A 144179-nucleotide genomic window follows, 5' to 3' on the forward strand; every position below is an offset into this window, starting at 1 on the left:
CCTCGATGTATTTGTCATGCCTCGATTTGCCCCTTCTTTTTTTTTTAGAGGTTAGATATGACCTTCATGAGCCTCTTCACTATCCGGGGCTGCCTTGATTAAAATGGTCTGGTAGTAACGAGAATGCAATACCGGTTCTAAGGGGTAATGTGAGGGGTTTACAAAGGTGCAGAAAATCGCCTTGCGGTAGTAAGATTGGATTATAAAAGACGTCTTGAGGCTGAATGGGTTAAGTTCTTTATTTCTCGTACATTTCGAACTACGAACAGAAATTAAAAAGAAAATAGAATAATAACTCCTTCAAAATGATGAATTGCCTGTGTCATTGTTGCTTCCATTAGACTGTTATATTCAACACAGTAAGGCTCTTTTTAGTAATGCTGGGGCTATTGAAGGCTGTACTTGATTCCTTCCCCTCGGTAAGTGTCTGGCGTTAATAAAATAATGGGAGGTAGTAACAATAAAATACCGGTAGTACTGTATGTCCTGGACTGAGTGGGTTAAGCTGTCCACCAGTGTTATTTCGTCTACCTATTTTACAGCAATATATTGGGTACTGGGGACGAACGCCTTCATGTGTTGGCACTGATATAACCGGTTGATTCAACTGCTTGGTTATACAAACGTTCCTCAGTTACTTACCTTTCCCCCGGAAGGAGGATGGTAGACTGCAGGAGAAGGGCAACTGAAGTCTACAGTCTACCGGGTTTGTGATCAGATGAGTCTGGGGTTGCACCTAATACAACTTACGGTACTATAGCTGTATCTTCACTTTCCTCTGTACCGTACCTGAACCACCGGTCCTGTTACTGGAAGAGAGCTCTTTCAGTTGAATGAATTCACCTTACCTTAGCCAGACTAAATTGCCCAACCACTAACAGTAATTAAGGGGAAGCACTGCACTTCAGAGTTTAAGCGAATCCGTATTCATACACAGTCGTATGCACATTATACGTCACATATGCTCGCAAATCCACAGCCATATCCACGCAAAACCACATCCACATCCAAACCACATTCATAGAAGCGCTCAACCATACAGAGCCATTTGCACATCCACTCACATCCCTCGTACACATCCATATAACCACATTCATTCATGCAAAACAACATACACGAACATAGAAACCCGCATAAACGTCCACATGAACTCACATACGAGTACACCTCCACACGTAACCCCCTCCCCCCCACACACACAACCACTATCCCGCTGCACTCGACACCATTATAGGTAAAAGGTTCCGTGACCGTCTCGGGTTGCGTGTGTCTGCTACCCTTTCACTGCCACGACGTTGGTGGTAGGTGAGAGCGCCTATCATCCACTCACTGGATGTAGTGCTGCCTGTTTCTTCCTTGATGTCGGTCATTCTTTTCTGTGTATCAACCCCCCCTCGTATCCAGTTTTTCCCATCTTTCCTGTCGCCTTTAATCTCCTCTTTCCACGTCAGGTAGCTGTACGCTGGGTTTCTAGCTGCTCAAACGGTAGAGAGGTGGCCTGCAGTCCTCACGGACCCGGGTTCAAACCCCTGCTGGGGCAGGGAACAGTTTATGGATTTGCATTTAATGAAAAGTAGACTTTACTGATCTACGAGAAGACTCGCCGACATGTCGTAAAATCACCCCCGCTAATACCAGTACACCAGTCCTGTACGAGACAGCCCTAGCATGTATTCTGTATGGACGGTGGGTGTTAGCGCCGAAGTGGTGACACGTGGAGGTGTAGAAGGACTACTTGGCCTTAGGGATATGCCCTGGGGATAGGCCCTGAAGCCTTTGCCCTGAGTCGGACACATAAAAAAAAAAAAAAAAAAAAAAATGGTTTCTTGCAACACAGGAAACCATTTGCAGCGCTTGGTAGTAACCATTTAACTAAATAACGGGGCGATGTAGAGCCCACTATGGTGCCCTTGTTAACTGGGTGGAGAGACTCAAATGTCGCGTCCACCCAGGAACCAAACCTCCACACTAATCCCCGCGCCTCACTGTGACAAGATGCTGTCAGCCGCATGGGATCATCGGATGAATGCACGTGATCGCCCTGCAGGGATGGTTGCTTGTCTGCGGTTGATGGGTCTGCTTGACCAGACAGACTGGGGTAGCACAGCAACAACAACTACCGTGACATCTTTTCATTTTAACCTTGGTATTTAGATTTTTTTTTTCCAACTCGGGCATGATTTCTAATTGGAGGGGATAGATACGGTACAGCCGTCTTAAACTCGTTCAGTAAGTGAGTGTTCTATAAACCTGAAAGAAATCGTTTGACGGTAGTAGCAAGAATAAGGGAGACGAATCAGCTATGTCTGTGGTTAATATGTCGCATAAGCTTAATAAAACCGTATGGGAACAGCGAGAATGGAATAAGAAACTGGGTGTCAGTGTCTAAGTTTAAACCCTTCCTTACCAGGGTTCTCTCAAATGCCGTATGTAATCATCTGACAATAGCAAGAATGACGCAAGAGACGTCAGTACACTGAGGAGGTTTAATATCGTACTTGATACTGTACACACATTCTAAAAGTGTCATTATTATCCCTGTCCAAGCATTTTGAAACTGGACGATAAGTGTGAAGACTGTTTTTAATACATTCTCATGTGTACCCGTATTACTTACCAATTTTTTTTATCAGTACAACATAACTAAATTTTATACAGTATATGAGGTACACAATCCATTAAAATTATTTGCCTTCGAAAAATCGCTTTTACGAACATAACTTTTTAATGAAATAGTTGATAAGCAGGGAGATTATTATTGTTATTATTATTATTATTATTATTGTTGTTGTTATCATTATTATTATTATAGTACACAAATACCTCTCTCTCTCTCTCTCTCTCTCTCTCTCTCTCTCTCTCTCTCTCTCTCTCTCTCTCTCTCTCTCTCTCTCAGCCGTGATGCAAATGAATGTGTTGATGAGGTGGGTTGGTAAGCAAGATGAGCGTAGTAGCATAAGTGAACTCATCCCCGTGATATAGTTGCTAACTCCACCACCACGCCACGCTAACTTTGACACTTTATCACGGTTTTGTGTGTGTGTGTGTGTGTGTGTTTAGGTACACATGCACAGTCACAGTCTTCTCTCTCTCACACACACACACACACACACACACACACACACACGCACACGCACACACACCACAGTTGCTGTTGCTGCTATTGTAGTCTCTAGCTAATCTGAACAGAAACCCATTGGACTGCAGGGTGACGTTACCGAGTTCCTGCGGTCCACCATCCTCTTCTCGGGGGATAGCGAGGGAGGTGAGGGAAGTGTGTATATTGTATAACCGTTGGTGGTACCGCATGAAGGTCTCCCTCTCCACACACACACACACACACACACACACACACACACACACACACACACACACACACACACACACACACACACACACACACACACACACACACACACACACACACACACACACACACACACACACACACACACACACACACACACACACACACACACACACACACACACACACACACACACACACACACACACACACACACACACACACACACACACACACACACACACACACACACACACACACACACACACACACACACACACACACACACACACACACACACACACACACACACACACACACACACACACACACACACACACACACTGTTCCGTTCCTTCCAGCTTTGCTTTTAGTTCTTTATTTTCCTTTGACTCGTTTCTGTTTTTCTTTCCCCTTTTTTTCCTCCCTTCACTTCCTCGTTCCCTTTTTGCGTTTATTCTCTCCCATGTGACTTCTTTTCTTCACCACTTCTTTATTTTCTTTAATTGATTTTTTTTTTTTTTTACTTCTCTATTCCTCTATTTTTTCCACTTTATTTGTTATTTAGTTTCTTTCACTTTATCGTTTCCTTCCCTCCTTACTTCTCTCCTCCCTCCCTTCCTTCCCCCCTTCCTCCGTTCCTTCACTCCTACCTGCCAACCTTCTTCCTTTCGATTCTCCTTCCTTTTCTCATTTCCCTTGCTTCCTTCTCTTTCCCCTCATTTTTCTCTCCCTTCCTTCTCGCCATCCTGCTTGCTCTCCTCCTTTGTTTTCTTTCTTCCATCTCCTCATCCTTTTGTTTTTCTTCCTTCCTTTTTTTCCCACCATTCTCTCAATTTTGTTTTCCTGCTTCCCTCCCCCCCTCCCCCCTCGCTGTGTGGTCCCCGTGAGAGTAGGTAAATGACCGGAACGACACTTGGCTCTACACCTGACGACCCCCACACCACCACTACAGATTACTTCCCTCATTGCCCCCCACCCCCTCCCCTCCACGACTCCCTGCTTCAGTATCCTCACCCCCCATTCCCTCCTACCCCCAGACGACTCCCACACCACCAAAACTAATTACTTCCCTCGTTGCCCCTTGCACCCCCATCCCGTCCGCTACCCTCTTGCTACCTTATCTCCCCATTCCATCATAGTACACTCTTTTCACCTTCACTTTGCACAAAATGACCATCAATCCGTCTCTAGATTATAGTGCTAGTCACGAAGAAGTGTTATGGAATGGAATTAGAGCTGCAGCATTGTATTTTTTTTCCTCTGAAGTAGCCCACATGTAATACCTGCAAAGAGGAAAAACATTCTAGGCCAGGTTAAAGCAAAAGACCTATACCCTGCCACCCTTGCACCACAACAGATTACTTCCCTCGTTACCCATTGCCCTCACCCACCCTCCTCCCTCGTCTCTCCCCTTCCCTTCCACATATCTCACCCCCTACTTTATTTTAGTACCCTTCGAGTACCCTTGCACTACAAATTACTTACACGCATCACCTCACTCCCTTCCTTTTCTTCTATCCCCTTCCCTCCTTCCTCCTGTCTCCTTCCCTCCTTCCTCCTGTCTCCTTCCCTCCTTCCTCTTGTCTCCTTCCCTCCTGTCTCCTTCCCTCCTTCCTCCTGTCTCTTTCCCTCCTCCCTCCTATCCCCTTCCCTCCTTCCCGTGTCCCCTTTCCTCCACCTTCACAACCCTGGATCCCCCTTCTCCATTTCACCTCTTCCTTCCTACGGCCAGACAACCCACATACCACCACAGCAGATTACCCATCTCACCCATTACCACCACCCCGCCGCTGTCTTCCCCTTCCTCACGACCTTAACCCCCACACTCTGCTTAACCTCCTTCCCTCACTCCTCTCTTCCTTTTCTTGTCGTATTCCCCTTTCCGATTCCCTTCCTTCTCTCATTGCCTTTCCACTCTCCTTCCTATTATAATTTCTCCATCATTCCTTCGTTCCGTCCGCCCCTCCATCTTTCCATTCTTTCTTCATTCCTTCCTTCCATTCTCCCTTTCCTTCGTACCTCCCCCCCGCCCCCCGTAGCCTCATGTGTCGTCTCCATGAGTCTGAGGGTAGATAAATAATTGACCGAAACAACGCTTAACCCCACCCCAGACAACCCTCATTCCACCACTACTGCTTTATTTCCTTTATTGCCCCCTAACCTTCACCCCGTCCAGCTCTTCTTCTCCTACAACCATACTCATTCCCCACACCCTCACCTTCACCCTACCCTCTCTCTCCCTTCTCCTCGCCTACAGTCTTCCTCTCCATCTTCTTTCTTTCCCGACAGTACCCCCACACTCCTTATCTTCATCCTTGCAATCTCCCTGTTCCTTTTTACCTTATTAATCTCTCTCCCCCTCCCCCTTGCCCAGTACATCTCTCTCTCTCTCTCTCTCTCTCTCTCTCTCTCTCTCTCTCTCTCTCTCTCTCTCTCTCTCAGTCTGTCTACCTATCTACCTCTGACTCACTCACTCTCTCAGTCTTATTCTGTTCCTATCACTTCTACCGTCTGCCAAGGCCAATAACACTTACTGGCCTTGGCAGCTGCAGCCGTCTTCCCCTCCTCCTCGTTTTCACTACCATTTCATCGCCCTTTTTCCATCACATTCCAGGAAACGCTACATTTTACCCGTGAATAACATCATGCATGGATATTAAACGGCTTTATTGTGACAGCACCGCCACCATAAAGCTTAATAAAGATAGCGAGGAAATCACCAGTAATAGGAAGTCGACACGTAGCACCCGTCTGGCTACTCAGTCACCCCCCCTTCTCTCTCTCTCTCTCTCTCTCCTGTAAGAGTTAACTAATTCTCTTACTCCTCCAGGTACACAGCTGATCAGCTCTGAAGCTTTTTTTTTTTTTTTTTTTTTTTACCTTCTACTGTATACTTTTTTTTTTTTCCGTACGGAATGTGTGAAAGTACGTCAGTATAAACTGATCTTGATTTTGGCCGTCTTTTATTCCGCTGTGTTTTGGGAGGGACAAATTTTCCACGTGTGTGTGTGTGTGTGTGTGTGTGTGTGTGTGCATAAAAAATTCCATTTCGCCTGAGCTTTTCAGTGCATATTATAGAGACATTGTGAGAAGTACAAATTGCAGTGGCAGAGTCGGAGTGATGTGTAATGGCAGGGTGTCGTGGAGTAGGGGAAATACGAGCATATATATAAAAACATTCCTGTCTACCGCGACGACGTGTTTTAGATTTTTCCTGTGGTTATCAGACAGTTTTTTCTGTAATGCGGGATACATGTGACCCTCCAGTCCAACATAGATCTCCCCAGCTGCATAAAATAGTCTGAAATGGAAAAAGGGAAAAGACCTCATCGGACTGAAGGGGTCAAATTTTCTATGGTACACATCTCCATGCTTGTAATTTTCGTTTTTTTTTTTTTTTCCACTTGGATATTGTGTAGTTTACTTGTTGAGTTTGTGGTACTTGCATGTATGAAGTAAAAGTGAAAACACGCAGTAATGCAAACAACAGAAGCTCAAGGATGTAAATGAATATATGCCCAGGTGTCAAACATTCCCCGTAACAAGCGATTATACAGTAAACACTTCAACTCAGAAAGTGTGTAAATATGGAACAGGTGTTTAGCAGTTCTTGTACACAGCTAATCGTATTCACAGCTGAAGCTCAGGATGTGTGAATGTGGGCGCAGGTGTCAAGCATTTACCTATTCCGCCTTGACAGGGTTCTTGGTCTTGTGGTGTGCAAGTTCAGGTATTCTGGTGTTTAAGCGATGCGTTGTCGGCTGGGTTACGGCTGGGATGAAGAGTGTGTGTGTGTGTGTGTGTGTGTGTGTGTGTGGTTTTGTGTGCATTGCGTTGTATTGTGTTTAGTGCGTGTGTGTGTTGCTGGGATGGAATGTGATGATAGTGTGCATATCTGTTGGGGTGGGGTGGAATTGTTGTGCGTACATGGCCGCTTGTGTGTGTGTGTGTGTGTGTGTGTGTGTGTGTGTGTGTGTGTGTGTGTGTGTGTGTGAAAAAGGAGCCAAAACATTGCAAAGTTGTCCGTTCACAATAATTTCAGGGACGGCTTCGTATATCCACAGTATCAGAAGGGATGGGCTAGTGTTCACCTGTTGGCTGGTCAGGTTCGTTTCATTTAAGGGGAAAGAAAGTAGCGTTAATTCCAGTAAAGCTCGTCCACAGGAGCCAGAGTGTCAGATCTTGACTCTCAGCTTTACAACTACCGTTCCTTTTCTCATTTATTTTCATTTTGCATTCATACACCACAGCTAACTTTTACGCTATTGCTTCTATATTTATACTGTTATGTATCTTCCCTCCTGACACACACACACACCCAAGCATAAATAAATTCATTCATGCATACGTACATATCTGCATGCATTATTGCTTACACGCACACTTGTCTTTTCCCAAGCTATGCAATTACACACCTGCCAGACACATCAGTTTTCATGAGTGCTCAAGTACGTATGCATTCCAACAGCAATACAGGTACACAGTGCTACACTTACATACACAACACAACTACCCCTACGGCGACTTGTACACACTTCTATACATCTAGACATAGCTTCATGATCCCTATGACCCCAGTTATATTTTAGCCTTGTTCCTACCAGACGATTCATTTAGCCAAGGAGAACGCCCTAACTATGAACCTAATCCCTCCAGCAAGGAAATTATCTCGTGTGCTGAATAATATTGTCTGTAAATACTAGTCATAGAATATAAAACCCGTCCCCGGGCTAAAGGAACCATTCTCCACAGTAATTCATCCACTTATACACCCATACAGCTATACATTTACACAACTGCCATTCCTAGGTTTTGCTCACCCCTGCGCTTTATTACTACCTTTACACCTGTTCACCAATCGACAGGTTTGTATAGAGATGGATGGATAAGAACACGCACACACATTGGTAAAGCCATAGGCGCTATTGTAGATGATTTGTGTGTGTGATTTATGTATATAGTAACACACACACACACACACACACACACACACACACACACACACACACACACACACACACACACACACACACACACACACACACACACACACACACACACACACACACACGTAGCTTTCCCCAGTGTAGCTTTAGTCGGGGACAAAAATTCGTCAGACATTTCATCTCCTCTACTTTTCATCTTCCTCGGTAGGTCAGTATTCCAACAGGTGGAGGGGGTTCGTCTGTTCCTTTTCCAGTAGATGATTATATTTTACATGCTGAGTCAAGGAGGAAAGTGACGGTACATCGGCTAAGTGCGATGTAGACTCAAGTCAGCAGTAGTCAGACTTTTTTTTTCCCCTCGTTTGTGCATTTTAATTTACACACACCTTAACATTTACACACTGTTCACAACTCTCGAGCATTTATCCCAAATCTTTTCTCCACGAACGAATGATCTCCAGTCTTCCAAACGCAGTGTGTCCAGGCATCGCAGAATAAATGGGTCTTGATTTTGTGTTTCTTTTGTTTAAGTTGGCCTGGGTTGGAGCGAAGTTTGTAGGGTTTGGTTCCACCGTTTTGCAGGAAAGATAATACATGCACACGCACACACAAGCAGACACATGCAATCAGACATTTACATACACGTATCTGGAAAGACAAGCAAACGTACATACCGAGAGACTTGTAACACACACACACACACACACACACACACACACACACACACACACACACACACACACACAAAGGATACAAGAAGAAATGCTCGTACAGCATACATGTGCACATCACCATATATAGACACGCCACAGTAAACACACACACACACACACACACACACACACACACACACACACACACACAGGATACAGAAAAGAGCCTGCCGTGTCGTACTTGGTACAGAATACACAACATACAGAGAGGCCCTTAACACCCTGGCTATGGCCTCCCTGGACACCGTACACCAGAGCATTTTGCGGCGATTTAGCGAGCAACTGCTAAATAACCCGAGACACTGCGAGATGCTTCCCCCCAGCCTCCCACCACCACGACGGTCGACGCGACACACCAATATTCTCACACTGATAAGGCACGCATTGACTGGTACAAGAACAGCCCTATACCTACCATTGTAAACCTCAACAACAAATACTGTCATCAGGCAATAATGATATCAATTCATGCAACTATTACTCACATCAGTTGTCACAAATTCTGACTACTACTGCCAAAAGCACAAGTTCAGTCAATGCACCATATTGTCAATTAATGTAGGTCAAACTACTAAATATTTTCACCATTCATCTACACTAATCATGTTTGCCATGTATCAAAACTGTATATTTTCATCCTTATGGATGCAGTATCAGTAAACCGTTTATTGTTATTATTATTATCATCATCATCACTATCCAATCCTACGTTGCCCCATGAGGAGCGTAGGAGCCCGGGGCTAGGCACGTTGGTCCTGACATTTAAGATGAGAGTGACCAGCCTCACTCATCCCTGAGTGGCATTACGTGAGCAATAAACCCCAACCATCCCTTGGATATAAACTTTCACCGGCTCAGTCCGATTGGAGTGCCGTAATTACCCACTAAAACTACCAGGCGCCAAAATTTGGTAATATAGTTACCACTCAGCATAGTAAATGGATTCCTGGTGTACAGGAAACCATTTGGCTTGTCACTCATTGTAGAGTCACCCACAGGCAGAAGGAAGAGGAAAGAATGAAGGAAAGAAAGACAGAAGAGGGAGTGTAAAGTCATCCGTAGGCAGAAGGACAAGGAAAGAATGAAGGAAAGAAAGACAGGAAGGGATGGAAGGAAAGAAGGATGTCGGAGAGGAAAGGGCAGACACCCGAGGGCAGCACTACATCGAGTGAGTGGATGGTGAGCGCCCCCACCAACCACACATTATTATTATTATTATTATTACTATTATTATTATTATTATTATTATTATTATTATTATTATTACTATTATGGAGTGTGTGGTGAAATGCTGAAGCATGGGGGAGAGATAGTAGTAGAATGGATGTGGAAGATGTACAGATTGGCCTGGGAGGAAGGTAGAGTCCCGGAGGATTGGAAGTCAGGTATAATTGTTCCCTTGTACAAAGGAAAAGGGGAAAAAGAAGTGTGTGGTAATCATAGGGGCATTTGTCTTCTTAGTATAATAGGAAAAGTGTATGGTAGGATACTTACAGACAGAGTTAGAGAAAGAACAGAGAAATTAGTTGGAGAAGAACAGGGAGGCTTTAGGAAGAGAAGAGGTTGTGTAGATCAGATATTCATTCTTAGATCTTTAGTAGAAAGGTTTCTAGAGAAGGGAAAGAAGTTGTATGCGGCTTTCATGGATTTGTGTAGATCAGATATTCATTCTTAGATCTTTAGTAGAAAGGTTTCTAGAGAAGGGAAAGAAGTTGTATGCGGCTTTCATGGATTTGGAGAAAGCATATGACAGGGTGGATAGACAAGGATTGTGGAAAGTGTTAAGAATATATGGAGTAGATGGGAAGTTGTTGAATGCTGTGAAGATTATGTACGATGGTGCGAAGGCTGCAGTGCGTGTGGATGTTGAACTAAGTGAATTTTTCTCTTTGAAAGTTGGTTTGAAACAGGGATGTGTCATGTCTCCATGGCTGTTCAATCTGTACATGGATGGGGTAATAAAAGAGGTACAAGGTAGGGTAGTGGATGTTGGAGTGGCCCTGGTGAGAGAGGATAGTGTTTGGAAACTCCCTGTACTGCTGTTTGCAGATGATACTGTATTGTTGAGTGAAGACGAAGGGGAGCTGCAAGGCTTGGTGGATGAGTTTGAGAGAGTGTGTAAGAAACGGAATCTAAAGGTGAATGTAGAGAAGAGTAAAGTGATGGTCTTTGAGAGAGGTGAAGTTAGTGAATGTACAGCGAGATTGGATGGTGAGGAATTGGAAAATGTGAGTACGTTTAAGTACTTGGGTAGTGTGATGAGTAAGGATGGAGGTTTGGAGGTTGAAGTGCTTGAAAGGGTACAGCAGGGAAGAAAGGTTGCTGGTTCTTTGAAAGCAGTGGTAAGAAATAGGGAAGTGAGCATGGAAGTGAAAAAGTTACTACATGACAGTATTGTGATACCAACTCTAACGTACGGAAGTGAAGCTTGGACATTGTTGGAAGGACACAAGTCAAGAGTGAGAGCAGTGGAAATGAGTTATTTAAGAGGAGCCTGTGGAGTCACATGGAGAGACAGGCTGACAAATGAGGATATAAAGGAGCGTTGTGGTGTGGATGTGGATGTGATAGGAAGCGTTATGAGGAACACACTGAGGTGGTTTGGCCATGTGGAGAGGATGGAGGGTGAAAGACTGACGAAGAGAGTGTATGTGAGTGAGGTGGAGGGGGGAAGAGGGAGGGGGAGGCCGAGGATGAGATGGAGGGATGGGGTGGAGAGGTATATGAGAGAGGGGGGTGTGAGTTGGGAGCAGGGCAGTGAAATGGCAGGGGACAGGGCGACTTGGAGGCGATTTGTTTGTGGCCACCCCAAACGGGATTGAGGCGTCTGGCAATAGATAGATAGATAGACTTATTTTTTTTATTATTATTATTATTATTTATTATCATCACACACACACACACACACACACACACACACACACACACACACACACACACACACACACACACACACACACATCCTGAAGCATTGCACAAAGCCCTCATCTCGACAATCAGCCCCTGGGTATGCATAGGGTGGGGTGATGCCGACCTCTCCCCTCCGAACACTGACTATGCACACACGGGTAGAGAGAGAGAGAGAGAGAGAGAGAGAGAGTTTTGTCTTGAATGTGAGAGAGAGTTGTGTCTGGGATGTGTGCATGCGTATGACAATCGAGAATTTTTGTTAGATTGATTACATGCTTCCGTGTGTGTGTGTGTGTGTGTGTGTGTGTGTGTGTGTGTGTGTGTTTGTGTGTGTGTGTGTGTTTCAGTGTGTTTGTGTGTGTGTGTGTGTGTGTGTGTGTGTGTGTGTGTGTTCAGTGTGTGTGTGTGTGTGTGTGTGTGTGTGTGTGTGTGTGTGTTTCAGTGTGTGTGTGTGTGTGTGTGTGTGTGTGTGTGTGTGTGTGTGTGTGTGTGTGTGTGTGTGTGTTTCAGTGTGTGTGTGTGTGTGTGTGTGTGTGTGTGTGTGTGTGTGTGTGTGTGTGTGTGTGTGTGTGTGTGTGTTTCAGTGTGTGTGTGTGTGTGTGTGTGTTTGAAGCTGTGCTTACCTTACATCGGGCTTGAAGTTAAGTATTCATGCGGGTGTGTATGTGTAATCAGTGTGTGTGTCCTCGCTTTGCTTTGTGCCTGTGTGTGTGTGAATGCGTGAGTGCCGACAGATTATCCCTCTCAGTATGATCACATCTTTTATATTTATTTTATGATACCAACAGGCCAGGTGAATCAGTTTAGGGAGCGATGTTTTAGACCTGGAAAAGTTAACTATTGCCTTGAATCAGCCCTTTATTGTAAAAGGTCTCTCGTAAGCAGATTATAGGCGTCTTGTGACATGAAGAATAAGGAAAGTAAGACTAAAATCGTTTATTGTCCTTCCTTGTTAATACCCTGTTAGAACCGTACAATCTTTTGTGTTGTACAGTATTAAATTACACTTTGTCCTTCATGTCACCTTCAGCTTCTATAACCACTCCGGTGAGGCAATATCTTGTGTATACTGTTCTTACTGCCAACGGACGATAATGTTATTGTTTGTTGATCATCCTTTTCCATGTACAGTAGTCCCTTTAGTGCGGTAATGTTTTTCCTTTACTACTGCCACACGGGTATACTGTAAACAGGGTTCATTATCGCCTTATGCTGAATGATACCTTTTGATTTTTATTGCTGATGCTGCCGGATATTTTGTTCCTACCACGGCCACACTGTTATGTATTGTTTCTACTGCCACGCTAATTTATTTTTAGTGCCGCCACTCAGTTACGTATTGTAAACACCGCTACACAGTTATAGTCCGATTAGTAGACTCCTGGTACTGACAGTGTAACGCTCTTTTGGTAGCCTTCTCTTGGCGCATGGCGTCATTACACCTTATACTTGTTACCACAAGACCATTTTTACTGAGCTCCCATCAGGCATTTTTGTCCAGCCATTCAGATCAGGTACATCTTTAATACATTCATCTAGAGATAGCAGCAGTGAAAGAACTAATGCGTTAATGTAGTGGTGTTAAGTATTAGACACAGCTTAATACATCCGGGTATTACAATGACGCCTTTACTTTTTATTTTTGCTGCCACGACACTGCTTTCTTAAGCCTATTGGCCTGCTGTAACGAAGGGTAAAGGGGGTTCATTCGTATCACCTAAGGTTCGAGAGATCCTTCCTTATTTACGTAAATCGTCTTGTGGGAGCCAGACTAAATAGAAACAGTCGTCAGTGGACTAAGGTGTTTTAGCACTGAGTGACATTGATTTAATGACTCACTGTTGTCTTAAAGAATAGTACAAAAGGTTTTATATTTTGTGACGTAAAAAAAGAAAAGGCGCCTTTGTGGACGATTGCTGTGGCCTTTAGAAATAACTGACTCGGTTTGGCAGAGGTCGGACGTACACCCACTACAATAATTATCGGCATCCGTTGCTTCAATACCCTACGCAACTGTCACTGGTACAGAAACCGCGAATACACGGCAAGAATTGGTACACCTTACTCCATCCCTCAGCCTCTCCGCCCCTCCCTTCCCCACATTTCTCTCTCTCTCTCTCTCTCTCTCTCTCTCTCTCTCTCTCTCTCTCCACATATATAACTCGTAGCATCATTAATAATTCATAGTTATGGACATAATGCACGAAAGAAGATCTCAAAACGGGATAGTATTATCCGCTACATATTACAGAAATCAAAGTGCTATTTGTCTGCTCGGCACCGTCGTACCCGAGGTATCCACCTTAGGATTTACTTACACGTTTTGATACGATGACAACCACCATTAGCTCAAGATTGGGTTAATAGCAAACTTTATAAACCTAACTGTCCAGTATATACAACTCCTTATAAACAATGATTGTAATCTACAATAGATAAAGTATGTGTCGTAGTATTGCTCTGATATTAACCAGGTCAGTGATACATGAATGTAGTAGTGCGTGGATTGCGAAACTGAGAATGTATATCACCAGTTTGACTAAGGTGATAACATCGTGGAGAGGATGATCGGAAGGAATATTCGTTTACTTTAGTATAGGCTTTTACCTCAGAAGGTTCGCGATGTGCATAATTATAATGTGAGGTGTGTGTTGCCCATGAAACCGCTTCAGCTTGGACAATTTGAGCGTAATGAGCAGTGTTTATATTCAGAGTGGCTTTGGGTTCTTTCGTAACACTTCTTAGATAGCGATATATTTTGCGCTTTACAATATGAACATCCTCGTTTATAATTTTTATGAAAGCTATGTTGATACTCGAACTCTAATAAACGTAAAAGGCAGATGCGGTACTACGAAGCCTCCGGTGCCACACTAAATACGGACCTAAGGCTCGGCAGATCGGGGATACCAACCAAGCATGTTAACTCATGTGTTTATTCTCAGATCTCTCGTCCGGTATGTCGGATTATATCACGCTGAAAGAGTGCCGATAATTTGTTAAGTGTGTGTGCGTGTACAGTATGTGTGAGTGCGCGAGCTCGTTTGAATTGCACCAAAATTTTGAGAAGTAACTACTGAGTCTAGTTACAGTACTGTAGTTTTATAGAAAACTTAATATAATTTGTGTAAATACTGACGTTTTTATATATAAATGGAGTGTGTTTTCGGAGGTTTTTTCCATCATACAAAAGGCTTGTAGGACTAAGTAGGCTGGCCTCGGGACCCTACGTATCGGAAAGGCTACAACAGGGCCTGCTGTAAAAAATTATTATTATTATTATTATTATTATTATATAGCTGTGATTTACACAAACCCTATTAATAATTTTTTTGCTTGTTGTTGATGTTATTATTATTGTTAGTATTATTATTATTATTATCATTATTATTTTTAATAATAATAATAATAATAATAATAACAATAATATTACTACTACTACTACTACTACTACTACTACTACTAGTAGTAGTAGTAGTAGTTGTAGTAGTAGTAATATTTTTATTGTTAGTGGTGGTGGTGGTGGTATTGTTGTTGTTGGTATAGTATTGCTTTTATTACTGTGTGTTTTCTGTCTGTACCACTGGTTCTTAAACTGGGAGCCATGGTCCCCAAGGAGGGCACGGCAAGATTTTAATGGGGCCAAGGAAGTAGTAAATCAGAGTGTGTCTGTGAAATGGTACTTAGAGTCCTCTTGCCATTTTCCACAATATATTTATGTGCATCTGGTTTCTTCACACTTCTAAGCTTAAAAAATAAAAGCCGAACCCGTTGGATGTGGACCCAGATATGAGACGTGCGTTATTAGTGATGCAGCCTCGAATCAGTCGACTAACTGATAGCAAACAGTCATCCATCCCATTGATATGTTACAAAATATGCATTCTGATTGATAGTTGCAAGCATTAAAATAAATGAAGAGCACCAAAACAGTTTTGTTCATCATTATTTGTGAAGGGCTTGAGAGAAAACGGAAGGGGGACCACGAGGATGTTAAGATCCCCACTAGTGGGGAATGAAGTGAAGAAGTTTTAGAAACACTGCTTTAGACTTCTGTCAGCCAGAGCAGTGTGTACCGTAGTCTGTTTTTGTTGTATATTCCTGGGACCCTGCCCATTTTCTCCCATGTCACATCACACATTCTCTTTGTCGCGTAAACCCTCACCTTTGTACCCAACTTTTATTTGTAGTTTTAGTCCATATGGACTAGAATTTCTTTCTTTAGTTCCCCCACCTCCACCATCTCTGTCTGTCTGTCTGTCTGTCTCTCTCTCTCTCTCTCTCTCTCTCTCTCTCTCTCTCTCTCTCTCCTTTTATGAGTTCCTTTTATCGTTATCTTTCTCTCCCTCTTCCTTTCATCCTTTCCTTTCGTATAGTTCACTTTCCCTTTAAGTCGTCTCTTCCTCTCTCTTGTGTCATTCGTATTCCTTTCATCCATCGCTTCCCCCCCCCCCCTCCGTTATAGTCATCCGTTCTCCGTCCTTCCCTTGTCCATTTTCTCTTTCCTTTTTTATTTTTGTTTCTTAATCTTTTCCTTTCGTTTGCATACCTCTCACTCTCGTCCCATTCTCCCCCTTGCATCATTCACCCTTTCATCTCACTCTCTGCCATACATCCTTTCCTCTCCATTCTTTCATTCGCTAAAATTTTCATCCTTCTCTTCACGTTTCAACCCTGTCGCTCCCGTACATCCATTTCTCTCCCTTCCACCCATTCGTCCCACTCCCATCCTTCGTCCTCGTTTTCATGGATGCCCCTTCCATCCCTCTTTCCCCTCTCCCTTCCGTCCCTGCGTGTCCTTTTCATCCATCCATTTTTATTTCATCCATACTTCTCTCATCTAACCCCCCTACTCTGCATCCCTCTTACTCCCTTCCCTCCCAGTCTCCTCCTCCTGTACTACCACACGATACACCTGTGGTCAAGGCCCTGTACAGGTGTGAGCGTGTGGTACCTTTAATCGTATACCTGCAGACCCACTAATCAAGGCGATGACCGAATTGGCTGGTGTTATTTGGTATTGGTGTGTGTGTTGTGGTTGGTGTTTATGGTATTGGATATTAGATGGTGTTAAGTGGCATTAAATGGTATGGGATAGAGGTAGGAGGTATGGTGGCCCTGTAGTAGCGTTATCTCGTAATGTTTGTACACCTGGGTCTAGGAATAAGCCCCACACCTTGGCAGCAGTAACACGAGTGCTGGTACGATTGTGTTTCCTTTCAGATGCGTCCTTTGTTCTCAGTCTGTCGGTGCTGCTGAAATATAGTGCGGATTCTGATATACACAGAGGCAGTACCTGGCATCCACGTTCACATGGATCATTCTTCCTACAGACATCCCATCCCAATTCGCACGTTTCCAGCATGGGAGAGGGTTATTTCTGGCTGTCACTCAAATTCGAAGGGAAAAGTCCGAGCCTGTAGTGGACGTGATGTAAGCTGATGGACATAATTTAGCGCATAATTATACCAAAACAAAAGACGATACCTATTATGGCCGGTTGTTCCCTGCGAGGTATCTCCACATACGTTAATAGAATAAGACAGGGATATGAAAGACAGCCTCCACTTCCCCACCCCCAGCCCCCTGCCCCCACCCTTCCCTCTAAACCCTTCTGCCGAAATTGCCAGGAAAAAGTGGGGAAGAAAACCACAACTTAAGGGGCATTCATTGGAGCGCCTCTCTCCGCCAAGGGCAGTGTTATATCCAAACTACTCTTCATAATGAGTTTGGGTTTCTCATCATTGATTAGGGTTTCGCAAAAAGTGTTTTCCGGACCCAGATTCTATAAAATACGATCCGGATCAGTCCCAAAAATTATTCGATTGTTCCCTGGGACATGGGCTATTTACCCACCAAATTTGATCCAAATCTCTCTTTTAGTTTTTGAGTAATCCTGCTAACAAACAAACTAACAAACCGACAAGGGTGAAAACACTCCTTGTCAGAGAGAACAACGTCAAAAACTGTCATGGAAATTTTATAGAAAAGGATGATGGTGATTAATGTTAATTTATAATAGGTGATGGTAAATGATACAGGGAATTGAAAAGTAATGTTAGCATGATGATGATTATGATGATGGATACTTTGATAGAGTCTTATAAATGGCATTTGGCGTTATTAAGTGGTATTCGGTGGTAATGGATAGTATTAAATGTTATTAAGTGTTATTAGGTAGTAATGATGATATTAAGTTGTATTAAGTAGCACTGGTTAGAAATGGCTGGTAATGAGTGGTGCAGCGTGGCATAGCTTAAAGTGGTATGGGATGGTGTATCGTGGTGTTCGGTCAGTACCTGGTTCATGTTTATTTAATTAATGTTTAATGGGGAATGGGGAATATTGCATGATTGTGTGTGTGTGTGTGTGTGTGTGTGTGTGTGTGTGTGTGTGTGTGTGTGTGAGAGAGAGAGAGAGAGAGAGAGAGAGAGTGTGTGTGCAGTAAAAGTGGACATAACATTTTACACCAGAGGCCGTTAGTGACCCTTCCAAGTCAGAAAATCCGTCGTAACGAATAAAATCGTCTGGAGATATGAAGAACAAAATTGGAAATACTTCTTTGGACTGAAAGGGTTAAAAAAATGGGGGGGGGGGGGAATGCTGCTTTGGCCATAGGGCCTATAATACAGATTAATAAGGAATGTTTTTGAAAACTTTCTTGCAGTGTTTCAGAATGTGAAGAATGGAAAGTGCAATAATATTAGTGTCTGTACGTTGTTATTGTGGCCTGGGCGGGACAGGTAAAAGAACAATGGCCCACAGTGTATAGACTTGTGAAAAGCCATTGTTCTGCAGTGGATTTACACATATGATGATGATGATGGTAGACAGACAGTTGAGAAGATTAATGTGAAAGTGAATGGGCAGGAAGTCAGGTAAGGGGGAGGTAGAGGAATGAATAATTAAGTAGATTGGTAGGGCGGTAGACAGGTGAGGAGCTAGATTGGACGATAAGAGGATGGTTAGGTGGGCTAGGTGAGAGGTTGTGGCTCATTAGGCACAGTTAAGATAATGGGTAAAAAGGTGGGTAGTGTAGATACAGAGATATACGTAGGTAGGAAAGTAAATATATATATATATATATATATATATATATATATATATATATATATATATATATATATATACATTGACATGTAGTGAGATATTTAGGTAGGTAGAGAGTGAAAAATTAAGTACGTGAGAGATTGAAGCACTTTGTGGTGGTGAGAGAGAGGGAGAATGATAGAGGAGACAGGGAAGGTAAGAAAAGGAAGGAGGTGGGAGGAAAGAGAAAGAAATAAGAAAAAGGAAAAGAGAATTGAAGTGATGTAATGGAAGAGGAAGACAAAAAATCATGCATATGAAGAAGGATAACAGGAAACATGGGAATAATGTAGGAAAGTAGGAAAAGAGAGAGAGAGAGAGAGAGAGAGAGAGAGAGAGAGAGAGAGAGAGAGAGCATGGAAGAGGAGGATGAAGGAAGGGTAAGATGCAGAAGGAAATGCGAATAGAGGAAAGAATGGAATAAGGAGAGGGAAGGAAGAACGGAGGGGAAGAAAGGAAATAAAGGAGAAGATGAAAGAAGGGATGGAAAAAAAGAAAAGGACGTAAGGAAGGAGAAAGAGGAAGTTATGGAAGGAAAAAGGGTTGGAAGGAAGGAATGGGAAGTAAAGAAAGAGAAAAGAAGGAATGGAAGGAAGAAAAGAGAAATAAAGGAAACTCTGTAAGTGGGGGGGGTGATGGGGTAAAATATACGTACCTGTTTATCCGCCTGTCCATCATCCAGTCCTCTCCTGCCCTAACAATAAGTGCGGGGACCTGGAGTTGGCCTACACATTCCCGACATTTAAGGCCAGGGTGACCAGCCTCACTCTTCCCTGAATGGCATCAACCCACAAGTCCACCATGCTTCATTTGATGACGTGGTTGCCACTCAGCGTAGTAAAATGTTTCGTGGGTTATAAGAAACCATTTGGCTTGACACTCATTGTAATATTACACACACACACACACACACACACACACACACACACACACACACACACACACACACACATTCTCTCTCTCTCTCTCTATTTATATATATATATATATATATATATATATATATATATATATATATATATATATATATATATATATATATATATATATTGATAGATAGATAGATAGATACGTAGATAGATGTAGATGGATAGATATGAATATATATATATATATATATATATATATATATATATATATATATATATATATATATATATATACACGGAGAGAGAGAGGGAGAGAGTTGGGGGAGGAACATCAAAGAAAATGAAGGTTATGAGGTTACAGAACAGGTGAGAGAGGTAGTGGTCAGTCGGTATGAGAAGGGGGGAGGGGAGAAGGTTGAAGGAGGAAAATTAGGGAGACGGGAGGGAAGAACAATGAGGAGGAGGACGTTTAGGGGAAAGGGAAAAAGATTGAAGGTGAGGAAAGATTGAGGGATAAAAGATAAGAGGGTAGATAAATTGAAAAGTATTGGTCATTTGATACTGCGGAGGGAATGTGAAAAGGTGTAGAAAAGAGGGAGCGAAGATGAGGAAGGAGGAGGAGGAAGGAGGGAGGGGAAGACTGAGGGAGGAAGGGTCAGATTGAATATAAGATAACAGGGCAGGAACGTAATGGTCAGATAATACCGGGAGGTGGAACTTGATAAGGTGGAGAGGGAGAGAGGGAAAGAAGAGGGAGGGAGGAAGGGTCAGTCAGAGGCACCGGGAGGGAGGGAGGGAGGGACGATGATGGAGGGAAAGAGGGAGGAAGTGAGGGTAAGGGAGAGGAAGAGGGAGGGAGGGGGTGATGGAGAATGAGGGGAAGAAATAAAAATGAGGAGAGGAAGGATCAGGTAAAATTAAATACAAGAAGGTAGATAACCATTTGATAGAATGTGACCAGTTGATGTGGAGGAAATGTGAAAACTGATAGAGTGCAAAAGAAGAGAGAAAGAAGGAGGGTGAGGGAGAGGAGGAAGGTGTAGGACAGAGGGCGGAAGGGAGGGAGGGAGGAAGAGTGAAGAAGAGGAAAGTAGGAAAGGACAGGGAGAGATAGGAGGAGGGAGGACGAGGGAGAAGAGCAAGGAGAGGAAAGGAGGAAGGGTGAAGGGGAAGAGAGAGGGAGGGAGGGAGAGATGAGGGGTCAAAGGGAATGGGTAGTGTCCTCAGCTCACGTAGATAAGGAGGGATAGGGAGAATAGAGTTTCAAAGGGAGTGCCGGAGTCGGTGAGGGAGGAGCTAGGGATCACACACACACACACACACACACACACACACACACACACACACACACACACACACACACACACACACACACACACACACACACACACACACACACACACACACACACACACACACACACACACACACACACAGAGGAAGAGGGAGAGAGAGGTTAAAAATGGGTCAAGTGATGAAAAGACAGGGAAGAAGAAGAGAATAGGAGAAATAAAATAGATGAAGGAAAAAGGAGAAAGTGAGGGGAAGGAAACTGAAATGGGAAGTGAAAAATAGGGAAAAAGAGGTTAGAGTGATGGCAAGGGTAATCAGAAAGAGTAAAATGAAAGGAGTGGGAAGAGGAGGGATCGTGGGAAACCATGCGAAGGAAGAATAAGATAAAGTGAAGGGGATTTAAAAAAAGACTAAGAGAAATGTAATGAAGTGAGAGGGAGAGATAAAGAATTAAAGGGTTGTGAAATGAGGGAGGTGCAGAAAGAAGTGAAATGAATTGAGAAAATGAGATGAAAAGCTCGCAAGATGAGTGTATGAAATGACGTGAGAAGGAATATTTATATAGGACGGCAGATAAGTAACCGAAATGAGAAATGATGCATGAGACGAAAAGAGAAAAATTTAAGATATGACATGAGAACAGGAGCAGTTGAAGGTTAGGTAAAAGTGAAATTCGTGAAAAAGTATAAAAAAAAAAAAATCTTGAAGAAATGGAATGAGAAAGAGAGATGTAAAGAGACTAAGATAGTGAGGTAAATGGAAGAATGTTTAAGAAAAGGATTTTTTTTTTTTTTTAATGAAATGGTGTAAAAGTGACTGAGAAGTGGAATGAAGTGCAGTATAAAGAAAAGGGAAATGCATATAGGGTTGAAATGAGGAAGGAATATGTAGAAGAGAACAGAAGTTGAATGAAGTGAGAAACGAGACTTCAGAAGAAGTGGGTAGTAAGGAAGGAAGAAAATATCTGTATTATAGAATGGAAGGTAAGAAGTGAAATGACGTGTAAGTGAAAGGTAGAGGCCCTGGAGCTGTAGCCACAACACAAACATCACTCTCACCACAACACACATTCTGCCTGCCCACCCACCCACCCTCCCAACTACCTCCTACTCAGACTGCTTGCTTCTTTCCCTCTCCGCCCACCCATTTTCCTACCTCTGCCTGCCTGACAAACCAGCATAGCCTCTCTCACCACACTTACTGTATGCCTCCCTCCCTCCCTACCTACCTGCTTCTAGCTATCTCCCTACTTAATGACTTCCCTGTCTTTCCATATACCTACGTACCTACCTGTCGCTTGACCCACCGACCCATCTACCAGCCTACTTCTCGACTCACCCTACCTACCCTCTTACCTCTCGACCCACCAACCTGCCTGCCTCTTCACCCACTGACCTACCTACCTTCCTGATAGCCGGTACCTAATTGCATTTATGACAACCAGCCTTTTACTTGTTTCTACAGTATTTGCCCCACTACCTACCTGCTTAACTCCTCCTGCCTCCCCACCTACCTACCTACTTAACTCCTCCTGCCTCCCCACCTACCTACCTACTTAACTCCTCCTGCCTTCCCACCTACCTACCTACTTAACTCCTCCTGCCTCCCCACCTACCTACCTACTTAACTCCTCCTGCCTCCCCACCTACCTACCTACTTACCTAACCTCTGCCTGTCTCCCCACTTACTTTCCCATGCGCATACCTCACCGTGGTTAGTTCCCACCGATCCCTCTACACTCCTGTGCTGCCTTTTAAATGCTTACCTGCCTCTCTGCTTGCCTGCCACTGCTTTGTGTGTGTGTGTGTGTGTGTGTGTGTGTGTGTGTGTGTGTTTACTCACTTTGCCGCCGTCCCCCATCCCTCTTCCTCATTCTCCCATTCTGCTGTTAATCTGTCAGTCTTTCCGTCCCTCTGTGCTTCATGCCATGTGTGTGTGTGTGTGTGTGTGTGTGTGTGTGTGTGTGTGTGTGTGTGTGTGTGTGTGTGTGTGTGTGTTTACTTTGCCACCGTCCCCCATCCCTTTGCCTCTTTCTCCCTGTCTGCTGTTAATCTGTCAGTCTTGCTGTCCCTCTGTGTGTCATGTCCTGTGTGTGTGTGTGTGTGTGTGTGTAAGCAAGGATTCGTGTTTTACGGGCAGAAAGGTACACACATATTTATTTATACCTGTTTGCGTGTCAGTTCTTGTGAGGATGTGTGTGTAGCCTTGACAGTGAATGTGTTTGTCGATCTGTGTGCGTCGACGAATTTTATAGCTAGTGTGAGCGTATTATGCGACTGTTGGTGCATATGTGCTGTTATGTATTTATGCACCTATGCGCCTATGCAGATGGAATCTAGAAATAGGGGTTTATATGTATGTATTTGTGTGGGTTTGATCATTGTGTCTGTGTGCATGTGCCGGAAGCTTATTGCGTAGATGATATGTCCATGATTTCCACGGTGTGCATATGTGAAAATATTATACCCAAGCACTTTTAATGGTTGTGTGTGTTTGTGTGTGTGTGTGTGTGTGTGTGTGTAAACTTGCGGAGTTATTCTGGTGTTGCACAATCTCGTCCCAATAAGATCTTAGGCAGTCGAAGGCACCGAAAATAGTGACGTTACTCCTTTAAGGTGCACCCTGTGTCCTAATCAGTCAGTGGGATGTGCTGGTACCCATCATGTCACATCAGTTGGCCCCTCCTACTCTGTCATCAGCCAATGGGAGCCGCCCCATCAGTCCCATAATCTCCAGTGGATGGTTGTGTGGGTGGGTTGTAGAGCAGCGTTTTCACGGTAATAAAACCACACTTTCCCTATTGGTCTACCAACACAGCCAGGTTGCCTCTCGGGAGACGATTGATTGTACAAGAATATCAGCTGATCGGTTGACCTTCCTCAACCCAACAACAACAAAAAATATGGTGTGTTAGGTATATTTATAGTGATTCTTTACAACCAGTAAATGAAGCGCTTATTATAAGTGACACATTTTCTCATAATAAACTTTCAGTGACATGATGTATTTAGTACTTGCTGAGAAGAATGTTGGGATGATCGCGCTCCCCCTAACTCTCTGTAGTGTCTCATATGTTACGTTAACTTTTTTATATACATAACCAATTCTAGTTATACTTTAGCATTTACTTCAACAGGTGATTCTTCTGTGATTAATTGCCAGCGATGTGTGCATCAACTGTTCATTGTTATTGTTTACGTTTGACATCCAACTGCAGTACTGCCCCGGACCGTTGCTGGTGCCAAGCCATCCTGACAGCACCCGCTTGGCAGTTGATGACGTCGGTATATTGGTTTCCGGTCCTCACTTGGACTGGAAAACTACTCCTCTGCCAACATAAGGCAGCCTAAATCAACGTCAGTATCTTTTAATTCCGCGCATCTGCGACTCTGTTGAAGAGAAGGCATATTAACTTCCAGCCTTCATGAGTACAGCCGTTGTTTTTATATCAAAAATAGCAAACAGGCTGTAGCTTACCTGGAGGGTTGGCTCTCTATAATGGTGAAATGGTTCCTCTGGAGGGGATGGCCCTCCAAGGGCGGGTTGGACTCCCTATAGTCGTTCTATTTTATGAAGGCAGTTTGGGTGGGGCAACCTAAGACCTCACACCACTAGCTCTGTTGCCACATCACCGCCACCACACACATGCAATTACGTTTGCTCACCTCTCTCTCCCTCTCTCTCTCTCTCCTATTTTAAGTTAGTAACTACTTATAAGTGAGTCTTAAATACTCTGTATAGATGTAATTAAGAATATCTATAGTATAGTATAAATTTGGTAAGACTTGTTAGCATTGCTTTTGTGACGTTGTCAAGTGGAGTGAAACGGGAGATAGCCTTGTGTGTGCGGCTCATACTCGGTCAGTCTCCCGCCTTGGAAGCGTGCCCATCAAAATTCAAAACAAGAGAAAAAATAAAGAAAATAAAAACAGAGAGAGAGGGGGGGGGAAGCACGTGTGTGGCGGCGATGTGGCAATAGAGCTAGCGATGTGAAGTCTTAGGAGGCCCCACCTTCTTCATAAAATAGAAAGGCTATAGTTGGCTTAGTCCCTCTAGGAGGGTTGATCCATGGGGAGTGTACGTGGAGACAGGCTATGAGAAGTATTTGCAGGTATAATTGTGTGTGTTATGGTGTGCGTGTGTATGTGTGTGTGTATTCATGTCGTTTATTTTTATGCCGCCGTACGACCTTAATTGATCATGTCTCGCTCGCTCTATCACCATCACCACTACTACGCCTGTCCCTTCACTACCACCACGACTGTCACTACAACTACTGCTACTATGTCTACTGCCATCATCACCACAATTACCTCAAGCACTGTTACCGCCATAACCACCCATCACCACGACTAGCACTACCACTAGCACCATAAGCACTACCTCTGGCATCACCACCATCACGTCTGCTTCGGTTATCGGCCCACCACACCTGTCACCACCACTACCGCAGCCTTCTTCCCTCACAGGTACCTCTACCACCATACCCGCTACCACATGTCATCCTCACCACAACAGCCGCAATTACCACCACCACCACCACCACCATCTGTCACCACGTCTACTGTCAGTAGGCTAATGTTAACAAAACCATTGTCACTACCACAACAATCTTGACAGCAGTCATTAGGCTATCAGTGCAGTCTCCACAACCATAAGTTTCTCCAACCACACTCCTTACCTACCATTTTCACAACCACTTCCACCCTTTGCCGCACCATCATTCCTACCATTTTCACTAGGACTTTTACCACTTCCTCTTTTAGAATTCCCATCACACTGACATACCAGTCTCACTGCTGCTTTCACCCCCTGCTCATCTGTCAGTCCTGCCACAGGCGTTACCTACACGTTCAGTAGATTTCCACCACTTCACCTACCATTTTTCCTGCCACACTACCAACGCTAACACTACATATACCACCACAGGTGTCAACAGAACAACCACAACTACCTTCGGTACCATACCATTAACCACACCACTTCAGCTGTCATTCTTAGTATCATAAGTACCTACGTAACAAGTACAAAACTACCACCTCGTTACGGCAACTACTGACACTGCCATTAGCCACTCTTTTACAGCAATCCCTACGCATCAGTATAGGTATCATGCCACTGTTAAGCACACCATTACTTACGCATGTTTAAAGTATCGTAACTAGGCTATTACCGTTACTCGTATCACCACCAGAACTACCACTTTACCACCACAAGTACAACCTCTACTACAGATACGACATCTACCACAACTGACATACTGCCACAGATACAGTACCATCCTCAGTGGCTTTGTCCTCGCTACCACCATTACCCTAATTAACATCACAACTACCATCCATTACTACAATTTCACTACTGCCATAGCTACCACAACTACCATCCAGAGCCCCTTAATACTTCAGCTGCCATCCAGCTCACCCTAACTTCCACCGCTACCATCCTGACCACCCCAACTACCATTATGTAGTACCTTCCACCATCCCAGAGCACAACAACTAGCACCATCGCTACCATCCCCACTGGCTGTTTGCTCGCTGCCATCATCACTCCCACAACTACCACTTCATACCACAACTTCCATGCTATTACCACATCTACCACCCTAACAGCTAAAGCTTCAGAAATACACCATTGCCGACTACCATACCCACTATGATCTCAGACTTACCACCCTAGCTACCATTCTCACTTGTTTCCTTGTTACCTCAGTCATCCGTAACACCACAGGGACTACCACTTAACTACCATAACTACAACCATCGCTACCATCTCCAGTACTCTTCATTGCATCCACGACGACCACCATCAACACCACAACCACCATCACCACCACACCCTCGCCACAGGTATTTCCGGTCTCGTGTAGGTAAGAAGCCGCAATGACGTCACACCTATAAGAACACATCCCTCACCTATCTTCATACTTTCATACATACATACATACTTACATTCATACATACGCACCGAGTGATACTTACATACAGTAAATACAAAAACGCATGCATGTATAATTGTGTGTTAGTACCTATAAGAACACCGAAAGCACAGGTTCTAGAAAACAGGCTGCATAATTATACGGTACATTTCTATTCTAAACACACACACACACACACACACACACACACACACACACACACACACACACACACACACACACACACACACACACACACAAAATGTACTTGTGATTACTGAACTTATAAGATTGATGTTAATTCTTTAGTTGCGTAGGGAGTCTGTCAGTTGGATATATTCGTCTGGAAGAAGAAGAATGGAATCAGAGTAGACATCTTTTAACAATTTATTGGCGTATGGTGTCTCACAGCTGAATAAAATCGTCTGGCAGCAGCAGAAGTAAAATAAACCTGAATCTTGGCAGGGAAAGGGTTAAGCTCAGGTGGGTCCCAGGCTATTTACCTGTGGGAATCTGTGCACAGCTGTCGCTCGTAAGCTTAATTAATACTTAACCTGTGTGGGAGTGGACAGAGAGAGAGAGAGAGAGAGAGAGAGAGGAAGGAAGGAGGGAGGGAGTGAGGAGAACCAGCATAATCCTTTTTACCACTTGGCAGCTCTTGTCATTTTCTCTCCTACCACCTAAGTTTTGCTTTCAGTTTAAATTCTTTGTTGGATTTTTTTAAAATTCTTGTCAGCACAACTCTATTTTATTCTGTTGAAGGACCTTTATAAGTGAAGGAGTTGGTTATGGCTGTAATTACCCTGACCAGTTGGCAGTGTTTCCTTAGGCTAGATAAGTACGTCTGAAAGTAGTAGGAACAGAGTAAGTTGGATCACCGGATTGAAGGGATTAAAGACGACTTGTAGGGAAAGAGTGAGGGGAAGTTGCTATTATGACCTTGACTTCGAATTGACTTTTGGAATATGAACATGATTGTCTAGCAGTCGTAAGATTAAAGTAAAGAAGACGCCATAACAATGAAGTGTCAATTACTGGCTCCTAACCTCGCATACGTGGTGGTGCGTAATGTGTGGGTTGGTGTTACTGTTTTATCCCTGTGATGACTTAAGGTTTCTCTGATAAATATAATAACCCAAGTTTTGCCATTGCGGTGATTGTTGTAAAGAGAATATATATTCTTAGCCCTCTGACTACGTATGGCCTCTCTCTGCCCTGTGAAATAGGCTGGTATCAGGATAAAGTATTGAAGTTTAAATATCGCATTCCGTGTTATTTTTGCAGACTCCTTTCTTCTACATCCTTTTGATATATTTTTGCTATAATCTCCAAGAGGATATTTAGTGTAGAAGAGGTCTTACGAGTTGGAGGGGTTGGACTTAAATGACCAGTCCTTTAGCTCACTACAGGACTAGACCTCTTCATTACGGACGGTTTCAGCCAGGAACCTTCCCAAGATGGATTAGGTCCAGTAGAAGGGGTGCGTAGGGAAGAGGTGGGTGCATGTGAGAGAGTTGGTGTGGTATGTCTGTTTGTGTGTGTGTGTGTGTGAGAGAGAGAGAGAGAGAGAGAGAGAAGGGGGGGGGGAATCTGTATTTTTCTCTCCCAGCATACAACCAGCGAAGTCTATTTACTTCCAGGTCTCCCTTCCCGACTCCAGAAATGAACCCGGAACCTCGAGCTCACGAAACACGTATGCATCCGGTTACACCACCATCATCCTTACATTATATTTACCACTACACCACTACACACTCAGTTGAAATGTAATCGTATGGAAGCAGTAAGAACGAAAGTCAAGGTGCGTCATTGCACTGAAGTTTATAAAAACAATACAGGTAGTCCAAATACTACCTTTTTTTTTTTTTTGTATTTTGTAAGGGCATGCTCGTACGCCCTTGGAGGCAGTAATAAAACCCTTAAACCAACTCTTTGGATTTCCAACCATCGCCTGGCACACGACCTTCACCACGACAGACGTCCTTACACTACTGACCCCCTACCCTCTCACTCCACCACCACAAAAATATATAAATTTTGTTCTTTAGTCAATCAGTCACTGCAGTAGTTATTATTTTTCAGACCAATTATTTTGGCCTTAGGTTGGGGTCGCGGTGTCTGTGGCAAGAGGAGTGTTGAAACAAGACCTGGTAGTACAATGGCTTGGAATCCTGCATGACTGTAACGCCCGTGAGGCTCCAGTCAACGCTACAACCCGCTGTAGTTCTTCTCAGTATACCGAGAGAGAGAGAGAGAGAGAGAGAGAGAGAGAGAGAGAGAGAGAGACGGTATTAAAAGTCTCTAGCACCTCATCCTTTGCTATCTATTTTGCATACTACACCTAAATATCTTCTTGTGTGTGTTGCATAAATAACTGGAATATGGACACTGTGATGCTGGAGAGGGAATCTATCACAGTGTGGCACCGATATAAGCGGGCGACTCCTCTGGCTGGTGATACAAACGTCCATCAGCTCCCTCCCTGTCATCCCAATTGGAGGACAGTGGACTGCAGAATGAGGGCAGCTTTAGCCTGCAATCCACCGGATTCATATATCAGATGAACCTTGGGCTACAACTACTGCGTGACCATTGCCAGACACACAGGCGAATGTTAACGTAGCGAATGCAGAAGTAAACAGGCAAGGTAAAGGTGTTTGGGACCTCCATGTTAACAACTATACCTCCTAAGAAGCTTAACCCTTTCACTCCTCAGGTCTCGTAAAACATTGCCTGAACGTGACAAGGCTGAGTCTTGACCCCAAATTAATCCCTTCAACCCGGTGACGTATTTCGTTGCCTGTCTAATGCCAGACCATTTTACACAGATTTGGGGCACCGCTTGTAGTGAATGGGTTAACGAAGCCAACATCTAACCTTTTTAGTTCGAAAAGTGCCTCGAGAGGTGAATAGAATTATCTCAGAGTAGGAACAATAAGGTATAAATAATACCCTCCGACTGAAGTGATGTAGCTGACTGTACTAATGTTGAGGACCCATTAAGAGGACGTATGAAAGAAAACTCGTACAAAGTATACACACCGCTGTGTTCGCAGTCAGGTATGTTATTGAGGTACTGGAAGGCACAGTTAGTCCACACACCACAAAGCCAGTCAGGAGACAGAACGTGTGTGCTGGGCAATCCCCAGGTCCTGTCCTCCTCACTTACTGTTTTTTAACCAGTCCATACCACACTGACCGGCCTAATGTATGGCCCGGCCTGCACTATAGGTGCAGGGAATCTTGAACGAACGGTTAGACATTGTTGTGGTGACATACTCAGTGATCGCAGTGGTATTCCCTTTAGCATTCATGGAGCCCATTTTTTTTTTTTTCTTGTATATTATAATTTTGTGGTAGGTGTTGGCGACTATCATCCACTCACTTAATGTAGTGCTGCCTACTTCTTCCTTAGCCTTTATCATTCTTTCTGTGCCTGCCCTCCTCTCTTCCTATTTCTCCCATCTTTCCTGTCACTTCTTATTGCTTTTCTTTCCTTTACAGGTGGCTTTACATTGAGTGACAAGTCAAATGGTTTCCTGGAAGCCAAGAAACCATTTACAATGCCTGATGGTAACCATGCATCCAAACCATACGTGCTCCCTACGTGTCAACAAGTGGGTTGGTGGAGGGTTAGTGCCCCTCCCCGTAAAACAAGTAACTCAAAGTCAAATGGCCACCCCCTACGGGATTATGGCGTCTGGCAATAGATAGATACATATATTATAATTCTCATTAGCCACTTTTTGTCTCCCTTACTCTCATTGCCATACCTTCCCACATCTCACCTTTTTTTCTTTATTCTCCTACTTTCTTGCATCAAATTTATTTTTTATCCCTCTGCCATTTTCATAACCCTCGTCTCGTTAATGTTCTTGTATCCCGCATTTTTTAATTTTGTTTTTTCCATTTAGCATTCTCGTATCCCATGTTTTATTTTCACGTTTCCATAGCAAACACAACCATCTCCCACACCGATCCTCAGGCACCTTCCCCGACTCCCATACTCGTAGGTGTGGAATTACCTGGTTCTTTTCTGTCTTTACTTCCATAATTGCATCGGTATCCCACAGCTTCCTCTCTTACAACCCTTTTTCCTGCGCGCGCGCGCACACGCACGCGCGCACACACACACACACACACACACACACACACACACACACACACACACACACACACACACACACACACACACACACACACACACACACACACACACACACACACACACACACACACACACACACACATTCACTTTCTTCGCCGCCTTTATGTTAGGTCACGCGCTAAACAGAATGAGGGAAGGGAGGATGTGAGAATGATTTGAACACGGAAAAAATAATGACAGAGGAAAAGGAGGAAGTGAGATTATGATGAAAAATAGTTAAAAATCGAATGGGAGGGAATGCAAGAAGTGATGAGAATGGTCTGTGGGAAATAATAGTGAGCGAAGGAAAGGAGTGGGGTGAATAATAAAACGGGGAAATTGTGAAGTAGGAAGGAGCGCAAAGGATTAAAATGATGATGAATGTGATAAAATAGGTGAGATGGAGCGTGGCATTGAGGAGAGTTATGAAAAGTAGGTAAGAAGAAGAGAGGGGAGGGGGGGAAGGTTGTAAACGAGGAGAATGATGAGGTTTGATAAAATAGAATGAGAGAGAAAAAATAGCACGAGAGGAGAATGATGTTGGGGAAAATACTGTACAAAGGAAAGAGCGGAAGTGAGGGGAATAATAAGATACTGAAAAAAAAACAAATTAAGAGGCGGGAAATCTTGGGATAAGAATAAAGTAAGAGGAAGTGATGATAGACACTGAAGAGAGGGAGAGAGGAAGGAAGAGGACTGCGCTTCCTCCTTCCTCCCTTAGGGAAGGGAAACTTGGTTGGTCAGAAGAAAATTAAATGAGAGAGAGAGAGAGAGAGATGGGGGAGGGCAGGAAGTGGGGGGGGGGTAACAGGAAAAGGGGAGCTACATCGGTTAACAGAAAATTGGTCAGAGAAAGTCCTCCCTCCTATTTGCTGAAATTGAGATTGTTCCTGATGGGAGGATGGGAGAGGGGATCAGGGAGGGATAAGGAAGAGGGAGGGAAGGTAGGAGGGAGGAGGGAGGGAAGGTAGGATGAAGGAAATTAGAGAAAAAGAGTAAAGGAAGGGAGAAGAGGAGGGGAAAAGAAAAGAGGAATGGAGAAGGTAGGATTAGAGACAGGTAAGGAAGGGATAGGAAAGGTAGGGTGGGGGAAAACAAGGAAAGAGGAAGGGAAGAAAGAGAGGTTAGGAAAGGAAGAAATGGAGAGACGACTGGAGGTGAGCTGTAGGAAGGTAGGGATGGATAGGAGGGGAAAACGTAGGGTGAAGGAAAAATAAAGAAGGAAAAGGAGAGAGAACAGGAGGAAAACCTGGACAGCAGAGAAAGAGAAAATGGATTAGGAAGGAAGAGAAGACTATAGGATGAAAGATGGTAAAGGAAAGGGAAGAAAAAGAACAGGAGAGGATATGGAGCGGGAAAGATGAGAATTAAAAAAAAGGGGGGGGGGGAGAGACCAGGAGGGAAAACAGAGGACAGAGAAACGGAGAGGAAAGGAAAGGAAAAGAAGTGGAGAAGGAGGAAAGTTAGGTGAGTGAGAAGTGGAGAAGGAAAGATAGGGAGAGGAGAAGAGGAGGAGGAAAGATATGGGGGAGAGGGAAAGTGGAGAAGGAAAGTAATGGTGAGAGGAGTGAAGGAGGATTCGTAAAGAAGAGAGGAATGGAGAAGAAAGCGAATACGTGGAGGGCAAGAGGAATGAGAAGGAAAGGGTGAAGGAGAGAGGACTGAAGAGGGAAGGGAATGAAAAGACAAAGCTTAAAGTTAATAATGATGAAATGTTGGCGATAAAAAAATGTTGTTGGAGTAACTCAGCAATGCTATAGAGGCTAAAGCCATTGAGTTGTAGAGTTTTCCTGAACTGTGGGTGGGTTTAGAAGGCTGAGGGCTTTATTACTGTCATCATAAACCCGCTCTTGATTTTGTTCAGATGCGTGTTAATACAGTGAGGGAAAGAGAAGAAGAAATTAAGGGACAGGGTTATTGGGGAAGGGTATGAAGAAGAGAGGAGAGAGACAAGGTAGAGGTGATAAATGGAGGTAGTTGTAGTTGGATACGAATATATGTAAGAAGGGAAAGAGCACACTATAATGAAGAGGGTGAAGATGTGGTGAAAGAGAGGAGGAATCTAGAGAAAAAGGGAAGGAAGAAGAGGTACGGAAGACAGAGAGAAGAAAAGATAATAGGCAATGAGAATAATTAGAGAAACACGGAAAATTAAAGGTAGAGAGATGAAAAAGATAAAAAAGAAGGAGAAGGAAGAAGAGGTACGGAAGGTAATGTGAGGAAAGGATGATAGGCGAGAGAAAAAGCAGAGAAGCAGGAGGGAAAAGACGGTAGTTGTAAGAAAAGAGCAAGGAAAATTTAGAGTGAAAATGTATAGAAATGAAAAACGAGAAGAAAAAATGGTTAGATGCGAAGAGAGAAGAAAATGTAGGGAATCAGATTACAAGGAGTGAAAAGAATCTCCATTGAAAGAAAGAAAAAACGCGATAGAAGTAAGTTATTCCATTAGAGGAGGAGGGAAGGAACAAAGGATGAATTATTGACTGAAGGAGAGGATGAAGAAGGGAGAAAGAGATTGAAGGAAAGAACGATTGAAGGAAAGAAAAATTGGGGTAGGGAAAGATGGAAGGATATAAGAATGGAGAAAGGTGTAAGGAAATAAAAATGGAAGAGGAGAAAAAGGCTAGGAAGAAAGAAGTAAAAATGAAGGACGAATGGGATGGAAGGAAAGAATGAGTGATGAAGAGGAAGGAAAGATAGATGGAAAGATAAATGTGAAAAGATGGAAGAAGGAAGGTTGGATGGAGAGAAAAATAAAAGAATTATTTGGGAAATAGATGGACAGAGAGAAAGATGAATATAAAGAAACATTAAAGGAGAGAAAGATGAATGAAGGAGAAAGATGGATAAAGATAGGAGAAAAAAGATCCGACGGGAGAAAAATGGAGTGACTAAGTAAATGCATAAGAAAGTGGAAGGAGGAAAAAAAAAAGTCAGAAGGCAGAGGGGAGCAGTTTGCGAGGAAGAGGGAGAGGGGAATGAAGGAGAGAAATAATACAGTGAGAAGGATCGGGAAAAAGAAAGAGTGGAAAAAAAGAGCGAGAGAAGAAAGGTAGGAAAGAAAAAGGAAGTTAAAGAGGAAGAGTAGAAAGGAAGAAGAAAAGGATGTAGAATGAAAGTTAGAGAGGGGATAGGAAAGGGAGGAGGAGGAGGAGGTAGGAATGAGGAATGAAGAAGAGAGGGAGTAGGAAAGAGGAATGAAGAGGAGTGGAGAAGGAGGTAAGGAGGAGTAATGGAGAAGAGAGGAGGTAGGGGGAATGAAGTAAATAGTAGGGAGGAAGGTAGAGACAAGAGGTAGAAAAGAGAGGAGGTAGGGAGAGGAGGTAGGAAAGAGGAATGAAGGAGAGAGAAGGCATGAAGGAGGAGGGAAAAAAAGGAAGTTTCCGAGAGGAGATAGAAAGGGGAAATAAAGAAGAGAGCAGGGAGGAAGGAGGAGTGAAGGAAAGGAAGGAGGAACGAAGGAGACGAGGGAGGAAGGAGGAATGGAGGAAAGCAGGGAAGAAGGAAGGAAATTTGAGAGACAAGGTAGGACTGAAGTGTGAGAGAGGAAGAGCAAGATAATAATCAGTGAATGAAGCGGCACAAGTCCAAACTAACTTTTTAACCTAACAAAACTGGGGACCTGTGTTGCCACCTCTTGTTTCCCTCTTATTCCTTCTCCCTCTCATTCCTTCTCCCTCTCACTCTCCTCCTCCACCCACTCATTCTCCTCCACCACCCTCTCTCTCCTCAACCGCCCTCTCCCTCTCCTCCTTCACCCTCGCCACCACTTTTATCCTTCTCCTTCCCTCCATCTCTCATTTACTCTGTCTTTTTCCTTCTCCCCCCCTTTTTTCATTTTTTCCGTCTGACTCTTTCTTTCTTTGTTTCTCTCTTCTTTTTTTATTTTTGTGGTTCCTTCATCGTTACTCCCTCCTTTCTTCCTCCTCTTCCATTTTTTTTTTTTTTTGCCTCTTTCTCCTCCTCCCTCCATCCTCTCCTCTTCTCTCCGCCACCATAAATCATATCTTGATTTATATCGTTCTTTATAATATTGGATATCTGAATTTGTTTTGTGAATGTGTGTGTCCGTGTATATGTAATTTATATTAGCGTGTGTAAACTTGAGAATACATTTAGTTTAGGCTGTTTGCTGAGATACAAGTGGCATTAACCCCTTGAGTATCATGATGCTGTTTGGATTATACTCGTATATTTGGTCTCTCTCTCTCTCTCTCTCTCTCTCTCTCTCTCTCCACTTGTCTACCTGTATGTATATAATTCTTATCAACCAGGTGGAGGTTGTGCCCGAAGCTAATGAAAGTTGCATCTGACCAATATTCATCCCGGAATAGAAAGCTGAACCTGTCTTTTCAACTTTTGTGTTTTTACCTGACGAGCATCATGATGGTGGTGATGATGCTACTAATTTAGCCGCTTGGACGTGTCGTATTTTTGTAGGCAGAGTGAAATCGCGTGTCGTACTAGCCTGGAGTAAAGTACAAAATGTTTAAGGTGTCGACTCTAAAACAACGTAAATCTTTGTATGAGGTCATTATCTTCGCCTCGCCTTAACCGGAACAGATACACAGTTCGTAGTTGTTTGATCAAAGAGGCAACGGAGCCGAACATTGCTTTCACTGCATTGTGGGTGCTTAGGGTTTCTTGTTACAGGTCTGTTTTAATCCTTGATTAAAGTGATATTTTATTGATGTATTTTATTTATTTACTTTCTTTTTAATTTAAGCAAGATTTCATTCGCATCAGGCTTTTCTAACCTGTTCAGCTAAGATATATTTCCTCTGCAGATTAAAATAATTTGGAAGAAGTAATTGTCAGTTCTGAAGGGAAAAATGTCTGAAAGAATAATAAAAGCTGCAAGATATTATCGTAGTGAAGGGGTTGATGTTGTATTGGCGTGTACTTATCTCATAAATACCTTATATCGTTACGTACCGTACGTTGATTATTTTGTTGCACACACAGTCGGCAGTAAGTACCAGAAGAATATTTTGCTGAGTACATTCAGCAGTATATCATTTCCCCCAGTTGGGTACGACGGAATTTTACACTGAGCACGACGGCTCTTGTGATCACGGAATGGTGGGTAGGCTTGAGTTAATGGAGGTGCAGCGCGTGATTTTTTAATTCTTTACGTTGCCCGTCCTAAGGGTATTTGCAGACTGAAATATCCATCCTTCCATCAGCCATTCCTCTATTGCCCCCTCAGTAGCGTAGGGGACCGGAGATAAGATGGAATATTCTTATATATATACAGTAGTGTTACCAGTTGCTAGTCACAGTTTGCCATTATGCGAGCAGTGAACCTCAACCATCCCTCTGATGTAAACCCTTTTGAGCCGTATCCGATATAAGCGTCTTAAACTACCAAATCACCAGGCGTCCATATGATTTTTGGTTTTCACCCTGCGTATTAAGTGGTTTCCCTGGCTAAAGAAACAGTTTAATTTGTCTTTCACTATGGTCACTTGCAGGTAATATCGCAGCAAGTGAGTGGATGGTGAAAGCTGAACTGTACGTTTTTAAATATATAAAACCAGGAGGAATGTTCTCATCTTTTTGTTGTCGGTCGTATAATATTGTATAAGGCGTTGGTTGTTCAGGTACCTTTTTTTTTTTTCTGTACGTCAAGGTTGTTGGTTTTTATGAGGTGTGGTGCAAGGTTTCCCAATCAGCCTTCACGTTTTTACCCCACCTTATCCTTTACACCTTTCCCACACCCACACCCATCCTTTCACTCAATTAGGCTTTGTCCTCCCACCCTTCTTACCTCACCCACACCCGCCTCCTCTTTCGGTCCATACCCACACCCATATCCACTCCTTCATTCACTCCTTACCCACACCCACGCCGCCCACACCTACACCCACACTTACTCCCATACACACTTGTTCTCACACCTTCACTCACATATACCCCACATCACTCCCTTATTTACCCAGTCACACTCTCTCCAGTCTGGCCACTCATACACTCACGTCACCCACTCCCACTGCCTCACTTCACCCCCCCTCCCCTTATATCACCCACATCCACTCCCCCAAACAACCTCACACCCACACTTATTCTCACTCACATCTACTTCCTCATCACACTGTTGTCGAATCAAACTCTCTTCATTCTAGTCACTCATATTTTTCCTTACGAGTACATCGACTCGCTCATCCAACCCCCACAGTCACACCCACACCCACTGCCGCATCCACACTCAAACCCACAACTACGCCCACTCCCCCACGCTCCCCTACACCCACTCCCACATTCGTACCCATATCAACCTCTACTTCGTCATCACTCCCTCACCTCCACTCCAGCTTAACCGTCCACACTCACTCCCTCCCACTCCCCCGCCACTCACATGCCCCCTCCACTCACATCAACTATTCACCGGTGCTGGTAACTTGTGTCACACACACACACACACACACACACACACACACACACACACACACACACACACACACACACACACACACACACACACACACACACACACACACACACACACACACACACACACACACACACACACACACACACACACAGTTTTCAGGATTTACCATCGCGCCACTCCTCACTATTATTTACCATTTTTACTTCTAGCATCACCATAATTTTACTGCTTTACTATTTTACTTCATCCGTAGGTGGGAAGAAAGGTGAAGATGATGATGATGATGATTGCTTTTAATACAACCGATGTAGCCGTCACTATGTCCGTCTGTGTAAAATCGTCGTAACAGCTACAATACACTTACTTATCCCTGAACTACAATACCATAACGACAACAGCCACAGCCGTCACTCTCAATAGTTTTACCTTTTACGACTAACTATTGACTAATCTATCACAACGGGTACTCCTTATATACCTATGGTTGCTAACACTAACATACAACTACAGCAACCCTCACTGTTTGTACTTTGCTGATGGAAATAGTACCATTACGAGGAACGACACAAGTTTCAGAGCCTTTCTCAGTAAATATGCACTTCAAGATCTATCTCTGTCTCGCTGTCTGTACTTCAGTCTGTACCACGATCATAACAGCCGCGATTATGATCATCAGTATCTCACCATTACGTCCTCAACACCACATTTGAGCTTTCTCCATCCATGTCACTGCCACGACCATAACAGTGATTACGACTACGACTACCACCACAACCACCATCAGTGTGTCAATATAATATCCACCACACCACCCGCTCTCACCATCTCTACCTCTACTTCTCTCACTATCACAACCAAGACAGTAACGACGACCTCGGCTACTCTCACAATCACCATCAGTGTCTCACTTAATATAGCATCTACCACACGAACTACCCTTACTATCTCTCTCTCTACCCCTGTCACTCCCACGACCATAATAACGTCCACCACAACGACCATGACTGTCACCAGGAACTCCTACTACAGCTCCATCTACGATAATAGTCTCTTTCATCATCGCATCCACTCTCGCTATCACCCCCACAGTAGCTGTTAACCCTTTGAGGACAGCGGGATGCCCAGGGATGCTATCTCCTGTACCGTAAGTGAAATAGTGTGAAGTTGGCAGGAATAAATACGACGTCATTTTGCAGGTTAAGGAGACTCCCTCGTTCATTCGCTTTTTATATGCGGGAGTTTCTCTAGGATCAGCCCTATCCTTCAGTCTCACTAAGGATTTTAGGAAACGAGGTGCTTCAGTCCCGTAGACTTTTTGCAGCTTCAGCAAAGCTACACCACACCACAGCACACCAACCCACACCAAACAGCGTTGCACCACACCACACCACACCACACACACCTAACCACACGCCGTACCACACCACACCATATAAAACTTTCCCTTCCACACCATACAACAAGTGCATTATCGAAAGGGCCTCGAAGCTCCAGCATATAGCAGTTTTGTAACTGTTTCGCATATTTCTCTCTCTCTCTCTCTCTCTCTCTCTCTCTCTCTCTCTCTTCCTCCTCTGATCCTTTTTTTGGACTATTTTTGCATCTTCATCGTCTCTCCTTCCTCCACTCTGTTTTATCCTTCATCTTTCCGTCGTTCAACTTTTCCTTCATCCTTATTTTTCCTGTCATCTCTTTCCATCAGCGCTTCCCCCTCCTTTTTTTCTGTCTTTGCTTTTTTCTTTTACATTTGTCTGTCTGTGTGTCTGTCTGTCTGTCTGTCTGTCTCTCTCTCTCTCTCTCTCTCTCTCTCTCTCTCTCTCTCTCTCTCTTTCTCAAGTTTTACTTTACATCGCCCTGCTCTTTCCCTGATTTCCCTTTCCAACTTAGTTTTCATTTCTCACCTTTCTTCTCTTCCTCTCACCCTTCCCGCCTCCCTCCCTCCCTCCCTTCTTTCTTTCCTCCCTCCTCCTCCTCCGCGTTCCTCTCTTCCTCCCTTTTTCATCCTCTCTCCTCCTTCCCTCCCACTTTCTACTTCCCCTCCCCTCCCCTCACCTCTCCTGCCCTCCCCTCTCCTCCTCTACCTTCCCCTCCCCTCCTCATTCCTCGCTTCTAACCTTCTCTCCGCAGCCTTCCTTTCTTTCATTTCATTTTTAACGTCTCACCTTTCCCTTTCCACGTGTTATATTTACGTTTCCCCCTCCCCCCCCCTTTTTTTTTTCACCGTTCTGTCTTTCCTCCCCTCCATTTTTCTTTCATTTCCTTCTGTGTTTCATCTCCTCATCCTTTCGTCAGTCCCTCCCTCCCACCTGCCTCTCTCCGTCAATCACTTTCCCCCTTTTTTCTTCCCTCCCTCCTCCATTTGTTTCCCTGTCTCTTTCTCTTTCTTAACCCCATTTCTCCTCTCTCTCTCTCTCTCTCTCTCTCTCTCTCTCTCTCTCTCTCTCTCATTTTTTCATGTTTCATTCTTTATTCCTTTCTTTTTGCCTCCCTGTTTTCCTTTTTCCTGTCTCCCTTCCTCCCTTTCATTCTTTTCTCTGCCTTCCTCCTTTCCTTTTTTCTTGCTCCCTCCCACTCTTTCTCCTGCCTCCCACCTTCCCTTTCTCCCTTTTCTACCCACCTGCCGCCGTCCCTCCCTTCCTCCTTGCTCCCTTGGCCTGCCTTCCACCTTCTCTCTCCCTCTTGCTGCCTCTCTTCGTTTTTTCTTATATCCTACCTCGTTTTCTGCATTCATCCTCCCTTTGTTCCTTTTCCTGCCTACCTCTGCCTCCCCTCAGAGGGCTCACACGGCTCAATCAAGCCAACGAGGCGGTGACACGGCGTGGGTGAGGCAGACAGGCAGGCAGGCAGGCAGGGGGATTTGAGGAGGGAAATGAAGGGATGTAGGGTGGGATTAAAGGGAGTTAGGGAGAAAGGCAGGAAACAGGCAGAGGGAGGTTAGAGGAAGCAGGATAAAGGTAGGTAAAGAGGAAAGAAGGCAATGGGGAGATTAGGAGGAGGTAGGGGGGGAGGAGGGGAGATTATAGGGACAGGGAAGGAGATCAGAGGGAGGGAAGTTGAAGGGAGGCATGGATGGAAAAAAGAGGGAGGCAACGTAAGGTAGGGAGATTGGAAGAGGCAGGTGGGGAGGTAGGGTACAAAGGAAAGCAAAACAGCAACTGACCTTATGGTCCTTTCGAGGCTGTTTGTTATAGAGGAGACTGTGACTACGAGATCTAATTCTACATGCTAAAGGACAAGGACAGTAAAGCAAGAAGGCTCCCCCCACCCCCAAACCCTTCAGTTAAAACTGGCAGGAATCGGTGAAAAAAACCACCATGCAGCATGGAAAAACTTACATGGAAATTTTATAGGAAAGACTGAAAGGAAAAGTTTCATTCTATAATACTTTATCTATAAGCTACCAGTTTGAATAACCTGTAGAGAGAGAAGCAGGTTGTAGATAGAAGGGAGGTTGGCAGAGAGGGAGAGGCAGATGGAATGAAGTATGTAGGGAGCCAGGGAGGAAGAATGGGGGAGGGAGGAAGAGAGCATGGAGAGAGAAGAAAAGAGACAGGCTAAGAGGCAGTAGTAAGAAAGAAAGGAAGACTAAGAGAAAGGAGACATACGGGGAGGCAGAGAGACAGGGGGATTAGTGAAGGGCAAGGTGAGTGGTGGGAGGGAAGGAGAGAGGAATATGAGTGGCAGGGAGATAAGGGGAAGGGAGGGAAGGGGATTAATGGAGGGAGGAGAAGCTGGCAGGAGAATTGAAAGAGGGATATATATATATATTTGTGTGTGTGTGTGTGTGTGTGAGAGAAAGAGAGAGAGAGAGAGAGAGGTGGGCACTGGGGGGGGAGGGGAATACAGTAGGAAAAATGAGACGCAAATAAGGAAGTAATGAGTTTGAACAGGTACAAAAAGAAGACAAAGAACAGTGACAATTATGAATGAGGGAATGAATAAGCAGCGCCACACCGACAACACTGAGAAAGCTAAAGATAGAAATGACAGAAGAGACAAGCAGGCGTTAGACGAAAACAAAGAGAACGAAGGAATTTGGAAATAAACTGTTTAATTATGGACGAAATGAGTCACGGGGCGTACTTTACAAGTGACGTTGTAGTCGTCATGAAAAGATAATACATAAACACATTGCTCGGGTTCTCTTAAAGCATCGTTCACACCTTAGCGAATCCCAGCCCTCCTCTTTAATGGCCTGCTTCTCCTGTGTCTCTATCGTATTGTTTGCTGTCATTTTTTTTACTACTGTATTTAGGGGGAGATAAAAATTAAAGAAAACGGTTCTTATGGCGTAGCAGCAAAGGTCATTGCGGAAGAGGAGGGGGAACGGAAGATGAGGATCAGTAATAGTGACCAGAACGCCGAGAAAATCATCATCAGTAGTAGTAGTAGTAGCAGTAGCAGTAGCAGCGGCAACAGTAATAATGGTAATGGTGGTAGTGGCAGAGAGAGAGAGAGAGAGAGAGAGAGAAGGGGAGGGAGACAGGTCACGAGATGTTCCGTTACCTGAGGTCAGATGAGGCTGCTTACGCTGACCCTTACACGCTCACACAAACACACACACGGCACGCACACACTTATATCCACGCACACACCACCATACACGTTCATATACCTACACACCTTCACGTACACATGCACCTACGCACATGTAAACCCTTACATGAACACGCGTGTAGTGTGTATCTATCTATCTGTTTATGTCTGTACATACATACGCACATACATCAGTACATTCGTAAATTCATACATACATACATATATACATGCATACATATTCATATATACATGCACACGTATACATATAAAATACATACATACTGTATATACCTACATACATATATACATGCACACATATATACATACATGCATGCACACAAATACAGTACATACGGTATATGCGTGCATACATATAAACATACGTACATATATAGATTATATATGTATATATATTATATATTTTATATATATTATATACATACATGCATACATAACTTACACATCTATAGCATACACATACACAACTTTGCAGGTACCCTCCCCCCCCCCGCACGCACACACAAGAACACAAGACACCTTCACGGATATACGCACATACACTCTCACAGTACATTAGTTAGTCACGCAGTATTCACAAGCAGCGTACCGACGCACACAGTAGACGAGAGAGAGAGAGAGAGAGAGAGAGAGAGGTAATAGCCAAACAAACAGAAGGGATCGATTAGTATGTAGGTTTTTCACACACACACACACACACACACACACACACACACACACACACACACACACACACACACACACACACACACACACACTGGAAATCCTGGTCATCGTTTTTATGTAAAGGTGTATTTGAAGGTCCAGGGCTGACCTTCCTCGGGTAATTTCTTTTCTGTTTTTTTGTCTTAACCTCTAGCCTCACTCTCCCCCTCTTCCCCCCTCTTCTTCTCCCTTTCCCCCTGTTTCTCTCCTCCCCCCTCCCTCCTACGCTTCCTTACTCCCCAACCATTCCATCCTCTCCCTTCCTTCCCTCCCTTCATCATTCCTTCCTTCCTTCATTCTCTTCCCCTCCGCCTCCTCTTTCTTCATTCCCTTTCTTCCCTTACCCGCTTTCTACTTCTTCCTCAGCTTCCTCCTCATCCTCACTCCATCCCTTCTTCTTCCCACATGTATTAATTTCTTTCGAGTAAAGCTATGATAGTCTTAAACTCTGCCAAGAAACGAATCACAAGAATATGGCACATAATTTGATATATTAGTGTATTAGCTACATTTATTCAACCAACACCAGTTGCTTTTCTAATAATTTTCCTTTTCTAATCAAACTTATCTTTTTTTATCCTACCCTTACAGACTTTCCTATGCTTACACCCTGGCCTTTCCATGCTTTCCCATTTCAGCGTGTGTGTGTGTGTGTGTGTGTGTGTGTGTGTGTGTGTGTGTGTGTGTGTGTGTGTGTGTGTGTGAAGCCTCCTACCAGTGACGTCATCGCGTATAAACCCCCTCTTAATTAACCAGGTGAGATTCAGTGCTCATAAAGACACCTGTTCACCTAACGCCCTCATACATTATTTTCGTACATTTTTGTGCGAGATTTTCATACATTTTGCACGTTCCGTATTTACCTTTAATTTTCATTATCCCGTGTGTTCAGAGACACACTCTCTCTCTCTCTCTCTCTCTCTCTCATTAGTTTTGGTCACATTCTGTAAAATTCATTAGGTAAAATTCTAGTAAGTAACAACACGGATTTCCACACGTAAAAACACCGAGGCTTGAAAATACACACACACACACACACACACACACACACACACACACACACACACACACACACACACACACACACACACACACACACACACACACACACACACACACCACATCACATGGTCTTATAACGCCATGAGAGAGAGAGAGAGAGAGAGAGAGAGAGAGAGAGAGAGAGAGAGATTGGAAGGACATTTGGAGAAGGGAAGGAAGGGAGCAAGAAAGGAATGAAGGTGGCTAGATGGAAAGGAAGGGAGAGAGAGAGAGAGAGAGAGAGACAGACAGACAGACAGACAGACACAGATGGAGATGTAAACTGACAATGGATGGAAGGAAAGGTTAGTGTAGGAGAGAAAGAAGGAAGAAAAATGAAGCTGATAAGGAAGGAGGAGAGATGGAGGAGGAAAGTAGAGAAGGAACTAAGGAAGGAAAGAAGGAGGGACTGGGAGAGAGGGGAGATCAAGACAAGAGAGAGACAGAGTGGAAAGACTGAAGGAATAGAGAAACTGAGGAATAGAAAGGAGTGAAGCAAAGAATGATATATAGACTGGGAGAAAGAAACAAAGTGAGAAAAAAAGGCAGCTGTGTAGAAGAGGAAGGAAGGAATTGAGGGAGAGAGAGAGTTGGAAGGTGGGAAGGGCCTGAATGGGGTAAGAAAGAGGAGAAATGGAAAGAGGAACTGAGAGGGAGGAAAAAGAGAGATGGAGTGGGAGGTGGAAAAATAGGGAATGGGATGGTGAAGGGAATGAGGGATTTTTGTGAAAATTTGTTACAGAGAGAGAGAGAGAGAGAGAGAGCCAATAAGCTGAATTGTTTGGTTAACTGTAGTGTAGTGTTGAGGAGAGAGGGAGAGAAAGGAAGGAAGGAAGGAAGGAGAGATGGAGACAAGAGGAGGGGGGAAGGAAGAAGATAAAGGATGACATAAAACACACACACACACACACACACACACACACACACACACACACACACACACACACACACACACACACACACACATACACACACAGGCCAACTTTCTAACGGGATTATGCACCTAAGTAGTCGGCATGTAAATGCTTTGTATTCATTGCTTTGTGTGTGTGTGTGTGTGTGTGTGTGTGTTCTAGGTGCTCGTGTTTATGCATTCAAAGTTACCGGTACGTGTCTGTGTGCATAATCTTTTGTGTGCGTGTGTCTGTGCTCGTGCGTGTACGTTAATGTTAGCGTGCGTGTGTAGGTAGTAATGAGGGCTGAGCGGAAATAATTAGTTGATTAAATATTGATCATGCTTCACTATCATAAGCACCTGGTCTACCCCCGCCCCCTTATCTCCACCCCTCCCTTTTCCTTCCTCTTTCTCTTTACTTCCCTTTTACTTTCCATTCATCCTTCTTACTACTATATTCCCCCCCCCTCTCTCTCTCGCTCTCTCTCTTTCTCCTCATTCTCATCCTTCTCATCATCCTCATCCTTTCCCCCAGTTCGTTTTCAAACCTCTTCACTCTTCCCCATCTCCTCCTTTACTCTCACCTGTCTTTTCACCCTTCACTTTTTCTCTCATCACCCCTTTCCTCTTCTCCATTGACCTCTTTCCTCTTCTCCATTGACCTCTTTCCCTTCCATCTTCTCTTCCTCTTTGCTATCTTTTCTCTTTTCTCACTTCTCTTTTATTCTTCACTCTCTTTCCTCTTCTCCTTGTCTTTAACTCATAAAATACATACCATAGTGAAAACCTACCCAATAACAAGCAGGTTTAAACAATCAGTTGTGTATTTTGTGTCATCACCTGTATTTTGTCTTCTCCCCGTATCTCTACTTTCTTCCTTTTTTCTCTTAGCACTTCACTTAAGCCTTTTTCTTCTTCACTTTCGTCCTCTCTCTTTTCCTCCATTCTTCTCCATAGTACTTTTACCTCTTTAGTCTTTTCTTCTCCATTTCTTCTCCCTCCACTCACCTTAGACACCCTCCCTCTTCATCTGTTTTATATTGTTCACCCACGTAACTTCCCATCTCCTCTCCTCTCCTCTCCCTGCCTTCTCCATTTCCTCACATTTTCCCCTCTCGTCTCCCCTCTTCTTGCCCCTCCTCCTCCTCTTCCACCTCCTGTCTCGTTTTCTCTCCTCGCCTCAAAACCCTCCATTTCCTCTGATCAGTTAACTTTACTGCTCAATAATCTCTTCCTTTACCTCCCGTTACTTCACCTTTCCCCTCACTTGTCCCTCTCCCTCTCAAACCCTCCAGCTCCTCATCCCCTTCCCCTTTCCTTCCCCCTCCCCTTCCCCTTTCCTTCCCCCTCCCCTCTTCCCTCTGTTTCCTCCTTAAACACCCGTCTCTCTTTCCTCGTCTGTTACCTCTTCACCCAAAGGCTCTTCCTATCCTCTCCCTCTCCATTCCTTTTCCGTGTATCTCTCCCCTTCTCCCTAACTTTCCTTCTCCCCTTCCCTTCTTTTCCTCTCCTCCTCCTCCCTTTCCTCACATCTCATCTTTTCTCGTCTCTTGTCTTTCCTCAATCTTTCTCTGATCTCCATTTGCTTTTCTCTCGTTTCCCTTCCATATTTTGCTTTCCGTGCATTCTTGACTAATACCGTAATTAACATTCTGTCTCTCTCTCTCTCTCTCTCTCTCACACACACACACACACACACACACACACACACACACACACACACACACACACACACACACACACACACACACACACACAGTTGAATGCAGACCACGCACCAAGCAATCTGAGGGGGGATTACTCTTACCGGTGTGTGTGTGTGTGTGTGTGTGTGTGTGTGTGTGTGTGTGTGTGTGTGTGTGTGTGTGTGTGAGAGAGAGAGAGAGAACTACACTTGGCAAGAGGTCAGTTGCACATGGAATAACGGTCAGGTGAAAAGACATACGAGAGAAAGCGTACAGGTGAAAAGCCGTATGTGGAAAAAACGCACACATGCATGTAGTTTACGTACAGGTGAAAGATACGTACAGAGAAAAATAAGTGCCCTGGTGAAAAATATATACGGAATGAAAGACGTACAGATGAAAAAATGATTGTATAGGGAAAAGAAAGTAATGGGTGAACAGCGTGCAGGCAAAAAAAAAAAAAAAAAAAAAAAAAAAAAAAAAAAAAAAAAAAAAAAAAAGAGGGGTCAGAATTAACGTACATGGGTATATGGTACAGCCGACCAAAAAATTACTGGTACTCATTCACGCGAAACATTCTGACACCACCAACGATGATTGCTGCATTATTCCCACTGGCTCCATTTTATTGATTTATTTTTTTAAAGATTGCAGTATAGCCAATTTCCATCATGTTTATAGGAAGTATTTATTATATGTAGTTTCACATGAACGTATATTAGTGTTTGGGGGACATCACAAGCTGTAGTGATCATTTAGGGTGTCAGTAGACCCCTCATAAACTTTTTTTTTTTTTTCTTAAATCGAATGTACAGTTGCCCGCAAGAGTTCCTTTCCTCTTCTTTTCGCTCAGTAGCTCATAACATTGTATTAGTTTTGTAGTGAAAAATATTTGTAACTATTAGGCCCACCAAACAAAGTAAAGTGACTGCATGCCACTTCAGCCAAACTAGTACGATGCTGTGGTTTACGGTAAGTCAGGATGGTGAACGGAACTGTCATAGGGGACTGTGCCTGCTATCGTGACGCCTCGGAGGTGGAGGGGGAGTACGCGGCGGAGTGACAGGTTTTGAGTTACGCCTCGAGTGCTGCTGTGAGGGTGAAGGTAACGGTGAGGTAGAAGGAACAGGTTTTCAGTTAAATGTGGAATGGGGATTTTCAAGGATAAGTACACATTATCATCTGGACATAAAAACCAGTTCTCTCTCTCTCTCTCTCAAGAATATATCTGTAATAGATGACTGAACATTTTATCATGAGAATTATACGTTTACAATGTATTTACTAGGCCAGATAAAGGCAGTAGTGATCATTAAGTTGTGCTGGCAATGGGCATCAGCAGAGGTCACGGTTGTTGAGGTCAAGGTCATTTGCTGTAGAACAAGTTTACCAAGTTTTTTTTTTTTTTTTTTTTTTTTTTATAATCTGATGGAAAATTGTTATAGCGCGTCCCGATCAGGCCAAACGAGTTAAGGTAACGAATTAGTTGCCTTGGGGTCAGGGTCGTAATTCTGGGTGGGGGGAGCCACAGAGTGTGACCCCAGGCCGGTCTGATGATCCCTCGCAGGTCATGTTAGATTTTACACACACACACACACACACACACACACACACACACACACACACACACACTCAAAGGAAGTTCTTTTTTTTTAGTGATGTCAATGAAAGGGAATAAACCTGATGTGTATATATATTAGTGATGAAAATGAGCGAGAACAAACCTGATGTGTATGTAATATCGGCTTTGAAGTTTGCAACATTGGATTTTTTTGTGCCATACAGTATCGCATGAAAAATGAGGACATGAAATTATATTTGGTTTTCATTGCAGAATTGCATAAGTAACACATTTCGTTGTTCAGGGCAGCATATCTCCCCATCCCACCCGAGGTCCCACTCACTTGATAAATACACCTCTGATTAACCCCTTCAAGCGAAGGACGTATTATGTATATTGTTGCAACCTTCAGGCGATATTATTCAGCTTAAAGAAGGAAATCAGTTTGTGAAATAATTCATAGATACTGCTTGTAACACCGTCACTAGAGTTAACAATGAAGGTGGGACGAGTAAGAAAAAATAATTCACCGAACAGAAAGGATCAAGGTGTTGACATATCTCTAATAAATTGTGCTAATTTTCCACACTTAATTCATAATCTCTAATGCCCACAAAACAATGGTGTGGGAAAGATTTAAAAAATGGAGACTGAGGTACCATAGCAGTGAGAGAACTGTCATTAGAGTACCTAGTGAAATCATTTGCAGTCATTCTCAAAATCGTGACTTAACCTCACAAAAATTATCCTACCCCAGGCTTGTAAAAGGCACAAAGCAGCGATTCAAAGAACTCCGCATTACAGATGAAAATACTTTTACCATTGTAGACATAATACTAAGAGACTTTTGGTATTACTCAAAATTGTTTACGGATTTTGACCTGACATTGACATCAAGGTCAAGATCATTCATATAATGCAGATCATGTTCACTCATGGCCCACTACATTTCCACCGAGTTTGGTAAAAATCGGCCAAATACTTTCTGATCTAGCTTTTGCAGTCATGAGCTGTCCATTTTGGTTTTCTTCAATGTCTCAGAAAGTATTTGTTGAATCTCAGTATCAGTACCCAGGTACACTAGTACCGTATACTGTATGTTGACGACTACATACTAGAACATTTGCAGGGCAGTCGATTCAGTAGTTTTGGCTGTGCAAGAGAGCAAAAATTGAAAGTATAACATAGAGGGCGCTAGTGCCAGGAAAAAAAAAATTGTATTCCAAAAGAAGCCTGTAACCAAGATATATCACTCTTGAAAAGTTGAAGTCCCTGTCTCGAACGGTATTGGAATGCCAATAGTGTGTGTATATATATATATATATATATATATATATATATATATATATGTATGTATATATATACATAGGCTTCGTCCCCCCAGGAAAGGGAGGTATATATATATATATATATATATATATATATATATATATACCTAGGCTTCGTCCCCCAAGGAAAGGGAGGTAGCCGAGACAGGACGACATATATATATATATATATATATATATATATATATATATATATATATATATACCTAGGCTGCGTCCCCCAAGGAAAGGGAGGTAGCCGAGACAGGACGACATACTCCCCATCTATATATATATATATATATATATATATATATATATATATATATATATATATTCCTAGGCTGTGTCCCCCAAGGAAAGGGAGGTAGCCAAGACAGGCCGACACACTCCCCATTTACTCATCCATTCAAACACGTTCATTCGCATCTTAGCCCCAAAAGGGAGAAGGGACAGATCCACATCGCTCTACACCGCACAAGGGTCAACTGCGCAGTGCAATCAGTGACATCCACATCAGGGCCCGACAGCAGAGCTGGTTTACCCCTGCCACATCAGAATAGACCCATCCCTTTACCCGCACCTGACCTGACTAGGTGATCAGACCAATTGCGGGAGAATATCCCATCAGGGCTGCGTCATCATTTATTCATTCACAATTTCTCCATTTATTTCTGTCACGCACAGCCACTCTTCCTTGCTCAACAGACATCCCTCTCACATCCAGCGCTCTCTTCACACTGTCCATCCATCCTATTCGTGGTCTCCCTCTCAGCCTTAAACCTCTCACATCAGATCTAGTTATCTTTTTCACCAATCGCTCATTATCCATTCTCTCCATATGCCCAAACCATCGCAACACCGTCTGCTCAACTCTACCAGCCATCTCCCGAACAACTCCAGTTCTCCTTCGCACTTCATCATTTCGCACTCGATCCATACGCGGCACTCCACACATACTCCTCAGATACCTCATCTCCATTACATTCAAACTTTTCCTCTGTGTTTCAGCCCCATATAATGCAGTCGGTACCACAGCACCCTCGCCTTCTCTTTACATCCGTTCTAAGCTAACGACATCTAAACACCTTTTTCATTCCTCCAAGCACCTTACCTACTTCAATCATTCTAAACTTCACATCTGTATCTATTCTTCCATCCACAGCAACATGTGACCCTAAATGTTTAAAACACTCTACATATATATATATATATATATATATATATATATATATATATATATATATATATATATACACATACAGTATCATTAAAAGCTCCACAGAATGTTGGGTTCTGAATAATGGTGATAATAATAATAGTAATAATAATAATAATAATAATAATAATAATAGACCTGCAGGCTACAGTGACCGGCTCTAAGCGAACCAAGCATTGGCAGTGACTGGAGGTGAGTTTCGACACTAAAAGCCATTTCTATATGGAGGTTCTCCAGTGCATCATTCCACCCAAGAATCATGGTCCTGGCTTAATAATCTTCGACGCCATAGCATTCATGTGAGCAAGGTCGTAATTTCAGCACTTTTCATAATTTCTACACTTGATGACCTTTGACCTCTGACATGGCGGATATGGATTTTGCATGTACGAAGCACACTTGTAGTATTCATTAACGTCTATAAGCATGCAAAACTTCATTCAGCTGCATCCACCCGCTGTGGAGCTGGGGAAATTGAAATTCACAGAATGGCCCACCAGAGGTTCAACTTTTAGATGGTGCTGCCAGCGACTGGAAGTGAGTTTCAAACTGCCATTTTTGTATGGAGGTACTCCAGTGCAATATTCCATCCAAGAATCGTGGCCCTAGCTTAATAATCTTGGGAGCCTATAGCTATTTAACTGTTTTGGCATTTGATGACCTTTGACCCCTGACTTGGCCAAGGCAGCGCATAGGTCTGCGATAGAAAGTTGTACTATTCAGTGTCTATAAGCATGCAAAGTTTCATTCAATTCCATTGAGCTGCTGGGGAACTGGGGGGCATTTTTGAAAACTGGTACTGGTTGCTAGGGACGCTGAGGCCAATCTTCGCAGGGTTGCCACTCGAAACTACAGGAGAGAGGGGGTGGAAAATGCATGGCATATTTTCGATAGGGAATGACATAAAGATTATGCCTAAAGAAGTTAGAGCTTTCTGCACCGTTAGTAATGCTTATACAGCTCAAAACGCGAAAATACGAAGAAAGCGGGTTTTCGGCCGTTGCTAGCCAACGAGTAATTGCCTAGGAACCAAAACCTTGCAGACACAACCAGGTCATAGGCTGGTCATTGTGCCCAAGTTTGGCCAGAATCGGTTAATTTCGAAGGGCACAAGTGCCTACCAGAGTTGAACAAGCAAGAAAGAAAGAAAGAAAGAAAGGAAACGTGACTAACAGCAAGGACAGCTTGGAGCTGGCCATTATTAATAAATGGTGGTGTGATGGTATCGTGTACAACTTGTAGCCTACGTGTGTCCCACGTTTAGAGTTCATGACTCATGATGAACATTTTGGGGTAAGGGACTGTATAGGGAGGCTGCCAAAAATCGAGCAGGATGGAGAGCCGCCATTAGGTGACCAAGGCCGACGCATGCAAGGATGTTGAAGCCTTTATAAATGAAACGAAATAATAATAATAATAATAAGAAGAAGAAGAAGAAGAAGAAGAAGAACCAACACACCATAAAACTGTCGAAGGACAGTTTTGGTAAAGTAAAACTTCCCACAGCCATTGCCGACTAGAAGCCAAGTTATGAAGGGATCTTGAGGCCAAGTCACAGTCTGTGAATCCACCAAGTCTGGTGGCTTTAATGCTTCATGGAAAATTAGGTGACATCTGGAATATCTGGAAAAGTCCCAGTTTTTGACCCCAGGCGGGTCAGGGTCACTGATCTTGTGCACGTCACCTCACGTCATCACAGTCTGTAAGTCCACCAAGTTTGGTGGCTCTAGCATTATTCTTACATGGAATATGGTGATATCCGGAATATACTGGAAAATCCCAATATTTCATCCTAAGTGATCTCGGAGGGTAGTTATCCGATTAAGATAATATTCCTTTCAGAAATGCTCCCCGGCAAGGGGTATATGCTATAAAAATTTCAGCTTTCTAGCTTAAATGGTTTCTGAGATAATGTCAACTGTTTGTTTGTATGTTTGTTTTTTCGAATAATATCCGGAGATTCGGTTAACCAATTTCCTTCTAACTTTGCCAGATGAAGCGGACAGCTGGGGGACTGAGCTGACAATATTCGAAGGCTCGAGACTAAATAGCCTCCAAGTAATGGCCATTTACTTTTCGATAAAAAATAATAATAATAAAAATAACCATAATGATGAGGATGATGATAATGATAAGATATTGACGAAAACAATAAAACCTCCCACAGGGATGTGGGATGTTTTATTAATAATGATAATTTTAATATTCGTAGCACACCTAAGAGCATTGGCTTTACAGTGACCTTAGCTGCAGCTAAGAGAGTGAGGTCGAGTGGGGGACAAGTGAGGAGGGGTTGAGAGGGCTGAGTTCTACCAACTTGTGGCCTGTGCTTCTGAGCATGATTGATGCTGTCTGGTTTACCAAGCTTACCTCACCACCACCACCACCATCCGGGCTTCTTTCCAACCTGGTACCAACGCACCACAGAATTCAAGCTGGCTAACAGCTTTGACAGCTAGAACAATGGTAGCAGTTGAGTAACATCATCATCTCTACTTTCCACTTATAAGATAGGGTGAGGTAGGATTTAGTAACGAAAAGAGAAATCATATAACAGAACAATCAAACAGCATGAACAGCGAAATGGACCACACAATTCACACCTCCACGAGTTCGAAATCTACCTGTACTTCACAAACAAAACAATCTGCATATATATATATATATATATATATATATATATATATATATATATATATATATATATATATAGATAGATAGATAGATATAGATATAGATAGATAGATAGATATATTCTGAATTGATGGTCTTTGTTTATGGTACACCTAGTAAATAACTGATCGTGGTCACCTGTAAAGTTATTTAATGTAAGACTGGCCCAATTCACGAAAAAAGGGTGGGCTTCCGGTGAGTCGTAGATTGCCATGCTAGGTTACGTGAGGTTGGTAAGGCAACTCGACTTTTACAAAAAATAGGATCTGCATCTGTGTATCGCATCCGGAAACTATCTCTCCCTTGTGATATCGAGGGAGGGGAGGGGGCGCACGTTATGGACATTGTTGCATAAGTAAGTAATATTTTAGAAGCAAAAATTTCCATGTTGCTTAGTCGGAGAAAGATAAGGGTACGCTCAGATTTCTTCCCGGAAGATTGTTCTTGTGATTGTGAAACTTTACCGCTCTCTTAGAACATTGTGCACATTATCCTGGTTGGGTGTTTCTCTGCTTTAAAAGGCCTTAATGTATACATTGCCTGGGGTGAATTATATATATATATATATATATATATATATATATATATATATATATATATATATATATATATATATATATATATCTCCCATTGGAGCCTAGTGTCCACAGGACTGGACAGAACTGGGAATTTTCAAACCTTAATAAAGTAGGGAACCCCCGGGTAGGGACCTATGAGTTTCGCCACTATGAGCCGATAGGAGGAGGGCGGTACGCTTAGGACCCTCCCGGATCAGTGCCACGCCCAGCAACCCTGGGATCCAGTGGGTTAATGGCTGGCAAATGTATCAGTTTATATATATATATATATATATATATATATATATATATATATATATATATATATATATATATATATATATATATATATATATACATGTAATATGTCAAGGAAAAGGGAAAGCGAAAAATGTGCCGATTGCTTTCGTATAATCACATTTTCACTGTTCTCCCCTGACAATGTAATCACTCGAAAACGCTCGGAACATCTTCGTCATCCCCCTTCTTAGTGGATATTGGCATTTCTATGAATCACGCGTAACCAGGTGATTTATTACATATGTGTAATGTGCATGTGTGTGCTATATTTGTACATGGTACATATGTCCCAATTCTTTGTATTTCTGTGCAGTAACCGGCAGGCACCACAAGTTACCTGATTACTCTTTGTACCCCAACGGGACAGGATAGCGGACCCTCTGTCCCTCACCACCCTCACCCCCGTCCCGAACTGCCGGACAGGGGCTAACTCACCTAACTTTTGACTGCGAGCTGAACTAACTTAAGGCTAATAACTTCTCCTAACTTCTGGCAAGATTTTGGCAAGTTAGGCAGGCGGTGTGAAGTTTGTGAGGGGAAGGGGCGGGGGAGGAAGGCGGTCGGCAAGAGGGGAGAGGTGCGAAGGAGGAGTGGGAGAGGGGAGGGAGGAGCGGAAGGAATGTGGGTGGGCGAATTATGAGGTGAAACGAAGGCAGTTTGGGGAGGAGAGGAAGGAACAGATAAGGTGGGAGGAGGGAAGGAAGTTTAGATGAGGGAGGGAGGAAAGGAGAGATAACAAGGGAAGGAAGAGGAGAGAGGGGGGGAGGAGAGAGATGACAAAGGAGGGATAAAGAGAGAGGGAGAAGGAAAGGAGGGTTAAAGAAGTGAATGAAGAGGAGAGCGATAAGAAGTGCAGAAAGAAGAAGGTTGCAGATGCAGGGGAAGGGACGGAGAGAAAAAGGACGAAGAGGAAGAAGGAAGGTACAGGAGGAATGGAAGCTTGAGGTGAAGGGGAAGGGAGTACAAAGGAAAGCAAACAGCATCAGACCTAATGATCTTTCCGAGGCTGTTTGTTGCGGATAAGACTATGGCTGTGGTGTCTTTTCTGTGAGCTAAAGATAAGGTTAGTAAAGCAAGAAGGCTCCCCCACCCACCAGTACCTGCAATCGAAGTCGACAGGAAAAAGTGAGAAAGATCACTGGGAAACATGGAAAATTTGTCATGGAAAGTTGGTAGGATAAGATGAATAAGGAGGTAAAAAAATGAGTGATTGGAAGTGACAAATTCGTAAAGGAAGAGAAGAAAAAAAAAAGCACGCAAAAATGAGGAAGTCAAGAAGGAAAGAAACAGTGAAAAGAGGGACTGGAAGGAAAGGGTGTAGAGGTATTTAGAGGAAGGAGAGTAGCAAGAAAATACTAAAGAAAAGTGGAAAGAAACATGAATTAGAAGAAAGGATGGAGGAATTGGGAATAAGGGAAGAGGAAGAAGCAGGAAGAGGAACAAGAGAGCAAGTGGGAGGGAGGTGAATAAAGACGGACGGGGAGGTATAAGGAAGGAGGAGGTAGAGGAAGAAAAAGACGGATGGAGAGCAAAAGAGGAAGAGGGAGGGGAGGCAGAGGAAGAGCGAGGTAGAAGAACAAAGAGGAAGAGGGAGGTTAGGAGGGAGGAAAGTATAAAAAAAAAAAGAGGTAAGGGAACAAAAGGGAAAAATAGCAAAGCAAAGAAAGAGAAAAGGGAGAGTAAAGGATAAGGGAGAAAGGAAATATAAAGAAAAAGGAAAGTAAGTCATCGTGAAGGAAAAGAGGGGTAGTAGAATATAAAGAAAAGAAAACAAGGGAATGTAAAGGAAAAAGGAGATAGGGGAATATAGAAAACGAAGAGAAGTCAGTGTGAAGGAAAAAGACGATAGGGGATATGAAGAAAGAAGGAAAGTACGTTCTATTGGGAAAAGAAGACAGCGAAATGAGGAAATACGGTACTGTAGCTGTTTTAAGACGAAGGAAATAAGGGAATTGACAAAAAAATAGGAAAAGGATAGTAGGGGAACAGAGGATTTTTTTTTTTTAAGTAAAGGAAATAGGAGAGTATACTGGAAAATGAGACTGGGGAAATACAAGGGGAAAAAGGAGAAAGACAAATTACTGTATAGGTAGGAGAGAAGAACAGATAAAACGTATGGGAAAACAGTGATGTGGAAAATGAGAGACTGAGGGAAAGGAAGTAAGATGGGAGAGAGGGAAGGAGGGGGGGAGTCAAAAGGGTGGAGGAAGGAAGAGGAGAGGAGAGGAAATGGAGGGTAAGGGAGAAGCTTAGAGTGTACTTGGATGCTGTAGGGTAAGGGGAGGGAACACGCTTTGATGTGTGTGTATGTGTGCGTGAGAGAGAGAGAGAGAGAGAGAGAGAGAGAGAGAGAGAGAGAGAGAGAGAGAAAAGGCTATAGAGGAATGGAGGGAAAGTAAATAGCCATAAAAGGAGGGAGGCAAGAGGAGGAGGAGGTTAAAGATCAAGAGGATAGGAGGGAAGGGAAAGGGAGGAAGGCTTGATGTGTGGGAACGAGAGAGAGAGAGAGAGAGAGAGAGAGAGAGAGAGAGAGAGAGAGAGAGAGAGAGAGAGAGAGATTCCAGACAAACTAACAGAAAGAAGCGTCAGGGAGAGTGTCACCATAAGAAGCACCAAGGCGACACCAAAACGACTTTCTACAACTTTTGTCCCTCCTTCCCCCTACCCACCCCGCCCCTCGCCCACCCTACAGCCAACCCCACCCCATTCCTCCCACCCTAGAGCCAACCCCACCCCATTCCTCCCACCCTACACCCCACCCCATCCAACTCCTCCCACCGCACTACCCCACCGCACCACATTCCCCATACCCCACTCCCCAACCACGACATACCGCCGTCTTTCTATACAGACATTCTCAGTTATGCTGTGGTTATTACGGTGGGAGTTATTTGTTCAAGTTTTGCCTTTCCCCCGTACACACACACACACACACACACACACACACACACACACACACACACACACACACACACACACACACACACACACACACACACACACACACACAGCCGCCACCACATTATCATTTATTGCTTTATCCCGTTCTTTTGTGTTATTTCCTTTACGCTTTGTCCTTCCCTCTTTTATCTCACCTGTATTACCTTTACCACCTCTCCCACCTCCTCCATCACCCCCACCCTCACCCCGTGTCTCACCCCTTCCCTCATTTTTATTTATTTCGTTATTTTCATTACATCCGGGCTTCCGGGGCGAGAGAGGGTGTCACGCTTTGAGGCGCGCGAGTGCGTGTGTGTGTGTGTGTGTGTGCGTGTGTGTGTGTGTGTGTGTGTGTGTGTGTGTGTGTGTGTGTGTGTGTGTGTGTGTGTGTGTGTGTGTGTGTTTGTGTGTGTGTGTGTGTGTGTGTGTGTGTGTGTGTGTTTGAGAGAGAGAGAGAGAGAGAGAGAGAGAGAGAGAGAGAGAGAGAGAGAGAGAGTTATGAGTGGGAGGGAAGGAGGAGGTATTTGTCAGGAGAGGGGGAGGAGGTGAGAAGAGAAAGTTGCGTAGAAGAGGAGGTCGGAAGGATTGTGGATGAAGGTCGGAGAAACTACTGGGAGAGGGAAGCAATGAAGCAGAATGTAGGCAAAAAGAAGGAAAATGAGGAAGAGAGGAAGGAAGGTAAGAAGTATTAGGATGAGGAGAAATGGAAGAGTGGGGAAGGGGAGGGAGGGAGAAATGAAAAAGGGGCGGGATGGTGATAAAAGGAGACGAGGAAGAGCGAAAGATGGAAATGTTTATGGATGATGAGTTAGCAGAGGAATGGAGAAAGAAGGAAGATATGGAGAAAGGAGAAGAAAAGGAGGATTAGAGGAAATGAGGAAAGGTTGGAGGAGAAGGTAGGAAAGAAAGTAGGGATGGAGAAGAACGGGAGAGGAGAATTCGAGACTGAAAGCGAGGGGGAGATGAGGAAGAGAGGGGAAGGAGAATTGAAGAAGAAGAATGAGGAAATGAAATGAAATGAAGACGATGAACAGTGACGGAGAGTTATAGGAGGGGAGGAGAGGGAGGGAAAGATAAAAGTGAATAACAGGAAAGGAGAGTTGAAGTGCACGAGAGGAAGGGAAGGAAAAAATGATTAAGAACGGGGAAGAAGAGTTAAAGAGGAGAGAAGGAATGGAAGGGAGAAACAGAGAAAAGGAATATGGAGAAGAGGGAGATGGAAGGGAAGGTAGTGGACGAAAGGAGAGAGGGAGAAGTGAACGAAGGAAACCCTTGGATGAGAGAGAGAAAGAGAGAGAGAGAAGGGATGAATGAGAGGTTTGTCATGTAGCTCTCTCTCATATCCTTTAATTCCCCCATCCATCCCTCATAATCCCTCACAACCTCTCACATATTCCATGTTCCCTCCTTTCCTTTTCGTTCTTTCCGTCCCTCCCGCATCCATCCATGTTTGTTCCAGGCCCTCTTTATTTTCTTCCTGCTTTCTCGTGCTCCTCCTGTCTTTTCCCACGTCCCTCTCTTCCTTTTTGTCCCTTCCTTCCTAATCTTTTTCTTTCCTTCTTCCAATTTCTTTACCTCCCGCCCTCTCTATCACTCACTGCCCCCTTCCCTCCCACTTCGTCCCATCCCTTCCCACTCATTTCCGTCTCTCTCTTCCCCCTCCCCTTCCTCCCTCACAGCTCTGCCCCATCTCTCCCTACACCCTCCATCTCTCTTCTCCATCCACCCCACCCTCTCTCTGCACCTTTCTTCCTCCCTCACATCCACGATATATTAATTACAAATGTGTATGTATCATGCTGCCATCCTTCCCATACCTCCTCACTCCTTCCCCTCTCTAACGTTACTCCATCACTCCTTTCATATCCTCTCACTCCTTCGCATCCCACCTCATTCCTTACCGTCCCTTCCCACTGCTTCCCACCCTGTCCCTGTTCGATCCCTACTCCCTTCCCTACCCATACCCTACCGTCATTTCCCACTCCCTCTGTTTTGTCTCTAATGCCTTCTGTTCCCTCATTTTGTTTCTCTGTGCATATTAATTTTAGCAGTTGTCTCCCCCCTTATGGCTGTTCTCCCCAGTTTCTCATCGTTCACTTCCTTCCCGCCTTCCTGTCATCCTTTTTCTCCACCTCTCTCCCTTCCAGCTCTAGGTACCTCTCCCCCCCCCCCATCTCTTATATTCCGTCGTGCTTTTCTCTTTTCAGTCCCTCTCCCTTTCTCTTTTTCTGTCTTTTTTTTTTTTTTTGTCTTTTCCCTCATTTTTTTCCCATGGTTTGTATCCCCCTCCCATTATTTCGCAGCTCCTCCTCCTCCTCCTCCTCATCATCATCATCATCATCATCATTATTATTATTATTACCGTATTATTATTATTATTATTATTATTATTATTACTATTACTATTATTGTTAACATTGTTCTGTTACTAATACTACAACAACAACAATAACTACTGTTACTCATACTGCTGCTGCTGCACATTTTTCTTTGTTTTTATGTTTTTACATAATGTCACTTTCTTTTTTAAAACACATCATGACAGCAGCTCTCTCTCTCTCTCTCTCTCTCTCTCTCTCTCTCTCTCTCTCTCTCTCTCTCTCTCTCTCTCTCTCTCTCTCTCTCTCGTTTGTGGTAATCAGCTTCGTTAATATGGTAAGAATCTTTTGGACTGAATGTGATAACATTCTTCATTTAACCCTCCAATACGTTTACTACATTCACGTTAACACCGCCTTTGCCAGATGGTTTTCTTGAGCAGGGAAAGGGTCTGGGAGAATGGGCAAAATCTCATATTTATATTTACCATTTCTTTTGGCTTTATGCGGCTGAACTTCTCTGCTCCATGTGTCCCCCCCCCCACCTTCTTCTCTTATGTCCCATCTCTCCACTTTGTTATTAAATTTGCATTCTGTTTTTCTTCTCGGTTCTGATATTTCTTAGTTTCTTTTTTCATTCGTCTTGATTCTCTCCCTCCCCTTACTTTCACCTCCACTTGTTCCCCCTGTCCTTTCCTTCCTTCCTGTTGCTTCACCATCACCCTCCTCCTCACGTCTCCTCGTCCTCCTCCCTTTTCACCTCCACTCTTCTCTCCACTATTAAACTGACACCAAACTATGATGTGCATGCAGGTAGGCAGGCAGGCGGGCAGGTAGAAAGATGGATAGGCAGGCAGGCAGGTAGGCAGGCAGGCGGCAGCAGGTAGATAGACAGGTAGGTAGGCGGTGGGCAGGTAGGAAGGTAGGGAGGAAGGCAGGTATGTAGGTAGGTAGGGAGGGAGGCAGGCAGGCAGGAAAATGATAGGTAGAGAGGTAGGTAGAGAAATGAGAAGATAACCGAATGAGAGAGAGAGAGAGAGAGAGAGAGAGAGAGAGAGAGAGAGAGAGAGAGAGAGAGAGAGAGAGAGAATGTATGTGGGTAGAAAAGAAAAACAACTAAAGAGAGAGGAAGAATGAGGAAGTAATATATTCCTATATGTACACTTGCTCTTTTGCACGCTTATGTAAACACGTTTCTTGCGCACTCATGAACACACAGACGCACTTTTGAGAGAGAGAGAGAGAGAGAGAGAGAGACACACACACACACACACACACACACACACACACACACACACACACACAACCACAAATGTACATACTCCCACACTCACGCATTCCTGCATACATTAATGTTTGCACGACCATCCATATTCAGTAGAGAGACGCACATGAAAGTGTACACAAGACCCACCAAGGCCATATACACACACACGCACACACTCACATAGCTTCACGCGCACACACAGTTATACGTATGTTCGTCTGCATTTTTTTGTGTGTGTGTCCGACTCTGGGCATAGGCTTCACAGCCCACTATCAAGGCCCAGCAGTCCTCCTACATACCATACACCTCTACATGTCACCACTTCGGCGTTAACACCCACCGTCCATAGTACTGACGTACTACATATGTACACTGTAGTTGGACGTAAGTCAAGTTATACGTATACACAGTTTTTTTAAGCAAAGGCTACACTTAAAGCACATTCATAGAAAAACAAGAAAACTTGTATAAGACGTATACGTACTGAACACTTGATTTTACACACACACACACACACACACACACACACACACACACACACACACACACACACACACACACACACACACAATTAACAATTCCCAAAGTATATACACACACTTTCACATTGACACACAGGGTGCGCACGTGTACACATGGAGCGAAGGAGGATGTGTGTACGGGTCAAGGTGGACGGGGAAGGGGAGGGAAGATGCTCCTTCACCCACCCATCCACTTTCTCCCTCCACCTGCCTTCAGCCCTTCCTCTTTTCCTCTTTATTCTCTTTTTATTTCTTACCTCTTTCTTCCAGTCTTTATTCTATGTCTTTCTTTCTTCTCAGACTTTATCTTCATCCTCATCCATCCATCCATGTGCATTCCCTTGCCCCCTTCCCCTCCCCTTTCTCTCCTCTTTCTCCATCCTTCCTTCTCTGTTCCCCTTCATTATTCATCTGTCTCCGTCCCTTCTGTATTCATCCTTCTCTGTCACCATATTATCCTCTGTTTCTCCTTTTCTCCTCATTCATTCACCGTACTCCCTCATTCTCTACCATTTTTTCCCCTACCTCCGTTCTTCCGTCAGGTAGTCTCTCTCTCTCTCTCTCTCTCTCTCTCTCTCTCTCTCTCTCTCTCTCTCTCTCTCTCTTCCAGTGTCTCTACATCCAACTTTCCCCGCCTGTCCCTCTTTCCTTCTCGTCTCTTTTTCTCCTTCCTTCCTCCCCCATCTCTCCCTCCCTGTCCCCTTTACCATCTTTTTCTCTGTCTTCCCTCCTCCTTCCTTCTCCACCCTTCTTTTTTCTTCATGTATTATTCTCTCCTCCTCTGTTCCCTTCTCTATCTCATTTTCTACTTCCCTTGTTAATCCTTCATTCAGTTTCTTCCTCCTTCATCTCCTTTTCTCTTTTCGTCCTTCATTCTTGTTTTATTCCTCTTTTTCTTCAGTTTTTTCTTCCATCCTTTTATTACATTGTTCTCCACCCACCCATCCACTTTCTCTCGATGTACTCCCCTCTCTTATGCCTCCATCCATCCAGCCTTCTTTCTCCTCCGCCATTCATCTCTCTCCATCCATCCATCGGCCTCTACACCTTTTCATCCATCTGCTTCTCCATCCACTCGTCCCTCACATTCTCCATTTACCTTTTTCATGCCTCTATCCATCCTGTCCCCCAGTAACACATTCTTTATGCCTTCTCCCTCATTCTTCCTCTTGCTCTTCTTCCTGCCAGCTTTCCCCAGCCTCTCTTCTCTTTACGTCGTTTCCTTTCTCCCTCCCTCCATTCTGTCTCTAATTCCTTCCCTCTACGTCTTCTTCCTCCCTCTCTCCCTTCTGTCTAGTTCGTTCCCTCTCTCCCTCCCTCCTTTCCTCTCTTTCCCATCGTCCTTTTTTTCTCCTTCCTCCTGCCTCCTCTTCTCTTGTCCCTGCGGCCTGTTTCCCCTCATTTCATTACATCTCCTCCTCTCTCCTTTCTCCTATCTCTTCCCTCTCCTTCCGCTGTCTAAGTTTCCTCCCATTTCTTTCTCCCCCTACCCATCCTTATGCCTTTTCTTTGCCTCAACAACTCTCTACCCACCATCTTTCTCTCATACTGCCCCTCCCCCCCCCCCTCTCTCTCTCTCTCTCTCTCTTCTCCATCCTGCCCTCCTTCACAGTGTTTTCGTAATTAAACACATTTTTCTTGTCTGCGTTGCGCTTTTTATATCTGAAATTTTTGTTGTGTTCGGGTATGTGACTTTGTTGCGCGTGCTTGTGTTTGTGTGTGGTTTTCTGTGTTTTATTTGTGTGCTTTTATGTTTTTGCTACTTTTTTCGTAGTATTGCGTATTGGAGGGTGCTTGTTTGTTTACTTGTGTATGTATGCAGCCTGTGTGTGTGTGTGTGTGTGTGTGTGTGTGTGTGTGTGTGTGTGTGTGTGTGTGTGTGTGCGTGCATGAATGTCTTTATATGTACCTATTTCGCTTGTGTCTGCAAGTATGTGTGTGTATATATGTATGTAGCCTGTGTGTGTGTGTGTGTGTGTGTGTGTGTGTGTGTGTGTGTGTGTGTGTGTGCATGAATGTCTTTATATGTACCTATTTCGCTTGTGTCTGCAAGTATGTGTGTGTATATATGTATGTAGCCTGTGTGTGTGTGTGTGTGTGTGTGTGTGTGTGTTTAGTATGTTAGGCTTCTTCCATATTTGCTTCATGTTTACCTCCCATACCAAACGCGGACGGGGTTGTGTTTTCACCCCCCCCCCCTCCTCGCCTGTCTCTCTCTCTGTTTGTCTACCGGATATAACAGAAACATATATGTGGTGATGATGATGATGGCGATAATGATGATAAAAATATATGGTAATGTTTGTAAATAATCAAGAATGAAGGAAGATAAGCAACCTCTTTAGTTGATGACATTCGTATTTTTCACCTATGTATATCTTCGTTTGTACACCCGATTATGTAAATATTTATGGGATGATAATGATGGTTTGGAAAGTTTGTGGGTGCTTACAAGGACTCAAGGATGATGTAAAGAACTTCCTGAGAACAATGTCTCTTATATATTTTTACGAGCCCGTCTGTATATACTTGCACTTCGAATTATGGAAATATTTGTGGTATATTGTGTTGATGATGATGATGATGATATATTGTGTTGATGATGGTGATATATTGTGTTGATGATGATGAGGAGGATGTATTGTGTTGATGATGATGATGAGGATGTATTGTGTTGATGATGATGATGAGGATGTATTGTGTGGATGATGATGATGAGGATGTATTGTGTTGATAATGATGATGAGGATGTATTATGTGGATGATGATGATGAGGATGTATTGTGTTGATAATGATGATGAGGATGTATTGTGTTGATGATGGTGATATATTGTGTTGATGATGATGATGAGGATGTATTGTGTTGATGATGATGATGAGGATGTATTGTGTTGATGATGATGATTGTGGGAATGCTGTTCATGATATTTTTTTAATACTGTATTTTGCTATCGCCAGGCATTTGTTTGGGGGAGCCTCTCATAGTAACGGGTTTAATGGAAGTTATCAGACCCTTCAACTCCAACCTCGCTAAAACTGAATAAAATCGCCAGGAGAGATAGCAGGAATAAAATACTCATTTTCGTAGTAAAGTGATTAAAATTTGGTGAAAGTAAGTCGGGAAATTCTTATGGTGGTATCCAGAATAAAATAAAAGAACAACACCTGCAGTCATCTTAGTCACTGGATGATTGGGGCTTGGTTCAATCCCTTTAACCACGAGAGGTCCTTCCCGAGTAGGAAAAGATCGTCTAAAGGTATCCAGAATTAACTGTAAAATTAGTTCTGATAGTAGGCAAAGGGGTGTCTTTTGCATAGCAACTGAACACGGCTTGGCGGAGGTGCACACACTACTGAATACACTTACTTCCTCTTTATTGCCTTCAGGAAGCGTCAGAGCGGGACGCCTTCATGTGGTGGCATTCATATAACCAAGCTGCTCCGCTGTCCGGTTTTAGAGTCGTCCCTCATCTCCTTCCCTATCTCGCAGAAGAAGGATAGTGGACTGCAGGAGGAAGACAACTTCACTCTATAGTCCACTAGGTTCAAGTTTAGATGAGCTTGGGATTACAACCACTGTTAATAATATTGCCTTAAGGATTTCTTGTCTGTGCTTCTATCATAATCGGCAAGTCTCCTTCAGGTTCTTTGTAAGCTGTCCAAGGTTCTCTCCAAGCTTTCTTCATGTTGTCTCCCAGTCGGTTCAGAGTTTCCTCCAGGTTCCCTCCTGTTCTTTAGGTCCCCTTCAGGTTCTCAAGTTTCCTTCAAGTTCCCTCCAGGTTATCTGCAAGCTTTCTGGTGTTCATTCCGGCTCCTTCCACTGTACGTTCTTTCTAGATTTCCTCCAAATTCACTCCAGGTTCCCTCCTGTTTTTCTAAGGTTCCCTCCCGCTTTTTTCCAGGTTTCCTCCAGTTTCTCTCCAGGTTCCCTCCAGTTTCTTTCCAGGTTCCTTCCAGGTCCAGCCCTTGTTCCCTCCCTTTCCTTCCTGGTGCCTCTCTGTGCCCATTAAGTTAACTGAAGGTAAAGAGGTAAAAACAAGCAAGCGTTTCTTCCACTGCCTCCCCTGTGTCCCTTAAGTTTTTCCTCCTCTATTTCTCTTCACTTATCTCTCTTCCCTCAGGTATTCCCCTCTTCTTTTCCTCCTTTTTCTGTTTTTACACACTTTTCCACCTCTACATCCTGTTAACCTTTCCACTGCGTCCCCTGTGTCCTCACTGTGTTGTTAATCATTCATCTCTTTCATTATCTTTCTTCCGTTGGCTTTTCCTCCATTCTTTCTCCTCCATTTGTCATGCTTCAGTTTTTTCTTAACTTTTCCTCTTTCTTCCTAACTTTTCCTCTTTCTTCCTAACTTTTCCTCTTTCTTCCTTTTCTCTTTCGTGCCTCCCTTATGTCTCTCTCTTATTTTTTCCTGCTCTTTCCCTTCATTCATTTTTCTTTGTTTCGCTACTCCGTATTCCTCGCCCAGAGTTCCCTTCCTTTTTCTTTTCACTTCCTCCTCTGTATGCCTCCATTTTCTCTCTTCCTCTTTTTGTCTTCGTATATTTTCCCTCGTGTCTTTTTTTTTTTCCCCCCTGCCTCCCCCTACTCCATGTCTTCACTGTTCTTCCCTTTATCCTTCAGCGTCGTCCTTATGTCGTATTTCATGTTTTCCCTCTCTCTCCTTTCGTTATTTCTCATCGCACTTTCTTTCCTTTCGTTCTCTTTCCATTCTCTTTCCCTTCCTTGCTATTTCACCCCTTTCTCTTTCCCTTCCGTGCTGTCTCTTCCCTTTCTCTTTCCCTTTGCTGTCTTTTCCCTTTCTCTTTCCCTTCCATGCCATCTCTTCCCTTGCGATCCCTTCCTCTCCAATCTTTTCCCTTCCTTGCTATCTCTCCCCTTTCTCTTTCCCTTCCTTGCTGTCTCTTCCCTTTCTCTTTCCCTTCCTTGCTGTCTCTTCCCTTTCTCTTTCCCTTCCTTGCTATCTCTTCTCTTTCTCTTTCCCCTCCTTGTTGTCTCTTCCCTTTCTCTTTCACTTTGCTATTCTTCCCTATCTTTTTTCCCTTCCTCGCTGTCTCTTCTTTCCCCAAACTCGTTTCTCCCATCCTCCACACTTAAGGATTTTGGTTACAGTGGGAGTACAAAGGAAAGCAAACAGGAAAGGACGAGGGTAATAGGGAAGGAGGAAGGAAAGGGAAAAGGGAGGCAGAGAGGTAAGAAAAGGAACAGGGTATAGGTATGAAAGAGGAAGGGAGGTAGGGAGGGAAGGGAGAGAGGGATGGAGAGATTAGAAAGGATGTAGGGATGGAAGAGAGGTATATAGGGAGGGAATGGAATGGGAGCAAGGAAGGGAAAGGAGAGGGAGATGCGGATGGAAGGGAAAGGTAAATAGGGAAGGGGCGATAAAGGAGGCGGGAAGTGAGTGGGTAGGAGGAGACGTAGGATGGGAAAGGAAATGTGATATGAAGGAAAAAATGTGATTGTAAAAGGAAGGAAGGAAGAGCAAAGAAAATGTAATGGAATGGCAAGGGAAAGGATGAAGCCTGAGAGGGAGAGAAAGGAGGTGTGAAATTAAGGAAGGAGAGAGAGAGAGAGAGAGTTAATTACTCATGGGCACCGTCTCATGAAGTACACACACACACACACACACACACACACACACACACACACACACACACACACACACACACACACACACACACACACACACACACACACACACACACACACACACACACTCACTCAATACTTCTCTACAAGGACTTACTTCTAACGAGCGAGATTCAGACCCTTCCTATTATTATCGTCAGCCTTGGCAACAGATGGACAATGGTGGCATCAAACCTTATACGGATTTTTGACGTCGTTTCATATTTATTTTCATGTCTATCTGTCTGTCTGTGTCTGTGTCTGTTTGTCTGTCTGTCTGTCTGTTTTCAAGCGCTTCCAAATAACTGGGTGGACTTGAAAGGAACTTGTGCTTCTCCTGAATTGGCCAGTCTTAGTGTCAGTTAATTGATTTGGGACTCTCTCTCTCTCTCTCTCTCTCTCTCTCTCTCTCTCTCTCTCAGATGTGTTTGTTTATGTGTGTGTGTGTGTGTGTGTGTGTGTGTGTGTGTGTGAGAGAGAGAGAGAGAGAGAGAGAGAGAGAGAGAGAGAATTTTGTCTCTGATGAAAAAGTACACATGCTTCACAACTAGTCTACCGCTAAAAGTTGTCATTCACCAGTAGTCATAATTATTAGTGTGTGTTATAATAGTCAAAATAATTACAGAAATAGTAAAGTAGTTGTGCAGTTTCTTCTTTGCATTGAGAGAAAATACATAAACTGCCTACCCAATTTTGCGCTGTGCATGCCCATTGGAAAGAATACCACATAACATTCCTGCCTCATCAAAGAAGCTGGTATCCCGATGTAAATACCACGTGTTCGCATTGGTGGCATCTGTGAAGGGGTACAGGTCGAGTTGCCGGAAAGGACGTCATCCTGCATCGAAGGATTCATATTGCTGCATTATTATTATTATTATTATTATTATTATTATTATTATTATTATTATGGAAGTGAAGCTTGGACGTTGCTGGAAGGACACAAGTCAAGAGTGAGAGCAGTGGAAATGAGTTATTTAAGAGGAGCCTGTGGAGTCACATGGAGAGACAGGCTGACAAATGAGGATATAAAGGCGCGTTGTGGTGTGGATGTGGATGTGATAGGAAGCGTTAGGAGGAATACACTGAGGTGGTTTGGCCATGTGGAGAGGATGGAGGGTGAAAGACTGACGAAGAGAGTGTATGTGAGTGAGGTGGAGGGGGGAAGAGGAAGGGGGAGTCCGAGAATGAGATGAAGGGATGGGGTGGAGAGATATATGAGAGAGGGGGGTGCGAGTTAGGAGCGGGGCATTCAAATGGCGGGGGACAGGGCGACATGGAGGCGATTTGTTTGTGGCCACCCCGAACGGGATTGAGGCGTCTGGCAATTGATAGATAGATTGATTATTATTATTATATTATTGTTAGTAGTAGTAGTAACAATGGTATTTTTCCTAATATATATATATTTTTTTTTCAGGTACGGAGCATTCTTCTCTTGGCGCAGAGCAGAAGTTGGAAGCAGATACATAAACCGGTAGATACAGTATGGTGCATGTCATTGAGGGATTGTTACTGAGGTGTACAATCGGCAGTAGCAGCAGCATTATTCCTGCTGTGCTGACTTCCCATAGCACAGGACCAAAAGATTTCTTATACTGCACCGTATTTCAGCAGCCATTGTAGTGTCAAACCTTGGCACGAGCTGAGAACGGTGGTATTAGTTAGGCAATGGCACAACTTTATACCATCCCAGCATAGTCAGGATTACCGTTGGTTGCCCGCCCGTCTGTTTGTTTCTATATATGTATGTTCGTAAGTCGTTAAAAAACTAAAGTAGTGGGTAGATTTTAATGATACTTGCGTCCCATACAAAGCAAGGGTTTTTTCTCCCTCCCTCTGGTTGGGGCGTGCTCATCCCTTCATTTTAGCTGTTGATGTGCTTGGATCCTCATGTGGGATTTTGGTGGTGTAAGCTGTTGACATCGTGAGTGTTTTTTTTTTTTTTTTTTTTTTTTTTTTTTTTTTTGATAAAGAGGTGAAAGGTTTTACATAACGCAGTCGATGGACTGTTATGGAGAGTTACTGGATGATATCCAGCAGAGGGTGTGAACCTAAACTTGAGTGATGAGATGAGGAGAGTTTGAGTGTTTTGGAGTCAGGTGGTGTGTGATCGTTGATGGACGGTAGTGGATCGTAATGTACTGGATAATATTCACCTTTTCACCATTCGAATGTAATTTCACGTCACGGTCAGAGAGGATGAGAGCATGAGGCCTTGTCTGATCTGTGATATTCCTTTTTAAAATTTAACTTAATCCAAATGTTGCTAACGGCATTCTTGGGCTTCTCTGTCTGCCTGTATATATATATATATATATATATATATATATATATATATATATATATATATATATATATATATATATATATATATATATACAGTATATGAAATACAGCCACGAAACTAGAACGCACCCAGAGAGCACATACCTCACCCATTGCCATTAAAACTTAATTCACCTTTACAACCAGACGAGTACGTTTACTGTTTAACATTGTCAGTCAGTTTGACGGTTTTAGCCAGCCTATTTCACATTCTCCGAGAGCATATACCTCCGCCGACACCAATGAAATCTATTATGAAAACCTGCATCCTGATCCACCTCAATATCTAATCATCTCTGCCTTGACCTTGCCCACCTATCCACCCAGTTTCGTTGAAATCCAGTACCATCTTTTTTAGATCTTGTACACAGACACACAGGGTGAATACATAACCTCGGCCCAACTTCCTTGGCAAAGGTAACAAAGCAGTCAACAAAATAATCAACAAGTCAGAAAAAACAAATCAGCATGATAGGAATGCAACCAGAATATAACAAAAAAAAAAAAGGAGCCTGGTAACACACACACACACACACACACACACACACACACACACACACACACACACACACACACACACACACACACACACACACACACACACACACACACACACACACACACACACACACACACACACACACACACACACAACTCCCAAACTAATCCCCTGTCAGTAATTGGAGGAGCGGGTATGACGTCACTGGGGCATCTTTAAGCTAATTGGGTGGCGGATCGATGACGTGGGATGGAGGAGGCCGCTGATTGGCTGGCTAATTAGAAGGGTTCTCGCGGGTAATTGGAAGGCCGACGGCGAGGAGGGACCTAATTGGTGGACGATCTGGCCAATGAGATGTGAGATTTGTGTGATAGGGTTGGAGAGAGAGAGAGAGAGAGAGAGAGAGAGAGAGAGAGATTTACCCTTCGTTACTGTGACGTAATATTGTATGCTTTACACCTTCAGGCGATATTATGCAGTTCCTCCTCCTTTTCCGCGTCCTGCATATCCTCTTCCTCTAACCCCTCCATTTTTTTGCTTTCTCCTCTTTCGTACCCTCCTCCTTTTTCCTTCCTCCTCCACCTTGACTTATTTCCTCCCTCGTTTTCTTTCCTCTTTCTTCCTCTTCTATTCTTCCACATTCATCTTGCTTCTGCTCCTCCTTGCCCTTCTTTTTCATTCTTCCCGAGAGCAAAATTCAGTTTCGCTTCCGCATGACCAACTTGCTGGTATTCTGAGGCGGCGGGGAGGGAAGGAGGAGAGGAGAAATGGAGGGAGAGAAGAGAACTGAGTGAGGGAGGAAAGAAGAGGATGATGGGAGGGAGGGAGTTAAGAAGTGGAAAATTGAGGGAGAGAGAAGAAACAACGGAAAGGAAGGAGGAATCAAGAGAAGGGAGGGAAGAAGAGGAGGGAAGGAGGGAGGGAGGGAAGAAGAGAAAGGAATGGGGGAGAAAAGAAGTGAAAAGAGAGCGAGAGGAGGGAAGAAGATAAAGAAAGGATGTAGGACAGAAGGAGAGAATGGAGAGCGGAGAGGAGGGATTGAGGTTAGGATGCACGGAGATTAGAGAAAAAGACGGGAGAGGGAGGAAGGAAGTGGGAAAAGAAGAGGGATAAAAACAGGGGAGGGGGAGAAACAGCAAGTGATCGATTGGTCCTTTTGAGACAGTGTTGTTGAACGGTACGATGTCACCATTTTCTTTTCTTAAATTTGGCCGCTAATTTTCAGCTCTCCATCTTATAATGATTATTTGTAAGAATGAATGAACACAAGAATATGATGCCAGTCTTGAGGAAGGGGGACACGTGTTGTTTGTCATCCAACCCAGATCTGAGGTGATATTTAAGGGCTGGGTGATGTCTGGGTAACTCGATCAGATCTGTTTAAGGATACCTCTGATGGGTGGACGTCAGGAGGGTGTGAGGGGGTGGGGAGAACTTGTTGTATACTGTTCTATAAGTAAAAGTAACTTATCTTTCACTACGATGACGCCTTTTGATTTTATGCTACAGACAGATAATTACATTCAGCTTATATATACACTTTCAGAACTGGAGGGGTTAATAGCAGCCATCATTACTCCTTTCACTCTCAGGTTCCTCCCTGGACCTGAATAAAACTGTCCGGTAGCAACAAAATAAAATACAGAGAAAAAGACATTGCAAAGAAGGTGCTAAAAGCGTCAATTTGTATCGCGGTCCGACACATCGTCCAGCCATATTTTCCATGTTAACAACCCCGCTCAAGAAGGACTAATGCTTTGGCTCAGGCGACTGGAAACGCTTGCCAGTGATTTTATAGCCATTGCTTCTGATTTGATGGGACTCAGCTGTGGTGATGTATTGGAGAGCTGTTATTTTATCTTTATTTTTTTTTTTTTTTTTTTTTTTTTTAGGAAAAGGAAAAGGAAGGAGAAAGGGAGGGAAAGGAGATGATGAGAAAAGAAAGGACGAAGAATGGAAGGGAGAAGCCTAGATTAATATTTGAGGAAGGAAAAAGAGTGAAGTAAATGAGAGAGAGAGAGAGAGAGAGAGAGAGAGAGAGAGAGAGAGAATTAACAGTTTCCTATATCATACTCTCTCCTTGTCTCCTACCTTTTGCCGTCTTTACTTTCTTCATTCTCTCATCTTTCCTCACCTCCCTCCTCCTCCTCCTCCTCCTCCTCCTCCTCCTCCTATATTGATTTTTTTTTTCATGTTTGTCCACCATGTTTTCATTCTCTCATCTCCGCCTTTCGTTCTCCATATTTTCTTATTTTCTTATATTCTTTTACCCAGTTGCTTCTTATCGTTTGCCCCCCCACCTCTCTCTCTCTCTCTCTCTCTCTCTCAGTATCTAGTAACAACAATATCCAGTTGTCCAGAAATCTAATCTAATACCTTTATATCAGAAGGGCATGTGTGTGTGTGTGTAAGGGTGTATGTACCAGTGTGTATGTGTGACTCTTGGTGTATAAGCCTTAATCTGTCACTCAGTCCATTTGTCCATTCCATCTATTGTCCGAGCTCTATATATCCCTCATCCCTAGGTTACAGTAATTTCTGAAGGGTGTACGTTTGTCTGTCTGTCTATTAATCTGTCAATCCATCTGTCTGTCTGTCTGTCTGTACCTATATTTGCTCCGAGAGGGGTAATAGATTCAGAGAGGCGTAATCTACTTACATCTGTCTAGCTGTCTCTTTATTCTTGTTACGAGCGAGCTAAGCAAGCAAGCGTAGCGAAGCGATTTTTACGTTTAGCTGAGATATGAGTGGCCTGACCCGACCCGACCGCGATGGTTTTCAGAGGTTAATAACTTTTCTACTATGTGAGATAGAGAAAAGATTCTTTCAGCAGGTAGTAGATACATTTAAATATATTTTGTTCTTAGCTATATATTTACTCATGAGGCAAAGGAAGCCCCTTGTAATCTCAGCTTTCCAAGGGAATGTACCGAGGGCTTCAGTTGACATGTTCCTCTATGAAATCGAATTAAAACATTGGCAACGTTACGGTGTGCAACCCTCCATCTGACTAAGCATATACTCCCCACCTTCCTGCGCAACTAACCAAGCGCATAACGGCCCTTCACCTTTCCCTCCCCCCCAATCGTTTCCTTTAAAGGTGGGCATAAGGAGAATACCTTGAGTACATATAACCTGGGCCCTTCAGATTCCTTTCACATGTTGCACTGAAGTCTCTGGGTTTTTCTTTCCTTTTTCATTAATAAAATAAAAAACTACTTACGACAGCATTCTACTAATCAAAAGACATCAGTTCACTATAAAACACATATCTGTGTGAAATTTCATAAACTGATAGTGAATATTATTTGAGTTTTGGCCCGGAAACGAAATCTCTACGCCCGGCCAGCCGCCAACTCTGTGGATAGACACCTGTTTACCCCAGTGATAACAGTATCCTCCTCTGACATTGTCAGGAGGGCAAAAAGATTTCCTGTTGTAACACTATGTTTTCTTGCATGAATTCTTGCAGTTAAATATCGGATATCACGCTCATAATTTTACATGAACGGTTTCTCTTTGAGGGGTGAAATCAGCAAAGGTAATCGCCCCATTTCTGGGTTTTATCATTCAATCAATATCCAAGTGTTTACTGAAGCGGTTCGTTGACACGGCAAGTCGGGAGCAGAGAATTGAACATAGCGCGTGTGATAAATGCTACGGCGCCTCAGTAGAAACTTATACAGAGAGAATACAAGTGAGAGAACGTCAGAAAGTATATATATTTTAGCTCAGTTATTCTTCTGTAAGTGTTCAGCTACCTCACCAGAAATGTTAAACATTTACACCAAGATGAAATTATGATGATGTGAACAAACGCTCGCTCGCTCGTGACGCTCTTACAAAGCACACTTTACTGGTATTATTTATTATACTGGTATTCTTCTTTATGGAACGTGTATATATGTTTATCTGTTTGTCTGTCCATCTGTCTATCTACCCATCTGTCTATCTGTATCCATCCCTCTTTTCCAGAACAATACCACAATTAGAGGGGCGTCTTCCTATTTACCTGCCTACCTGTCCATCCACCTACCTACCTACCTGTCCATCCACCTACCTACCTACCAACCTTTCTATATCTGTATCTACATCTGTGTCTCTGTTTCTGTCTGTCTGTCTCTGTCTGTATCTATCAATCTATCTATCTGTCTATCTCCCAGTATTTATCAGACTATCGATCTATTTGGGGTAGGCGGTGGCTCAATCGGTAGAGAGGTGGCCTGCAGTCCCAACAGACCCAGGTTCAAATCCCCGCTGGGGCAGGGAACAGTTTAAGGATTTGAATTACAATAAATCAGGCTTTGCTGATTTACCAGAAGACCCGCCGACATGTCGCACAAATACCCTCGCTAATACCTCTACACCAGTCCTGTATTGGACAGCCCTACCATGTATTCAATATGGACGGTGGGTGTTAGCGCCGAAGTGGTGACATGTAGAGGTGTATGGTATGTAGAAGGACTGCTGGACCTTGATAGCAGGCTGTGAAGCCTATGCCCAGAGTCGGACACATAAAAAAAAGAAATAATAATTTAAATATCCATCTATCAGTTTATCTGTCCCTCTCTCAGTCTATCGATCTATCTGTCTCTGTCTGTATATCTATCTATCTATCTGTTTATCTGTGTATGTCAGTCTGTCCATCTGTCTATCTATCTATCCATATCATTCCACTCCCGTCTCCCAGAACATAGTAAATTCAGGTGAGGCCAAGAAAATTTCCCAAGTTGACTCGCCGAAGGCCCTTGAGAGCTCACTGCTGATTGGCCGTAAAGTAACCTGTCAATAGCCAATAGGAGCCCGTCTTTCAGGGTAACGACACGCTTATTGGCTGACGCTCGATACAGACGCCTCCCCATTGGTCGTTGCTGCGGGCTTGGCTGGGCTGGGTTGAGGACAAGGGTTATTGGGAGAGAGAGAGAGAGAGAGGGGGGGGGAAGTGTAATTGAGAGAAAAACAGACAGACAAGCAGAGACAGAGAGGTTGAGGAGAAGTGTTGTGAGAGAGAGAGAGAGAATATTTATTGAAGGATGATGAAAGGATGAGAGTGGGGAAATGTGTGAGGAAAAGAGGGAGAAAGGAAGGGAAAAAGATAAAGAAAGTGGAGATAAAGGATGAGAGGGGAATTAAGAAAGTGAGGAAGGTAGAGGGGATGAGGAGATAGGAAAAGAGGGGAGGGGGAAAGAGGGGAAAGGCAAGAAGAATGAGGGGAGAGGGGGTAGGGGAAGGAGGGGTTGGACTGGGCGGAGGGGGTAAGGAGGGGGAGTTGGAGAGGATGGAGGGAAACGAAAATGGGGGATAGAGAGAAAGGGAGGAAGGGTAGAGGAAGAAGAGGAAAAGGGAAGGGGAGGGGAAGAGGACAATGTAGGGGAGGCGGGGAGAAGGGAGGGGAAACTGGAGAAAATGTTGGGGAGATTGAAGAGAGAAAAAAAAAAGAGAGAAAGAGGGAGAGATGGAAGGGGCGTAGAGAGACACTGAAGGGGGAGTATGAAAAAAGGAAGGGGAGATGGGGAAGGAGTAAGGAGAGACCAAGGGGAGGGGAGGGAGGAGACTGAGGGGAGATGGAGGAGGTGATTGGAGGGAGGTGGGGGGAGGGAGGTGAGAAAGGATGACGGGGGAGGTCGGGGAAGAGGGGAGATACAGACCCTCGTGTTGGTCGATTGAAGAATCTTGGCAGGTTTGAGAGAGAGAGAGAGAGAGAGAGAGAATGATGCCTTTCGGAGGGGACTGTAGGAAGGCTGGATGCGAGGCAGTGGTGGTCAACATATTCGGTGGTAAGAGAGAAACGTACTTTACTGAGTACACGATTTAAAAAAAAAAATGAGTTCCAGCCGTTGCCAGTAAGGTTAACACACACACACACACACACACACACACACACACACACACACACACACACACACACACACACTGTCTGTCTGTCTGTCTGTCTGTCTGTCTCTCTCTCTCTCTCTCTCTCTCTCTCTCTCTCTGTAAAACTGTGAAAGAAGGTAACTATTAATAGCTGTTGTCTTTTGTTTTTTCTTGGAGGGAACGATCTTGTGGACTTCTGGCCTTTAGTTCCTTCATCCTTGCATTAAAAAAAGAAAAAATAATTGAAAGGGAAGTTACTGAAGTGCGGAAGCGGATGACGAAGGTAAAAAATAAAACTGAAAAGGGTATAGAAAAAAAATGAAAAGTCATGATAGATTGATAGGGGAGAAATGTTAGGGAAGAGGTAGAGGCAAGGGCGAATACACGAATGAAGAGAGAGAGAGAGAGAGAGAGAGAGTGGGGGCGTGAGTTTTTCTTTGTCGCCTTGTGTCAGTGGTGAGACATTCCAATAAATATGATAATTGTACCCGAACCACTCCCAGTTACGTCGATGGTAGTTGTGCTAGTAGAGGTGGCTGTTCAGGTTGTTGTAGTGGTTTATGTGGTGGTGGTGGTAGTTGTGGTGGTGGTAGCTAAGGTCGTGGGGAAAGGAGATGGTGGTGGCAGTATTCGTGATGCTAATAGTGCTGCTTAGTGATGGTATTAAACGTGATAGTAGTTGGTAGTTGTGGTGGTGGTAGGCTAAGTGTGGCGGAGGTAATTGTAGTTGTATTGTGGAGGTGATTGTAGGAGTGATGATATTAAATATGGTGGTGGTTGGTGGTTGTGATGGTGGTAGGCTGTGTTGCAGAGATGGTTGTCGTTTTATTGTTGACGGAGTAGTGGTTGTTGGAGTGATGATATTAAATGTGGTAGTAGTTGTGACTGTGGTAAGCTAAGTGTAGCGGAAATAGTTGTAGTTGTACTGTGGTGTTGGTTGTAGGAGTGATGATATGAAATGCTGCGGTGGTGGTTGGTAATTGTGGTTGTGGTAGGGTAAGTGTGGCGGAGATAATTGTACCGGTAGTTGTATTACTGATAATGGTGTTTATAGTAGGAGTGATGGTGTTCAGTGTGGCGTTGTTGTTGTTGTTGTTGTAGAGATGGGGTTATACTCGCGTGAGGGTGGTGATATTGGTAGTCATTGTGGGTACACCAATTCCTGTTATTTGAAGCCTCCAGACGATTTTATTTAGTTGAGAGGAGGTCATGTCTCGGGAAGGCGTAAATGAAGACTATAACTGTTCTCCTCCTCTTCCTCCTCCTCCTCCTCCTCCTCCTCCTCCTCCTCCTCCTCCTCGTGTTTCCCATTCACCCAGCCCTCCTTCCATGAATCAGTTTTTGTTTTTTCCAGCATTCATTCGTTGTTTTTTTCTTCCATATCGACGTCCATTTCCCTCCCGTAGTTTTGCTTCAAAATATTTATCCATCCATCCATATTATATTCATCCCTTTCCTTTTTCTTCCTTTCGTCCTTCCTTCCTTCCTCTCCTCCGTTTTTCTTTCTTCCTTCTCTCCATCCTCTCTTTCATCATTCGTTTCTTCCTTCCGTTGTTCTTTCCTTCCTTCTTTCCTTCCCTCCTCTGTTCCTTCCTTCCTCCCATTTTTTATTCCTTCCATCATTATATTCTTTCGCCCCTTCGTCTCTCATGTCTCATCTTTGCTCAGTCGTTTTCCCATTCGTAGCCTATTTCGTTTCCCATTCGCCCATTAGCCATCCGTCCATCGTCTGTTCTTCCATCTGACAGCTCATTCCGTCATAGATCCGTCCATCCTTCCGTCCGTCTGTCCTTCCATTAGTCCTTCCATCTGTCCGTCCGTCCACCCGTCCGTACATACATACATACATACATATATACATCTTCCCTTCATCCCTTCCTTCTCGTTCTTACTTTCATTAATCTGTTTTCCCTTCATCCAACCTGTCATTCATCTGTTCCATTTTCGTCCCTCCATCCATCTGTCTTCCATGGTTCCATCCATCCTGCCATCCATCCATTTCCTTCATCTATCTTTCCCCTCCCACCTTTCATCTCCAGTCTAATCATTCAGTTCCCTTTCCACCTCCTATCTGTCCAACTTTCCACACTTTTCCTGTTCCTATCTATCCAATTTTCCGTCTGTTGATTTTCCCTCTTCCCCTCCTTCCCTCCACCCCTCTTCCCTCCTTTCCTCCTTCCATCCATCTTCCCTCGTGTCCTCCCTCCCCCTATCCCTCTTCCCCTGCGCCACAATCCTCGACGGTGAACTAACAAGCAGAAATCAGACACTTCAGTTCCTTGTTACCTCCGCGGCCGCAGAGGGCAGGCGGGGAGGGGAGGCGCGGAGGGAAAAGTGGGTAAAAATAGTGGAGGTGAGGGAAGAATGCGGCCAGACACAGGGAGAGGGAGAGAGAATGGAGATGGTGGATAGATGATAGAGATGGTGGGGGAGAAAGGAAGGGCGAGGAAAAAATCAAAATAAAGATAAAGGGATGGAATGAGCCAAGGATGTATATGTGTATCTCTGTCTGTCTATCTATCTATCTATAAGTCTATATGTATGTGTGCATATAGATAGATAGAAATATACAGATGGATAGATAGATAGATAGATAGATAGATAGAGAAGAAAGTAAGGCAGACAGCAACAGGCCTTTTGGTCCTTACGAGGCTGTTTGTTACAGGAGAGAGAGAGAGAGAGAGAGAGAGAGAGAGAGAGAGAGAGAACTGGAGGAAGAGGAAAGAGGGAAGAAAGGGAACACAGAACGCAAATATAGAAAAAGAAAAATAGGTGAATGAAACTGGAGGAGAATGGGGGCAATGAGGGTGAAAAATGAGAGGGAGGGAAGGAGGGACGGGAGAGAAATTGAAAGGAGGCAACATGAATAAGAAGGTGAGCTGAGAGGAGGAGATAGAAAGAGTAAAGATGAGTGGAAGAAGACAAAGAATGATATAGAATGGAAATGGAGTGAGAAGAATGAAATAATGAGTTGGATGACAATAGTAATAAGGAAAGGAGAATGAAGACAGTAGGAAGAGGAGAGAATAAGGGATGGGGGAGTGTTGAGGGAGGGAAGGAAGGAGGCAGGACAGTTGAAAAAAAAGAAGAATGAGAGGTGAGTAGGAATAGAGGAAGTGACTTAAGGGCTGAGAGGTGGATGGAAATAGTGAAAATGAACGGAAAATGTGAGAGAGAGAGAGAGAGAGAAAGAAGGAGGGGGGATGGATTAGATGAAAATATAGGAGATAAAAATTTGGGCAATACGAACTGGAGAGAATGAGATGGAAGAAATGATGAGAGGGAAGGCGGGAGGGTGTAAGAAGGAACGAGAGAGAGAAAGAGAGAGAGAGAGAGAGAGAGAGAGAGAGAGAGAGAATGAATAGCACAGAAAGAGATAAATAAACAGATGCACAGAAACGATGCATCAAAAGTCATGCGGTCCCAATTGGTCTACATACCTGATGAAACTCCACGGGCTGCCCCCTTCCTATTTCGTTACCTTCAAGTCTCTGGCCTCCATAGGTAGTGATCCATGGGGCTTGGTAGGGAGGTGCCCAGAGAAAGGTGGGACCGTGGTAGGCAGTGAGGTATGTGTGTAGGCAGCTGGAGAGAGGTAGGTAGTGATGCAGGTAGGCACGTGGTAGGCAGTGATGTAGGTGTGTAGTCAGGAAGGCAGGTGGTAAGGACGTCAGCTGTGTGGGTAGGTAGGTAGGTTTGTTGTATAAGATGTGAGGCAGCTGTTTAGGCAGGCAGTGAAAGACGTACATAGGCAAACAGGCAGTTATATGCTTGTGTAGGTAGGCTGGTAGGTAGTGGTAGTCATCATCTTTGTTATCGTTAGTCACACACACACACACACACACACACACACACACACACACACACACACACACACACACACACACACACACATGCATGCATGCGCGCGCGCGCATGTATGTGAGTATGTAGGCTACGTTTAGATATATTGATGGGTTGGTAAGTGGTTAGGTAGGTAAGTAGACAGGCAGATAGCTAAATTTATATATTATGTAAAGAAGTAGGTGTAAACCGGTAAACAGTTTAATACGAGGATAAGTATAATGGTAAATAAAGATAAGTTAACAAATTGGCAAAAGACAGACCGACAGACACATAGACAGAGGGTGATAGAAACGTACTGACCCAGGTGAGAGAAGAGGGAAAAATGAATCTCTTAAATGCAAATGACTGAGCAACTTTCCAAAAACCTCCCACCATGCATTAATTTAGAAACATTTCCTTCACTAACTCCACACTCCTCCTTTACCTTCATTCACTCATTTTTCTTCTTTTATTCTCTTCCTGTCCTTTACCGTCCTTCCCATTCCTCCCTTCATTTCCTTCTCCCCCTCCCTTCCTTCCTTTCCTCTTTACAACACCGCTCTTGTTCCTGTCTCCCTCACCTCCCCCCTTTTTGTATTCCCTTCCTTTCCCTCCTAACCATCCCTTTTCCCTTCCTCACTTCCTTACTTCATTTTCTCTTCATTCTGTCTTCGTCCTCCTTTCCTTCAGCGTCCTTCGTTTCCTTTTTTTTCCATTTTCTTTTTCCTTATCTCCTATCTCTTTTTCTTTTATTCCTCCAATAGCTCTCTCTCTCTCTACACCCTCCACTCCTTCCCTTCATTTCCTTACCATCTCTCTCCTTTATTCATCTTTCTTTCCTCATTTCTTTACAGTCCCTTCTCCCTATTTAGCTTTAGTGTCGTCCTTCATTTCCTTCCTTCCCCCTCTTTCTCCTTTATTTTCCCCATTTCCTTCTTTCTCTCCTCTTCTTGGTTCTCTTCCCCCCTTCTTCCTTCATCATTCCATCCTCCCCCCTCTTTCATCTTCATTTTCTCCACTTCCTTCTTTCTCTCCTCCTTGTGTCTCTCTCCCCTTTCCTCTTCTTCCCTCCCTCCTTCCTCCTTACCTCTTATCACGCTCTTTACTGCTTTCCTTCCTTTATCTTCTTTCCTCCTGCCTACGTAACACACTTTCCTTTGTTCACTCTCTGTCCACCCTCATCCTTCATCCTCATTCTTCTCACGCCTCTCTTCTCATCCTTCTTTCCTCCACATTGTTCTTCCCATCTCCTCCTTCTCCTTTCTTCCATCTCCTACGTCTGTGCTTTTTCACCTTCCTACTACTCTCCTCCTCCTTCTTCCTCATTCCTCTCGTCTTTCCCATTTTCTCCATCTTTCCTTCCTCCTGCTTCTCCTCACACCTTCCTCCTACCTTTCCGCACTCCTTCCTCCCTTCATTCTCACTCTCTCCATCCCATTTCCTTCTTTCCTCTTTTTTTCCTTTTCCCCCCTCTTCCTTTCTCCCCTTCTCCTTTCCTCCCTCCCACTTTCGCATCCCCTCCTCTTCTCCTTCACCTTCCTTCCGGTCCATCTTCTTTGTCTCTTTCACATCCCTCCTCCTCCCTTCGCCCTTCATCTCTTCTCCCTCCTCTTCCCTCTCTTCCTCCATTCCGCCTTCCTTCACCCTCATTTCCATTAATTTATTCATTGTATCTTCCCCGTTCTTTTCCCCCAGATTTCCTTCCCGTGGTTAAGTATTGAATTCCTCCCGATAGGTGTGGGGGAAGAAAGGAAAAAAGTTGGGGACCGATTTTTAAAGATTTTTTAAAAGATAATTCGGGGATGAAAATTAAGTTGTTATTTTCTGCTTGGGTGCGCCTTGTTTGTTAGGCAAGGAAGGAAGGAAGGAAGGATGGAAGGAAGTAAGGATGGTAGAGAGAAGGGAGGAAGGAAGGACGGTAAGAGGGAAAGGAGATGGAGGGATGAAAATATAAGAATGGAAGGAAGAATGGAAGACAGGAAGAGAGGTAGAGAATGGCACGAAGGAAGAAAGGAAGGAATGAAGATAAAAGGAAAGAAGGAAGGACGATAAGAAGAGAAATGAAGTGGAAGGATGATCGCTGTAAGAATGGAAGGGAGAGAGGAAGGGGTAAGAGAAGGATGGTAAGAAGGAAAATTGTGTTGATATGGATGACTGTATCGTGTTTTTTAAGAAATAAGAAAGGAGTGAAAGAGATCTAAAAAAAGAAAGACAGTGAGAACCAGGGAAGAAAAGAGGAAAAAAAGAGATTGGGGGAAGAAGGGGAGAGAACAGAAGCAAGGAATAAGGAAAATGATATTGATTTCATACGTTTGTGTGTATCTTATCTTTTGAAACGGAGGAAGAGAGGAGGGAAGAGGAAAAAGGAAAAAAAAGGAAGGAAATGAACGGAACGAAAAGTGAAAGATATGGAAAAATGGTTGGGACACCTACACACACAAAAAAAAAGGGAAGAGAAAAGAAAGATTTGGAAGGAAGAAAAGATTGAAAATCAAAGGAAACGGAAGAAAGAGGAGAGGCAATGGTTACTGAAAGTGAAGGAGAAAGGGAAGGTAGTCAATATGTTGGTAGGAAAAAAGAAGGAGGGATTTTGAGAAGGAAGAGCAATGGATATGAGATAAGGATTAAGGAAAAGATTGAGGAAAGAAGGGAAGCAAGGAACAAATGTGTGAAAGTGTGGAAGAGGAAAGGAAGGAAGGCGGAAGTTATTGATAGGAAAGAACTTGTTAAAGCAGGAAAGAAGGTTGGCATGAAGAGAAAGTTTGTAAGTAAAGAACGTGTGAAAGTAGAAAAGATGTTAGGAAGAAAGAGAGAAATTATTAGCAGGAAGGAACGTGCCAATGTAGAAAGAAAGGAAGGAAGGAACAGAGGAATTAATGAAAGGAAAACATTGAACGTAGAAAGGAAGGAAGGAAGAAGGAAACAAGGAACAGAGATATTAACTGAAGAATAGAACATGTGAAAATAGGAAGGATGGAAGAAAGGAACAAAGAAAGTAATGAAAGGAAAGGATATGTGAAACTAGAAAAGAGGGGAAAAAATGAAAGGGAAGAAGAAAAGGCCAGCAGGGTGGGAAGGAAGGACAAGAGAAAGGAAGGAAAGAACTAATGGAGGGAGAAAGAGGAAGGGAGAGAATGCGAGAATAACATAAGGTGAAGAGATGAGAAAAACAGATGACTTATTAGGAGAGGTGGTGATTAGGCGGTCCGAGGAAGGAAAAGAGGAAAAAGTGAAGGAAAAGGGAGTTGAAGGAAAGGGGGGAAAATGAATTAAAAGTGGGAAATAACGATTGAGAAAAAAAGGAAAATTAAAGAAAAAGAGGGAGAGAAAATGGAGGGAAAAGGGAGTCGAAATGAAGGAGCAGAGGGAACAAGGAAAATGGGAAGATACGAAGGAGGAGGAGGAAGAAATGAAGGAAAAGTGTTGAAATGAAGGAAAGGGAGATGAAATGAAGAAGGAAGAATGGGAACAAATGAAGGAAAGGAGGGAAGAAATGAAGGAAGAAAGGGAAGAAATGAAGGAAAAGAGGGTTGAAATGAAGGAAAGGGGAGAAGAACTGAAGTAATAGGGGGAAGAAATGAAGGGAAAAGGGGAAAAATGAAGGAAAACGAGGGAAAAGGGAAGGAAAAGGGGGATGAATTAAAGGAAGAGAAGGAAGAAATGAAGGAAAAAGGGGAATGAAATGATGGAAAAATGGGGTGATATAAAGGAAGAGGAGAAAGAAATGAAAAATGGGAATGAAATGAAGGAAGAGGAGGAAGAACTGACGGAAAACGATATGAAGTGAAGGAAAAGGGGAAGAAATGAAGAAAAAGGGGAAAGAATGGAGGAAAATTCGGTAGGCATGAAGTAGTAAGAGGGAAAAACGAAGGAAAATAAACCTTGAGCCCTGGGACGTAATTTTTCCTTCTTCTTTGTTCACATTTTTTTCTCCCAGACTTTTTTTGATTAGCTTAGGAAAGGCATTCAGGAGGGACGAAGTTAATGAAGTCTTTATCTAACCCTGCTATCAGGAAATCCTCTCATGGTAGGGACAACTCTAGCACTGCGTTCCAAGTAACGTGGGAAGAGTTCACAGGAGCCTGAGAGTGACAGGGGAGGCTGAGGTGAAAATAGGGGTGGGGGGGGGCAAGAGTGAGAGGGGGAGAGGGGGGAAGCTGAGGTGAAAATAGGGGTTGGGAGGGGCAGGAGTGAGAGGGGGAGAGAGGGGTGGCTGTAGCGAAAATAGGGATAGAGAGGGGCATGTGTGAGAGGGAGTGTCAATCCCTTCAATCCGATGACGTGCATTTTGTGCTGCTGCCTTCACAAGATTATATTGAGCTTAGGACAGACTTGCACGATGAGCGAGTCACATACAGCCTTCATCCTTGACTTGTAGAAGGTTGGGCTGGCTATCTCTATTTCCCTGTCTGTCGATATCAGTCTTAGTCAATCTATCTATCAATCTGTCTTTCAATCCTCTTCTTAACCCATCTGGAGTGTAAGGGCTCGGGGCTGAGTTACTTCCTCCCGACAGTTCATGCTCGGGTGACCAGCCACGCTCTTCCCAAAGTTGCATTATGTGAACAGTAAACCTCGGCTGTCCTCCTGATGTAAACCTTTACGTTCCCATCCAGCTGCAGTGCCTTTAACCTGCTAGAACACCTGTCGCCATTTGGCTGCATGGTAATTGGTTTCGTGACGTATGGGAAACCATTTTGCATGACAGTACTACATCGAGTGGAGGATGGGCGTCTCACTGAAGTTGAATAAAATCGTCTAGTGGTAGGAAGAAGAAACGACAAAATTGGGTTTGATCCGTTCACTAATTGAGCGCTCTCCAAAGTTGAGTAAAAGGCCAGGTGTTTAAATAAATAAATAAGTAAATAAATAAATGCCGAAAGGTAGTAAAAAGTACGCTAACGTTTGCCATTTCCTGGTGAGAGGCATTACATCCCATTCAGTACGATGACGTCTTATTATTTCCTTCTGTTACCAGACGATTTTATTGAGTTTGGGGGGAAGCCAGTCATTGGTGAAGGGGTTAGGCACACACCCGTACAGCTAGTTGCATAACAGGCTTCGTAACACTTCTTCTTTAGCGATTTATTTTGCATGATTCGCCGAAGACATTCACTTGTTTGATATTGTTGCCGTTGTAATATCGACATAATTTTAATCCTAACACACAAGTGGTTAGGATAAGTCTATTATTTAAGATAAATCGCTGAAGAGATGTTAGGCGATATCCACAGTCACTTTGAATATAACCGATAGTTCCCATTAACCCCTTCAACCTGATGACCATCTTTGCGTCAGCTTCTTTCCATAGGCCTTCTTCGTGACTAGCATTATATTCTAGTAGCTATCAGTCTTTTTTTAGGTCTCAACATTTAAGATGAGATGGTAATATAAGGCTTCTGTAGGCGTAAAATTGTCATCTAACCACTTCGAATACAGAGCTGTAGCAAGAGATCACTTTAGACTATGGTGCTAGTCACGAAGCAGTGCTATGGAAGGGTTGCAGGGCCGTAGTACCACTTCAATCTCTCATCGAATTGCCGGAAATAGGTTGCAGAAGGTCGAAATTCACACACACACACACACACACACACACACACACACACACACACACACACACACACACACACACACACACACACACACACCACTCGTTTTCTCTTCGCGAGCGTGGTTGCAATAAAATAGAAGAGAAGGCATCAGAAAAGAATAACACTCACAGTCTGGTATGAATCAGTCTCAGCTTAATTTAACCTTCTTATGAAAAAAAGAAAAGAAAAAGAAATGGAGGAAAGAAGAAAACCAAGCACAGTGAGGAAAGAATGACAGCGAAAAGAACGCAGAATGGAGAGAAGAAGGAATTAAGAGTAAGGAGGGTTGTCGGGAGGTAAAGGAAATGATAATAAGAATGTGGAATAAAGAAAAGTGGAGAGGAGGAAGGAAGCGGAGGAGTGAGGAAAGGATAATGGAAGGGAAGTGTAAATAGAGAGTGATATTGGGCAGAAACATGGAAGAAGAATGGGAAGGAGGGAGACTGTAGAGAGGAGGTTAAGGAGGGGAAGGAAAAGATAATGGAGAGAGAGAGGGGGGGGGGAAGGAAGGGGGATCGTGTAGTTAACCGCTTCAGTACGGTAGGGTAATTTTTTGTTCTTGCCACTACCAGATAATTTTTATTCATCTGCAATGAGACTTCTCGTTCCGAAGGGGTTAAGCAAGGACACTACATATTTTTTTGTGTCCAGCTTATTATCCCGGAATACTCTTTGTATGTGTTCGACTCATTATAATTATTCTCTTTGATGTGTCCTACTCATTATATATTTTTTATGTGTCCCACTCTAGGCATATTCTTAACACCATGTTCTCTTGTGTTCAGCAGCCACACACCAAATGCCACCATTGCGGCACTAGTAACCCACCGTCCATACTGAATACGTTCTTGGTGTATCTCAGAGTATTGGCGAGAGTGTTTTATGACGCCGATGAGTCTAGCCGAGTCTCTTCCACGACAGTCAGTTAATCCAGCCCTTTCTAGCTCCACTCTGGAATCGAACTCGCGGCATTTCACACAACAGACGACCTCTCCAGCCACTGCCACCACCTGCAACCCACGACCTGCGAAAAATACCCCCTAAGCAGAGTAAAATCGTCAGTAAAGAGGAGGAATGTGATCTAAAGTCTTCCCTGTGAACGGGGTAAAGGGCGAGTGGCACGAGGTGAAAAGTTAGATGTGATGAAATGTGAGAAGGTAAATAAGTCAGCAGGTGGTGAGTGCATGAATGGGAAAGAGGATTGAAAGAGTGAGTGTGCGAGTTTAGATATGTGTGTGTGTGTGTGTGTGTGTGTGTGTGTGTGTGTGAGAGAGAGAGAGAGAGAGAGAGAGAGAGAGTATAACTATGTGCGCTTTATGTAGTATGAGAGAGAGAGAGAGCGAATGTATGTATAATTATGCACCGTATGTAGTGCCGGTATGAGAGAGAGAGAGAGAGAGAGAGAGAGAGAGAGAGCGAATGTATGTATATGCACTGTATGTAGTGCCGGTATGAGAGAGAGAGAGAGAGAGAGAGAGAGAGAGTAAAATATGCAGTGTCTAGTTGAGAAGGTTAGTAGAAGGGGGGGGGGAGGATGAAATGAGCAGTGTCGAGTTGAAAAGAATAGCAGAGAGAGAGAGAGAGAGCGAGAAATGCAAAACAAGACCTAAAAAAAAGTACAGGAAAGGGACAGGGGAAAAAAAAGGCGACGAGGAAACACGAAAAAGGGAGGAAAATGGAACAGAGTTATTGCGTGCGAGAGAAAGTGAGAGAGTGAGCGAGAGGGGGAAGAATGTGAGCGAGATAAAGAATGGATGGGCCTGTTGTCCCTCTGTTACCCAGGCTTTGGAAGGGTAAAGAAAAATAGGGACTAAAAAAACGCCATGTCAAGAGCAGGTGCACTTTTTTGGGGGGATTCTTTGGTCGAGTGAGAGGGTCGTTGTTTGAGGTAGGTAGGTAGGTAGGTGGAGAGGCTGAGAGGTTGTAGGCAGGTAGGATGATTAAACTTAGAAGGGAAGGTAGGTGGAGAGGTTGTAGGAAGGTAAAGAGCTAGGTGGGATGGATGATAGGTTGGTATGTAGGCAGGTAGGTAGGCTGAGAGGTTGTAGGCAGGTACGATGGTTAAAAGTAGAAGAGTAGGTAGGTGGAGAGGTTGTAGGAAGGTAGGGGTAGGTATGTAGGTAGGTGGAGAAGTTGTAGGAAGGTAAAGAAGTAGGTTTGTAGGTAGGATGGGTGAAGGTAGATAGGTAGGTAGGTGGAGGGTTGTAGATAGGTAGGATGGTTGAAGGCAGGTAGGTAGGTTGGTAGGCAGGTAGAGAGATTGTAGGTTATTGCAGAGATACAGTAGGTAGGTGGCGAGGTTGTTAGTAGGTAGGATGGTTGAACGTAGGTAGGTAGGTTGGTGGGTAGGTGGCGAGGTTGTAGGTAGTTAGAATGGTTGAAGGTAGTTAGGTTAGGTAGGTTGGGAGATAGGTGGGGAGACTGTAGGTAGATGGGATGATTGAAGGTAGTTAGGTAGGTAGGTGGAGAGTTTGTAGGTAGGATGGTTGAAGGAAAGTAGGTGGGGAGGTTATAGGTAGGTAGGTAGGTGGGGAGATTGTAGGTAGGTAGAAAGGTGGGGAGGTTGTATATAGGTTGATAGGTCGGGTGGTTGTAAGTAGGTAGGAAAGGTAAGTAGGTAGGATAGTTGAAGGTAGTTAGGTAGGTAGGATGGTTGAATGTAGTTAGGTAGGTAGGATAGTTGAAGGAAGGTAAATAGATTGATGCGGAGGTTGTAGGTAGGTTGGTGGAGAGGTTGTAGGTAGATAGATAGGTGGGGAGGTTGTAGGTAGGTACATAGGTAGGGATGTTGTAGGTAGGTAGATGGGTGGGGAGGTTGCAGGTGGGTAGATAGGTGGGGAGGTTGTATGTAGGTGCATAGGTGGGGATGTTGTAGGTGGGCAGATAGGCTGGGAGGTTGTAGTAGGTAGATAGGCGGGGAGGTTGTAGGTGGGTACATAGGTGGGGATGTTGTAGGTAGGTACATGGGTGGGGAGGTTGTAGGTAGGTAAATAGGTGGGGAGGTTGTAGGTAGGTAGATGGATGGGGAGGTTGTAGGTAGGTAGGTAGGTGGAGAGGGTGCAGGTAGGTAGATAGGTGGGGAGGTTGTAGGTAGGTAGATAGGTGGGGATGTTGTAGGTAGGTAGGTGGAGAGGTTGTAGGAAGGTAGAGAGGTAGGTAGAATGTTTCAAGGGAGGTAGGTAGGTTGGTAGGTGAAGAGGTTGTAGGTAGTTACAGAGGTAGGTAGGATGATTGAAGAAGGTAGATAGGTTGGTCTGTTTATAAAGAGAAAAGTAAGTGGTAGGTAGGTAGGATGGCCAGTTTATAAAGTTGCAGGTGGTTCGGTAAGTAGGTGGGTAAGTAGGTAGAGAGGTTTATGAAGTGTTAAGTATGTCGGTACGTTGGTAGGTGGGTAGGATGGTTTGTAAAGAGGCAAGTAGGTAGGTAAGTTGGTTGGCTGGAAGACAGCTATGGGATTAGGTTGGTAGTTGTTTGTGGATAAGTAGTGAGGCTATGAAGTACCGTTTTAGGTTGGTTGGTAGGTAGGTACGTACGTATGTAGACTGGTAGGTAAGTGGAGAGGTAGGATGGTTGGTTAATAGAGATAGGTTGGTTGACACGTAGGTGGGTAAATTGGTAAGTATTGGTAGACAGATGGTAGGTAGGTATGTGGATAGATAGGTAAATTGGTTAAAAGAAAGGTAGGTAGGTGGAGAGTTTGGTGCGTAGGTTGGTAGATAGAAAGGCAGGCAGGTAGATGCAGAATTAGGTAGGTAAGCTGCTTAAAGATTAGCAGGTTAGTGTATGGAAGGCTGTTATTTATGAGCAGGTTGGTAACATATGTAGGTAGGCATTGGAGGTTAGTAAGTCAGTACAGAGTTATGTGGATAAGCAGAGACTTTGGTAACTAGAGAGGTAAGTAGTTTTTTTTTTTTTTTATGTGTCCGACTCTGGGCATAGGCTTCACAGCCTGCTCTCAAGGCCCAGTAGTCCTCCTTCATACCATACTGTACACCTCTCTTCATGTCACCGCTTCGGCGCTAACACCCACCGTCCATATTGAATACGTGCTAGGGCTGTCTCATACAGGACTGGTGTATTGGTATTAGCGGGGGTACTTTTATGACATGTCGGCGGGTCATCTGGTAGATCAGGAAAGTCTGCTTTTTATGAAATTCAAATCCTTAAACTGTTCCTTGCCCCAGCCGGGATTCGAACCTGGGTCCATCAGGACTGCAGGCCGCCTCTCTACCGATTCAGCCACAAGTGGGTTGACAGGAATATTGCTTCGTAGATGTTGGAAAGTAGATGACTGGGTAGGTAGATAAAAGAGGAAAGTGGGAAGGAGGTTAGGAAATGCGTAAGTGGGTAGGTAAGTAGCTATCTAGGTAGGTAGGTAAGTGAATTGAGAGAAAAAGGGAAGGTAGGCAGTATGGTGTAGGTTGGGGAGTAAGGAAGATGATGTGTAGGTAAGTAGGTAGGTAGGTGGAGATGTAATGTGAGCTGAAGTGCGAGAGTGGGTAGGTAGGTCGGTAGGTTAAGCGAGAGGGGGAAGGAGGTAACTAACCGGGGGTGTAGGTAACTAGGCACGCTCTGAAGGGATATAGGTAAGGGAGTAAGTAGGTCGGTTCGTTGGTAGGCAAGGCAAGGTAAGATGTTCAGCGGGGAATGGAGTAGGCAAGTGAATTTTTCAATAAGGAGTGAAGGAAGGCAGGTGGATTTCATACGTGGGCAGGTTGGTTAATAATTAGCCAGGTGGAGAGGCTGGCTGGCAGGTTGATGGTGATGTAATAGGTAGACAGGCTGACAGGCAGGTTGGTGGGTGTGTTGGGATAGTGTGAAAAGTTGGTAGGACGATAGACAAAAGGATGGATAGACTGATCGACTGACTCCCTTCAGTCTGTCTTTTCCCCGCACTGTTGCATCTCTTTCTCATTATTGTAACTAATTCACTGGCCACTGCTCTTCTTAACTCTCTTCTTACATCTCCCCTCCATTACTGCAGGCGCGTAGCACCCTTCCAGTAACAAACACTCACCCCTCTTCTATCCAACACTTTAGTGCAAGAGTATGACTCAGTTCTTCATGTATGCAACAGGCCAACTCTGGAACTGTCCTTCTCAGTCTGTATTTCCTGCTGCTTAAAACCTCCAGTCTTTTAAACGCAGTGTGTCCAAGTATCTCGAAGTGAACGGATCTCTTTTTTTTTTTTTTTTTTTTTTGTAGAGGGAACAACTTATTAAAGGCTTCTAGCCTTTGCTTCCTTCTTCTTTGCATTAAAAAAAAAAAAGTTTTTTGGCCACGAGGCAAGTAGGTAGGAAAGTAAACTTAAATATACTCTTAAATAGTTGGTAGGGTTCTTGATTGACTGATAGATGGAGGAGATAAATTGACAGGTCAAGTCAGTTACCATGTTCAGTCGAAAGGGAACAGAAATTTGAATTACTCATGCCTTAAACGGGAAGGAGCGAGGAATTTTCCCCGTTTTGATCCTGCTGGATGCCCGTTGAAAGAGAGAGAGAGGGGGGGGTGGGAGAGGGGAAGTAGTGTTAATCCCTTATGGGATTAAGGCGTCTGGCAGTAGGTAGATAGATAGATAATAGTATACAACTTTAGCAGTATGAGGAGAGAGGAAGGAGAGGCGAGAGAGTGATCATACAACAAACACTTCACTCTTCTCTTCTGCCTTGCTGGTACTTTCAGTGCCGGACCAAGGACGAATCCATCCCCTTCACTAATAGTAAATACTAAATTTGAAGCAAAAAAACAGAAATGAGTCATAACTCGGGAACCGGGGGCCCGATTGGACTGGGAACTGTTTTATTCTTCAAGGTAGAGCATTTTAACCGTACCATACTCGGACAAAAATTGCGCTACTTTTGCGCCATTTTTGCTGTTAGGGTAACAAAGAAACATACAGAAATCGAATCATTATAATATAGATTATATATAATGTATAGGTTGGTAAATGGGTAGACCTGTAAATAAATAGACACGGGTAAGTAGTCAGATTTTTATGAAGGTAGGATGTAGGTATGTAGGTAGGTAGATTGACAAATAAACAGGTAGACTGAGCAATAGACTGGGAGGTAGGTGGATACAGCCATAGACAGACAGACAGACAGTTAGAGTGCATAGGGACTAAAAAGGGTGGTCTGTATAAAGCTCAGAAACAGCGAGTGGGAAGAACAAAAGGTGAGAGGGAGCGAAGGGAGTCGGGAGGGAGGGAAGGAAAGAGAGAAAGGGGGAAAGTGAGTGAGAGTAGGGGCAGTTGGGGAGTGAGGGAAGAAGGCAGGGAGCGAGGAACTGAGGAAGGTGAAGAGAGAGGGAGTTAAGGAGGGAGAGAAACAGAGACTGAAGGAGTTAGAGAAGGAGGGAGGTAAAGAGGGAGAGAAGGAGAAACGGGGGGAGGTAGAGAGAGAGAGAAGTAGAGACCAAGGGAGATAGCGGACGGAGGTTAAGGAGGTAGGAGTACTATCAAGGAGGAAAAGAGGGAGGAGAGGGAGTGATGGAGAAAACAAGGAGAGATTATAGAGGGAAATATTGATGAATGAAAGAAAGAGGGAGACAAGGAAGGAATCTGCAACCTAGAGGGGGGAAGGGAGAGTCAATAAAGAGTGTTGCTCGCAGGTTCGAATCCCGAATAAGAGGCTCGAGGTTTTACGATTATATTATGCCATCAGAGGCCGTGGACGGTCACCTGTCCGTAAAAGTTCAGTTATTAATAAACCCATATCGGCGGAAATAAAAAATAGGTAGGGAAAAAGTAAGAGTATATTATATAAATACAGAGTCGTAGTATTTGTAGCCCCAGGTTCATCTGAAATGTGGACGCAGTGTATTGCAAGCCGAAATTGCCCTTCTCTTGCAGTCCACCATCCTCCTTGTGGGGGGCAGGGGCGAAAATTGAGGGGCGATTGTTTAACGAAGCAATGGAGCAGCATGGCTATATCGATGCCACCGCGTGAAGGCGTCCTCCTCCAACACGGAATGGATGTAGGGAAAGACAGGAATAGACCCCTCGTTATATGGAGAGATGGCTGGATAAGTGAATGTGTGTAAAAATAGACTGTGGGGAAGGTTGGCTAAAGGGATTGGGGGGGTGAAAAGTATATATATGGTGTGAGTGAATGGGTCGGTATATGTAGAGATAAATGAAATAACACTAGGGTTTAAAAACGAAATATTGGGGAGAGGAAGAGGGACACAGGTCGGTGTTGCTGCTGCTGATGGTGACGATGATACTGATGAAGGGAAGGACGACAACGATGATGATGGTTGTGATTGTGATGGTAGTAATGATGATGGTGTTGATGATTATAAAGGTGAAGTTTAAGGACGACTACGACGATGATGATGATGATTATAGCTTACAATAGTCAGGGTACATATGGTGATGCTAGTGATGAATGTAGATAGTTAGTGAATGGCGCTACAAAGTTACCAGAGTAATGTAAAAAATAACATGGGAGGGAGGGCGGTCGGTCTTGTAAGCCTACCGGTGTATAAATATTTACACTCTAAAGTAACGAAAATGGAAGCGTTTTAATAAGGAGAGTATGTGCTTCTTAATTATAAAGATGTCTAGAGTAAATACGCAGTTCATTTCTTTGTGAAAAATTAGAGCAGTTTTAATATCATTCGAGAAATTTGTCCTGTTACGGTTTCTTTGCACATAATCGAGATTATAATACAGTAGATTACATTTCAAGAATACTGTACATGAATGTTAATTGGAAAAATGATTGCTGTGATAGAGATGTTGAAAAAATAAATGTGTATATATAGGAGAAAGAAAGAAAGAAATTTATAATTGATGAGGAAAGTGGAATAAGTGAGAGCATGTTTTAGCGTGAATATGATGTTTGGTTGAGAGAGAGAGAGAGAGAGAGAGAATAATCTATGATGTAACGGAAAACGGTTCGGCAGATGAACAAGCGAAAATTCTCTAAATAGAGCGGAAATAAAAGTAAATGAATCCATGAAATTAATGAAACCCAGAAGCAGCAGTTAATAAACACGATGCAGAACACAAATAAGATATATCTAAGAGTAATTTAGATCATCATCAAATCATTGTCATCGTCAATCATCATCATCATAATCATCATCATCGTCATCGTCATCATCATCATCATCCAAACCATTATCACCCAAACGTTTTTTTTTTTTTTTTCTCACACGAAGCGTATGAACCCGGGGCTAGGCAACCAAGTCCCAACATTTAAGGCAGTGGTGACCAGCGTCGTTTGCCTCTGAGTGACATTATGTGAGTACTATATCCCAACCATCCCTCAGAAAAAGCCCCTTACAGTCTTCATCCTGTTGGAGCTCCTTAACCCACTGGACCTCCAGGCATCATTTTGACATATGGTTACCACCCAACGTAGTAAATAGTTTCCTGGGTTACAGGAAATTATTTGACTTCGCTCAGAGTCGTCAGAGAGAGAGAGAGAGAGAGAGAGAGAGAGAGAGAGAGAGGGGGGGGGGGGAGTGCAGCACTACATCCAGTGAGTGGATGATGGGCACCCCCATATACCACAAGGAAAGTCTATCTATCTATCTATAGCCCGACGCCCTAATCCCGCAAAGGGTGGCCACAGACAAAACGCCTCCAAGTCATTCTGTCACCCACCATTTGACTCCCCTCCCCCCAACTCACCCCCCCCTCCCTCATATACCTCTCAACTCCATCCCTCCACCTCATCCTCGGTCTACCCCTCCCTCTCCCTCCCTCCACCTCACCTACATACACCCTCTTAGTCAGTCTTTCATTCTCCATTCTCTCCACATGTCCAAACCACCTCAGTGTATTTCTCCTAATCTTTTCAACCACATCCACATCTACCCCACAACGTTCCTTCACTTCTTCATTCGTCAACCTGTCCCTCCGTGTCACTCCACATGCTCCTCTCAAGTAACTCATTTCCACTGCTCTCACTCTTGACTTGTTCCCCTCTTGCAAGGTCCACGCCTCGCTTCCATACATCAGGGTAGGGATCACAATACTATCATGCAGTGACTTCTTAACTTCCATACTCACCTCCCTATTTCTCATCACTGCTTTCAGTGAAAAGTTAGATTAGAAAAGAAATCCCACCCAGTTTCTCAGACTCTGAAAATACCAGGAAAAACAATTAAGCGGTCCGAAAATAAGTGGCTGTTTTTTTTTTCTTGTTTTGCCGTTGTTGTTGTTGTTTGTGTATTCTGGGCAGCTTGAGTAATGAGGGAAGGAGGTTAGAGGAAAATTCGAATGAAGGATAAAAATTGTGAGGAAGATGGAAAGAAGAAAATGCTGAGTGATAACAACAACAATAACAACGAAATGATAATGCGATGATGAAGAAGAAGAATATTGATGATGATGATGATGATAATAAAACATATAATAATAGTACCAGTAATAATAATAATAGTAATAATAATAATAAATAATAATAATAATAATAATAATAATAACTGATAATAATAATAATAATAATAATAACAACAACAACAATAACTAGAAATCTATAGTTGTTGAAGCAATATTCGAAGAACTCCACACTGCAGATGGTAATGCCACTTTCCAAATTAGAATGACTATATATATATATATATATATATATATATATATATATATATATGGAGCCTCTGTGGTACAGTGGTAAAGTGTGCGTCTTCGTACACTGAAGGACGAGGGTTCGCGCCCCGCCAGGGTAATAAACTTTGGGAAAGATCTTCTGGCCACGTACTGCACTGGCGGACACAAGGGGTGCTGTGGTTGAACCAGTGTCGCATAATATAAAGTACGCTTGCACCCAGTCGGCTTGCGCGGGCCGATTACACTTGGTTCACAGACTACACACATCCAAAGCCACTCCAACACTACAGTTACACTTACAAGCACTTCTCACCCTACGTACAATCTCTACCAGACAGCCTAAGCCACTTGGTAGAGATACATTGGCTGTATCGTCCCCACTTCGGTCGGGATAGGCCGGTCCTGCAGTGGATACTCAAACGGCTGATATATATATATAATTATACACTTGCACATCAGATATGATGTACAATCTTTGAAGTATACACAGTATTAAGAGCGGTTGTGGTAAATGGTGCGTTATAATACATCATAAATTGTGCGCGATAAGTGTCATGATTTTTGTTCTTACCAAGGTGTATATATGTTAGAATCTAGGTTCAAAAATCGTTAAAAAGCGTAAAAAGAATATTGCTTTGTTATAACTGCTGTTATGAAAATTTAAAAAGTAGACACTCTTAGGGTTCAGAAATAACCTGTGTTACCATTGTGGACCTACTAGGCCTGTGGGACTTATGGTGTGACTCAAATTTTTTTTACAGATTTTAACCTGTGACCTTGAGAGCAAGGTCAGGGTCATTCGTGCCATGTAAATCATGTTCACTCATGACCCACTACATTTCCGCCGAGTTTGGTCAAAATCGGCCAAATACTTTCCGATTTAGCATTTTCAGGCATGAGGCAGCCATTTATTGGATCTCAGTATCAATAACCAGGTGCACCTGTTTATGCTGACGACTACATACTGGAACATTTTGCAAAGCAATCGATCTGTAGTTTTTGCTGTGCAGGAGAGAAAAAGTGATAAAATAACATAGAGGATGCTAGTGCTTGGAAAATAATTTTGTGTCAAATGAAGCCTGCAGCCAAGATACACCACTCCTGAAGATTTCAAGTCTCTATCTCGAACGGTCTTGGAATTGCAGCCTTCTAGATCTTCTCTCCCCCTCCCCCCCCCCGGAAAAAATTATATATATATATATATATATATATATATATATATATATATATATATATATATATACAAGAGCTCCTCAGAATGTCGAGTTCTCAATAGTAATAGTAATAGAAATAATAATAACAACAACAACAACAACAACAACAACAACAACAACAACAACAACAACAACAACATAACTGTCCTAAGGACATTCACCAGTCTCCATGTACTGTTTCTTAGTGACTTCGACCCAACTGGGGAGATTTAGATTTTTTTCTATCAGAAATGGCCATATATTCTTAACACTTTTCTATCAGAAAGTGTTAAGAATATATGGAGTAGATGGGAAGTTGTTGAATGCTGTGAAGAGTATGTACGATGGTGCGAAGGCTGCAGTGCGTGTGGATAGTGAACTAAGTGAATTTTTCTCTTTGGAGGTTGGTTTGAAACAGGGATGTGTCATGTCTCCATGGTTGTTCAATCTGTACATGGATGGGGTAATAAAAGAGGTACAAGGTAGGGTAGTGGATGTTGGAGTGGCCCTGGTGAGAGAGGATAGTGTTTGGAAACTCCCTGTACTGTTGTTTGCAGATGATACTGTGTTGTTGAGTGAAGACGAAGGGGAGTTGCAAGGCTTGGTGGATGAGTTTGGGAGAGTGTGTAAGAAACGGAATCTAAAGGTGAATGTAGGGAAGAGTAAAGTGATGGTCTTTGAGAGAGGTGAGGTTAGTGAATGTACAGGGAGGTTGGATGGTGAGGAATTGGAAAATGTGAGTACGTTTAAGTACTTGGGTAGTGTGATGAGTAAGGATGGAGGTTTGGAGGGTGAATTGCTTGAAAGGGTACAGCAGGGAAGAAAGGTTGCTGGTTCTTTGAAAGCAGTGATAAGAAACAGGGAAATGAGCATGGAAGTGAAAAAGTTACTACATGACAGTATTGTGATACCAACTCTAACGTACGGAAGTGAAGCTTGGACATTGTTGGAAGGACACAAGTCAAGAGTGAAAGCAGTGGAAATGAGTTATTTAAGAGGAGCCTGTGGAGTCACGTGGAGAGACAGGCTGATGAATGAAGATATAAAGGAACGTTGTGGTGTGGATGTGGATGTGATAGGAAGCGTTATGAGAAACACACTGAGGTGGTTTGGCCATGTGGAGAGGATGGAGGGTGAAAGACTGACGAAGAGAGTGTATGTGAGTGAGGTGGAGGGAGGAAGAGGGAGGGGGAGGCCGAGGATGAGATGGAGGGATGGGGTGGAGAGGTATATGAGAGAGGGGGGTGTGAGTTGGGAGCAGGGCAGTGAAATGGCGGGGGACAGGGCGACTTGGAGGCGATTTGTTTGTGGCTACCCCAAACGGGATTGAGGCGTCTGGCAATAGATAGATAGATAGAAATGGACCATACCAGGACGCATAACCTGGGCCCATCAGATTCATTGCTCAGTCTCCGGTTCTCCTGGAATCATTGTGAGAATAATAACAATAATACCAGCGGAAACAGGTGGAGACCAGTAATATTAATAATAATGATCAGTGTAGAACAGCAGGAAGAAGAGGAAGATGTGGAAAATGAGAAGAAAAGCAAGAAGGAGAGGAAGAGAAAGATGAGGATAAGGATAGGTGAGTTAAAGCGAACTACAACGGAGAGGAATTATGAAAGTAATTTGGGGAGAGAGAGGAATGAGAACACGGAGGAGGAAGATTCGGACGGAGCAGGAAGAGGTAGGTGACGAAGAAGAGGGGGAGAATGATGAACACACGGAAGTTATTATCATTATCACCATCCTCGTCGTCGCCATCGTCATGGTTTTTCGTTGTTGTTCTTGAAGTTGGGATCGTTGCACTGGCCTTTCAAGGGAATACGTTATAGCTGTTGGATTAATAACTTTACCACCACCACCACCGCTACCACCACCACCACCACCACCGCTACCACCACCACCACCACCACCACCACCACCACCACTACTACTACTACTGCTGCTGCTGCCGCCGCCGCCGCCGCTGCCGCCGCCGCTGCCGCTGCTGCTGCTGCTGCTACTGTTGCTGCTACATTGGTGGAGGCTATTGTTTTTCGCTGGTATTATCATCATTATTATTCTCACCTCAGTCTCGCAACGATTCCGGGAGAACCGGAGACTGCACAATGAATCTGAAGGGCCCAGGTTATGTGTCCTGGCATGGGATATTGCTGATAGAAAAAAAAATGTCAAATCTCCCCAACGGAGTCAAGGTCATTGTAAGTAACAGTAGCAGACTCATGCTTTCTTCGACATCTTTGTCAGATCCCCTATGGATGTTATTCGAGAAGTACCATAGGATCTTCAGATCTTGTTCATATTATACATACCGGTACCTTACCACATAGCGAAGCCTCGTTATTGTTGCTACACAGTGAAAATACGTAACTAATTACAGTGTTATTATTCCGGCTCAGAGTCTCCCGACGATTCCAAGAGAACCGGAGACTGCGTAATGAATCTGAAGGGCCTGGAATGGACCGTTGCTGATAGAAGAAAAAAAAAAATCAATCTCCCCAATGGGGTCATGGTCACTAAGAAACAGTAGGTGCAGACTAGTGACTTCGTGGGACAGTTAGAGTTCTAGTTATTATTATTGTTATTATTATTATTATTATTATTATTATTATTCCATCATCATCCAATCCTACGTTGCCTCATGAGCGTAGGAGCCCTGGGCTAGGCAAGTTGGTCCTGACATTTGAGATGAGTGACCAGTCTCATTTATCCCTGAGTGGCATTACGTGAGCAGTAAACCTCAACCATCCCTTGGATATAAACCTTCACCGGCTCCATCCGATTGGAGCGCCGTAATTACCCACTAAACCACCAGGCGCCAAAATTTGGTTATATGGTTACCACCTAGCGTAATAAATGGTTTCCTGGTGTACAGGAAACCATTAGGCTTTTCACTCAGTGTAGAGTCACCCACAGGCAGAAGGAAGAGGAAAGAATGAAGGAAAGAAAGACAGAAGAGGGAGTGTAAAGTCACCCGTAGACAGAAGGACGAGGAAAGAATGAAGGAAAGAAAATCAGGAGAGGATGGAAAGAAAGAAGGATGTCGGAGAGGAAAGGGCTGACACGCGAGGGCAGCACTACATCGAGTGAGTGGATGGTGAGCGCCCCCACCTACCACAGTTATTATTATTATTATTATTTATTATCATTATTACTGATTATTGCTCCCGTTTGTGTTTAGTGTTGCTTTACCATTCAAACAGGTTGTAATAATGCTGTCTTCCAGCCAGTTAATATTTTTAACCACAATGCAGCACATCAAAAGATGAGATTAGTGTGCCACTGTATCAGGAAGGTCACGCAGGCAACAAAGGTCAGAAAAGATCGCGGCGGCATTTTCCGTCATTAACCCCTTCCGTTCCAAAGATAACCCAGAAGCTGGACGAAATCTGGAATTAGCGTGAATTATTTATAAAACATGTAATTTTACTGAATGGTAAGCTTGGACGTTGTTGGAAGGACACAAGTCAAGAGTGAGAGCAGTGGAAATGAGTTATTTAAGAGGAGCCTGTGGAGTCACATGGAGAGAGAGGCTGACGAATGAGGATATAAAGGAGCGCTGTGGTGTGGATGTGGATGTGATAGGAAGCGTTATGAGGAACACACTGAGGTGGTTTGGCCATGTGGAGAGGATGGAGGGTGAAAGACTGACGGAAAGAGTGTATGTGAGTGAGGTGGAGGGGGGAAGAGGGAGGGGGAGGCCGAGGATGAGATGGAGGGATGGAGTGGAGAGGTATATGAGAGGGGGGTGTGAGTTGGAAGCAGGGCAGTGAGATGGCGGGGGACAGGGCGACTTGGAGGCGATTTGTTTGTGGCCACCCCAAACGGGATTGAGGCGTCTGGCAATAGATAGATAGATAGATAGTTAACTCGTAGTGAAGGTTTATATATATATATATATATATATATATATATATATATATATATATATATATATATATATTTAATTATCAGTCTAGCTCCGTTTGTGTCAGTCGATGAAGTTATCTATTTCCGTTGCAACCTTAACCTTTATCAGTTATTCTGTGTTATAAAATATAGGTAGACAGATATAGATATGAGTATATACTGTACATTACCTGTTTATATATCTGATTTCTGTTTCTGCGTCAGTCACACCACCATACTTTACCAGCATCATTCAGGTCCACTCACTAACTGATCAGGTTTACAGGTGAACGTTGGAGTACTGTGTTTGTTTAGTGGTGTTGTGTCTGTATTTGTTTACCTCTTTGTTGTTCCTTGTGTCATTCTGTCTGTACTTGCATCCTTATGTCTTCATCTTATCTATTTATCTGTGATTCCGTTTGTCTCTATATGTGAATTTTGGATGTCTGCTTATCTGTCTAACAACCTTATCTGTTTATATCCATCAGCAGCTCTCATATCCAGCCAGTACCTCCTTAACATCAGAAATGAAAGTCTTTGTTCACCAAATTCTCTACTTCTCATGTCTATCAAGTTTTCAGTTTTTCTTTGTCTTTTTATGTTATTTTCCGTCGGTGTATGTTTTTCCTGGTATTTCAAATGTTTTTTTATTATGGTTTCCTTCTGTGTTTTATCTATGTTTTTATGTATTGATGCCTGTTTTTAACCTGTTTATTTTCATATCTGTGTAAATCCATCTTGTGTTTGTTTACCCGGCCGTGTTAAGTGTGAAGATAGCAGCATGAAAATAAGACTGGGGAGAGAGAAAAGAATGATAAAGAAAGAAGACAAATGGAAAGAAATGGAAGAAGAAACAAGGGGGAAAGTAAAAGTTAGGAAATGAGGAAATACAGAATGGAAGTAATGAGAAGAAAAGAAGAAGATAAGGCTGAAGAAGAGGAATGGGTAAATGGAAGGCAGGAAAAGGATGGAAGATAAAAAATGGCAACACTGGAGAGTCAAGAAAATTAAAGAAAAGGATGAAAGAATACAAAAAGAACAGGTGGAAGGAAGAGAAGGGAGAACAAAGACAGAAAAAAAGTGATAGAAGAAAAAAGATAAGAGGAAGGAAGGAAGCAGGAACAAATATTTAAGCAGACGGAAAGGGAAAAAAGAGAGAAGCGGGGAGAAAGAGGGGAAAGTAAGGGTGAAAACAGGAAGAAAGGAATAAAAGGGATGGAGGAAGGAAAAAGGAATGTAGGAAGAAAAGGAGGAAGAATAAAGAAAAACGGGGAGGGGCACTAGGTAGCAGTGTTGCGAATGAACGTTTTAAATATGTATAGTTGGTAATGATGCCTCTCTCTTCTCTCTCTCTCTCTCTCTCTCTCTCTCTCTCTCTCTCTCTCTCTCTCTCTCTCTCTCTCTCTCTCTCTCTCTCTCTTAGAGAGAGATGAGAGGAGGGAGAGGAAACGAATTAGAGGGTGAAAGGAAGGAGGGAATGGAGGACTGGGGGAAGAGGGGAAGAGGAGGCTGGAGAAATGAGGGGAGAGGGGAGGAGGAAGTGACTGAAGGTGAAAGGAGAGAGAAGTAAGAGGATAAGAAAGGATAGGAAAGGGAAGGTGAAATGAGAGAAGGGAAGGGAGTGAGGGTGAGAGGCGGGAGAATGAGACATATATAAGCAGATCACGCAGACCTGAGGGACCCTGCCAGGCTAGGACAGTTGAAGGCTCTTTCCCCACTCCCCACCCCTTATGGATAGACTCCCACATTAATAATAAGAATAAGAATAATAGTAGTCTATAGTAGTAGTAATAGTACCGTTGTATATGGTGTTGTTGTTGTTGTGCCGATAATACTGGAGGCGGTGGTAGTAGTAGGAATGAAAAGATTGTCTGAGACCAGGTGAACTTGAGTAGACAAGTTTTGTTATGAATGAGAATGATTTTTTATGAGAGAGAGAGAGAGAGAGAGAGAGAGAGAGAAGAACGATGTTAACGAGTAAGGATATTCATGCATTTATATTTTGACCTTATGCTCATACCTGCATCCTGATACGTACATGTACCTACATTCATACATACATGTCGACCTACCTACCTGCCTACATACTCGTAAATATATACATACATACAGTATGATCATATATATTTATACCGGTATATGATTATTACACATACTGTATATATTCGTGATTTATTTCAAGCATTTAAGTATTACATTGCTTTCGTGTATATTTGTCACGTATGTATAAATATATGTATTAATGTATGCAGGCAAACAGAAGGGTAGACCTTGGTAGTTATTCTCAGCCCCTTCACTAGCATGACGTACTAATTTTTTTTTCCTCGCTGCTGTTAAACGAATTTTTCAGTTTAAAATTCCCAAGTATTGAATGGATCAGTGGAAGCTGCATCTACTCCCTCCAGTTCGTCTGGAGATGCCGGAACTGAAGTTAAAAATAAGTGATCATGAGCGGGTTAATTCTCTCTCTCTCTCTCTCTCTCTCTCTCTCTCTCTCTCTCTCTCTCTCTCTCTCTCTCTCGTCATCATCTTCCCACTTGAAGCTTGGGTCAGGTAGGATCCAGAAAGAAGGAAAGAAATGTGTTAGAGAATTGTCAGTAGCATTCACAGTGAAATGAGCCGTAGAGCCATGCACGCACCACGCCTCCACTGTCCTCACGCCACCTCACAACTCTAAACCGTCTGCACATACTATTGAGGGTTGTTTTCCTTAATAGTTGCCTTCCACATACACTTGGCAGATGGAGTCCGTCAACTGTAAAATTATAAAAGTCGATCTCATGTCATTACTTTAGCCTCATCAATTTCATACCCCTTTCTAAGCCACTCTGTTTACCCTGTTCATTCATTTTTTTTCTTTTTCTCTTTTCTTTTTTTTCCCACCACGTCTCCACTCACCTTCAAACTCACTCACATACCGTATACCCTTTTTACCACCGTATCAGTCAACTCTGAGTTTAATATAAGCATAGATGTTGTATTAAATTTGTTGTAATGAATATCTTTAGCCGTGCTTGATCGGATTAGTTAATTACTCATCTTCCTCAGTGATATCATTGTTTGGTATATTTTTTTCCATACACGTTATCGCCCATTCCCAGTACCTCCATAACTGTTATTAACCACAATTGTATTTAGCCACACCACTGCCTTTTATGTGGCTTGTCTTTTGTATTGCCGACACAGGGGTGGGCGGGGGTGATGGGGGATGGGGTGATGGGGCAATTAGGGGGGCACCACAACAATCCCATTACTCCATTAATTAACTCAGGGGTCAGAATAATCAGGTGTTGTGTGTGCTCCCGCCGACAAACTTTTTCATGCTCTCTATTTTTGCCTGGGGGAAGGGGAAAGGGGGTTGGGGTGAAGGGGGAGGAAGGGGGGATTGCCAGGTGATGAGTTTTCCATAGTTGGGGCTTTGAATTATTTTTATCACATATTTTCATTAAGCTGGTGTCGTATTAGTTTTTTCTGTTAACAGCTATTACCTTGTGTTTGCTGTTTTTCCATTAAGCATTATTGTTACCGTACGTTTAGGTAGCTTTATTGTTATATATATATTTTTTAATGGGGGTCAGGATAGTGATGATGATGATGAAAATGATGGTTATATTTTGTGGCATGAACATCAGCGCCATCTGTTCGAGGTAGTGTTGCTTACGTTGGACGTCTATGTGGTGGCCCGTAAACACACTCCCATAAGCTGTTGACCACACTTTGTTCATCATTCTCAAATGATTAACCTTGCAATTTTGGGATTAATCCAGGCCGTGATTGGGGTGACCGGGGAAAACAAGGAAAATCTGCTGCCTCGGTTATGTCACTGCCTAAATGCGCTGTTAGGATGTGTGATGTACCCCATGTCTTTCTTAACCCTAAGGTACGTTCGTGCCAGGTGTCATCCATATCCGTTCACTATTTTGGCTGGCTATACATGACAAACATACAGTGAAATAGGCCGCTAGATAGATACAAAGAACCATGCATTGTGTGTGGGAGGGAGGGGGGTTTTGTGTGTGTGTGTGTGTGTGTGTGTGTGTGTGTGTGTGTGTGTGTGTGTTTTCGATGTATTGGTAGCTGTGCCGTCCACCTTCCGTCTGTACGTGTTCACATACCGGTACGTGCTTTTGTCTCCATGTCCATGTGTGTGTTTGTGTGTGTTAGTACCATAATGAGTACCTGTGTACGGTTGTGTGCACGCATTCACACCCGAAAACAATTGAGTGCACTGAGCTAGGCTTCACCAGATCTGGGTGTGTGATCAGTTAGGTAGGAGTGATGATCATGGTGGTGCTGGTGCTGATGCTGGTTGCTGCGGTGGTGGTGGTGGTGGTGATGGAAGGGATGATGGTAGTAGTGGTGGTAGTGGTAGTTATAGCGGTAGAGAATGCAGGTATTTGTTACAGTAGTGGTTGTGTTGATGATGACACGAGTGTTGGTGTTAAAGGTGATGGTGTAAGTAGGTGTGGTGGCAGTATACAGTAGACTGGTACTGAGTGTTTGCTGTGTTATGACAACTATTCTCAACCCCATTCAGCTCGGTTAATGGACAGCTGTGGTCAGGTTGAAGATTTGATTTGTCTAGTAACCAAGGAGACTCATTCCTGCCTCATAACTAAGGCTTATCGAATTTCATGCCACCATGACTTAGTGTTCAGGCTGTGTAACGATGAAGCTGCCTCAGATGATTGCAGACTGTAGCAGGTATTATATCATCGGACTGAAGGGTCTACAGGCTTTTTTTGTGGTGGCCTGTTTGGATGAACTCTGGGATTGGGCGTCTGGCAAGAGGTAATTCGTAATGGTGATTATGGTAGAAGTACAGATCACAGGCATAACTACTGCCATAACTGCCACAACAATTTCCTTAACCCCTACTACAACAATCGTGCCACAAGCACAGCTTTATCTAGTGCCTCTAGTACAGGGGTTCTCAACCTTTTTAGCACTGCGTCACCCCATTTGGTCAGGACTATATTCATGATGCCCCCAACCCTCTGGCGCTGAAACAACGATGTTTTCATATGTTCCATATGGATGCTTAAGATACCAGATGGCAACACTACATGTGGTTGCTCGAAATGACGGTTGTGAAGTTTTCCAATAAAAGTTTCTTATTCATACGTATCTTTGGGAATACCCTGTATGCATTGGAATGGATTAGCCCTGTGTTGAACTTTGCTTACCGCACGCCCCCTCCCTAGCAATCTCAAACGTCCCTCCAGGGGGACGTGCCCCCCAGGTTGGGAGACACTGCTCTAGTACAACCACCACGACTTATAATACACTACTGCAAGGACGGCCACCACAGTCATAGTCACAACCATCACGACAGCTATGAACTACCACACTCATTTGCAGTGTTCGACAACCATCACAGCCATTTTCACTACCACAGCTACAACTACCAGCACACTATCGATACGACCAGTTATCATAACCATTCCACAGCAACAACAGCGATTTCCACTACAAGTACGACTGGCACCACAACCGTTTATAAACAGAACCGTAACTACCAGAACCTTTTCCACTACACATACTACAAAAGCAGATATTTTCATCCCCACAACTATAGCTACCACAACCCAAACCATCATCACTACTAGAGCTGTCAACATCACTACCAGATACAACCATCTCCACTTCTACATAGCAACCACAAGCATTTTTCCTACCACAGCTACAACCACCACAACCAATCACAGTCTCAAGCATCCCAGTAACCATGACTGTCACAGCCGCAACCATTTTCATTACCACAACTACCATAATCATCACCCACTACCATATCTCCGACAACTACAACCGTTTCCACTACCACAGGTGTAACCATCTCCACTACCATACATACCACAGCAACTACAACGACCACACTAACCATATCTATAACCACTACCATTCCTAACTACCAGTCATTCTCAGCACGACAGCCACAACTACCACGATCACCAATACCAGTAATACAACTACAATTATAGGTTTGTTCACAGCCACAACTCGGCCATCTTCACAACCACAACCATTCCCGACCACCTTAACCACACACCATCTCCAGTATCACAGTCACAGCTACCACAACTACAGCCTTTCTCACAACCACTACCATCGACCACCACAGTCATGACACCAAACCACAACCATAACCTCCACAGCCACATCATTCCCACCTTATTCATCCCCACCAATACAACCACACCCGCAACCATCGCCGACCACTGCAATCATCACTACAACCACAGCATCCCTGACTACCACAATCAATATCACCACCACACCTACAACCATCCCCGACCACTACAATCATCACTACAACCACAGCATCCCTGACTACCACAATCAATATCACCACTACACCTACAACCGTCCCAGCCACACCAACCATCTCTAAACGACACCAAACCCGACTACATCTCTACTACCACACTATTCCAGACTACCACAGTTACCATCACCACAACCACCACACCCATCCCCAGCCATTACAGCCATCACTCCAGCCGCAGAATCCTCACCACCACCACCACCACCACCAAATGTGCCACAAATACAAACACCTCCACTACCACAGCAACAACTATCCCTCAAAACCACCATCTCATCTACCAGCATCACAAACACCACAACTACCAGCACAGCAGCTACCACAACTAGCATCATGGCCGGCATCACTGTTACCATCAGCAACGCAGTTAAGCCAATGTTGTCTTAGCTGTACCAGACACAACAAATGTGTTTGAGTGTTGAGACGTGTGTGTGTGTGTGTGTGTGTGTGTGTGTGTGTGTGTGTGTGTGTGTGTACAACGGCATGCCTTTCTGGTGGTCCCATCCTTATAGTTCATTTGTGTGAGTGTTTGGATTGACATGCGGTGGTACAGTATCTTTTTGTCTGATTGCCTTTGTGTGTGTGTGTGTGTGTGTGTGTGTGTGTGTGTGTGTGTGTGTGTGTGTGTGTAAGTGCGTGCTAGCATGCCCGTTTAGTCTGGGTAAGGTATGCATATTTTTCGTTCTTATCAGTAGGTCGGAAGTAGTGGAAGCGATGAAGAAGATTAAGCTGGGAAAGGCCCCAGGAATTGATGGAGTGTGTGGTGAAATGCTTAGGTATGGGGGTGAGATTGTTGTGGAGTGGATATGGAAGTTGTGTAGATTGGCTTGGGAAGAGGGAAGGGTTCCAGAGGACTGGAAATCAGGTATAATTGTTCCTCTGTACAAAGGAAAAGGGGAGAGAGAAGTATGTGGTAACCATAGGGGTATTTGCCTTCTTAGTGTGACTGGTAAAATATATGGTAGAATACTCATTGATAGGGTTAGGCATATGACAGAGGAGCTAGTTGGAGAAGAACAAGGGGGATTTAGGAAGGGAAAAGGGTGTGTAGATCAGATATTTGTTCTAAGATGTTTAGTGGAGAAGTATCTAGAGAAGGGAAGGAAAGTGTACGCTGCCTTCATGGACTTGGAGAAAGCTTATGACAGAATAGATAGGAAAGGTATGTGGAAGGTATTAAGAATATATGGAGTGGAGGGGAAATTGTTGAGTGCTGTGAAGAGTATGTGCGAGGGAGCTAGGGCTACGGTGCGAGTGGATGGTGAGCTGAGTGAGTTCTTTGATCTCAATGTGGGACTGAAACAGGGGTGTGTAATGTCTCCATGGCTGTTTAATATATATATGGATGGGGTCGTAAAGGAGGTACAAGGTAGGGCAGTGGATGTGGGGGTGGCCCTAATGAATGAGGGTGAGATTTGGAAGCTTCCGGTGTTGCTGTTTGCTGATGATACAGTATTGTTGAGTGAAGATGAATGGGAGTTGCAAGGTTTGGTGAATGAATTTGGGACAGTGTGTAGGAGGAGGAAGCTGAAAGTTAATGTAAACAAAAGTAAAGTTATGGTGTTTGAGAGGAATGAAGTCAGAGTGTGCAATGAGGTTGGATGGTGAGGATATGGAGAATGTGAGTGCATTCAAGTACTTGGGTAGTGTGATGAGTAAGGATGGAACTTTGGGGGATGAAGTACGTGAAAGGGTACAGCAGGGAAGGAAGGTTGTTGGCACACTGAAAGCAGTGATGAGAAACAGGGAGGTGAGTATGGAAGTTAAGAAGTCACTGCATGATGGTATTGTGATCCCTACCCTGACGTATGGAAGCGAGGCGTGGACTTTGCAAGAGGGGAACAAGTCAAGAGTGAGAGCAGTGGAAATGAGTTACTTGAGAGGAGCATGTGGAGTGACATGGAGGGACAGGTTGACGAATGAAGAAGTGAAGGAACGTTGTGGGGTAGATGTGGATGTGGTTGAAAAGATTAGGAGAAATACACTGAGGTGGTTTGGACATGTGGAGAGGATGGAGAATGAAAGACTGACTAAGAGGGTGTATGTAGGTGAGGTGGAGGGAGGGAGAGGGAGGGGTAGACCGAGGATGAGGTGGAGGGATGGAGTTGAGAGGTATATGAGGGAGGGGGGGGTGAGTTGGGGGGAGGGGAGTCAAATGGTGGGTGACAGAGTGACTTGGAGGCTTTTTGTCTGCGGCCACCCTTGCGGGATTAGGGCGTCGGGCTATAGATAGATAGATAGATCTTTTATGTTATTGTACTTTTGTACTTTCATTCTCCCTTTCCTATCTGCTTTCTCCATTCTCTCTTTTCTTAAGCCCTTCTTTTCTCCATCCACAGTTTTATTCTGTTCCTCTCATTCCACATTCCCTCTTCTCCTTTCACTTCCTTTTCTTTTCTTTTTTTCCACTAACTCTTCTTCCTCCATTTTTTCTTTACCCCCCTGTTCTTCTTCCACTTCGTCTCTTTTTTCGTTTCTCCCTCCATCTTCACTGGCCGTCTCCTTCCCCCACTCATTTTTATTCCCTGTTTTTTCCCTCAACTTCCTTTCTTATTCTTTCACTCAGTGCTTCATTTTTCCATTCATTCCTTTATTTTTTTTTTTCAGTCTATTGCTTCATGAATATACATTGATTATATTTTGCACCCTCTGAATACTCACGGTCGCTTTCCTCTCCCCCTCCCCTTCCCTCCCTCTCCTCGTCCCTCCCTCTCCTCGTCCCTCTCCCTCTCCCTTTCCGTCTCCGTCTCCCTCTCCCATTTCCCCTTTCCTCCCTCCCTCCCCCGCTTCCTGACCCCCCCCCTCTCTCTCTCCTTTTTTTATGATAACTCGTCCTTCCTTTCTCTTTTGTGTTATTTCCTTTGTTCTTCTAACTTCCTCTTCTGTTCTTTCCTGCATTCCCTTCCACTATATTGACTTGCCTGTTATTCATGCATACTTTCTCCTTTTTCCTCTTTATTCATCAGATACTTCCTAGATATATTCTGTTTATTCCTCTCTCTTATTATCTCCTCCACCGCCTCCCCCCCTTTTCTTTCATCTCTCCCTTCTTTCCCATCTCTCCATTCTCCTTGTCTTCTACGTCGTCCTCCATTTCTCTCTTCTCTCCTCCTTGTCACATTTTCTTCTTCTTTTCTGTTTTTATCTCTCACACACTTTAGTTTGATTTTGAGCAAATTTAGTCACACCCCAGCATATAATCATGATCCAGATAGTAGGCATCCTGTTAACTCTACCTATGTGCTCTAAATACTCCTCCCTCCTCTTTTCTCTCTCCTCATTTCTTTTTCCTGTCGTTCCCCCTTCTTTTCTTGCTCCTTTCCCCCTCCCTCCTGTCTTCCATTTAACACCTTACATCCTCTTCCTCCTTCCGGCCTTACAATTTCACCTTTTGTCTCCCTCACCTACCACTGTACGTGACACACACACACACACACACACACACACACACACACACACACACACACACACACACACACACACACACACACACACACACACACACACACACACACACACACACACACACACACACACACACACACACACACACACACACACACACACACACACACACACACACACACACACACACACACACACACACACACACACACACACACACACACACACACACACACACACACTCTTTCTATTTCCTTTGTTCATTCTTCCCAGTATTTCATCCTACCGTCCTTCCTTCTCTCTTTTCCTTCGTCTTCCCTGTCTGCCTCCCTCATTTTCATCTGCTCCCCCACCATTATCATCCAGTTTTCTTTCCCTCAGTCCCCTTATTCCTCTCTCTCCCTCCCTCCCCACTCTCGTTCAATTCATATCAAATCTGAAAGCCGTGTTGTGGGAGTAGAGGAAAGCCTAATATAAAAGATTCATATCAAATCTGAAAGCCGTGTTGTGGGAGTAGAGGAAAGCCTAATATAAAAGAGTGGAAAAGAGTGAAGGAAGAATAGTTTTCGAGAACAGCACCACCTGTGAAACTACCGCGTTACTAATTGATGGAGGGGAGTAAGGCGAGGGGGAGTAGAGGAGGGGAAAGAGAAGAGGGAGAGGGAGGGGAAATTAAAGAGGGAAAGGGAGGATGATGGGAGAAGGGGAATTTAGAAGGGTAAACGGAGGGAAGAATGGAAATGCTGTGGGGAATGGAAAAGGAGGATGGAGGGGGAATGTAGGCGAAGGAAGGTGAGTTAAATGAAATGGTGTTGAGATTTGAGAGGGAAGGCGGGATGGGGTGGGGAAAGAAGAGGGAATGGTTTTGAAGAGCGATGATAAAGGAGTGTATGGTGTTGATGATCCTGCAGCAACATTCACCACCACCTTGCAGGTGTGGTGGTGGTGGTGGCGCGGCGTCCTTCTGACAAAAGATAGGGGGGGTTGGGTAACCCATTGTCTCTAACGCAGAGGCTGCTACTAATTATCAAGAAACCTTATTCAGCTGAGTCATTTTCATCCGCTGAGTCGTATCTTTACACCATATGCTTAATTACGTGAAAATTTGTTGATGTATTGTGATATATATATATATATATATATATATATATATATATATATATATATATATATATATATATATATATATATATATATATATATATATATATATATATATATATATATATATATATATTGTATGTATACAGTATATACCGTATAATGTGTGTGCGCACGCGCGCTTGTTTATGTGCTCGCGCGCGCGTGTAACTTGGACGTCGTGGTAGTCTTAAGAAAAGGTGACTAGACCTAAAGTAAAGTGCATCATGAAAAGCCGAGAAGAACGGAACTGAGCGGGTTTAGTGTAACTGGTGGCGAATTGGCCCGTGGTTAAAGCCAGTTTAAGACTACGTGTTCAAGGAAATGTCGATACTAACTATCTGCCATCCACCCTGGCTCCGGTTTAAGGCCTGGTGAAGGTCCAACCAAACATAATCCTTCGGGTATTCTGCCTCTGATCCTGCCTTCTGTTCCAGAAGTCCTTCATGTCAACTCCCTGCTGCAGTGGTTACCGGTCAGATCACCCCTGAAGCCAGTTGTCCCACCGGAATTGCAAAGGAGAACACCCTCCTGATTTCTTCTCAGTCAGTCACACACAAGTGAAGAAAGCCATCTGAGATAACCCAGCAAGCTTGTGCATAGCGGACATTTTCTTTATAAAGTCAGCCAGCCTTCTTTCATTGTGTAAGCCACTATCAAAACACCCATTGATGCTCTGGCCACTTCCTAAAGGAGGCCCGTAAGGTTGTTAAACAGGCTATATCTTGCCGTCCCAGGTAGTCATGCGTTCCTTGTAGCAGAACCCAACTGAACCAACAAGTGTGCCCCCCGAAACCTCCAGTTGCACCATCGTCAGCAGACCCAGTTGTTGCTGTGTTGTCATACTTGGATGAGTGGGTAGCCCTCGAGCTTCTGCTGTTGTAAGGACAGTCAAGGACAAGAGCCTTGTTGCAGTACCCACTTACACCAGGATCCTTTGAATTGTGCCTGAATAATGATGCTGTGTCGAGTTACAGAACAAGTCATTTGACTCCTGTGGAGGAGACCCCCTCGTCATTTTGTATGTCAGACGTGGGGAACCTGCTCTCCGTGGACCGCATGTGACCCGTCTGTACCCTCCGTGCTGCCCTCCGACCCTTGTGATAATTACATGAATTTTCGCAAGCAGCTCAGATAAAGTGTGGGCAAGGGAATTTTTTTGGTACTGACTTACCAGATAATGTACTGCGAGGTATCATAAGTGCATTTGGTATGACGTAAGCTAAATTTGGCACTGAAATGTTCCATATTCTTAAATTTATCGAAGAGCCCCAAATTATTTTATAGTAAATGTTTCTCAAGTGATAAACATCCAAACGCCACTGCACCTGTAAGGAACATTACCTTGTTTGGCAGCACGTATGTATGTGAACAGCTTTGCCCGCGGATGAAATTTATAATGTCCAGTCACAGATGCGGCTCACAGACGAACATGTGGAAAATACCTGGAGTGCGGATCAAATATTCCGACAAATTTTGACCGGCTTGTCAAAGGCTTTGAAACCCAAGTGTCTCATTAAAAAAACAGTAATACTAATAGGAGTGGATTGTATCATCATTCTTTCTGAATATGGATCATGAGTAAACATTTGCGAGTTAATATTGTAGCTTACATATCCATAGCAGATCACAGAGCGAGGATATTCGTTTACAATGCAAGGATAGGATTTTGTTGGCAGTGCATCACTGTGCAGATAAAAATGTTCAGCAATACACTGGGTACTAAAGCATACGACATTTAATATATTTTAACATGCCTCTAGTTGGTAGTAAGAAATGTCTTTAAGAGTCCTTCCAGAGGAAAGCGACGTGTGGATCGTTACCAAAATCATAATTTAGGTCGCTGACTCAAAAATGTTGCCCACGGCTGTTGTACGAGTATGTTGTATACACTATAGCTTATACGAGTAATTTCATAGTACTCCTGCACAAAATACTTATGTAGGTTACTCAGTAAAAGCCAGAAAATGTTGATTACGTTTGCAGTTGACCTTCTGCAGAATGATAAAAAAAAAAGTAGACATTGACTTGAGAATTAAATTTCCATGAATTAATTTCTGCGATAAATAACTCCGCGACCTTTGCCTGTGAAATTGTTCTTTGAAATTTGACCTTTTAGATAGCAGTGCCTGCTACTGATAGATAGATAGAGAGAGAGAGAGAGAGGATTGTGTGTGTGTGTGTGTGTGTGTGTGTGTGTGTGTGTGTGTGTGTGTAAAATTATGTATAATGCAGGAACATGTTGATGAAAACCGTTTATTGACCTCTGCAAGTCCGGAAGTTGATAATACCAGCACACCTACCCTTGTTGTAGTATCGTTGTCCAGCCCTCTGTCTGCGTCATTCCTTCCCCTCCCCCTCGCTACTCCCCTCCACCTCCACTTGTTACCCTCCCTGTTACCCTGCCATCCCGCCATCCCCTCCCACTGTATGGCGGCCGTGGGTGTTGTCGATGTTCTTTTGTCCCCGCGTCAGTCATTGTGTCTATAGCCGTTGTTTCGTCCACAGTGGCGCTAGGGAAACAATCGCACCTTTTGGGAATACCGTTCTTTCTTTCTCCACCTTTCCTCTCGTTTGGAAGTTTTTTTATTTAGACTAGGTGGCTGGATTTCAGGGCCCCTTTTGTTGCTCTCTTCACCCATCCCTACCAGTTGTGTTGGACCTCACGACATGCTGTTCTTTCTTTCTTTTGTGTGTGTGTGTGTGTATGTGTGTGTGTGTGTGTGTGTGTGTGTGTGTGTGTGTGTGTGTGTAGGCTATTGAAAGCAGGTTCATATATATGGTAGTTTACGATGTGTTATTTATAAGGTTGTCGCTTACACCTGCTGTAATTTTAATTCTTTTTCTTCATGACCCTCATTTTTTATGTGTGTTGTAATTAGGATACCTCTCGACTGTTTTATTCAGCTTGGAAAGGAGATGTAAGGGTGCAAAGGCTGATTTAAACAAGAACATGCGGTCTGAGAAGTCTGCCGCAAGATGAATAGGCCCACGACGGTCTCTAGATAACACAAAGAAAATGGAAAGATGTCCTCGTAGTGAAGGGGTGAATTAACCATTTCAATATAGTCACCATGCTCGTGTGTAGATTAGAAATATCTGTACATCTACCCTATGGATGTGTTTCTGAATTATTAGCTTACGTCATTTCATTTAGACCTTCGCAGAGAGTGTTGGTGTAGTGATAGAATTGTCTCTGCATAATAGAAATAGACAAGAGGGAGGGCTCCAGGGAAGGGGTTGAGAACGGGATAGATTGCCCTCGGACTTTGCATTGCCTTGGCAGATTTCGCTTTGCACTTGCTCCTTTAACTTCCAAAGGGGAAAGAGCGTTATAGCACTCTCAATTATTTTGTTTTTCACTCATTTACCTCCAAGACCTTTGAATGATGAAGAGGAGAGGGAGAGAGAGAGAGAGAGACAGACAGACAGACTGATTTTCGTTAGCTGTAGGATTTCCATGGAGATGACCTTTTTGAGTTTCGATTTATTATTACGGTATCACTCACCACACCAGTGGTGAATTATATTGTTCTTGTCTGTATTATTATAATAATTCTTTCTCAGGAAGAAGTAAATTGCTCGTATTCTCTCAGTTCCAAAGCAACGGCCATCATACTTGGCCATCTGAGTTCCACTGCTGGTGGCTTCATATGACCCAGTATCATCCAATTCCCAGTTCTGGTTTCCCAGTTACATTCAAAAACCTGTAAAAATAGTCTTTTCGCGGATTCTCAGAAATCGCTAAAGGTACAGACTTGAAATTTTGGGGAAACATAGCCAAGGTCGGGGAGCAGGGCTACTAGTTTCAGAGATCGCCCCCTAGGGGGCGATCTCTGAAACTACTAGCTACTTCAGCTTTTCTCTTCGAAGTGCTCACTATATGAATGGCATTGAAATCACCAGGTTCAGCGATAGCTTGTCATGTGGTGAGTTATTGAAATTGCTAATGACAATTTCCGTTTTCTAATTATTATTATTATTATTATTATTATTATCATTGTATTATATGTTCACATTCTTTTCCACCATTTCAGGTATGTGCTGGTGTACTGTTCCCTTCTATACTGCTTGACGGTAGGCTACATGCAGTCTCTCTCTCTCTCTCTCACACACACACACACACACACACACACACACACACACACACACACACACACACACACCTTCACCGAATCGCATCTAACCTCACGACCACCACACAGTTACCTGGTGAATGAAAGCTATTGGTAAAGCGAGAACGTATATTTTAGATAAGAAAGGGGTTGATATTGCGGTATTGCTGTTTTGTTTCGTTATGTTTTTAAAGGCTTCATCATGCATGCATGCGTCGGCCTTGGTCACCTAATGGCGGCATTTCATGCTTCTCGATCTCTGGCATCCTTCCTATTCAGCCCCTTATCCCTGAGGTCACACTGTATGATCTTGTCCCTGGCCGTTTCGGTCTGCCACTCACAGCCCCACCCCCATTGTTCACACTTCCCACTTTCTGCCCCCAGCTGTCATCCCTCATCCTCTCCACATGACCAAACCATCTTAATCTGCCCCTCCTCATCACAGCACCAGTACACTGCAGTACCATCCGTCCTCTTAATTCTTCCATGGTAGACCCAAGGACCTAGCCCCCCCCCCCAGGCCTCGCATTCAAGAACGCACGGCATATCCACCTAATCAGTGTCATTTCTGTACGTTTGAGCCTAGGAATACCCTCATCCTGTACTGCCTAAGTCTCACTACCATACAGCAATACACCTCTAACATGCAAAGATCCCTTAGCACGGAGGGAGAGCCCTCTCAACGTGAGGAGAGGCAACTTTTTCCAACCACCCCTCACTCTAGCCACAGAACTAGCTCCAGCTCCTTCTCCACGTCCAGCACATATCTCCCAAGTAACAGTCTCACATGCTCTCCCTAACACCGTGCACATGAAATCAACATTATCTCGCAGCTTACCTCTAATACCACCACATCTCTTACGCATCCACTTGTCATAAACATTGAAGAGTATGGATTTCCTTCCCATGTCCTTGCGACAAACAACACATGACCATTCTCCCTCTTCTTTGACAGTACTGCCATGAACCCTAGATACCATCACCTATGTTTTATCTGCATTTACTCCCAAACACTTTTGTTCCATACCATCTCTCCACTTCCTAATTCTTTCCCCCACCCCCCTTTCATTCTCTGCAGTCAACACCAAACCATAGGCATACAACATCTCCCACGGGAGTCCATCTCTGAAGTCACGTGAGAGGGCTTCAAACACCATGATAAACACTAAGGTGCTCAAGACTGACCCCTGACGCACACCACCATTCACGGAAAGCTCATCACTCAAATCTCATTCACTCTCATCTGGCTGCAGTCACCCACATACATAACCATTACCTCTCTAACCAGCCACTCCTCGATCCCAAGACTCCCATTGCCCACTTCACCACCTCCCTAGGAACTCTGTCAAAGGCCTTCTCCAGATCAACAAAAACAAAGTACAGATCCCATTTCTTTCCTATATATTTTTTCCTGAAACTGTTGAGCAATGAATATGGCATCAGTAGTCCCTTTGCCTGGCATAAACCCAAACTGCATCTCACCAGTATTCACTCTTTCTCTATCATACTTTCTAGAACCTCTCCATTACTTTCTTTATCTGGTCCAAAAGTTTTATGCCCCTAGAATTTCCTCTTTACAGGGCATCACCATTCCCCTTATACTCGTACACATTTATAGCCATACTCATCAGGCAGTCATCTTGAACAGCACACTCCTACAGTAAATAATCGTATTAATCAAATCAGTAGCGACCTGCCCACCTGTGTCTCCTGAGGCTTTCAGCATTTCAGCAGTCAACCCAAACACACACGCCGCCTTTCCAAGCTACATCCTGCCTATTGCCCTACTCACAGTAGCAGCGTCAATCAAGGCCAAGGGCCAAACACTGGATCTGGTGATTCCAAAGCTTCCCCGTTCCAGTCAAACTCCTCATTCAGCAACCAGTTATAATGCTTTCTCCAGGCGTCTTTAATATCCTCACTGTCCACCGCTAATTTTCCTTCATCATTCTTCACACACGAATACACTAGTGGCAGGAAAAAGATAGTAATAGTGAAGGGTAGGTGTGTATGTTTGTGTATATCTATATCTATCTATCTATCTGTCTATATCTGTTATCTATATCTATCTGTCTGTCTGTATACATTGTGTGTGTGTGTGTGTGTGTGTGTGTGTGTGTGTGTGTGTGTGTGTGTGAAGGGGGTGTTACTGTGTTTGTAAATTTAGTGTGTTTGAGAACGGACTGGGTACAGTGTTGTTGCGTGCTGTTAGAGAGAGAGAGAGAGAGAGAGAAATATTTTTGAGCTCGAATGTGGTTGAGATTCTATCTAATAAAATTTGTGTGTCGTCATTTCAGGGTGTATGATTGCGAGCGAAAAAACGAGTCCATTAGTGTGTGTGTGTGTGTGTGTGTGTGTGTGTGTGTGTGTGTGTGTGTGTATTGTTGTTGGCGTGAAAAATGTAAGTTTCGAAGATTAGAGGTGAAAAAAGGTCAGTTAATGAGGCTATATGAAGCAGTAGGACATCATCATCATCATCATCATCATCATCACCATCATCATCATCACCATCACCATCATCATCGTCATCATCACCATCATCATCATCATCACCATCATCATCATCATCATCATCATCACCATCATCATCACCATCATCACCATCACCATCATCATCATCATCATCATCATTATCATTTTCAACTTCCTGAGTTTGTTTTGAAGTACCAGGTATTTGTGTCTGATGTTTTGAGGTGGTTGTTGTTTTTGCTGATGGTTTATCCTTTTAATACGTTCTTGTTTTTGTCGTGATGATACTGTTGTTGATTGGTTTGGGGAATATTATAGTACTTATGAGAGAGAGAGAGAGAGAATCAGAGACAAAGGAGAACAGGGAGAAAGAGGAAGAGAACGAGGAAGTAGAAACAGGAGGAGAAAAGGACTGTAGTGAAAGAAGAGGAAAAAAAAAAGGAGGGAAGAGAAAATTGGAGGAGATGGAAAAGAGCAATAATAAAAAGAGACGAAAAGAGAAACGAGAAAATGGAAGGGAGAAGAGAGAAAAGATAGGGAAGACAGAAAAGGTAACAGGGAGAAAATTGGGAAACAGAGAAAAGAGGGAGAAGTGGAGGTAAGGGAAGTAAAGGAGGGAGAAGAGAGGGGAGGGGAGAGGGAGGGTGGGAGGGAAGCAATGAGGCGAGGAATGAGAAAGGAGGGAGGGAGGAAAGGCGGGAGGGAGAGAGAGCGATTGGATGAAAGGGTAAATGAAGGGTGGAGAGAGAGAGAGACAGACAGACAGAGAGGAGCAGTGTATTTTTCTCTCTCTCTCACACTCTCTCTCTCTCTCATTACACTTTCATACCTCAATCTCACTCGCTTAACATTCTTTAACCCTTTGTGTCCCAGTGTTCACTCTTTGTCAGAAAACATAATCTGGTTCAGAATATTTAGTAATATTTAGCTGACCTGTGGTGCTAATTGCTTCGTTCATTTCTCCCATTTACTCTTTGTTTTATTCTCTTACCCTTCATCAGTCTACCCCCTTCATGTTCTCCATTTCTTTCTTTTGTCTTTTTATGTTTTTCTCTTATTGTGTATTCTTAGATAACAAATTTGCTGTATACCTACCCCCCCCTTCTCTCTCTCTCTCTCTCTCTCTCTCTAAAACACGTGACTCAGCACAGCGGCATAGTGCGTAACATTTTACGACATTCATCCTCAGCTTCACCACACCCCCACACCTCCATTCACTCTTGCTCTTGCTCTCATCGTCACCCACAACACACTATACCTACACTTTACCCGTGATGCGTCTCTCACCCACATATCACTCCTCACCCTTTTCCTGCTCACTCATCACTCATACACACAATATATACCAACATCTTGTCACACATCACTCACCTCTCCTCCTCATCCACACACTGCTCTTCCTCACCGTCATCCTCCCCACTCACTCACACTCCACACCATCACTCTTACCCACACGCTATTATTTTCTTCCCTCATTCTCCCAACTTATTTCAGTTTCACACCAGCATCCTCACCAATATACTACATTTTCTCACTCCCCTCCTCCTCACTCACACACCACACCATCATCTTTACTCACACACCACTCTTCCCCGTCCCCATCCTCCCCACTATCCCACACCACACACCAACAACCTAACTACATACCACTCACCCTTTCCTATCTTCATCCTTCCCACTCTCCTCTCGTTCTCTCCCTCACCCTCCTCACACCACACTCCCATGCACCCACACCATACCGTGACGAGTGGCCTCCTTACTCACACCCTCACACATCTCTCCTTTATTTTTGCCCATCACCTTTTTACTCACTCGTAGCACACCCTGACTCTCATCCTCCCTGCTCACTTCCTAACGCAACACTTCCTCACTCACACTCCTCCCCTACTCACTCAAACCCACCACAGCCTGACTCCTAAGCTTTATTCGCCCCAGTTCACACACTTACTCACCCTAGGCCACATGCTCACTCTATTGCCCCCTCCTCACTTTTTACATACATACAAAACCGTCACACACACACACACACACACACACACACACACACACACACACACACACACACACACACACACACACACCTCTCTCTCTCTCTCTCTCTCTCTCTCTCTCTCTCTCTCTCTCTCTCTGTACCTTACTCACTCCTCACATAATTGTCCCCCTCACCCCCCCCCACACACACACACACCACACCGCATCACACCCCTGCCTCCTCAGTCACCTTGCCTCCCCTCCTCCTCCTCCCCCATCCCCCTCCCCAATCACCCCCCACCCACTGCGCCATTACCCTGCAGGAATGATCAGAGCGGGTTTGTGTTGTTGCGTTTAAGCTGTATTGACTTCCAGCCTCACATAGGGGAGGCGGAGAGGAGTGGTGATGAGGGGGACGAAGAGAGGGAACGGCGTGGTGATGAGAAAGGTTGAAGGGAAGGAAATGATGAAGGGAGAGGAAGGGAGGATCGAGAGTTAGTGATGATGGTGATATGGGATGAGAAGAAGGAAGTGGAAGAGGAGGATTGAAAAGAGAGTAGGAAATTTGAGTGTTATAGATGGTGATGCGTGCGGGAGAGAGGTGATGATTGGGGAAGGGTGGTGGTAAGATTGAAAAGGGGGTAGGAGAAGGGTGGAGTGATGGTGAGAGATGTAGGGAAGGGGACAAAGAATGGAAGAAGTGGTGATTTTGTGAGTGATGAAGGGAAGGGAAGGGAAGAAAAGGAATGGTGATGAAAAGGAGGGGGATAATGATGCTGGGGATAATAAAAAGGAAGGTAAGTATGGAGAGGGAATGAGGGAGAAAGGGCTTATGTGGGAGAGGTGACTGTGTGATGATGGAAGGGAGGGGAAGGAGGGAGAGAAGATGAGAGGAAAGTGAGAGGGGTGGTGAGTAGGTAATACTAGTCGGGAGAAGAAAGAAGATAAACGAATGTGATGCTGGTGATGGAACGGTGGAAGTGAAGAGTGATGAGAGGGAAGTTGTGATGATGAGAGAGGGAGGAATGGTGATGAGAGGGGAAGTTGGTGTGCTGGTAAGAGGGATGATGAGAGGGGGGATGGTGAGTGAGGGAAGAGGATGTTAATAAAATTGACAAACGGGGGAAAGAGAGGAAAAATAGAAAGTTCAAGGGGGAGATGATGATGATGGTGATAAGTGGGAGGGACTGTGATATATACAGAAAGAGAGAGACAGAGAGAGAGAGAGAGAATTTAGTTCAGTATATATTGGGAGCCATCACTTCACCATGGTAGTAAATATTTCAACTTAACCTGCAGGCGATCACCACTAACATTACAGCTCTCTCTCTCTCTCTCTCTCTCTCTCTCTCTCTCTCTCTCTCTCTCTCTCTCTCTCTCTCTCTCTCTCTCTCTCTCTCAACATGCCTGGCCTGATGGAGACTGTGGAAGTGATTGAAGTGTGGGAGGTGCGAGAGAGAGACTTGATGGTGCTGGTGATAGTGTACGAGAGGGAGCACTGTGGTGAATGTGATGATGATGGGGAGACGGTGGGTGTGATGATGGTGGAGATACGGTGGGTGTGATGATGGTGGAGATACGATGGGTGTGATGATGGATGATTACATTGATGGTAATGGTGACAGGGTGGCTGTGATGATGATGGTAGGGACAATACTGTAATGAAAGTAGTTGTAGTGGTGGCTGTTGTGGTGATGGTTGTGAAAATCTGGGTCGACGGCGGTGGTGTGGTGGTAGTGGTGGTGGTGGTCAATGATGATAATAGTTAATGATATCGTTAGCTGAGTGGTGGTGGCTATAGGTGTGGTAAATACAGACTGTGGTGGACTGTGGTGCCAATGGTGGTGGTAGTGTTGGTGATGATGGGTAGTAATGAAGGTGGTGGTGTTAGTACAGAGAGTGGTGTTAGTTGTGGAAGTGGTGCTAGTGCTGAAGAGTGTGCTAGATAGTGTTGAAGATAATGGTATGATAGTTTGTAGCGACTGTGGTGTTGGTCGTGATGCAAGTATCACCTGGGATTAGCAGGAATTAACCAAAATATCTTGTTGAAAAATTAGAGTCAAAACTCTTACTGGCAGTTAAATTGTTGTAGTGGCAGTGGTAGTGGTGGTAATGTTGGCAAGGTAGTGGTAGTGGTGGTAGTGTTGGTAAGGCAAGGGATTCCAACAACGCTAAAACTGTTATTAAAACATCCCTTTGACCACAGGCCTTTATTAAGAGAGAATTCGCTCTGCCCAACTTTAGGCTATTCCAGTCACCGGCAGAACTTGGTATAGCGAAATGTATTTTGTTTATGTAAAGGCGTGTTCACAGTACCGTAGATGTTTTTTATAATGTTAATAGAAATGGTGATGATAAGGGCGATGATGATGATGTTGATGATGATGGTGATGGTGGTGATGATCTAGATGTTTTTGTATTGTATATTTAAAAAAGATTGAACCCGGAGATGTAATATTGGCGGTTGTGGTAGGAGTGGTAGTGTGGTAGGAATGGTGGGATAGGAATGGATGAGGTAAGAATGGCACAGTGGTAGGAATGGTAATGTAAGATGGGTTGTGGTAGGAATAGTGGTGTGGGATTGGTTGTGGTAGGAATGATAGTGTAGGACTGAATTTTGGAAGGATCGTAGTGTGACTGGTTGTGATAGGAATGGCAGCGTGTGACTGGTGTTTGTAGGGATAGTAGTGTGGGATTGGTGGTGGCTGAAATGATGGAGTGATTTTGGGTGTGTTTAATGTAAGGAATGGGATTGTTGAAGAGAGAGAGAGAGAGAGAGAGAGGGGGAGAGGGAGAGAGAGAGAGAGGAGTGAACCGGGTGTAAACATGGTGTGTTTTAGTTACTCTTTAATCACTTTACTTGCTCTTTCCCTCACACTACACCACACTTTCACTTTCATGTATGCTAACCACACCCTCTCACTGACCACACCCTTAAACGCGGCGGCACCTGTCTGTGACCACACTCCTAACCACTCAATACCACACCGCATTCTTTTCCACACCACGCCACACCACACCCTTAACTTAACCACACCTTTAACCACACCATTCTCAGACACATCCCACACCTATTTTCTCCCAGCTTCGTTTTAAATACCACGCATTCACATTCCGTCACTCATCAGGAACACATTCTTGTTGCCCTCCCCCCTCTCTGTTTCACCCACACCCTCTCCCTGTCCCATTTCCATCGTCAAACGTGTCATTCCATCACCCTTCTCTCGCCCTCACACTCTCCCTCGTCCTAATTCTCTCCCCCTCCCTCTCCCTTCATTATGCACATCGTTGCCTCACTTTCTTCCTCACGTTCACCCTCGCTCTCACTCTCATCTTCTCCCTCTCTTCATTATACAGTACACTCTTTGACCCTCTCTCTCTGCCAATATCCTCTCCCTTTCGCCCACACCCTTTCCCTCTGCCTCACACACACCCTTTCGTTCTCCCTTACCAACACTTTTTTCCTCTCCCTCTGTCATATCTGTCATTCTCACTGTCTCACTCCTCTCTCACTTTCACCGTTACCCACACCCACCTAATTCCTCTGTCACATCCATCATTTCCTCATCCACACCTTCACACTGTCTCTCCTCATCTCTGTCTCCCTCAGACTCTCCCTCACTCTCATTGACCCTTTCCCTTTCTCTCTCCCCCTCTCACCATCATAGTCACCTCTAAGCATCCTATCACGGTCATTCTCAAGCATCCCCGGCATTTTAACCTTTTGCCCAGTTTCCTGTTCACTAAGCAAATTTGAAGCCTTTGTTTATATTTATTCCCATTATAAATTAATACTTAAGGCAAGTTACATCATCGTAATCAAGGTGACATGTGACGTTATGTGGCACGTAGGAGGACTGCTGTGCCTGAGGGAGCGGATCGTTAAAGACTATGCCGAGAGAGAGAGAGAGAGAGAGAGAGAGAGAGAATCATCATTGTAACCTGACTTTCCAGTGAGAAATGTGGTATTTGTCCACTTCTGTCAGGTAATAACAAGCGGATTATCGTTATTCGGTAGTTTTATCACTTTATCTCAGCCCAGATTTTTGACGTTTTGCGGTTTGTATCGTGTTGCTTACTGGCAGAAAAAGACAATGCTGTGGCTCTACATCCTTTTCATAGCACTGTGTCATGACCAGCCTCGTATTCAAGTGATGATTGTTGCAGTTAAGATTTCAAGGTGGAGAGATGGCAATTTTAGGCCAAGTTAGAATAAAAGGAGTATAGTTACGAAAGACTGATTAATGCATGGATAGTTAGGTAGGCAGAAAGATTAAATGGTTACGACTGCGTGTGTGTGACCTTTTCCATTTTCGTGCATTTTTCTCGCATTCGATTACTATTAACAAGGGGGAGAAGGTTGCCGGGCCTCGGACACCTGTTTTGACCTTTGCCTGATGTGCTTGAAGGTTAGTTAGGTAGATAATTTAATAGACAGAGGTAGATACGGATAATATTGGTGGCATCATTTCCCTCTATTTTACCTATTGATTGAGGAATATATGGAGAAATTCAATTGTTGTTGTTGCTTGACATATTTGTGTTTACCAGGTGAAAAAGGTTACTAGGTCCCTCACATCGGTGGCGGCCAGATAGTCTTAAATGTTAGAGATAAATAAACGATACGATCGATCGATAGGCAGACAGATAGACTTAGATTAACCTATCTGCGTGGATAAGGCTGCTAGACAATTCACCCTGGTTTCGGTCATAGCCAATTGAGTTTGCATGGTAGATGATAGTTAAACAAGAAGGAGAACTGAGGGAGTGCAACATTAGCGTCCTGCAATTGGTATAAAGCTGCACCTTTGACCTTATCTTGCGACCTTGATGTTTGACCTGTTGTTCTCAAAATATAACCACTTTAGTCATGGCTTCAGTAAACTTTTTCACAAAATTTGGTGTGGACGGAATTGATACTTTAAAGGATTGAAACTTCGGCCTTACCCTATGATTCTCTCTCTCTCTCTCTCTCTCTCTCTCTCTCTCTCTCTCTCTCTTTCAAAATTAAACAGCTGCATTCTTTCCTGACCCTCAACCTCTCCACCAAGTTTCGTCTACATCAGATCAGACCTGTTTGAATTGCCCATGACCTGTGACCTATGACCTTTCTTGGCTAAAATTAATCACTTGTTCCTCTAATGGTCGTCTGTCATTATTCCAAACGTTGTGTAGTTCCATCCAGTTTTTCCATAATGCTGCTAAGAAACTTACTGACAAATCAAACCACATGCCTAACTCCCTCTCACTGCATGCGTGGGTGTAATAAGATTTGAATATAGATATAGGCTGATAGATAGGTATATACACAAGTTATATTGATGTGTTAATGACATGAATGATATGTAGATAGATAGATAAGTTAGTAGATAGATACAGAATGTGGTAGTGATTGACGCTTTTATTGATGGATTGACATTTATTTATTTGTATGCAGCTGGGTGTTGGGTATGGCTTGGCCTCACCATATAGCCAGATGGAGTTGTATGTCGGGCTGATAGATAGATAACGATACTGATAGACAGACATGGAGAATGGTATAGATAGATAGATAAACTGATACTGATAGACACACATGGGCAGAGGTAAAGACAGATAGAACAGATGAAAATTGTGTTGTGCTCAACTTTTTTATCAATTAATTTTTTAACTTGTATATTTTGTTTATTTTTGTTTATTTACACTGATGGGCAAATTTCCTAGATAGATGAAGTTAGTAGGTAGGTAGGTAGATAGATAGATATAGATAGATAGTCGCTAAATTAAAATTGGAAGTTTGATTGAAAGATTAAATTTCTGTTGATTTGACCTACATTATGACTGATTACCATATTTCTTATCTTGATATATTTTTGTTATATTCTCACAGATGGCTGAAGTTGGCAGCTCCCTCTGCTCGAATAGTCGCGGCCAGACTAGTTTAAATGTTCGATAGAGATACAGTAGATATATAGATAAATTGATAAAGGCGCTGCGGCATGAAGATAGATCAGGGGTCGGCAACCTTTTCAGTGTGAGGGCCAGAGAAAGCTTCTAGGAGTAGCCTGCGGGCCGCAGTGCCAAAGAGAACCCAAAAGTGACAGTGTACAAAAATTTTATAGAAAAGCAGGCAAACCAGTGACTAGATTACAAGAAATTTATTGAAAAACATGCAAATCAGTGACTGCCGAAAACAGTTTGTGACAATATACAAAAAAAATATATATACAGAAAAGCAAGCAAACCAGTGACTAGATTACAAGAAATTTATTGAAATACATGCAAATCAGTGACTGCAGAAAACAGTTTGTGACAATATACAAAAATTTTGTAGAAAAGCAAGCAAACCAGTGACTAGATTACTAGAAATTTATTGAAAAACATGCAAATCAGTGACTGCCGAAAACAGTTTTATCAAGAGACATGCAAATTAGTGGGATGGTTGGTGCTGTTTGCCATGGAGAAGTGATTCAATGTCGACTTACTCATTTAGTTGGCTAGGCTGGTGCGGGCCGGATTGTTATATAAATATCAAGCAGGGTGACGGGCCATGAGTTCGGACTCTGCGGGCCGGATCTGGCCCGCAGGCCGGAGGTTGCCGACCCCTGAGATAGATGAATTGATGGATGGATCGATGGATGGATGGATAATAGATAGATACATAGATAGATAGACGAATTAGATTGGCGTTGGAGCTTGAATTTGTACCTAGTTGGTTGATTGACTATTTATGAACTTTTCAAAATTTCATTATATTTTCAAGTAAGTGCTTGGCCGGCCGGGGGTGTGGCGGCCAGAGCACACCTCAGACGACATCAATCGGAATAATAGTTGTTGGACCTAAGTGGTTTAGTGTAGAGTCAAGAGCGTTTGTCGTAGTTCGGAATTTTGTTACATACATACAAACATACGTACATTACTTACATACATGCATACAATCATGCATACATACATCATTATCATCATCATCAGCCGTTTGAGTGTCCACTGCAGGACCGGCCTATCCCGACCGAAGTGGGGACAATACAGCCTACGTATCTCTACCAAGTGCCTTAGGCTGTCTGGTAGAGATTGTATGTAGGGTGAGAAGTGCTTGTAAGTGTGATTATAGTGTTGGAGTGTCTTTGGATGTGTGTAGTATGTGAACCAAGTGTAATCGGCCCGCGCAAGCCGACTGGGTGCAAGCATACATTATAGTATGCGACTCTGGTTCAACCACCCCTTACGTCCGCCAGTGCAGTACGTGACCGGGAGAATGCTCCCAAAGTTTAACCCTCGGTCTCCAGTGTACGAAAACGCACACTTTACCACTGTACCACAGAGGCTTCACATACATACATACAGACATACATTTTCATTCATTTATTCATTCATCCATCCATACATGCATACACACGTACGTACATTCATGCAGTCTTACATACATACACACATGCATTTATACGGTACATACATACATAGAAGCTCAACACCAATAGTATAGCAGATATTTATTTGTGTGTTATTTTCATTCGTTGACATTATTATTATTTTTTTTTTTCTGATCCTGTTGTCTGGTTTGTGGGTCGGAGTGGCTTAATGTTTGATGAGTGACGCTGCTGGTGTAAGGTCAACGTCCCAGTCAAAGGTCACCGTGGATGAGCTGCAAGTTTACCATTAACCCGTTTTGTAGCAGCACCCCTCCCCCCCTCAGACCTAGATTAACCTCTGTCAGTTCATCCCCCCATCTCTCTCTCTCTCTCTCTCTCTCTCTCTCTCTCTCTCTCGCCACGAGACGATTTTACCCCGATTAGCTTCGCGTTGTAAAGGTTTTAGGTTTAGGGTATTCCAGGATTAGCCTCTTCAGTACGGCGACCTCCCTTGTATTTTTTTGTCTGTCGATACGAGACGATTTGTACTCAGATTAAAACACTCTTAAAGCTTACTGTTTAATGGCTGATGGTTTACGACGATTAGGCACGCGCTGTTTATTATATGTATTTATTTATTTATTTACTTCAGGCGCTTGCAGATGATTATATTCAGGAGTACAGGGTATTAGTGAGGGGGATATTGGGCCACCCTGCTGTTTGACAAGACTCTTCAGGGATAAATCAGATCATCGTTAGATAGCAAGAGCGAAATGCAGACGACGTCCTGTTAATGACCCCTAACCCCTTCACTGCAATGACGTCTTTTATTTAGTCTTGCTTCCGCCAGACTCCTGATTCAGCTTAAGGAAGGCCTCTCGTAGTGATGTGGGTAAGGGAGACCATTTTTATTCCCTCAAGTGTGGGAGGTTGTTCCTAATGTAAAGAAAAAGTAGTTTAGGTATTGACTCCCCCCACCCGCCAAAAAAAGTAATATATACTCTTAGTGGGAGTTAAATGTACCCTGAGTAAATGAATCGGTGTCAGTTTGATCTGGATTATCTGAATATAGGTTATGTATTGTTCCTAACTTTATTTTCGATTTAAATTCAAAGGCTGCAATCTTCTAACTTTAAAATTTCACAATAACCTTGGAAATTTGGGGTTAGTAACAACTTAGCTACAGTATAACGGTGAGTGCATTACATGATTTAAGTACAGTATTATTATTATTTTTTTAAATTACTTAGGGAGGGTTAGTCTGAAAGTAGAAAATAAGAGTGCATTTTCAAGGAGTGATGGTGATAGTTTAATGTCAGCAAACTAAGTAACAGAGTGCATTTTTGACTTAGTGCATATTTCACTCAGGGAGATGGGGTAGATATCACATAACTAGCGGTATAACAAAGCTTGTCGTTATAGAGAGTGAATCGTGGAAGCTGGAAAATACAAAATGTCACTATTTAATAGTCTCATAACCTGAAATTAATATTGCAATTTTTCGAGGGGTCTGTTTTTTTTTTTTTTTTTTTTTTTCCAAACACAGAAGCACAGTAATACACAAAAAACGTTTATCTCTAAATATGTAATGCAAGATATCTTTGCAGTTGCATGGAGAGTAAATCTTGTGGCTTATAATGCACCGTAGCGGACAAAGATTGTGTGGTGGGGGTATTAGTCTTGTCTTACAGAATAACCAATAAATGGTGCAGTTTACAAAGGAGTACAAAGGAAAACAAACAGTAACAGTCCCAATGGTCCTCTGAAGCTTTTTTTGAGTTGATAAAGACAGCAAAGCAAGAAGGCTTGTCCTCACCCACCAAACCCTCCAGCCGAAGTTAGCTGGAAAAGGAGAGAAGAATCATCATGTAGCATGGAACTGCCATGGCTGTTTCGTGTGAAAGACTGAATAAAAGAAAGAAAACTACATTTCACCCTAACTTAATCTGTAGTGGTTTGATGGCGTACTTTGCAAAATGTCAGGTAAAAATAAAAATTTTTAGGTGAGTAAGGCTAGTTTCGTTACTTGCAAAACTGGAAAGCAACAGAGAGTGCATACCACAGCCAACGCAAATGAAATGTATGATTTACTGCTGTAATTCCGCATTATTGCCAAACGGATACATTAACCGTGTCAGGAAGCCAATTAATCCTACGATCTTTGTTTGCCTGCTACACAGAGTGCATATCGCCAACGCCAGTAAATTTTATGATTTATTTCTGCATCCGGTTACGGATCTAACTGAAAATCTAATCAACTTTTCATTGATCCACTGCCCATATATTCACCTGATGGCATTGAAATCCCGTAACTTTTTTTTTTTCTTTTAAGATATCTTGTATATAAGTAGGCAAACAGACAGACATGGGTGAATACATAGCCTCCGACCAACTTCGTTGTCGGAGATAACAGGAATGCATATACTGTATTGAATGGGAAGGTCTTAATCAGATAACTTATAAAATACGGTAACAGTTTGGACATATTTTGGAGGTTAGTCTTATAACTTAGAAAAATAGATCTAACAAAGAGTATAGCCTAGTGTGTTGCTACCTGAAGGCACCCAAGACAACTGCAGTACAGGTAAATAATCAAAGACCCACCTCTTACCCACACACTCACCACCTTTACGTACAAGCACTGTTTAAAGGTTTACGGTGGAAATTCTTCATGACTAAATACACACACACACACACACACACACACACACACACACACACACACACACACACACACACACACACACACACACACACACACCTTGAGGCTGAAGATGTAATGTTTATATTGTTCTTGCTGCTACCTGACGATTTTATCCATCTTAGTGAAAGGGTTAATGAAGACAATACTTAACTACATCCAGATGAAATTTTTCCTAAGGTCTGTTAAATCAGTTGAAGATAGAATTAACGTTATCGGGTTGAAGGAATTAAATACACGCAGTTTTAAGTGTTACTGATAAAAGTTCTTCTTTTCTTACTAAACAAGCGCGTCCGTATTTACCAGGAACGTCCTAAGTCCTTTTAGTACGCCGACGTGTTTTTATTATCTCCAGACGATTTTATTCAGCTTAGGAGAGACTTTTCCCAATGAAGTGGTCAGATATTGCCTCTAGTAACCCCTTCACTACCAAGGGGCAATCTTAACCTTATTATAATTGTCTGGTGTTACATAGAAAAGGAAAGGAAGAAAGAAAAAGCGATGTTGCGGTTCTGACGAGGGTGAATACAAATTGTTATAAATGTTGATGTTAGGAATTCTTCACCCCTGAATAGACTAAACTTGCGTGTAGAGAACAGCACACCGGCCCTTCACAGTGCATGGACACCTTCACTTCGGGAGGACTTCTTTTAACCCGTAACTGTGATAGTGTCTTGTAAGCATTATTTTTTGCTACCTCCAGACGATTTTGTTCAGCTTAGAGGGATCCGTCATATTGAAGAAGTTGGTTACATCTTTAAGTCGGGTGGATCTTCCCGAAGCTGGATAAAATCGTCTGACGGAAGGAGGGTTAGAATGGGGGAGTTGTCATCATACTGAAGGCGTTGTCCCTCATCGTAGGGGGCAGAGGAATCCCATTCTGCCAGAAACCTGGTCCGAGTGTAGATCTACCACTATCTAGAAGTTTTGTTTTTCAATGTAATAAAAAACAATAAAATGGCTGTGCATTTCGGCGTTGCCTGGTACCTCCCCTACATAGAGGTCGGCTCTGGGGTTCCATCCTGCCTAAAACCTGGTCTGAGTGGAGGCCTATCACTGTACAAATTTGTTTTTCCTCTTCCCCAGAAGGCCAGAACCCCAATGTTCAAAAAGGCACAGTAACTTGGTTTGTGGCACATATAGGGAAAACACTATATTTGGCTGGCCAGTGGTTGCGGCCCAAACGACGCCATGTACTGCAGAAATTAATCCCAGGTGCCTCCACCTGAGTTCTTGCTGCATTTGAACACCTTTATATCACTCAAAAAGTTTGAATTTGAATGTATTTTATTATTATTATTATTATTATTATATTTTTATTCTCTCTCTCTCTCTCTCTCTCTCTCTCTCTCTCTCTCTCTGGTTCTACACTTCTACACTTCCTCAGCCATTTTTTTCCTTTCCTCCCTGTCTCCCCTTTCACCAACAATTCTCTTCAGTCTTCCTAGCTTTTTGCCCTCCCTTCTCCTCACAACACATGCATCCTCTTTCCTCTTACCTCTCTTTCCCCTTCACCCTTTCCCATTCCCCCTTCCCCTTCTACTTTCTTCCCCTCCTCTTCCCTTTCCTCTTTCTTTCCTTCTTTCTCCCGCCTCCTTCTTCTTCTCTGTCTCCTTTCTCCCATCTTCCATGTTACTTTCCTTTTTCGCCCTCCGTTCTTTCTTTCACTTCCTTTCTCCCCCCCTTTCACCTGCCTCACCCTTCTCCCCCCCACACTTTCCTCTTCCCTTTCCCCCACTCCTTCATTCTCTCCTCCTCTCCCTTCGTCCATCTTTTTCCCTTCTCTTGTTTTTTCCTCACTTTCTTCTCTCTTCTTCCCTCCTCTCTCCTTATTCCTGTGTTATTGTTACCCTCCTATCCTTTGCCTGTTGCACTTTCAACTTACTTATTGTTTTCCTTGTTTCCTTCATCCTGTAACACCCCCTTCCCTTTCCTTCCTTATTCTTTCCCTCAGCTTCTGTCCCTTCCTTCCTTCCGACGCTTATTATTTTTTTCTTTTTAACCTTCCATTATTTATTTCCTCCTTCCACAAACCCCATCTTCCGTTCTCTCATTCACTCATCTCACATACATTCACCAGATTCATTTCACTTCTGTTTCCTTTTCCGCTTTTACTTAACCCCTTTTCCCCTCCTCGCTCCTCTTTTTATTCCCTTTCCCCTCTTAATCTCCCACATCTCCCTCCCCTTTCCCTCTCCCCTCACCTCTCGTGTTTACCCTTCCCTCCCCAGAACCACCTTTCTGTCTTAATCTCTCACCTTCCTCTCCGTACTTCCATTCATTACTGTTCCACCCCTTCCCCACCTTCCCCCGCTGCATTCCCCCTCCGCTGTCACTCCATCGCCACTCCACCACCACCACCTTCGCCACTCCCCAACCACTCTGCCTTATTTTGTCCCCTTCCTCACTACGCTGCTACCCCTTCCCCCCCTATTTTTCCTCTACTCTTCCCCTCTTTTGCGCTCTCTTCCAGTTCCTCTTCCCCCTCTCTTCCCTCTCGTCTCCCCGTCTTCTTTCCCTGCTCTCCTCTCCCCCTCTTCTTTCCCTGCTCTCCTCTCCCCCTCTTCTTTCCCTGCTCTCCTCTCCCCCTCTTCTTTCGCTGCTCTCCTCTCCCCCTCTTCTTTCCCTGCTCTCCTCTCCCTCTCTTCTTTCCCTGCTCTCCTCTCCCCCTCTTCTTTCCCTGCTCTCCTCTCCCCATCTTTCCCTGCTCTCCTCTCCCCCTCTTCTTTCCCTGATCTCCTCTCCCCCTCTTCTTTCCCTGCTATCCTTTCCCCCACTTCATTCCCCGCTCTCCTCTCCCCATCTTTCCCTGCTCTCCTTCCCCTGTCTTTTTTCCCTTCTGTCCTATCCCTTTCACTCTCCCTGCTGTCTTCCCTTTCGCATTCCCTCCTCTCCTTTCCTTTCCTCTCCTCTTCTCTTCTCTCTCTCCTTTCCCCATTCGCTCATCTTTCCACTCCTCTCCTCTCCCTCCTCTGCCCCTCTCCTCCTTTTTCCCTCCTCTTCCCGCTTCTCTGCTCCTTCCACCCTTCTGCCCTCCTTCCTCCCTTCTCCCCTCCTTCCTCCCTTCTCCCTTCCTTCCTCCCTTCTCCCCTCCTTCTTCCCTTTTCCTCCTCCCATCACTTCTCTCCCCCTCCTCCTCACCTCTCTTCTCCTTCCTGCTCTGCTATCCTTGTCTTTAGCTGGTATAACAGTTTTGTTCGTTATAACCTTCCATATAACAAACAACCACGAAAGAACCAACAGGCTTGCTGCCGATTGTTTTACCTTTGTACATCTTTGCTTTCTTCCTCCTCTCCCCTTCCCCTCACGTTTCCCTCCTCTCTTCTACCCCTTCCCTCTCTCACAGTCCTTATCCGCCTCTACTTTTCTGATCCTACTTCTTTCTTCCTCCTTCCGTGTTCTCGCTCCCTCCCCTCTCCCTCCTCCCACACTCTCTTCTCCTCTCTCCCTCCTCTCCTCACCCCTCCCACCCCTCTGCACCTACCCATGCTCTCCTGCCTTCCTCTTCCGTCTTCTCCCACACCTAAATCCTCTTTTTCTCTCCTTTCACTCCCTCCCTTCCTTCTCTCTAACTTTTCCCACATCTCTCCTCCCCTTTCATCTCCATAGCTGTTCCTTTTTTCCACCTCACCCTCCCCTCTGCCCTCTTGTTAGGTTTCTTCCCCTTACCCTCGGTTTCTTGTTTATTCTCCCTTACCTGCCTCTGTTCTCTCGTCACCCTCTTTCCTTCCTGAAAAACCTCTGACCTCTTCCCTCTCTCCCTCCCATCCTCTCTCTTCTGTCTCCTCTCCCTTCTCCTCTCCCTTCTGCCCTCCCACTCTCCTCCCGATTCATCCTTGTCCTGTCCTGTCCCCTCTGTCTCCCATTTTCCTCCCCATGTCACTTCCCTTAGCTGCTGTCCTTCGTCCTTTTTCTACCTTCCCTTGCTTCCCCTCCGTCCATCCCTCCTTCCTTACCTTGCCGCGTCCCCTCTCCCTCTTCCTCCTCATCCTTCCCCTTTCTTCCACATTCTTCTCCTCTCTCCCCTTCATTCCCCTCTCTCCCTCCCTCCCTCTCCCGCTTTCCCCCCCCCCCTTCGTGTTTTTCTGTCCTTATCCTCTACGCATTGAATTTGATTTACAGGTAATTATAATCCTCTCGGTGTCAAACAACCTCAAAAGAATCATCTAGTTCGTCGTTGTTTACTTTCCTTTGTACGGTACTCCTTTCTATATCCTTCCCTCTCGCTCCCCCTCGTCCTCCTAAATTCCTCATCCACATTACTTTACCTGTTCTAACTCAAACTTTTCCTTCCTGTTCCCAGTCTTCCTTTCCTCCCTTCACGTCGCTTCTCGTTTCCCCTTCCTTTATCCTTCCCTTATTTCTTTTTCACTCCTCTGTCTCATATCTCCCCTTCCCTCTCCCTCTACTTTTTCCCGCTGCTCCTGTATCCCCCTACCCCCTCCGTCTCCAGCTTCAGCACCCCTTATCCTCCTTCTCTCAGCTAATCCCTTCCTCTTTCGACCCCCCCCTCCTCTCCTCCATTCTCTCTGTCCTCTCCCCTTTATCCTTTCATTTTCCATCCCTCTACCCCTTATCTCTCTTTCCCTCTCCTTTAAACAACCTCCCAGCCTCCACTCCTCTCCCCTCATTCCTTTCCCCTCTCCCCTCTCTCTTCTCCCCACTCCTCTCTCTCTCTCTCTCTCTCTCTCTCTCTCTCTCTCTCTCTCTCTCTCTCTCTCTCTCTCTCTCTCTCTCCATTCCCTTCCCCACTCCTTCCCTCTTCTCCCTTATCATCCCTCTTCTCCCTTATCATCCCTCTTCACCTTACAATCCCACTTCACCTTCCCTTTTCCCCTCCTCTCCCATCTCAACATCCTCGTCCCCTCCTTCCTTTTCGACATCCTCATCTCTTTTCTTCCTCCCCCTTTCCCCCCTTTCTCTTCCTTCTCGACATCATTTCCCCCCCTCATCTCCTTTCTCGGTATCATCATTGCCCTCCTCTCCGCCCTCCTCTCCCCCCTTCCTCTCCCCCTCCACTTCCCCCTTCCTCTTCCCCCTTCTCTTCCCTTTTCCTCTTTTGTCCCCTCCTCTGCCCCACCTCTCTCTTCCCTCCTCCACTACTCTCAACTCTTCCTCCCTCTACCATTACCCGTTCTTCCCCCTTCCGCTCTTCCCACCTCCTCTATCCATTACTCTGCTCCTTCCCCTCCCCCCTGCCGCCTCTCCCTCTCCCTTCCCTACCCCTACCTCTCCTGCTCCCCCTCCCCTCCCCTTCCCCCTCCCTGCAACACCAAGGCCTCGACAATTTATCTCCCGCTGTCACTCGGGAAAAGTTGTCCCCCTCTAGTCGCTATTTCTCTTCGTTATTTCCTATTGCTCTCTCTCTCTCTCTCTCTCTCTCTCTCTCTCACTCTCTCGTTGGTTTGTGTGTGTGTGTGTGTGTGTGTGTGTGTGTGTGTGTGTGTGTGTGTGTGTGTGTGTGTGTGTGTGTGTGCTGCCATATCTCTTCATCATCAGGTATTACCCTCACTCCCCAGTATTCTCTGTACTTTATTTCCCTCTCTAACTGTGCTTTCTGGTGCGCAATCTCACCTATCTCTGATTTTCTCCCATTCTCTTTCTCGTCTTCCTCTCCTCTTCTCCCCTCATTTCTTATACTGTCCCTCCATTTCCTTCCAGTACTTTCCACTTCCTCTCTAGTCATTTATATTATTCTATTCATATATTCCTCAATCTCCATATCCTTCCATCCATACGCCCGTCTCTCATTCACCAACCATCCATCCATCCCGTCTCGCATTCACCAACCCTCCATCCATCCATCATTCTATGCATACTTGCCGTCCATTCATCCATCATTCCATGCATACCTTCCGTCCATCCTTCCCTCCTTCAACCAACCTTCCATCCACACCACTCAACCTTTCATCCTTCCATCGTTTTTCATTCCTCCATCCCTTCATCCTTCTTTTAATCCATCCCTCAATTAATTTGCCATCCACATTCGGACAGTTACCATTCAGTCTAACCATACCCCAATCCCCCAGGTCCCCCCCCTCCCCCTGCGGTATAAAGTATGTATAGAGTTGCAAACATCAATCACTCGAGAGTAATAACCCTTTTGTCATTGCACACACACACACACACACACACACACACACACACACACACACACACACACACACACACACACACACACACACACACACACACACACACACACACACACACACACACACACACACACACACACACACACACACACACATTAAAAGTTTTCTGTCTGTCCTTAATTAAATGCACTGCAATACCGCGGGGTCAGTGTATTGAATATTTTAACTTTGATCCTCTTGCCAAATTGAGTTCACCCGTACGCCTCTGCAACACATTTTTTTTTTTGAAGTTGGAGAATTTTTTACGGGTTTCAATACTTTGCGCTCTTTAAGTAATTGATTTGTCCTGTACTGTAGACCTGCACCTCCGTCTAGCAGGTATCTTTGGTAATTTGTATGTTTACATTTTTAAAGATATATTGTTAGCATTGTATTGACCAGTGACGCGAGGCATTATTGATCTGACCCAAACACGAGTAACTCTACCACATACCTTTTACCTGTGGGTAAACTGAAGATGTCAAGTTTTTTTTTTTTTCCCCACTGCCGCGATACACTATTGCTGTGACATGTATACCATCCGCTTGCATACTTTTACCTAATTTTTAGATGTTAGTTGATTTTTTTATATACCAGTTTTACATTTCTCAAAAGGATAATGTTTTTTTTTTTTTCTATATTCCTGGTGTTTTCGTTCGTACCAGCGTTGGTTGGCACACCGTCACGACTTACTTTTGGCTGTCTTGAAGTATACCGTTCGTTTACTGTATGTACTGTGGCCCGGTATCTTGAGACATCTTTCTTAGAGAGTCTGTTTAGACTATAACAATGAGTTTATTGTCCAAAGAGTTTAAAAGGACGGGTGCGGAACCGCTGGACGCCAAAACCGCCATCTCAGTGAAGACAAGTGCTCTCTTCTTCGGCCTTGAACGCGGTTGAGGTTCGGGGCGAATTCAGTTCGAGCGTCTCCTGTATTCTGTTACACTCGTACAAGGGAAAATAGAGCTTGTATTATAGCTCATGATGGGGTGCTGGCAAGGGACGCCTAATCATGGTGGCGCAAATTTGACCTGTTGGTGGAGCTGCCCAGTTATACAATCGTCCTGCATCCTCTCTGTATCCCTCGAAAGTAGGATGGTGGAATGTAAAAGAAGGGTAACTTAGTCCAGCAGTATCCCGAGCTCACGTTCAGGTAAGTCTTTGGCTGCAGCTACTACTACTGCTAACCTGTAACACGGTACTACACCAGAAGCTCTGCTAAAAGCTCTGCTAATTTCATCCGTACCAAATGCTCTCACCTCTTCAACTCGAATTCTTCCCGCTCCTTCTGGTACCTTGCCAGAAACCTTTTAACAACTCCACCTCATCATCCTTCCCTCCTTTTTTCTACTCTGATGGCTCTGTAGCTGTTTCTTCTACTGATAAAGCAGATCTCTTCACTCAGACTTTCTCCTCCAATTCCACCCTAGACGATTCTGGTGCTGTTCCTCCCTCACTTCCCCCCTCTGACTTCCTCATGGCTGACATTAAAATGTCTTCAGCTTATGTATTTTCTGCCATCACTGGCCTCAATACTAACAAGGCATATGGGCCTGATGGAGTCCCTCCTGTTGTCCTCAAGAACTGTGCTTCTGTGCTTACACCATGCCTAGGTAAACTCTTTCGCCTTTGTCTTTCAACTTGTACCTTTCCTTCTTGCTGGAAGGTTGCACTCATTCAGCCAGTCCCAAAGACGGGTAACATTCCCAACCCTCTGACTACCGTCCAATTGCTTTAACATCCTGTATCTCAAAAGTTTTCGAGTCTATTCTTTACAGAAAAATTTTAAATCATCATTCCTATCACAACCTTCTTTCTGATCGTCAGTATGGGTTCCGTCAGGGACGGTCCACTGGCGATCTTCTCAGACTCCTGGTCATCCTCCTTTCGGGACTTTGGCGAAATCTTGGCCATTGCACTTGACATCCCAAAGGCTTGCGATCGAGTCTGGCATAAATCTTGAATTTCCAAACTGCCCTCTTACGGTCTCTATCCTTCTATCTGTGTCTTCATCTCTAGCTTCCTTTCTGGTCGTTCTGTAGCCGCTGTTGTAGACGGCCATCGTTCTTCTCCTAGATCTGTCAACAGTGGTGTTCCTCAGGGGTCTATCCTATCACCAACTCTCTTCTTTTTATTCATCAATGATCTTCAAAGCTGTACATCTAATCCTATCCACTCGTACACTGATGATTCCACCCTTCACCTTTCCATTCTGTTTCCGGAACGTCCATCTCAGCAGTTACTTCAACAAACAAGGGAAGAGGCTATGGCACACCTAATGTTTGATTTGGTTCATATCTCTGACTGGGGTTAAAATAATCTTGTTGTATTTAATGCATCAAAGACTCGGTTTTTACACCTATCAATCCGTCAAAATCTTCCACAGGAGTACCCACTAACGTTTAATAATATTTAGCTTAATCCTGCATCATCCTTGAACATGCCTGGGGTTTCATTCACACGGGACTTATCTTGGAAATATTATATTCCATCTCATGTAAAATCTGCTTCCAAGAGATTAGGTGTGCTAAGCCGACTCCGTTCCTTCTTTACCCTTGCACAGTTGTTGACTTTATTCACAGGTTTCATTCGCCTCTGTTTAGAGTACAACTCTCATGTGTGGGGAGGCTCACCACATGCAGCTCTTCTCGATAGGGTGGAGTCAAAGGCGTTTCGTCTCATCAACTCTCCTCCTCTTACTGGCTCCCTTCAACCTCTGTCTCTTCGCCTCACTGTTGCCTCTTTATCCCTTTTCTATCGCTACTTCAATGGTCACTGCTCCTCTGAACTGTCTGCTTGCATCCCACCACCTCTACGACGGGCGCGTAGCACCCGTCTAGCAACAAACTCTCATCCCTTTTCTGTCCAGCTCTCTAATGCAAGAGTTAACCGTTACTCCCAGTCCTTCATTTATGCAACAGGTCAACTGTGGAACTGTTTCCCTCTGTCTGTATTTCCTACTTCCTGTCAACTCCAGTCTTTTAAACGCAGTGTGTCCAGGCCTCTCGAAATGAATGGATCTTGAATTTGTTTGTTTGTTTGTTTTTTTGTAAGGAACGTTCTGCGGGTTCAGCCTTTGGTTCCTTCTTTCTCGCATGAAAAAAAGCAGCAATCTTTGGGATATGTAATAGGCATAGCCTAGTATTTTCTAAATACTAGTTTTTATTTCTTGCCTATTTCATGTTTTATTGCATTCAGTGTGCTTTTTCGTACTTTTTTGGTGTGAGAGAGAGAGAGAGAGAGTGCATGCTTTAGCTTCCTAGAATTATCACTTTGTTCACTTAATTTACTGGATCGGTCTATTAATGTTATATACTTTTTGCAACGCTGTTTTAATTTCGGATTCCTAGCATTGTCGTTTCGTTTTTTCTTTTTTTATGTGTTTTTTTAAATAACACTTTTAGTTCTTGGTCCTTTTTTAGCTGTATTTTTCTGTTTAGAGTTTTGTTTTATTCTCGCAACACTTTAAGATATTCTTGTACTATCATTTACCATTTGTAATATTTCAGTTTTTCACAACCCGAACGATCTTCAGCTCCGATCATCTCGTTAACCCCTTCCGCCTGCCAAGGTCATCATATTGTTGCTGCTGCCATGCGATTTAATTCAGCTTACAGTTGCAACCTCGTAGTGAAGGTGTTACGGAAGGCTGTGATTATACACTTCCAGGTCCCCTGTGGCGGGGGGGACACAACCTGGCCGCACTATGGGGTGGTACTACTACTCTGCGGCCAGGTTGTGTTAGGAAGAATACTGCCACCGTATTCCCTGCGTGTCGTAAAAGGCGACTAAAAGGGGCGGGGTGAGGGGACTAGGGACCCCCTCCTCTGTTTTGTAGTTCCTAAAAAGAGACAGGCCAGAGAAAGGGATGGGGGATGGAGTTATCCTCGTACCCTGAAGATTGGGTCTATGAATGTGCGTGGATGTAGTACGATTGAGGCTAAAAGGGAGGAGATTGGGAGAATGTTTGTGAGAAGAAAGTTGGATGTGTTAGCTTTGAGTGAAACGAAGATGAAAGGGAAGGGGGAATCTATGTTTGGAAGTGTGAATGGAAGATTGTCAGGTGTTGATAGAGGAAGGGCAAGAGAAGGTGTGGCCTTGTTAGTGAGTCCGGAAGTTCAGCAATGTGTGATTGAATGGAAGGAGGTGTCATCGAGACTGATGTGGGTGAAAGCGAAATTTGAACGTGAGTTGTGGGTGTTTGTGAGTGCATATGGGCCTGGTAGTGAAAGGGATGAACAAGAGAGGGAGTCTTTCTGGAATGATGTTGATGAGTGTCTGCAGAGTTTTGAAGCGAATGTGAATGTGGTAATGATGGGAGATCTGAATGCTAGAGTGGGAAATGTAGCAGTTGAAGGTGTAGTTGGTATGCATGGTGTGCCTGGAAGAAATGAAAATGGGGAACGAATGATAGCGATGTGTGTTGAGCGAGAGATGGTGATTGGGAATACGCTGTTTGAGAAGAAAGATATTTATAAGTATACATGGGTGAGACAGGAGGGTGGAAGGGTTGTTGATAGAGCCTTGATGGACTATGTGGTTGTGTCTAGGAATGTAATAGGAAGATTGTTGGATGTGAGAGTTCTGAGAGGGGAGGGTGGAGGTATGTCTGACCACTACCTGGTGGAGGGAAAGTTAAAAGTAGGAAAGAGATGGATGAGAGCTAGGAGGGTTAGGTGTGGCAGGGAGGTTTGAAAGTGAGTGAGTTGGATAAAAGAGAAAAGATAGAGTATCAGGAGAAATTGAAAGATGAGTGTAACGCAGTGAAAGATCGGGAAAAATGTCAGCGTGGAGGAGGAATGGCAGTTGTTTAAGAGTGCTGTGGTGGGGCATGCAGAAGAGGTGTGTGGTGTGAGACGTGTGGGTGGTGGTGTGTAGAAAAGGAAGTGATTGGTGGTGCGAGGAAGTAAGTATGGCTGTGGCTGAGAAGAGACGTGCATATGAAGTGTGGCTGCAGAGGAAGGATGAGATGTCATATGAAAGGTATAAGGAGAAGAGGAATAGAGCGAGAAGGGCTGTGCGTGATGCTAAAGTGGCAGCAGATGAGAGGTGGGGTAGAGCGGCTGACAGAGAATTTTCAGCAGAATAAGAAAATGTTTTGGAAGGAGGTGAAAAGGGTGCGAAAGGGAGAGTCTGGGAAGGAAGAACGAGTAAAATCAGAGGATGGAAGGATGTTAATTGAGATGGATGCAGTAAGGAAGAGATGGGCAGAGTATTTTGAAAGATTGTTAAATGTAGAGGAGGAAAGGGTGGCTGAGATTGTGGCGGATGGAAGGGTGCAAGGTATAAATGTGTTGGGAGAGTTGAATGATTCCTTGATCACGAAGGAGGAAGTGGAGAAGGCAGTAAAGGAGATGAAAACAGGGAAAGCTGCAGGTATGGATGGGTGTGCTGTGGAATGCCTGAAGGGTGGTGGAGTGACTATTGTTGACTGATTAGTAAGATTGTTGAATGTGTGCTTTGAGAAAGGTATGGTGCCAATTGACTGGGCAAGTGCTTGTGTGGTCCCGTTGTATAAAGGCAAGGGTGATAAGTATGAATGTACTAGCTTTAGGGGTATAAGTCTGTTGAGTGTTGTAGGTAAGGTGTATGGTAGAGTGTTAATTATGAGAGTTAGAGAGGGTACAGAGGGAGTGATTAGTGATGAGCAGTGTGGCTTTAGGAGAGGGAGGGGATGCGTTGATCAGGTGTTTGCAGTGAGACAAGTGTGTGAAAAGTATTTAGCGAAAGGCAAGGATGTGTTTTGGGCATTTATGGATTTAGAGAAAGCGTATGATAGAATTGATAGGGAGGCTTTGTGGACTGTTTTAGATTGTATGGACTTGATGGTAGGTTACTAAAAGGGGTGAAAAGTTTTTATGTAAATAGTAGAGCGTGTGTAAGAGTGGGAAATGCTGTGAGTGATTGGTTTCCCGTGAGAGTGGGGCTGCGACAGGGATGTGTGATGTCGCCTTGGTTGTTTAATATTTACATGGATGGTGTTGTAAGGGAGGTGGAATGCAAGAGTTTAGGTGGTCTGAGTCTGGTAAATGTTGATGGAGGAGAGTGGAATCTGAAGCAGCTGCTGTTTGCAGATGATACTGCACTGGTGACTGATTCAGAGGAGAGATTGAGACAGTTGGTAGAGGAGTTTGGAAGGGTGTGTGAAAGGAGGAAATTGAAAGTAAATGAGAATAAGAGTAAAGTGATGAAGTGTACGAGGTTGATAGATGGTAGGGGGATGAATATAGTTTTGAATGGTGAGTTGCTTGAGGAGGTAGATTGTTTTAAATATCTAGGGTCACATGTTGCTGTGGATGGAAGAATAGATGCAGAAGTGAAGTTTAGAATAAATGAAGTAGGAAAGGTGCTGGGAGGAATGAAAAAAGTGTTTAAATGTCGTTCGCTTAGAATGGATGTAAAGAGAAGGCTGTATGAGGGTGTTGTGGTACCGACTGCATTATATGGGGCTGAAACATGGAATATGGGTGTAGCAGAGAGGAAAAGTTTGAATGTAATGGAGATGAGATGTCTGAGGAGTATGTGTGGAGTGACGCGTATGGATCGGGTGCGAAATGATGAAGTGCGAAGGAGAACTGGAGTTGTTCGGGAGATGGCTGGCAGAGTTGAGCAGAGGGTGTTGCAATGGTTTGGGCATATGGAGAGAATGGATAATGAGCGATTGGTGAAAAAGATAACTAGATCTGATGTGAGAGGTGTAAGGCTGAGAGGAAGACCAATACGAATAGGATGGATGGACAGTGTGAAGAGAGCGCTGGATGCGAGAGGATGTCTGTTGAGCAAGGAAGAGTGGCTGTGCGTGACAGAAATAAATGGAGAGAAATTGTGAATGAATAAGTGATGACGCAGCCCTGAGGGGATATTCTTCCGCATTTGGTCTGATCAGCTAGTCAGGTCAGGTGCGGGTAAGGGGATGGGTCTGTTATGATGTGGCAGGGGTAAACCAGTTCTGCTGTCGGGCCCTGCTGCGGATGTCACTGATTGCATTGCCCAGTTGACCCTTGTGCGGTGTGGTGCGGTGAGGATCTGTCCGTTCTCCCCTTTGGGGCTAAGATGCGAATGAATGTGTTTGAATGGATGAGTAAATGGAGAGTGAGTCATCCTGTCTTGGCTACCTCCCTTTCCTTGGGGGAAGCAGCCTAGGTATATAGATAGATAGATAGATAGGTCGAAGAATCTTCCCTGAACTTAATACAATCGTGTGGAGAAAACGAATTTGTTCCCTTACAGTGTTGTTTGTTCTTACTGCAGTTTTTTTTTTTTTTAATCCCCTTCACTGTAATGAAGTCTTTTTAAAAAGTTTTTTCGTTACCTGAAGACGATTTTATTCACTTATGAGAAACATCTCTTAGTGAATGAGTTAACGAAGTCTGCACCTGACCTCTCCAGTTTGAAAGTTAACGAAGTAACAGCGTTTGGTGGTAGCAAGACTAAATTAAAGACATCGTCGTACTGAAGGGATTGATTGCTCTGTTTGGGGGAATTGGCAGTTTAGAAATTTGTTGTAAATCATTTTGTGTTATGTGCTTCAATTATGAGATGTACTGTACATTGATCACTAAAAGGGCTGTGTTGTATAATAATATATACCGTAGTTCGCTGTTAGGTGGTGCCAATAACTTGTACTATGATGATACCTCGCTTTTTTTTATATATATACTACAGTCATGTAATGTGATTTAAGCAACTGATAACTCATCAAAATTATCGCACTACATACCGCACTTAACATTGTAAAGCATTTCGAAACATCATTGGAGTCACCTATGGTGTAAGTGAAAATATAATCTTTGGTAGCTTTTGATGCCAGAAATTACATTAATTGTTTCAATAAAGGATTTTATGTTGTCTGAATTACCAACCTGTTATGTCCGTCTGTGTCTGGGGAATATGGTGATGTAACTAGCAGCTCCATTTTTCAGAGGAACAGTGATGAAACTCGTACATAATATGCCGACAAAGTTTGTTGGGCTTTGACGATCGCATCACTGGGTTGCAAAAGTTAGCGTTCTCTGTCTTACTATTTATCGTTTCGATGTGGATCAATTTATGTCCGTAGCAATATAGTGATTATTACAGGGCTGGATAGCGTGGCCTATATTCTGTCCAATACCCTAAGTTTGCCCTCTCCCTATCCCTAATGCTGAATTGTAACCGGAGATTGTGAAATGCTATAGAAAAAGGTGTCAAACCGTTGTATGATGCCGTCCTCTTATTTATCTACAGGAAGAACTAAATAACGCCAAGTTTATGTGGAGGAAGTATGTTGCAGGTTGGTATTATACTCATCTGTACATCCATCCATCCATCTATCCATATCTATCAGTCTATGTATCTGTACAGTATCTGTCTGTCTGTCTGTCTGTCTGTCCGTAATATGTATTGTGTATGTATGCATCTGATATATATTTTATATGTATGATGTATGTATGTTTTTATTTGTACTGTGTATGTATGTATACAGTATATGTAAATAATATTTTAGAGTAATGCATGCCTCACATTTTGCCTGTTGGTTAAAGTGTTAACCCCTTCACTGCGATGACGCCTTTTATTTTATTCCTGTCATTAAAAGACATTTATTCCTCCCAAGAGGGGGTTTTCGAAATGGAGGGTTTCCACACAGCGTCAGTAACCTCTTCACTGCTTGGTGGTTATCCTGATCTAGTTAAAAGCGTTAGTGAGTAAGAATCAAATGAAAATCAGATTCAGATTGAAGAGGTTAAATGTGGAAGTCTTTTCATAGTGCTGAGTATTGCTTGAAACAGCTCCAGTTTTATTTCGGGAGTTAGGGAGGGAGTGTGGGTACCTCCTCTGCCCGATTTCACCACGTGAAGGCGTCTCTCTCCATCACCAACAAGATCTAATTGGTGTAGGTAAACGTCACATCATTTCGCTGTACATAATCCTTTCATAATGATGACGTCTTTTATTTTGTTCTTGCTGTTCAGACGATTTTATTCAACTGAGAGAAGACCAGCTTGGAAAAGTTAATAGTTACAGCCTTCATATACCCTAACAGTACCAGCGAACATTGATAAATTGAATATATGCGTAAGGAGTTAGCGAAAAAAAAGGTACAA

The sequence above is a fragment of the Coenobita brevimanus genome, chromosome 29 (genome assembly GCF_032717465.1).
Source record: "Coenobita brevimanus isolate Jiangsu-jjx chromosome 29, ASM3271746v2, whole genome shotgun sequence".
NCBI lineage: Eukaryota > Metazoa > Arthropoda > Malacostraca > Decapoda > Coenobitidae > Coenobita > Coenobita brevimanus.